Raw genomic sequence first — 144,179 nt, 5'->3', positions numbered from 1 at the left:
AGTATTATTGCTGTGGAGCTCATAGCAATACTCAGACACACAATCAATATGGGTCTCCTAAACAGGGACTGTCCGTACTAAATAGGGACTGTCCATCCTATTGGGAAGTCTAATGCGCGTGGGATGGAGGAGGGGGCGGAGCTCGTCATGGGACAGAGGAGGGGAGGGGGCGCGAGGAAGGGGGGAGCCAGAGGAATCGGTAGTGCTAGGAATACACCTCTGTTTTGCTGGCACTACAGTATCCCTTTAATATATGAATTCCTTACTTGTGTGTCCCTACAGAACACTACAATTCCTTTGTCTGGCCTCTTTTTTGGCACGGTCTGAGTGCCGGCGTGGTGATAAATAGCCCCAGTCGCTTTATGGCGATATCCACCGAGGTACGGTTTACGGTAGTTCAGTCTTTCAATTTCAACCACCAGATCATGGTACGTTTCTGCACCTATAAAAAAAATTATGACACATTTATGAAACAGAACATTTCGGATACCTAAAGAAAAATGTAAGAATCACATTTCACACTTGAGCGACTTGTTCACTAATCACCAGTTTGCAGTACACTGCTGCACTAAACACAGTATTGTAAAATCTAATCTAAAACAGTCAACCTGTGACTATTGCTTAGATATAGCGCTTTGTAAAACTGGCATTTATTCCCGACATTAACTTAGTACCAACTCAATGGAACTAATTTCATTGAGTTTGGAAGGAACCTGTAGCTCTTAGATAATCCAGCTTGAGCTCTATCAACAACACACACACATAATAACTCAGTTTGTCCATACCTGTTGGCACCCTGACGGTTATAACATCGGGCATGCTGTATTCTTGTTGTAGTTTCATTGCTTTCAATGGATGGTTCTCTGGATCCAGGGACATGATCTCCAGTTGAATGGTTCCATGAGGAATGACTCCCAAACCCATTAACGTCTCCTCATCTTCTACGACACGTCCTAAATATCGAGAACATGTGTTATCCGAAAAACTATTTGCAGGATGAGATGTATTTTCAGTTATAGTCTGGATACAGTCATTCACTTATAACTAGCATTCCGGTGGGGGAAAAAATATAATGGACAACTGCAATAACAACAATATCGGAATGTTAAAAATGCATACTAAAATGAAAATGAGTCAGAATGAAGATGGTGGAAAATATTAGAGAAAAAGAAAAAGAAAAAAAGAAAGATGGTGGAAAATATTTCTCTGATATTTTCCACCATGTTCATTCTTACTCATTTTCATTTTGGTATGCATTCTTAACATTCTGAGATTGTTTTTATTGCAGTTGTCCATCATAGTTTCCCTACCTGAGTGCTAGCTCCTGAGGCTGTTACTAGTTTATCTGGTTGACTGAGGTTCTCTCAAGGAATAAAGTTAGACTATTGCTGTTACTCAGAAAAAAACAAAACACAAAATGGTAGATAGTACAATCAAATATGGGTTATTGCATGAACAAAAAAAATAAAATAAAGAACTGAAAAGTATGTAGATCATGTGAAACAAATATAGGAGCCTGAACATTTATTTGTTGATGCACGCAACAGACGTGCACTAAATGTATGTAAACTTCTAGAATATTTACATGAAGAGAATATATATTTTTTTGTTTTGAATCCTGTTTTTATATATATACCTTAAAGGAACCCTTTGGGATAATTAGCATGTTCCCGCAGGCAGAGCAGTGTAAATGCTGCCTTTTCAGAGAAAAGGTAATGTTTAGGTGGCTGCCTAACACCACCTATACTAGCTGTCACTAGCCACTAGGGTAGGGCTGTTAAACATACGGCACGCTCCAGACCGGGCCCCTGTCACAGCGTTAGTCCTCTCCCCCCCTGCAGCATGCTGGGAGGAAGTGAGTTCAGGTCACTTCCTCCCAGCTTATGAGAGCCGTGCAGGGAGGCAGTAGCAGTCACACACACAGGAGGGGGGAGCTAAAATGTTAGCTAAAATATGTTAGTTCTTAGTTATACGTGTGTATCTGCTTTTAAGGTGTATGTAAGTGGTGGAACAACAGCCTACATGCTTTGGGGGACTATCGGGTAGGCCTATAGCTTTAGGACCACCTGATGTGTATTATTGCTGAACAGGGGCCAGGTTAGTTGTCGTGGTCCTTTAAGAGAATTAATCGGGCCCATGTGATTCGGCTGCCTGGGAGAAAGTGACAGTCTACCACTTCCTCCCAGCTTCGTAAGAAAGCGCCGCGCGGGAGGAAGGAGGAGGAGGCACCAGCAACAGCATGGAGAAGAGAGGCAGGAGTAAACTGCTGCTGACCCCAGCACTCACTTCCATCAATCTCAGATAGCAGCAGTACACCAGGAAAGCCACCCTCCTGGACACAAAAGGTATGCTAACAGGAGGGCGGCTGCAAACATAAAAATTATTAAATTTATGTGTGTATCTGTCAAGGTGTTTGTATGTATCAGTGTGTGTGTGTGTGTCTCAGTATGTGTGCATCTGTGTGTCAAGGTGTGTATATGTCAGTGTGTATATCTGAGTGTCAGGGTGTGTGAATGTGCCAGTTTGTATGTCTTCCTGTGGCTGCATATAACTGTGTGGATATCTATGTCTGTGTGTGTATCTCTGTGTGTGGAAATGCATACATCCCAACACTGCACACAAACACATCTCTATATTGGAACACTAATACTGCACATAAATACACATTTTTTATTGTTGTAACAATGTCATGAATTATATTTTTGACATTATGTGAAGTTGTTCTTTGTGTCTGCTCTTATTCTTGTTTGCGCGTGTGTGTGCATATAGATTTTATGCATTTGGTCCTCCATACCTATCTCAGTGGACAGCTGGCCCTCTAGAACAAATGAGTTTAACAACCCTGCACTAGATGGACTTTCTGAACGAGGTCCTGCAATTGTTTAGCATTTGCCACTCTCTGAGAGTACATTGAATGCACCCCAAAGAGATGCATTAATTCAATGCAGCTCTATGAGGAGATGCTGTTTGGCACAGCATGGTGTTGCTGCACATGCCCACTAACACTCACAATTCTTCCCTATGGAAGGGTGGCTGCTCTCTGGGGGGAAATAAGGTAAGTAAAACTCCTTTTACATTATCTAACTAGATAGAACAACACTCTAACTTTAGAAATAAAGTTTGTTTTCATTAAATGTTCCTTTAACAGAAAGTACTTTCAAGAGTTTGACATGTTAGAGTGCAACATTATCCTTGAAAACTGGAAATTCAAACGCAAAACAGGACTCAACAATCAAAGTGCTTTTATTATCACAATATGCCAAAATTGCATGGCATACCTTCAAACGTTATCCGAATGACGGTTTCAGGTATTTTCATCTCAGCAGCAAAGTAGTTTTTAAGGTTTTGTACAGAATATCCAATAGAAAATGCCATGGTAACCACTTGACCATCAGGAACCAGCATAACCTTAACTGAAAAATAGATTAAAACCAATTATAGCATGCATCGCTCAACACAAGAGTGCCTTTTATCAAAGAGTACAGATTGGCCAAGTATTGTGGGAGTTACCACCCAGAGCAGCTTTAAAGCAGTTACCCCCAAAGTCCCCTTTAACATTAAACCCCTCTACTGCAGGCATCATTAACATACGGGTGATATTTTAGAAGATTAAAGAATTTATTTTAACTACACATTCACAGCTGGGTTGATCTAGACCCTGATATCACTTCAGATAAATTCAAGAAGGAACATTTTCAGACAAGAGGCTCAAGTTGTGGGCAGGGTGGGGCTTTTAGGCACCTTCATGGCCTAGTGATAACTATTTATGTAACTGAAATTTAGAAAATGGAATCTAGCTATCTTATTTACGCAGACTGATTTCTAAACACATTTATTGTAGTTTGAAGACACATTACTGGGAGTATTATTACTGTGTAGCTCTGTTATACACTCAGACACATTACTGGGAGTATTATTACTGTGGAGCTCTGTTATACACTCAGATACATTACTGGGAGTATTATTGCTGTGGAGCTCTGTTATACACTCAGATACATTACTGGGAGTATTATTGCTGCGGAGCTCTGTTATACACTCAGACACATTACTGGGAGTATTATTGCTGTGGAGCTCTGTTATACACTCAGGCACATTACTGGGAGTATTATTACTGTGGAGCTCTGTTATACACTCAGATACAATACTGGGAGTATTATTGCTGTGCAGCTCTCTTATACACTCAGATACATTACTGGGTGTATTATTGCTGTGGAGCTCTGATATACACTCAGATACATTACTGGGAGTATTATTACTGTGGAGCTCTGTTATACACTCAGACACATTACTGGGAGTATTAATGCCGTGCAGCTCTCTTATACACTCAGACACATTACTGGGAGTATTATTGCTAGGGAGCTCTGTTATACAGTCAGACACATTACTGGGAGTATTATTGCCGTGCAGCTCTCTTATACACTCAGATACATTACTGGGAGTATTATTGCTGTGGAGCTCTGTTATACACTCAGACACATTACCGGGAGTATTATTGCTGTGGAGCTCTGTTATACACTCAGACACATTACTGGGAGTATTATTGCTGTGGAGCTATGTTATACACTCAGACACATTACTGGGAGTATTATTGCTGTGGAGCTCTGTTATACACTCAGGCACATTACTGGGAGTATTATTGCTGTGGAGCTTTGTTATACACTCAGACACATTACTGGGAGTATTATTGATGTGCAGCTCTCTTATACACTCAGATACATTACTGGGAGTATTATTGCTGTGGAGCTCTGTTATACACTCAGATACATTACTGGGAGTATTATTACTGTGGAGCTGTGTTATACACTCAGACACATTACTGGGAGTATTATTGCTGTGCAGCTCTCTTATACACTCAGATACATTACTGGGAGTATTATTGCTGTGGAGCTCTGTTATACACTCAGATACATTACTAGGAGTATTATTACTGTGGAGCTCTGTTAAAACAGTCAGACACATTACTGGGAGTATTATTGCTGTGCAGCTCTCTTATACACTCAGATACATTACTGGGAGTATTATTGCTGTGGAGCTCTGTTATACACTCAGATACATTACTGGGAGTATTATTGCTGTGGAGCTCTGTTATACACTCAGACACATTACCAGGAGTATTATTTCTGTGGAGCTCTGTTATACACCCAGATACATTACTGTGAGTATTATTGCTGTGGAGCTCTGTTATACACTCAGACACATTACTGGGAGTATTATTACTGTGGAGCTCTGTTATACAGTCAGACACATTACTGGGAGTATTATTGCTGTGGAGCTCTGTTATACACTCAGGCACATTACTGGGAGTATTATTACTGTGGAGCTCTGTTATACACTCAGACACATTACTGGGAGTATTATTGCCTTGCAGCTCTCTTATACACTCAGATACATTACTGGGAGTATTATTGCTGTGGAGCTCTGTTATACACTCAGATACATTACTGGGAGTATTATTACTGTGGAGCTCTGTTATACAGTCAGACACATTACTGGGAGTATTATTGCTGTGCAGCTCTCTTATACACTCAGATACATTACTGGGAGTATTATTGCTGTGGAGCTCTGTTATACACTCAGATACATTACTAGGAGTATTATTACTGTGGAGCTCTGTTAAAACAGTCAGACACATTACTGGGAGTATTATTGCTGTGCAGCTCTCTTATACACTCAGATACATTACTAGGAGTATTATTGCTGTGGAGCTCTGTTATACACTCAGATACATTACTGGGAGTATTATTGCTGTGGAGCTCTGTTATACACTAAGACACATTACCGGGAGTATTATTTCTGTGGAGCTCTGTTATACACTCAGACACATTACTTGGAGTATTATTACTGTGGAGCTCTGTTATACACTCAGACACATTACTGGGAGCATTATTGCTGTGCAGCTCTCTTATACACTCAGATACATTACTGGGAGTATTATTGCTGTGGAGCTCTGTTATACACTCAGATACATTACTGGGAGTATTATTGCTGTGGAGCTCTGTTATACACTCAGACACATTACCGGGAGTATTATTTCTGTGGAGCTCTGTTATACACTCAGACACATTACTGGGAGTATTATTGCTGTGCAGCTCTCTTATACACTCAGATACATTACTGGGAGTATTATTGCTGTGGAGCTCTGTTATACACTCAGATACATTACTGGGAGTATTATTACTGTGGAGCTCTGTTATACAGTCAGACACATTACTGGGAGTATTATTGCTGTGCAGCTCTCTTATACACTCAGACACATTACTGGGAGTATTATTGCTGTGGAGCTCTGTTATACAGTCAGACACATTACTGGGAGTATTATTGCTAGGGAGCTCTGTTATACAGTCAGACACATTACTGGGAGTATTATTGCTGTGGAGCTCTGTTATACACTCACACACATTACCGGGAGTATTATTGCTGTGGAGCTCTGTTATACACTCAGGCATATTACCGGGAGTATTATTGCTGTGGAGCTCTGTTATACACTTAGATACATTACTGGGAGTATTATTGCTGTGGAGCTTTGTTATACACTTAGACACATTACTGGGAGTATTATTGCTGTGGAGCTCTGTTATACACTCAGACACATTACAAGGAGTATTATTGCTGTGGAGTTCTGTTATACACTCATGCGCATTACTGGGAGTATTATTTCTGTGGGGCTCTGTTATACACTCAGGCACATTACTGGGCGTATTATTGCTGTGGAGCTCTGTTATACACTCAGACGCATTACTGGGAGTATTATTACTGTGGGGCTCTGTTATACACTCAGACACATTACTGGGAGTATTATTACTGTGGAGCTCTGTTATACACTCAGACACATTACTGGGAGTATTATTGCTGTGGAGCTCTGTTATGCACTCAGACACATTACTGGGAGTATTATTGCTGTGGAGCTCTGTTATACACACAGACACATTACTGGGAGAATTATTGCTGTGGAGCTCTGTTATACACTCACACACATTACACGGAGTATTATTGCTGTGGAGCTCTGTTATACACACGGACGCATTACTGGGAGTATTATTGCTGTGGAGCTCTGTTATACACTCAGCCACATTACAGGGAGTATTATTGCTGTGGAGCTCTGTTATACACTCAGACACATTACTGGGAGTATTATTACTGTGGAGCTCTGTTATACACTCAGACACATTACTGGGAGTATTACTACTGTGGAGCTCTGTTATACGCTCAGACACATTACTGGGAGTATTATTGCCGTGGAGCTCTGTTATACACTCAGACACATTACTGGGAGTATTATTGCTGTGGAGTTCTGTTATACACTCATGCGCATTACTGGGAGTATTATTTCTGTTTGGCTCTGTTATACACTCAGGCACATTACTGGGCGTATTATTGCTGTGGAGCTCTGTTATACACTCAGACGCATTACTGGGAGTATTATTACTGTGGGGCTCTGTTATACACTCAGACACATTACTGGGAGTATTATTACTGTGGAGCTCTGTTATACACTCAGACAAATTACTGGGAGTATTATTGCTGTGGAGCTCTGTTATACACTCAGGCATATTACCGGGAGTATTATTGCTGTGGAGCTCTGTTATGCAGTCAGACACATTACTGGGAGTATTATTGCTGTGGAGCTCTGTTATGCAGTCAGACACATTACTGGGTGTATTATTGCTGTGGAGCTCTGTTATACACTCAGACACATTACTGGGAGAATTATTGCTGTGGAGCTCTGTTATACACTCAGACACATTACTGGGAGTATTATTGCTGTGGAGCTCTGTTATACACTCAGACACATTACTGGGAGTATTATTGCTGTGGAGCTCTGTTATGCACTCAGACACATTACTGGGAGTATTATTGCTGTGGAGCTCTGTTATACACACAGACACATTACTGGGAGAATTATTGCTGTGGAGCTCTGTTATACCCTCAGACACATTACAGGGAGTATTATTGCTGTGGAGCTCTGTTATACACTCAGACACATTACTGGGAGTATTATTACTGTGGAGCTCTGTTATACACTCAGACACATTACTGGGAGTATTACTACTGTGGAGCTCTGTTATACGCTCAGACGCATTACTGGGAGTATTATTGCCGTGGAGCTCTGTTATACACTCAGACACATTACTGGGAGTATTATTGCTGTGGAGCGATGTTATACACACAGACACATTACTGGGAGAATTATTACTGTGGAGCTCTGTTATACACTCAGATACATTACTGGGAGTATTATTGCTGCGGAGCTCTGTTATACACTCAGACACATTACTGGGAGTATTATTGCTGTGGAGCTCTGTTATACACTCAGGCACATTACTGGGTGTATTATTACTGTGGAGCTCTGTTATACACTCAGATACAATACTGGGAGTATTATTGCTGTGCAGCTCTCTTATACACTCAGATACATTACTGGGTGTATTATTGCTGTGGAGCTCTGATATACACTCAGATACATTACTGGGAGTATTATTACTGTGGAGCTCTGTTATACACTCAGACACATTACTGGGAGTATTAATGCCGTGCAGCTCTCTTATACACTCAGACACATTACTGGGAGTATTATTGCTAGGGAGCTCTGTTATACAGTCAGACACATTACTGGGAGTATTATTGCCGTGCAGCTCTCTTATACACTCAGATACATTACTGGGAGTATTATTGCTGTGGAGCTCTGTTATACACTCAGACACATTACTGGGAGTATTATTGCTGTGGAGCTATGTTATACACTCAGACACATTACTGGGAGTATTATTGCTGTGGAGCTCTGTTATACACTCAGGCACATTACTGGGAGTATTATTGCTGTGGAGCTCTGTTATACACTCAGACACATTAATGGGAGTATTATTGCTGTGCAGCTCTCTTATACACTCAGATACATTACTGGGAGTATTATTGCTGTGGAGCTCTGTTATACACTCAGATACATTACTGGGAGTATTATTACTGTGGAGCTGTGTTATACACTCAGACACATTACTGGGAGTATTATTGCTGTGCAGCTCTCTTATACACTCAGATACATTACTGGGAGTATTATTGCTGTGGAGCTCTGTTATACACTCAGATACATTACTAGGAGTATTATTACTGTGGAGCTCTGTTAAAACAGTCAGACACATTACTGGGAGTATTATTGCTGTGCAGCTCTCTTATACACTCAGATACATTACTGGGAGTATTATTGCTGTGGAGCTCTGTTATACACTCAGATACATTACTGGGAGTATTATTGCTGTGGAGCTCTGTTATACACTCAGACACATTACCAGGAGTATTATTTCTGTGGAGCTCTGTTATACACCCAGATACATTACTGTGAGTATTATTGCTGTGGAGCTCTGTTATACACTCAGACACATTACTGGGAGTATTATTACTGTGGAGCTCTGTTATACAGTCAGACACATTACTGGGAGTATTATTGCTGTGGAGCTCTGTTATACACTCAGGCACATTACTGGGAGTATTATTACTGTGGAGCTCTGTTATACACTCAGACACATTACTGGGAGTATTATTGCCTTGCAGCTCTCTTATACACTCAGATACATTACTGGGAGTATTATTGCTGTGGAGCTCTGTTATACACTCAGATACATTACTGGGAGTATTATTACTGTGGAGCTCTGTTATACAGTCAGACACATTACTGGGAGTATTATTGCTGTGCAGCTCTCTTATACACTCAGATACATTACTGGGAGTATTATTGCTGTGGAGCTCTGTTATACACTCAGATACATTACTAGGAGTATTATTACTGTGGAGCTCTGTTAAAACAGTCAGACACATTACTGGGAGTATTATTGCTGTGCAGCTCTCTTATACACTCAGATACATTACTAGGAGTATTATTGCTGTGGAGCTCTGTTATACACTCAGATACATTACTGGGAGTATTATTGCTGTGGAGCTCTGTTATACACTCAGACACATTACCGGGAGTATTATTTCTGTGGAGCTCTGTTATACACTCAGACACATTACTTGGAGTATTATTACTGTGGAGCTCTGTTATACACTCAGACACATTACTGGGAGCATTATTGCTGTGCAGCTCTCTTATACACTCAGATACATTACTGGGAGTATTATTGCTGTGGAGCTCTGTTATAAACTCAGATACATTACTGGGAGTATTATTGCTGTGGAGCTCTGTTATACACTCAGACACATTACCGGGAGTATTATTTCTGTGGAGCTCTGTTATACACTCAGACACATTACTGGGAGTATTATTGCTGTGCAGCTCTCTTATACACTCAGATACATTACTGGGAGTATTATTGCTGTGGAGCTCTGTTATACACTCAGATACATTACTGGGAGTATTATTACTGTGGAGCTCTGTTATACAGTCAGACACATTACTGGGAGTATTATTGCTGTGCAGCTCTCTTATACACTCAGACACATTACTGGGAGTATTATTGCTGTGGAGCTCTGTTATACAGTCAGACACATTACTGGGAGTATTATTGCTAGGGAGCTCTGTTATACAGTCAGACACATTACTGGGAGTATTATTGCTGTGGAGCTCTGTTATACACTCACACACATTACCGGGAGTATTATTGCTGTGGAGCTCTGTTATACACTCAGGCATATTACCGGGAGTATTATTGCTGTGGAGCTCTGTTATACACTTAGATACATTACTGGGAGTATTATTGCTGTGGAGCTTTGTTATACACTTAGACACATTACTGGGAGTATTATTGCTGTGGAGCTCTGTTATACACTCAGACACATTACTGGGAGTATTATTGCTGTGGAGTTCTGTTATACACTCATGCGCATTACTGGGAGTATTATTTCTGTGGGCCTCTGTTATACACTCAGGCACATTACTGGGCGTATTATTGCTGTGGAGCTCTGTTATACACTCAGACACATTACTGGGAGTATTATTACTGTGGGGCTCTGTTATACACTCAGACACATTACTGGGAGTATTATTACTGTGGAGCTCTGTTATACACTAAGACACATTACCGGGAGTATTATTTCTGTGGAGCTCTGTTATACACTCAGACACATTACTTGGAGTATTATTACTGTGGAGCTCTGTTATACACTCAGACACATTACTGGGAGCATTATTGCTGTGCAGCTCTCTTATACACTCAGATACATTACTGGGAGTATTATTGCTGTGGAGCTCTGTTATACACTCAGATACATTACTGGGAGTATTATTGCTGTGGAGCTCTGTTATACACTCAGACACATTACTGGGAGTATTATTGCTGTGGAGTTCTGTTATACACTCATGCGCATTACTGGGAGTATTATTTCTGTGGGCCTCTGTTATACACTCAGGCACATTACTGGGCGTATTATTGCTGTGGAGCTCTGTTATACACTCAGACACATTACTGGGAGTATTATTACTGTGGGGCTCTGTTATACACTCAGATACATTACTGGGAGTATTATTGCTGTGGAGCTCTGTTATACACTAAGACACATTACCGGGAGTATTATTTCTGTGGAGCTCTGTTATACACTCAGACACATTACTTGGAGTATTATTACTGTGGAGCTCTGTTATACACTCAGACACATTACTGGGAGCATTATTGCTGTGCAGCTCTCTTATACACTCAGATACATTACTGGGAGTATTATTGCTGTGGAGCTCTGTTATACACTCAGATACATTACTGGGAGTATTATTGCTGTGGAGCTCTGTTATACACTCAGACACATTACCGGGAGTATTATTTCTGTGGAGCTCTGTTATACACTCAGACACATTACTGGGAGTATTATTGCTGTGCAGCTCTCTTATACACTCAGATACATTACTGGGAGTATTATTGCTGTGGAGCTCTGTTATACACTCATACATTACTGGGAGTATTATTACTGTGGAGCTCTGTTATACAGTCAGACACATTACTGGGAGTATTATTGCTGTGCAGCTCTCTTATACACTCAGACACATTACTGGGAGTATTATTGCTGTGGAGCTCTGTTATACAGTCAGACACATTACTGGGAGTATTATTGCTAGGGAGCTCTGTTATACAGTCAGACACATTACTGGGAGTATTATTGCTGTGGAGCTCTGTTATACACTCACACACATTACCGGGAGTATTATTGCTGTGGAGCTCTGTTATACACTCAGGCATATTACCGGGAGTATTATTGCTGTGGAGCTCTGTTATACACTTAGATACATTACTGGGAGTATTATTGCTGTGGAGCTTTGTTATACACTTAGACACATTACTGGGAGTATTATTGCTGTGGAGCTCTGTTATACACTCAGACACATTACAAGGAGTATTATTGCTGTGGAGTTCTGTTATACACTCATGCGCATTACTGGGAGTATTATTTCTGTGGGGCTCTGTTATACACTCAGGCACATTACTGGGCGTATTATTGCTGTGGAGCTCTGTTATACACTCAGACGCATTACTGGGAGTATTATTACTGTGGGGCTCTGTTATACACTCAGACACATTACTGGGAGTATTATTACTGTGGAGCTCTGTTATACACTCAGACACATTACTGGGAGTATTATTGCTGTGGAGCTCTGTTATGCACTCAGACACATTACTGGGAGTATTATTGCTGTGGAGCTCTGTTATACACACAGACACATTACTGGGAGAATTATTGCTGTGGAGCTCTGTTATACACTCACACACATTACACGGAGTATTATTGCTGTGGAGCTCTGTTATACACACGGACGCATTACTGGGAGTATTATTGCTGTGGAGCTCTGTTATACACTCAGCCACATTACAGGGAGTATTATTGCTGTGGAGCTCTGTTATACACTCAGACACATTACTGGGAGTATTATTACTGTGGAGCTCTGTTATACACTCAGACACATTACTGGGAGTATTACTACTGTGGAGCTCTGTTATACGCTCAGACACATTACTGGGAGTATTATTGCCGTGGAGCTCTGTTATACACTCAGACACATTACTGGGAGTATTATTGCTGTGGAGTTCTGTTATACACTCATGCGCATTACTGGGAGTATTATTTCTGTTTGGCTCTGTTATACACTCAGGCACATTACTGGGCGTATTATTGCTGTGGAGCTCTGTTATACACTCAGACGCATTACTGGGAGTATTATTACTGTGGGGCTCTGTTATACACTCAGACACATTACTGGGAGTATTATTACTGTGGAGCTCTGTTATACACTCAGACAAATTACTGGGAGTATTATTGCTGTGGAGCTCTGTTATACACTCAGGCATATTACCGGGAGTATTATTGCTGTGGAGCTCTGTTATGCAGTCAGACACATTACTGGGAGTATTATTGCTGTGGAGCTCTGTTATGCAGTCAGACACATTACTGGGTGTATTATTGCTGTGGAGCTCTGTTATACACTCAGACGCATTACTGGGAGTATTATTACTGTGGGGCTCTGTTATACACTCAGACACATTACTGGGAGTATTATTACTGTGGAGCTCTGTTATACACTCAGACACATTACTGGGAGTATTATTGCTGTGGAGCTCTGTTATACACTCAGACACATTACTGGGAGTATTATTGCTGTGGAGCTCTGTTATGCACTCAGACACATTACTGGGAGTATTATTGCTGTGGAGCTCTGTTATACACACAGACACATTACTGGGAGAATTATTGCTGTGGAGCTCTGTTATACCCTCAGACACATTACAGGGAGTATTATTGCTGTGGAGCTCTGTTATACACTCAGACACATTACTGGGAGTATTATTACTGTGGAGCTCTGTTATACACTCAGACACATTACTGGGAGTATTACTACTGTGGAGCTCTGTTATACGCTCAGACGCATTACTGGGAGTATTATTGCCGTGGAGCTCTGTTATACACTCAGACACATTACTGGGAGTATTATTGCTGTGGAGCGATGTTATACACACAGACACATTACTGGGAGAATTATTACTGTGGAGCTCTGTTATACACTCAGATACATTACTGGGAGTATTATTGCTGCGGAGCTCTGTTATACACTCAGACACATTACTGGGAGTATTATTGCTGTGGAGCTCTGTTATACACTCAGGCACATTACTGGGAGTATTATTACTGTGGAGCTCTGTTATACACTCAGATACAATACTGGGAGTATTATTGCTGTGCAGCTCTCTTATACACTCAGATACATTACTGGGTGTATTATTGCTGTGGAGCTCTGATATACACTCAGATACATTACTGGGAGTATTATTACTGTGGAGCTCTGTTATACACTCAGACACATTACTGGGAGTATTAATGCCGTGCAGCTCTCTTATAAACTCAGACACATTACTGGGAGTATTATTGCTAGGGAGCTGTGTTATACAGTCAGACACATTACTGGGAGTATTATTGCCGTGCAGCTCTCTTATACACTCAGATACATTACTGGGAGTATTATTGCTGTGGAGCTCTGTTATACACTCAGACACATTACTGGGAGTATTATTGCTGTGGAGCTATGTTATACACTCAGACACATTACTGGGAGTATTATTGCTGTGGAGCTCTGTTATACACTCAGGCACATTACTGGGAGTATTATTGCTGTGGAGCTCTGTTATACACTCAGACACATTAATGGGAGTATTATTGCTGTGCAGCTCTCTTATACACTCAGATACATTACTGGGAGTATTATTGCTGTGGAGCTCTGTTATACACTCAGATACATTACTGGGAGTATTATTACTGTGGAGCTGTGTTATACACTCAGACACATTACTGGGAGTATTATTGCTGTGCAGCTCTCTTATACACTCAGATACATTACTGGGAGTATTATTGCTGTGGAGCTCTGTTATACACTCAGATACATTACTAGGAGTATTATTACTGTGGAGCTCTGTTAAAACAGTCAGACACATTACTGGGAGTATTATTGCTGTGCAGCTCTCTTATACACTCAGATACATTACTGGGAGTATTATTGCTGTGGAGCTCTGTTATACACTCAGATACATTACTGGGAGTATTATTGCTGTGGAGCTCTGTTATACACTCAGACACATTACCAGGAGTATTATTTCTGTGGAGCTCTGTTATACACCCAGATACATTACTGTGAGTATTATTGCTGTGGAGCTCTGTTATACACTCAGACACATTACTGGGAGTATTATTACTGTGGAGCTCTGTTATACAGTCAGACACATTACTGGGAGTATTATTGCTGTGGAGCTCTGTTATACACTCAGGCACATTACTGGGAGTATTATTACTGTGGAGCTCTGTTATACACTCAGACACATTACTGGGAGTATTATTGCCTTGCAGCTCTCTTATACACTCAGATACATTACTGGGAGTATTATTGCTGTGGAGCTCTGTTATACACTCAGATACATTACTGGGAGTATTATTACTGTGGAGCTCTGTTATACAGTCAGACACATTACTGGGAGTATTATTGCTGTGCAGCTCTCTTATACACTCAGATACATTACTGGGAGTATTATTGCTGTGGAGCTCTGTTATACACTCAGATACATTACTAGGAGTATTATTACTGTGGAGCTCTGTTATACACTCAGACACATTACTGGGAGTATTACTACTGTGGAGCTCTGTTATACGCTCAGACACATTACTGGGAGTATTATTGCCGTGGAGCTCTGTTATACACTCAGACACATTACTGGGAGTATTATTGCTGTGGAGTTCTGTTATACACTCATGCGCATTACTGGGAGTATTATTTCTGTTTGGCTCTGTTATACACTCAGACACATTACTGGGAGTATTATTACTGTGGGGCTCTGTTATACACTCAGACACATTACTGGGAGTATTATTACTGTGGAGCTCTGTTATACACTCAGACACATTACTGGGAGTATTATTACTGTGGAGCTCTGTTATACACTCAGGCATATTACCGGGAGTATTATTGCTGTGGAGCTCTGTTATGCAGTCAGACACATTACTGGGAGTATTATTGCTGTGGAGCTCTGTTATGCAGTCAGACACATTACTGGGTGTATTATTGCTGTGGAGCTCTGTTATACACACAGACACATTACTGGGAGAATTATTGCTGTGGAGCTCTGTTATACACACAGACACATTACTGGGAGAATTATTGCTGTGGAGCTCTGTTATACCCTCAGACACATTACTGGGAGTATTATTGCTGTGGAGCGTTGTTATACACTCAGACACATTACTGGGAGTATTATTACTGTGGAGCTCTGTTATACACTCAGACACATTACTGGGAGTATTATTGCTGTGGAGCTCTGTTATGCACTCAGACACATTACTGGGAGTATTATTGCTGTGCAGCTCTGTTATGCACTCAGACACATTACTTGGAGTATTATTACTGTGGAGCTCTGTTATACACTCAGACACATTACTGGGAGCATTATTGCTGTGCAGCTCTCTTATACACTCAGATACATTACTGGGAGTATTATTGCTGTGGAGCTCTGTTATACACTCAGATACATTACTGGGAGTATTATTGCTGTGGAGCTCTGTTATACACTCAGACACATTACCGGGAGTATTATTTCTGTGGAGCTCTGTTATACACTCAGACACATTACTGGGAGTATTATTGCTGTGCAGCTCTCTTATACACTCAGATACATTACTGGGAGTATTATTGCTGTGGAGCTCTGTTATACACTCAGATACATTACTGGGAGTATTATTACTGTGGAGCTCTGTTATACAGTCAGACACATTACTGGGAGTATTATTGCTGTGCAGCTCTCTTATACACTCAGACACATTACTGGGAGTATTATTGCTGTGGAGCTCTGTTATACAGTCAGACACATTACTGGGAGTATTATTGCTAGGGAGCTCTGTTATACAGTCAGACACATTACTGGGAGTATTATTGCTGTGGAGCTCTGTTATACACTCACACACATTACCGGGAGTATTATTGCTGTGGAGCTCTGTTATACACTCAGGCATATTACCGGGAGTATTATTGCTGTGGAGCTCTGTTATACACTTAGATACATTACTGGGAGTATTATTTCTGTTTGGCTCTGTTATACACTCAGACACATTACTGGGAGTATTATTACTGTGGGGCTCTGTTATACACTCAGACACATTACTGGGAGTATTATTACTGTGGAGCTCTGTTATACACTCAGACACATTACTGGGAGTATTATTACTGTGGAGCTCTGTTATACACTCAGGCATATTACCGGGAGTATTATTGCTGTGGAGCTCTGTTATGCAGTCAGACACATTACTGGGAGTATTATTGCTGTGGAGCTCTGTTATGCAGTCAGACACATTACTGGGTGTATTATTGCTGTGGAGCTCTGTTATACACTCAGACGCATTACTGGGAGTATTATTGCTGTGGAGCTCTGTTATACACACAGACACATTACTGGGAGAATTATTGCTGTGGAGCTCTGTTATACACACAGACACATTACTGGGAGAATTATTGCTGTGGAGCTCTGTTATACCCTCAGACACATTACTGGGAGTATTATTGCTGTGGAGCGTTGTTATACACTCAGACACATTACTGGGAGTATTATTACTGTGGAGCTCTGTTATACACTCAGACACATTACTGGGAGTATTATTGCTGTGGAGCTCTGTTATGCACTCAGACACATTACTGGGAGTATTATTGCTGTGCAGCTCTGTTATGCACTCAGACACATTACTTGGAGTATTATTACTGTGGAGCTCTGTTATACACTCAGACACATTACTGGGAGCATTATTGCTGTGCAGCTCTCTTATACACTCAGATACATTACTGGGAGTATTATTGCTGTGGAGCTCTGTTATACACTCAGATACATTACTGGGAGTATTATTGCTGTGGAGCTCTGTTATACACTCAGACACATTACCGGGAGTATTATTTCTGTGGAGCTCTGTTATACACTCAGACACATTACTGGGAGTATTATTGCTGTGCAGCTCTCTTATACACTCAGATACATTACTGGGAGTATTATTGCTGTGGAGCTCTGTTATACACTCAGATACATTACTGGGAGTATTATTACTGTGGAGCTCTGTTATACAGTCAGACACATTACTGGGAGTATTATTGCTGTGCAGCTCTCTTATACACTCAGACACATTACTGGGAGTATTATTGCTGTGGAGCTCTGTTATACAGTCAGACACATTACTGGGAGTATTATTGCTAGGGAGCTCTGTTATACAGTCAGACACATTACTGGGAGTATTATTGCTGTGGAGCTCTGTTATACACTCACACACATTACCGGGAGTATTATTGCTGTGGAGCTCTGTTGTACACTCAGGCATATTACCGGGAGTATTATTGCTGTGGAGCTCTGTTATACACTTAGATACATTACTGGGAGTATTATTGCTGTGGAGCTTTGTTATACACTTAGACACATTACTGGGAGTATTATTGCTGTGGAGCTCTGTTATACACTCAGACACATTACTAGGAGTATTATTGCTGTGGAGTTCTGTTATACACTCATGCGCATTACTGGGAGTATTATTTCTGTGGGGCTCTGTTATACACTCAGGCACATTACTGGGCGTATTATTGCTGTGGAGCTCTGTTATACACTCAGACGCATTACTGGGAGTATTATTACTGTGGGGCTCTGTTATACACTCAGACACATTACTGGGAGTATTATTACTGTGGAGCTCTGTTATACACTCAGACACATTACTGGGAGTATTATTGCTGTGGAGCTCTGTTATGCACTCAGACACATTACTGGGAGTATTATTGCTGTGGAGCTCTGTTATACACACAGACACATTACTGGGAGAATTATTGCTGTGGAGCTCTGTTATACACTCACACACATTACACGGAGTATTATTGCTGTGGAGCTCTGTTATACACACGGACGCATTACTGGGAGTATTATTGCTGTGGAGCTCTGTTATACACTCAGACACATTACTGAGAGTATTATTACTGTGGAGCTCTGTTATACACTCAGACACATTACTGGGAGTATTACTACTGTGGAGCTCTGTTATACGCTCAGACACATTACTGGGAGTATTATTGCCGTGGAGCTCTGTTATACACTCAGACACATTACTGGGAGTATTATTGCTGTGGAGTTCTGTTATACACTCATGCGCATTACTGGGAGTATTATTTCTGTTTGGCTCTGTTATACACTCAGGCACATTACTGGGCGTATTATTGCTGTGGAGCTCTGTTATACACTCAGACGCATTACTGGGAGTATTATTACTGTGGGGCTCTGTTATACACTCAGACACATTACTGGGAGTATTATTACTGTGGAGCTCTGTTATACACTCAGACAAATTACTGGGAGTATTATTGCTGTGGAGCTCTGTTATACACTCAGGCATATTACCGGGAGTATTATTGCTGTGGAGCTCTGTTATGCAGTCAGACACATTACTGGGAGTATTATTGCTGTGGAGCTCTGTTATGCAGTCAGACACATTACTGGGTGTATTATTGCTGTGGAGCTCTGTTATACACTCAGACGCATTACTGGGAGTATTATTACTGTGGGGCTCTGTTATACACTCAGACACATTACTGGGAGTATTATTACTGTGGAGCTCTGTTATACACTCAGACACATTACTGGGAGTATTATTGCTGTGGAGCTCTGTTATACACTCAGACACATTACTGGGAGTATTATTACTGTGGAGCTCTGTTATACACTCAGACACATTACTGGGAGTATTATTGCTGTGGAGCGTTGTTATACGCTCAGACGCATTACTGGGAGTATTATTGCTGTGGAGCTCTGTTATGCACTCAGACACATTACTGGGAGTATTATTACTGTGGAGCTCTGTTATACACACAGACACATTACTGGGAGAATTATTGCTGTGGAGCTCTGTTATACCCTCAGACACATTACTGGGAGTATTATTGCTGTGGAGCGTTGTTATACACTCAGACACATTACTGGGAGTATTATTACTGTGGAGCTCTGTTATACACTCAGACACATTACTGGGAGTATTATTGCTGTGGAGCTCTGTTATGCACTCAGACACATTACTGGGAGTATTATTGCTGTGGAGCTCTGTTTAAAACACAGACACATTACTGGGAGAATTATTGCTGTGGAGCTCTGTTATACCCTCAGACACATTACAGGGAGTATTATTGCTGTGGAGCTCTGTTATACACTCAGACACATTACTGGGAGTATTATTACTGTGGAGCTCTGTTATACACTCAGACACATTACTGGGAGTATTACTACTGTGGAGCTCTGTTATACGCTCAGACGCATTACTGGGAGTATTATTGCCGTGGAGCTCTGTTATACACTCAGACACATTACTGGGAGTATTATTGCTGTGGAGCGATGTTATACACACAGACACATTACTGGGAGAATTATTGCTGTGGAGCTCTGTTATACACTCAGATACATTACTGGGAGTATTATTGCTGCGGAGCTCTGTTATACACTCAGACACATTACTGGGAGTATTATTGCTGTGGAGCTCTGTTATACACTCAGGCACATTACTGGGAGTATTATTACTGTGGAGCTCTGTTATACACTCAGATACAATACTGGGAGTATTATTGCTGTGCAGCTCTCTTATACACTCAGATACATTACTGGGTGTATTATTGCTGTGGAGCTCTGATATACACTCAGATACATTACTGGGAGTATTATTACTGTGGAGCTCTGTTATACACTCAGACACATTACTGGGAGTATTAATGCCGTGCAGCTCTCTTATACACTCAGACACATTACTGGGAGTATTATTGCTAGGGAGCTCTGTTATACAGTCAGACACATTACTGGGAGTATTATTGCCGTGCAGCTCTCTTATACACTCAGATACATTACTGGGAGTATTATTGCTGTGGAGCTCTGTTATACACTCAGACACATTACCGGGAGTATTATTGCTGTGGAGCTCTGTTATACACTCAGACACATTACTGGGAGTATTATTGCTGTGGAGCTATGTTATACCCTCAGACACATTACTGGGAGTATTATTGCTGTGGAGCGTTGTTATACACTCAGACACATTACTGGGAGTATTATTACTGTGGAGCTCTGTTATACACTCAGACACATTACTGGGAGTATTATTGCTGTGGAGCTCTGTTATGCACTCAGACACATTACTGGGAGTATTATTGCTGTGGAGCTCTGTTATACACACAGACACATTACTGGGAGAATTATTGCTGTGGAGCTCTGTTATACCCTCAGACACATTACAGGGAGTATTATTGCTGTGGAGCTCTGTTATACGCTCAGACACATTACTGGGAGTATTACTACTGTGGAGCTCTGTTATACGCTCAGACGCATTACTGGGAGTATTATTGCCGTGGAGCTCTGTTATACACTCAGACACATTACTGGGAGTATTATTGCTGTGGAGCGATGTTATACACACAGACACATTACTGGGAGAATTATTGCTGTGGAGCTCTGTTATACACTCAGATACATTACTGGGAGTATTATTGCTGCGGAGCTCTGTTATACACTCAGACACATTACTGGGAGTATTATTGCTGTGGAGCTCTGTTATACACTCAGGCACATTACTGGGAGTATTATTACTGTGGAGCTCTGTTATACACTCAGATACAATACTGGGAGTATTATTGCTGTGCAGCTCTCTTATACACTCAGATACATTACTGGGTGTATTATTGCTGTGGAGCTCTGATATACACTCAGATACATTACTGGGAGTATTATTACTGTGGAGCTCTGTTATACACTCAGACACATTACTGGGAGTATTAATGCCGTGCAGCTCTCTTATACACTCAGACACATTACTGGGAGTATTATTGCTAGGGAGCTCTGTTATACAGTCAGACACATTACTGGGAGTATTATTGCCGTGCAGCTCTCTTATACACTCAGACACATTACTGGGAGTATTATTGCTGTGGAGCTCTGTTATACACTCAGGCACATTACTGGGAGTATTATTGCTGTGGAGCTCTGTTATACACTCAGACACATTAATGGGAGTATTATTGCTGTGCAGCTCTCTTATACACTCAGATACATTACTGGGAGTATTATTGCTGTGCAGCTCTCTTATACACTCAGATACATTACTGGGAGTATTATTGCTGTGGAGCTCTGTTATACACTCAGATACATTACTAGGAGTATTATTACTGTGGAGCTCTGTTAAAACAGTCAGACACATTACTGGGAGTATTATTGCTGTGCAGCTCTCTTATACACTCAGATACATTACTGGGAGTATTATTGCTGTGGAGCTCTGTTATACACTCAGATACATTACTGGGAGTATTATTGCTGTGGAGCTCTGTTATACACTCAGACACATTACCAGGAGTATTATTTCTGTGGAGCTCTGTTATACACCCAGATACATTACTGTGAGTATTATTGCTGTGGAGCTCTGTTATACACTCAGACACATTACTGGGAGTATTATTACTGTGGAGCTCTGTTATACAGTCAGACACATTACTGGGAGTATTATTGCTGTGGAGCTCTGTTATACACTCAGGCACATTACTGGGAGTATTATTACTGTGGAGCTCTGTTATACACTCAGACACATTACTGGGAGTATTATTGCCTTGCAGCTCTCTTATACACTCAGATACATTACTGGGAGTATTATTGCTGTGGAGCTCTGTTATACACTCAGATACATTACTGGGAGTATTATTACTGTGGAGCTCTGTTATACAGTCAGACACATTACTGGGAGTATTATTGCTGTGCAGCTCTCTTATACACTCAGATACATTACTGGGAGTATTATTGCTGTGGAGCTCTGTTATACACTCAGATACATTACTAGGAGTATTATTACTGTGGAGCTCTGTTATACACTCAGATACATTACTGGGAGTATTATTGCTGTGGAGCTCTGTTATACACTCAGACACATTACTTGGAGTATTATTACTGTGGAGCTCTGTTATACACTCAGACACATTACTGGGAGCATTATTGCTGTGCAGCTCTCTTATACACTCAGATACATTACTGGGAGTATTATTGCTGTGGAGCTCTGTTATACACTCAGATACATTACTGGGAGTATTATTGCTGTGGAGCTCTGTTATACACTCAGACACATTACCGGGAGTATTATTTCTGTGGAGCTCTGTTATACACTCAGACACATTACTGGGAGTATTATTGCTGTGCAGCTCTCTTATACACTCAGATACATTACTGGGAGTATTATTGCTGTGGAGCTCTGTTATACACTCAGATACATTACTGGGAGTATTATTACTGTGGAGCTCTGTTATACAGTCAGACACATTACTGGGAGTATTATTGCTGTGCAGCTCTCTTATACACTCAGACACATTACTGGGAGTATTATTGCTGTGGAGCTCTGTTATACAGTCAGACACATTACTGGGAGTATTATTGCTAGGGAGCTCTGTTATACAGTCAGACACATTACTGGGAGTATTATTGCTGTGGAGCTCTGTTATACACTCACACACATTACCGGGAGTATTATTGCTGTGGAGCTCTGTTATACACTCAGGCATATTACCGGGAGTATTATTGCTGTGGAGCTCTGTTATACACTTAGATACATTACTGGGAGTATTATTGCTGTGGAGCTTTGTTATACACTTAGACACATTACTGGGAGTATTATTGCTGTGGAGCTCTGTTATACACTCAGACACATTACTGGGAGTATTATTGCTGTGGAGTTCTGTTATACACTCATGCGCATTACTGGGAGTATTATTTCTGTGGGCCTCTGTTATACACTCAGGCACATTACTGGGCGTATTATTGCTGTGGAGCTCTGTTATACACTCAGACACATTACTGGGAGTATTATTACTGTGGGGCTCTGTTATACACTCAGACACATTACTGGGAGTATTATTACTGTGGAGCTCTGTTATACACTCAGACACATTACTGGGAGTATTATTGCTGTGGAGCTCTGTTATACACTCAGACACATTACTGGGAGTATTATTACTGTGGAGCTCTGTTATACACTCAGACACATTACTGGGAGTATTATTGCTGTGGGGCTCTGTTATGCACTCAGACACATTACTGGGAGTATTATTGCTGTGGAGCTCTGTTATACACACACACATTACTGGGAGAATTATTGCTGTGGAGCTCTGTTATACACTCACACACATTACACGGAGTATTATTGCTGTGGAGCTCTGTTATACACACGGACGCATTACTGGGAGTATTATTGCTGTGGAGCTCTGTTATACACTCAGCCACATTACAGGGAGTATTATTGCTGTGGAGCTCTGTTATACACTCAGACACATTACTGGGAGTATTATTGCTGTGGAGCTCTGTTATACACTCAGACACATTACTGGGAGTATTATTACTGTGGAGCTCTGTTATACACTCAGACACATTACTGGGAGTATTACTACTGTGGAGCTCTGTTATACGCTCAGACACATTACTGGGAGTATTATTGCCGTGGAGCTCTGTTATACACTCAGACACATTACTGGGAGTATTATTGCTGTGGAGTTCTGTTATACACTCATGCGCATTACTGGGAGTATTATTTCTGTTTGGCTCTGTTATACACTCAGACACATTACTGGGAGTATTATTACTGTGGAGCTCTGTTATACACTCAGGCATATTACCGGGAGTATTATTGCTGTGGAGCTCTGTTATGCAGTCAGACACATTACTGGGAGTATTATTGCTGTGGAGCTCTGTTATGCAGTCAGACACATTACTGGGTGTATTATTGCTGTGGAGCTCTGTTATACACTCAGACGCATTACTGGGAGTATTATTGCTGTGGAGCTCTGTTATACACACAGACACATTACTGGGAGAATTATTGCTGTGGAGCTCTGTTATACCCTCAGACACATTACTGGGAGTATTATTGCTGTGGAGCGTTGTTATACACTCAGACACATTACTGGGAGTATTATTACTGTGGAGCTCTGTTATACACTCAGACACATTACTGGGAGTATTATTGCTGTGGAGCTCTGTTATGCACTCAGACACATTACTGGGAGTATTATTACTGTGGAGCTCTGTTATACACTCAGACACATTACTGGGAGCATTATTGCTGTGCAGCTCTGTTATGCACTCAGACACATTACTTGGAGTATTATTACTGTGGAGCTCTGTTATACACTCAGACACATTACTGGGAGCATTATTGCTGTGCAGCTCTCTTATACACTCAGATACATTACTGGGAGTATTATTGCTGTGGAGCTCTGTTATACACTCAGATACATTACTGGGAGTATTATTGCTGTGGAGCTCTGTTATACACTCAGACACATTACCGGGAGTATTATTTCTGTGGAGCTCTGTTATACACTCAGACACATTACTGGGAGTATTATTGCTGTGCAGCTCTCTTATACACTCAGATACATTACTGGGAGTATTATTGCTGTGGAGCTCTGTTATACACTCAGATACATTACTGGGAGTATTATTACTGTGGAGCTCTGTTATACAGTCAGACACATTACTGGGAGTATTATTGCTGTGCAGCTCTCTTATACACTCAGACACATTACTGGGAGTATTATTGCTGTGGAGCTCTGTTATACAGTCAGACACATTACTGGGAGTATTATTGCTAGGGAGCTCTGTTATACAGTCAGACACATTACTGGGAGTATTATTGCTGTGGAGCTCTGTTATACACTCACACACATTACCGGGAGTATTATTGCTGTGGAGCTCTGTTATACACTCAGGCATATTACCGGGAGTATTATTGCTGTGGAGCTCTGTTATACACTTAGATACATTACTGGGAGTATTATTGCTGTGGAGCTTTGTTATACACTTAGACACATTACTGGGAGTATTATTGCTGTGGAGCTCTGTTATACACTCAGACACATTACTAGGAGTATTATTGCTGTGGAGTTCTGTTATACACTCATGCGCATTACTGGGAGTATTATTTCTGTGGGGCTCTGTTATACACTCAGGCACATTACTGGGCGTATTATTGCTGTGGAGCTCTGTTATACACTCAGACGCATTACTGGGAGTATTATTACTGTGGGGCTCTGTTATACACTCAGACACATTACTGGGAGTATTATTACTGTGGAGCTCTGTTATACACTCAGACACATTACTGGGAGTATTATTGCTGTGGAGCTCTGTTATGCACTCAGACACATTACTGGGAGTATTATTGCTGTGGAGCTCTGTTATACACACAGACACATTACTGGGAGAATTATTGCTGTGGAGCTCTGTTATACACTCACACACATTACACGGAGTATTATTGCTGTGGAGCTCTGTTATACACACGGACGCATTACTGGGAGTATTATTGCTGTGGAGCTCTGTTATACACTCAGCCACATTACAGGGAGTATTATTGCTGTGGAGCTCTGTTATACACTCAGACACATTACTGAGAGTATTATTACTGTGGAGCTCTGTTATACACTCAGACACATTACTGGGAGTATTACTACTGTGGAGCTCTGTTATACGCTCAGACACATTACTGGGAGTATTATTGCCGTGGAGCTCTGTTATACACTCAGACACATTACTGGGAGTATTATTGCTGTGGAGTTCTGTTATACACTCATGCGCATTACTGGGAGTATTATTTCTGTTTGGCTCTGTTATACACTCAGGCACATTACTGGGCGTATTATTGCTGTGGAGCTCTGTTATACACTCAGACGCATTACTGGGAGTATTATTACTGTGGGGCTCTGTTATACACTCAGACACATTACTGGGAGTATTATTACTGTGGAGCTCTGTTATACACTCAGACAAATTACTGGGAGTATTATTGCTGTGGAGCTCTGTTATACACTCAGGCATATTACCGGGAGTATTATTGCTGTGGAGCTCTGTTATGCAGTCAGACACATTACTGGGAGTATTATTGCTGTGGAGCTCTGTTATGCAGTCAGACACATTACTGGGTGTATTATTGCTGTGGAGCTCTGTTATACACTCAGACGCATTACTGGGAGTATTATTACTGTGGGGCTCTGTTATACACTCAGACACATTACTGGGAGTATTATTACTGTGGAGCTCTGTTATACACTCAGACACATTACTGGGAGTATTATTGCTGTGGAGCTCTGTTATACACTCAGACACATTACTGGGAGTATTATTACTGTGGAGCTCTGTTATACACTCAGACACATTACTGGGAGTATTATTGCTGTGGAGCGTTGTTATACGCTCAGACGCATTACTGGGAGTATTATTGCTGTGGAGCTCTGTTATGCACTCAGACACATTACTGGGAGTATTATTACTGTGGAGCTCTGTTATACACACAGACACATTACTGGGAGAATTATTGCTGTGGAGCTCTGTTATACCCTCAGACACATTACTGGGAGTATTATTGCTGTGGAGCGTTGTTATACACTCAGACACATTACTGGGAGTATTATTACTGTGGAGCTCTGTTATACACTCAGACACATTACTGGGAGTATTATTGCTGTGGAGCTCTGTTATGCACTCAGACACATTACTGGGAGTATTATTGCTGTGGAGCTCTGTTATACACTCAGACACATTACTGGGAGAATTATTGCTGTGGAGCTCTGTTATACCCTCAGACACATTACAGGGAGTATTATTGCTGTGGAGCTCTGTTATACACTCAGATACAATACTGGGAGTATTATTGCTGTGCAGCTCTCTTATACACTCAGATACATTACTGGGTGTATTATTGCTGTGGAGCTCTGATATACACTCAGATACATTACTGGGAGTATTATTACTGTGGAGCTCTGTTATACACTCAGACACATTACTGGGAGTATTAATGCCGTGCAGCTCTCTTATACACTCAGACACATTACTGGGAGTATTATTGCTAGGGAGCTATGTTATACCCTCAGACACATTACTGGGAGTATTATTGCCGTGCAGCTCTCTTATACACTCAGACACATTACTGGGAGTATTATTGCTAGGGAGCTCTGTTATACAGTCAGACACATTACTGGGAGTATTATTGCCGTGCAGCTCTCTTATACACTCAGACACATTACTGGGAGTATTATTGCTGTGGAGCTCTGTTATACACTCAGGCACATTACTGGGAGTATTATTGCTGTGGAGCTCTGTTATACACTCAGACACATTAATGGGAGTATTATTGCTGTGCAGCTCTCTTATACACTCAGATACATTACTGGGAGTATTATTGCTGTGGAGCTCTGTTATACACTCAGATACATTACTGGGAGTATTATTACTGTGGAGCTGTGTTATACACTCAGACACATTACTGGGAGTATTATTGCTGTGCAGCTCTCTTATACACTCAGATACATTACTGGGAGTATTATTGCTGTGCAGCTCTCTTATACACTCAGACACATTACTGGGAGTATTATTGCTGTGGAGCTCTGTTATACAGTCAGACACATTACTGGGAGTATTATTGCTAGGGAGCTCTGTTATACAGTCAGACACATTACTGGGAGTATTATTGCTGTGGAGCTCTGTTATACACTCACACACATTACCGGGAGTATTATTGCTGTGGAGCTCTGTTATACACTCAGGCATATTACCGGGAGTATTATTGCTGTGGAGCTCTGTTATACACTTAGATACATTACTGGGAGTATTATTGCTGTGGAGCTTTGTTATACACTTAGACACATTACTGGGAGTATTATTGCTGTGGAGCTCTGTTATACACTCAGACACATTACTAGGAGTATTATTGCTGTGGAGTTCTGTTATACACTCATGCGCATTACTGGGAGTATTATTTCTGTGGGGCTCTGTTATACACTCAGGCACATTACTGGGCGTATTATTGCTGTGGAGCTCTGTTATACACTCAGACGCATTACTGGGAGTATTATTACTGTGGGGCTCTGTTATACACTCAGACACATTACTGGGAGTATTATTACTGTGGAGCTCTGTTATACACTCAGACACATTACTGGGAGTATTATTGCTGTGGAGCTCTGTTATGCACTCAGACACATTACTGGGAGTATTATTGCTGTGGAGCTCTGTTATACACACAGACACATTACTGGGAGAATTATTGCTGTGGAGCTCTGTTATACACTCACACACATTACACGGAGTATTATTGCTGTGGAGCTCTGTTATACACACGGACGCATTACTGGGAGTATTATTGCTGTGGAGCTCTGTTATACACTCAGCCACATTACAGGGAGTATTATTGCTGTGGAGCTCTGTTATACACTCAGACACATTACTGAGAGTATTATTACTGTGGAGCTCTGTTATACACTCAGACACATTACTGGGAGTATTACTACTGTGGAGCTCTGTTATACGCTCAGACACATTACTGGGAGTATTATTGCCGTGGAGCTCTGTTATACACTCAGACACATTACTGGGAGTATTATTGCTGTGGAGTTCTGTTATACACTCATGCGCATTACTGGGAGTATTATTTCTGTTTGGCTCTGTTATACACTCAGGCACATTACTGGGCGTATTATTGCTGTGGAGCTCTGTTATACACTCAGACGCATTACTGGGAGTATTATTACTGTGGGGCTCTGTTATACACTCAGACACATTACTGGGAGTATTATTACTGTGGAGCTCTGTTATACACTCAGACAAATTACTGGGAGTATTATTGCTGTGGAGCTCTGTTATACACTCAGGCATATTACCGGGAGTATTATTGCTGTGGAGCTCTGTTATGCAGTCAGACACATTACTGGGAGTATTATTGCTGTGGAGCTCTGTTATGCAGTCAGACACATTACTGGGTGTATTATTGCTGTGGAGCTCTGTTATACACTCAGACGCATTACTGGGAGTATTATTACTGTGGGGCTCTGTTATACACTCAGACACATTACTGGGAGTATTATTACTGTGGAGCTCTGTTATACACTCAGACACATTACTGGGAGTATTATTGCTGTGGAGCTCTGTTATACACTCAGACACATTACTGGGAGTATTATTACTGTGGAGCTCTGTTATACACTCAGACACATTACTGGGAGTATTATTGCTGTGGAGCGTTGTTATACGCTCAGACGCATTACTGGGAGTATTATTGCTGTGGAGCTCTGTTATGCACTCAGACACATTACTGGGAGTATTATTACTGTGGAGCTCTGTTATACACACAGACACATTACTGGGAGAATTATTGCTGTGGAGCTCTGTTATACCCTCAGACACATTACTGGGAGTATTATTGCTGTGGAGCGTTGTTATACACTCAGACACATTACTGGGAGTATTATTACTGTGGAGCTCTGTTATACACTCAGACACATTACTGGGAGTATTATTGCTGTGGAGCTCTGTTATGCACTCAGACACATTACTGGGAGTATTATTGCTGTGGAGCTCTGTTATACACTCAGACACATTACTGGGAGAATTATTGCTGTGGAGCTCTGTTATACCCTCAGACACATTACAGGGAGTATTATTGCTGTGGAGCTCTGTTATACACTCAGATACAATACTGGGAGTATTATTGCTGTGCAGCTCTCTTATACACTCAGATACATTACTGGGTGTATTATTGCTGTGGAGCTCTGATATACACTCAGATACATTACTGGGAGTATTATTACTGTGGAGCTCTGTTATACACTCAGACACATTACTGGGAGTATTAATGCCGTGCAGCTCTCTTATACACTCAGACACATTACTGGGAGTATTATTGCTAGGGAGCTATGTTATACCCTCAGACACATTACTGGGAGTATTATTGCCGTGCAGCTCTCTTATACACTCAGACACATTACTGGGAGTATTATTGCTAGGGAGCTCTGTTATACAGTCAGACACATTACTGGGAGTATTATTGCCGTGCAGCTCTCTTATACACTCAGACACATTACTGGGAGTATTATTGCTGTGGAGCTCTGTTATACACTCAGGCACATTACTGGGAGTATTATTGCTGTGGAGCTCTGTTATACACTCAGACACATTAATGGGAGTATTATTGCTGTGCAGCTCTCTTATACACTCAGATACATTACTGGGAGTATTATTGCTGTGGAGCTCTGTTATACACTCAGATACATTACTGGGAGTATTATTACTGTGGAGCTGTGTTATACACTCAGACACATTACTGGGAGTATTATTGCTGTGCAGCTCTCTTATACACTCAGATACATTACTGGGAGTATTATTGCTGTGCAGCTCTCTTATACACTCAGATACATTACTGGGAGTATTATTGCTGTGGAGCTCTGTTATACACTCAGATACATTACTGGGAGTATTATTGCTGTGGAGCTCTGTTATACACTCAGACACATTACCAGGAGTATTATTTCTGTGGAGCTCTGTTATACACTCAGGCACATTACTGGGAGTATTATTACTGTGGAGCTCTGTTATACACTCAGATACAATACTGGGAGTATTATTGCTGTGCAGCTCTCTTATACACTCAGATACATTACTGGGTGTATTATTGCTGTGGAGCTCTGATATACACTCAGATACATTACTGGGAGTATTATTGCCGTGGAGCTCTGTTATACACTCAGACACATTACTGGGAGTATTATTGCTGTGGAGCGATGTTATACACACAGACACATTACTGGGAGAATTATTGCTGTGGAGCTCTGTTATACACTCAGATACATTACTGGGAGTATTATTGCTGCGGAGCTCTGTTATACACTCAGACACATTACTGGGAGTATTATTGCTGTGGAGCTCTGTTATACACTCAGGCACATTACTGGGAGTATTATTACTGTGGAGCTCTGTTATACACTCAGATACAATACTGGGAGTATTATTGCTGTGCAGCTCTCTTATACACTCAGATACATTACTGGGTGTATTATTGCTGTGGAGCTCTGATATACACTCAGATACATTACTGGGAGTATTATTACTGTGGAGCTCTGTTATACACTCAGACACATTACTGGGAGTATTAATGCCGTGCAGCTCTCTTATACACTCAGACACATTACTGGGAGTATTATTGCTAGGGAGCTCTGTTATACAGTCAGACACATTACTGGGAGTATTATTGCCGTGCAGCTCTCTTATACACTCAGATACATTACTGGGAGTATTATTGCTGTGGAGCTCTGTTATACACTCAGACACATTACCGGGAGTATTATTGCTGTGGAGCTCTGTTATACACTCAGACACATTACTGGGAGTATTATTGCTGTGGAGCTATGTTATACCCTCAGACACATTACTGGGAGTATTATTGCTGTGGAGCGTTGTTATACACTCAGACACATTACTGGGAGTATTATTACTGTGGAGCTCTGTTATACACTCAGACACATTACTGGGAGTATTATTGCTGTGGAGCTCTGTTATGCACTCAGACACATTACTGGGAGTATTATTGCTGTGGAGCTCTGTTATACACACAGACACATTACTGGGAGAATTATTGCTGTGGAGCTCTGTTATACCCTCAGACACATTACAGGGAGTATTATTGCTGTGGAGCTCTGTTATACACTCAGACACATTACTGGGAGTATTATTACTGTGGAGCTCTGTTATACACTCAGACACATTACTGGGAGTATTACTACTGTGGAGCTCTGTTATACGCTCAGACGCATTACTGGGAGTATTATTGCCGTGGAGCTCTGTTATACACTCAGACACATTACTGGGAGTATTATTGCTGTGGAGCGATGTTATACACACAGACACATTACTGGGAGAATTATTGCTGTGGAGCTCTGTTATACACTCAGATACATTACTGGGAGTATTATTGCTGCGGAGCTCTGTTATACACTCAGACACATTACTGGGAGTATTATTGCTGTGGAGCTCTGTTATACACTCAGGCACATTACTGGGAGTATTATTACTGTGGAGCTCTGTTATACACTCAGATACAATACTGGGAGTATTATTGCTGTGCAGCTCTCTTATACACTCAGATACATTACTGGGTGTATTATTGCTGTGGAGCTCTGATATACACTCAGATACATTACTGGGAGTATTATTACTGTGGAGCTCTGTTATACACTCAGACACATTACTGGGAGTATTAATGCCGTGCAGCTCTCTTATACACTCAGACACATTACTGGGAGTATTATTGCTAGGGAGCTCTGTTATACAGTCAGACACATTACTGGGAGTATTATTGCCGTGCAGCTCTCTTATACACTCAGACACATTACTGGGAGTATTATTGCTGTGGAGCTCTGTTATACACTCAGGCACATTACTGGGAGTATTATTGCTGTGGAGCTCTGTTATACACTCAGACACATTAATGGGAGTATTATTGCTGTGCAGCTCTCTTATACACTCAGATACATTACTGGGAGTATTATTGCTGTGGAGCTCTGTTATACACTCAGATACATTACTGGGAGTATTATTACTGTGGAGCTGTGTTATACACTCAGACACATTACTGGGAGTATTATTGCTGTGCAGCTCTCTTATACACTCAGATACATTACTGGGAGTATTATTGCTGTGCAGCTCTCTTATACACTCAGATACATTACTGGGAGTATTATTGCTGTGGAGCTCTGTTATACACTCAGATACATTACTGGGAGTATTATTGCTGTGGAGCTCTGTTATACACTCAGACACATTACCAGGAGTATTATTTCTGTGGAGCTCTGTTATACACCCAGATACATTACTGTGAGTATTATTGCTGTGGAGCTCTGTTATACACTCAGACACATTACTGGGAGTATTATTACTGTGGAGCTCTGTTATACAGTCAGACACATTACTGGGAGTATTATTGCTGTGGAGCTCTGTTATACACTCAGGCACATTACTGGGAGTATTATTACTGTGGAGCTCTGTTATACACTCAGACACATTACTGGGAGTATTATTGCCTTGCAGCTCTCTTATACACTCAGATACATTACTGGGAGTATTATTGCTGTGGAGCTCTGTTATACACTCAGATACATTACTGGGAGTATTATTACTGTGGAGCTCTGTTATACAGTCAGACACATTACTGGGAGTATTATTGCTGTGCAGCTCTCTTATACACTCAGATACATTACTGGGAGTATTATTGCTGTGGAGCTCTGTTATACACTCAGATACATTACTAGGAGTATTATTACTGTGGAGCTCTGTTATACACTCAGATACATTACTGGGAGTATTATTGCTGTGGAGCTCTGTTATACACTCAGACACATTACTTGGAGTATTATTACTGTGGAGCTCTGTTATACACTCAGACACATTACTGGGAGCATTATTGCTGTGCAGCTCTCTTATACACTCAGATACATTACTGGGAGTATTATTGCTGTGGAGCTCTGTTATACACTCAGATACATTACTGGGAGTATTATTGCTGTGGAGCTCTGTTATACACTCAGACACATTACCGGGAGTATTATTTCTGTGGAGCTCTGTTATACACTCAGACACATTACTGGGAGTATTATTGCTGTGCAGCTCTCTTATACACTCAGATACATTACTGGGAGTATTATTGCTGTGGAGCTCTGTTATACACTCAGATACATTACTGGGAGTATTATTACTGTGGAGCTCTGTTATACAGTCAGACACATTACTGGGAGTATTATTGCTGTGCAGCTCTCTTATACACTCAGACACATTACTGGGAGTATTATTGCTGTGGAGCTCTGTTATACAGTCAGACACATTACTGGGAGTATTATTGCTAGGGAGCTCTGTTATACAGTCAGACACATTACTGGGAGTATTATTGCTGTGGAGCTCTGTTATACACTCACACACATTACCGGGAGTATTATTGCTGTGGAGCTCTGTTATACACTCAGGCATATTACCGGGAGTATTATTGCTGTGGAGCTCTGTTATACACTTAGATACATTACTGGGAGTATTATTGCTGTGGAGCTTTGTTATACACTTAGACACATTACTGGGAGTATTATTGCTGTGGAGCTCTGTTATACACTCAGACACATTACTGGGAGAATTATTGCTGTGGAGTTCTGTTATACACTCATGCGCATTACTGGGAGTATTATTTCTGTGGGCCTCTGTTATACACTCAGGCACATTACTGGGCGTATTATTGCTGTGGAGCTCTGTTATACACTCAGACACATTACTGGGAGTATTATTACTGTGGGGCTCTGTTATACACTCAGACACATTACTGGGAGTATTATTACTGTGGAGCTCTGTTATACACTCAGACACATTACTGGGAGTATTATTGCTGTGGAGCTCTGTTATACACTCAGACACATTACTGGGAGTATTATTACTGTGGAGCTCTGTTATACACTCAGACACATTACTGGGAGTATTATTGCTGTGGGGCTCTGTTATGCACTCAGACACATTACTGGGAGTATTATTGCTGTGGAGCTCTGTTATACACACAGACACATTACTGGGAGAATTATTGCTGTGGAGCTCTGTTATACACTCACACACATTACACGGAGTATTATTGCTGTGGAGCTCTGTTATACACACGGACGCATTACTGGGAGTATTATTGCTGTGGAGCTCTGTTATACACTCAGCCACATTACAGGGAGTATTATTGCTGTGGAGCTCTGTTATACACTCAGACACATTACTGGGAGTATTATTGCTGTGGAGCTCTGTTATACACTCAGACACATTACTGGGCGTATTATTACTGTGGAGCTCTGTTATACACTCAGACACATTACTGGGAGTATTACTACTGTGGAGCTCTGTTATACGCTCAGACACATTACTGGGAGTATTATTGCCGTGGAGCTCTGTTATACACTCAGACACATTACTGGGAGTATTATTGCTGTGGAGTTCTGTTATACACTCATGCGCATTACTGGGAGTATTATTTCTGTTTGGCTCTGTTATACACTCAGACACATTACTGGGAGTATTATTACTGTGGGGCTCTGTTATACACTCAGACACATTACTGGGAGTATTATTACTGTGGAGCTCTGTTATACACTCAGACACATTACTGGGAGTATTATTACTGTGGAGCTCTGTTATACACTCAGGCATATTACCGGGAGTATTATTGCTGTGGAGCTCTGTTATGCAGTCAGACACATTACTGGGAGTATTATTGCTGTGGAGCTCTGTTATGCAGTCAGACACATTACTGGGTGTATTATTGCTGTGGAGCTCTGTTATACACTCAGACGCATTACTGGGAGTATTATTGCTGTGGAGCTCTGTTATACACACAGACACATTACTGGGAGAATTATTGCTGTGGAGCTCTGTTATACCCTCAGACACATTACTGGGAGTATTATTGCTGTGGAGCATTGTTATACACTCAGACACATTACTGGGAGTATTATTACTGTGGAGCTCTGTTATACACTCAGACACATTACTGGGAGTATTATTGCTGTGGAGCTCTGTTATGCACTCAGACACATTACTGGGAGTATTATTGCTGTGGAGCTCTGTTATACACACAGACACATTACTGGGAGAATTATTGCTGTGGAGCTCTGTTATACACTCAGACACATTACTGGGAGTATTATTGCTGTGGAGCGTTGTTATACACTCAGACACATTACTGGGAGTATTATTGCTGTGGAGCTCTGTTATACACTCAGACACATTACTGGGAGTATTATTGCTGTGGAGCTCTGTTATACACACAGACACATTACTGGGAGAATTATTGCTGTGGAGCTCTGTTATACCCTCAGACACATTACTGGGAGTATTATTGCTGTGGAGCGTTGTTATACACTCAGACACATTACTGGGAGTATTATTACTGTGGAGCTCTGTTATACACTCAGACACATTACTGGGAGTATTATTGCTGTGGAGCTCTGTTATGCACTCAGACACATTACTGGGAGTATTATTGCTGTGGAGCTCTGTTATACACACAGACACATTACTGGGAGAATTATTGCTGTGGAGCTCTGTTATACCCTCAGACACATTACAGGGAGTATTATTGCTGTGGAGCTCTGTTATACACTCAGACACATTACTGGGAGTATTATTACTGTGGAGCTCTGTTATACACTCAGACACATTACTGGGAGTATTACTACTGTGGAGCTCTGTTATACGCTCAGACGCATTACTGGGAGTATTATTGCCGTGGAGCTCTGTTATACACTCAGACACATTACTGGGAGTATTATTGCTGTGGAGCGATGTTATACACACAGACACATTACTGGGAGAATTATTGCTGTGGAGCTCTGTTATACACTCAGACACATTACTGGGAGTATTATTGCTAGGGAGCTCTGTTATGCACTCAGACACATTACTGGGAGTATTATTGCTGTGGAGCTCTGTTATACACACAGACACATTACTGGGAGAATTATTGCTGTGGAGCTCTGTTATACACTCAGACACATTACTGGGAGTATTATTGCTGTGGAGCTCTGTTATACACACAGACACATTACTGGGAGAATTATTGCTGTGGAGCTCTGTTATACACTCAGACACATTACTGGGAGTATTATTACTGTGGAGCTCTGTTATACACTCAGACACATTACTGGGAGTATTATTGCTAGGGAGCTCTGTTATGCACTCAGACACATTACTGGGAGTATTATTGCCGTGGAGCTCTGTTATACACTCAGAAACATTACAGGGATTATTATTGTTGTGGAGCTCTGTTATACACTCAGACACACCAAAAATATTGAGCTCCTAGAAAATAGGGACATTAAGTTAAAAAGGTGGAACAGTGTCTAAAATAGAGATCACATCTCCTAATAACGTGAACCTGGTAAGTAAATTCTCAGAAAAACATAGATATTTGACATGTTGCAAACAGCAATTAATTTATGAACAAATCGATTCGTTTGCCATCTCTTTCTTTCATAGACGGAAAAAATGAGTTTGAAAAAAATTGATGCATTTCTATTGCGAATGAGTCAATTTGTTCATAAACGAATTGCCGTTTGCATGTCTAATATTTCTGTATATCTGCAGTCTCTACAGATCTCTATGTTTTGCATACTTTATGCTCGATATTTAACAGCTAACGCTTTTGGCGAGGAATAACATTGGCACCTCAGATGTTTCCGAACTTCATGTCCCATGATGCTTTGCAAGTTTTAAGGCTGGTTGAATATCGTGGTAAATGTGCTACAGAAATATCAAGCATAACAATATCAATCATGGGATGTGTCACTGGTTAATATAACTTTTTTTTGACATGGCACTATTTACTGACTAACTTGCGATGTGACATACGGATTTTATTACATTTATTCATCCAGATTTAAAGGGACACTTTAGTCACCAGAACAACTACAGCTTATTGCATTTGTTCTGGTGAGTATCATCATTCCCTTCAGGCTTTTTGCAGTAAACATTGTCTTTTCATAGAAAATGCAGTGTTTACATTACAGCTTAGGGATACCTCCACTGGTCGCGTCTGAGATTGCTGCTAGATGTGCTTCCTGGGGAGGTGCTGCATAATGTGACTGACATTCAGTGTCTCCACCCTCTGCATGCAGACACTGAACTTTCCTTATAGAGATGCATTTATTCAATGCACCTCTACGAGGAGATGCTGATTGGCCAGGGCTGTGTTTGGCTTGTGCTGGCTCTGCCCCCAGGGGCGTATTAGCCGCGAGGCAAACAAGGCATTTGCCTTGGGCGGCATTTTCCAGGGGGCGGCAAAAAAAGCCGCTCCCAAATGCCCAGGGCAAATGTCTTGTTAGCCTTGCGGCAAACCGACATGCCTGGCGGGCGGGCGGGCGGGCGGCCGGCCGGCCGGCGAGGGAGCACTTCCCCTGAGCTCTCTGCTCAGCTCCCTCGCCAGCCGCAGAGTGAGGCTGGGAGGCGGAGCCGGAATATGACGTCATATTCCGGCTCCCAGCCTCACTGTGCGGCTGGCGAGGGAGCTGAGCAGAGAGCTCAGGGGAAGTGCTCCCTCGCCGGCTGGCCGGCCGCCCGCCAGGCAGTGCCGCCCGATCGCCCATCAGCCACTGGACCACCAGGGAGGAAAAGACACCCCCCCCCCCAGCATTCCCAAAGGTAAGGAGGCTGGGGGGGGGTGTTAAATTTAAAAAAAGTGTTAAAAATAAATAAAAACAAAATGTGTTAAAAATAAATAAAAACAAAATGTGTTAAAAATAAATAAAAAAAAATGTGTTAAAAATAAATTTTTAAAAAACGTGTTAATGTGGGTGGGTGAGTGTGTGTGTGTGTCTGTGTCTGTTAGTGTGTGTGTGTCTGTTAGTGTGTGTGTCTGTGTCTGTTAGTGTGTGTGTGTGTCTGTTAGTGTTTGTGTCTGTTAGTGTGTGTGTCTGTTAGTGTGTGTGTCTGTTTGTGTGTCTGTTAGTGTCTCTGTCTGTTAGTGTTTCTGTCTGTGTCTGTTAGTGTGTGTGTGTCTGTTAGTGTGTGTGTGTCTGTTAGTGTGTGTGTGTATGTTAGTGTGTGTATCTGTTAGTGTGTGTGTCTGTTAGTGTGTGTGTCTGTTAGTGTGTGTCTGTTAGTGAGTGTGTTTGTCTGTTACTGAGTGTGAGTGTGTCTGTTAGTGTGTGTGTGTTTCTGTTAGCAAGTGTGTGTTTCTGTTAGCTAGTGTATGCGTATCTGTCAGTGAATGTGTGTGTGTGTAATTAGAATGCGGGGCGGGGGGAAAGGTTGGGTGGGGGTGGCACGGGGGGAGGGGGGGCGCCTGAGTTTTGTCCTGCCTAGGGCAGCACAAAACCAGGATACACCACTGTCTGCCCCTGATCTGCCTCCTTGAGAGCCAGACGCAGCAAACTGGAATAAAGGAAAGATTTTGCTATATTTAGGGGGGGGGGGGGGGGCAAGATGGTGTTTTTAACACTATAGGGTCAGGAATACATTTTTGTGCTCCTGACCATATAGTGTTCCTTTAATGATGAATTGGTTTGAGATTGCCCTTTGTAAAGTAACTACCCGAGAATGGCTATAAGAGTGACATACCTGTAGCTGTAGAATTAGATAATTCTGAAGATCCATTATTTTCAAGTTCACGTTTTGCACATGCATTGTCTTTCTCCGGTATGTCCTCAGACTGTTCTAAATTGGCTTCTGGACCGAGTGGGACCACCTGCTCAGTTTGTGGAAGTTCTGTACTTGAGTCTTGATCTGTTTGGTCTCCTGTTTGCTCAGATACTGTGTCTGATGCCAGGTTCTGCTCTAATGGAGTTACTTCCGGCTCTAATATTACTCCGGGATGTTCCTGATCAGAACTATAAGTCTGCTGTCCCATGAACAATTCTTTCTCTGTTTCAGTTGGCTCTTCCTGTCCTGCCCCTGTTACCTCATCAATAACAGGTTGTTCTTCTGACACATGCAATTGCTCCTCAGTTTCAAACTGTGACGGTTGGATGAAGCTTCCATGTTCCTCTTCCTGAGGGTTTTGCTGCTGTTCTGGGTCCAATAGACTTTCTCCTCCAGTAGAATCCTGTATAATTTTATCTGTACCTGGCTCCTCGATAGCATCTGTTTGCTGTGCTACATCTGCACTCTGAGAAGTCGAATCATGCTCCATCTTTGTTTAGAAATTCTTCTAACACTCGACTTGTCCAGATAATGGTTTTAACTTTAACAAAGAATGGAAATGAAATTTTGTTATTTACTTTTCTAGTAAAAATTTAAGAATGTTGAACATTAAAGAGGGTGCTGTAGAATAAAACAAAGTAATTATTTATAATACAACGCAGAAAGAGTGAGCGGAATAAAAAGGCATTCATAAAGAGTATCAGCAAGATTGGTTACTTTAGTTAAGACAGATAATTTGGTTTTCTTATTTTATTTCCTAAAAGGAAATAGAACATATGATTATTAGTATTTTATTATTGATATAGCGCCAGCATGGGAGTAGCAACACTTAAGGGAGGGAAGACCAGAAGTTCTGTTTTGGACAGGTTGAGCTTAAGAAAGTGAGCAGCTATCCAGTTGGAAATCGAGGAGAGGCAGCCAGAGACACGAGTCAAGATGGGCGGAGAGAGATCAGGAGAGGACAGGTAGATTTGTGAGTCATCTGCATATAAATGATAATGGAAGTCAAAGGAAATGAGTTTACCAAGGGAGGCAGTATAGATCAAGAACAGTAGGGGACCAAGGACTGAACCTTGGGGGACGCCGACAGAGAGTGGTTGGGGGGGAGAGACAGAGCCAGAGCCAGAGAAAGAAACACTGAAAGAGCACTGGGAGAGGTAGGTGGAGCACCAGGAGAGAGCAGGATCCCATATACCGAGATACAGAGAATGAGAAGAAGCTGTTGATAATCAACAGTGTCAAAGGCAGCAGAAAGATCAAGGAGAATTCTAATATAGTTATACATGTTCTAGATTGTAAGCTTTTTCAACCAAGGTTCTCATCAACCTAATGTTCTTCTAATATTTCGTAATTGTCTCATTTATTGTTACATTCCCCCCTATAATATTGTACAGTGCTGCAGAATGCGTTGGTGCTATATAAACCAAGACTAATAATAAATATATAACTTGTTCACTGATCTCAGGTGTAACCTCACGTTCCCATTGGGTAGTCAGGGACCCCAAAGCCCCTGGCCACTACCTCATAATACTTAACCAGTTCCCACTCTCAAAAAAACTATTGCCACATCCAGCCCATTCACTCTAATAAATCCTACGGTTGCCTTCGATATTCTGAAAAAATAATAAAAACAGTAAGTACAATGATTTGCTAGATTATCCAGAGATTTGAACCGATGCTGTGGTGCTCTCAGCTTTTCTGATTGGGAGTTAAGGGATAGGTTATGGTATTTAGGGGTAGGTAGTCCTAGAACCAGCCAGGGGGTTTACACTTGGGATCAGGCAAGGAGTATCCTTTGGAGCTTAGAACTGTAGGTGGGGAATCCTTTGGCCCCAGGGGTATTTCAATCAGGGGTCTAAGCATTTCCTGGTTCTCTCATCGGTGCTAATAAATTAGGCAGGGGGAGCGATAGTGCCAGGAAAACAGCTTTGTATCTGTGATACAAGCGCACAAACTGTGATGTTAGTAACAAAAATATACAGATTAATTTAAAGACAATAATTCATTCAGATAAACATTTTGTTTCAGTAATAATTCCAGTTTTAATTCTCTCTCACATACAATGGATGTATCTGGCATATCAAAGTGTACTGTCCATCTGTCATCCAGGTCCCTACCTGCACTTTTGTGTCAGTTTGGGTAAGAAACGTACTAAATTAATATTAATTAATGTAAAAGTTTGGCACTTTGTGCCTTATTCTGAAACGTGTAAATTATATGTAAGTAGGACATTTTAAAAGTTCAATTAAATTAAAATTTGTATGATTGAAAAAAATCACACTTTATGGGGGAATAAATAAATTAGAATTTAATTAGATTTATAATAAAATATTTAAAAAAAATAATAATATTCTTGTTTATAATTAAATCTATTATAATTAATGTCAGGGTCATTTCTGGGGCTTTCCTAATAGTGTTAGTACTTAAATGCCACTTTTTGCATTTGCTGGGGCTGGTAACCAACCTCTCTCTGACTCTGGGGTGTCCCTGGCCCCCCTCTTTCTTGCTGGCTCAGTTTGAGGTCCCCTGATCGCAGGGCTGGTCACACACAGTGGGATCTGGAGTCTCCTGGGTCCTGCATGCTATGTTGTCCCCATTTATCTCCAAAGCAACCGTGCTCGCGGGAGCGCGCTTTCCCTAAGGGGCGCGCGTGCATGTGTTTGCAGGGCAACGGAATAGGCGGAAGCGAACCGTCGTCAAGACATTGAGCTGCAGGGAGAGAGAGAGAGAGACTGTGCTGGCAACTGCGCGGGCAGTGCATGGGGGAGATCCTGGTGGGAATCACGAGGGATACAAAGTATCTCCCGGTAGAGCAGTAACTGATATAATATCGATACAATGTAACACGTGCTATATGGCCACATTCTAGACTGGGATTTAATCAGCATTAAATAGATTACTTATAATGTGTTCAAATATAAATATGCATTACATATATTGACATAAGGTTAGGTATAATATATATATAGAGAGAGATAGATATAAAATTACATTATGAAACACTTTTTGTAAATAGAGTGGTTATGGTAGGTGCATACTGTCAGTTTACCATTCTGTGGATTGGCTAAGAGTGATGGGATTTACACAGGGCCGGCCTTAGGTGTTCAGGCGCCCTGTGCGAAACAATCTTGTGGCGCCCCCCACCCTCACCTGTCTCTGTTTGGACTCCTTCAATCTATTTTAGGAGCATTCACAATCTGTCGCCTCCACCCCCTTCTACAAAACCCCTGCACCTCTTAACCAAAACCCCTGGCCAGATCTTCACCAAGCCCCTGGCCACCACTTCATCAAACTCCTGGCCACCCCTTCTCCTTCATCAATGCCCTGGCCATCCCTTCATCAAACTCCTAGCCACCCCTTCCCCTTCATCAAATCCCTCCCACCCCTTTATCAATTCCTGCCACCCCTTCATCAGTCCCCTGCCCCTCTCTTCAATTCCCTCCCACCCTTTTCTCAGCCCTCTGCCCCTATTCATCAGCCCCCTGACCCCCTCATCAATCCCCTCCCACCCCTTTAACAGCCCTCTGCCCCATTCATCAGTCCCCTGACCCCCTCACCAATCCCCTCCCCCCTTTTATCAGCCCTCTGCCCCATTCATCAGCCCCCTGACCCCCCATCAGTCCCCTCCCACCCCTTTATCAGCCATCTGCCCCCATTCAACAGCCCCCTGACCCCCTCATCAGTCCCCTCCCACCCATTTACCACCCACCTGCCCCCCTTTAATCAGTCCCATGCCCCCTTTTCAATCCCCTGCACCCCTTCATCAGCCCCCTTAATACATCCCCTGCCAATTAATCCAACCCCTGGCCACCCCTTCATCAGTCTCCTGCCCCCTTATCAATTCCATCCCACCCATTTACCAGCCATCTGCCCCCATTTCATCAGCCCCCTGATCTCCTCATCAATCCCCTCCCACCCCTTTAACAACCCTCTGCCCCATTCATCAGTCCCCTGACCCCCTCACCAATCCCCTCCCCTCCTTTTATCAGCCCTCTGCCCCATTCATCAGCTCCCTGACCCCCTCATCAGTCCCCTCCCACCCCTTTATCAGCCCTCTGCCCCATTCATCAGCCCCCTGACCCCCTCATCAGTCCCCTCCAACCATTTTTCACCCACATGCCCCCCTTTAATCAGTCCCATGCCCCCCTTTTCAATCTCCTGCTCCCCTTCATCAGCCCCCTTAATACATCCCCTGCCAATTAATCCAACCCCTGGCCACCCCTTCATAAGTCCTCTGCCCCCTCATCAATTCCCACCCACCCATTTATCAGCCATCTGCCCCCATTTCATCAGCCCCCTGATCTCCTCATCAATCCCCTCCCTCTCCTTTATCAACCACCTGCCCCCTTTAATCAGCCCCATGCCCCCCTTTATCAGCCCCCTTAATAAATCCCCTGCCAATAATTGCAATCCATGCCACTCCTTCATCAATCCCCTGTCCCCCTTAAGTAAATTCCTGCACCCCTTCAACAAAATCTATTTAATAAAATAAAAAAAAAAAAGGTCACTCACAGTAAAGGCTGCTGCTCCCTGGACTGAGCTGTCTCCGCCGATTGACGAGCACCGGGCGCCGCCTTCATTCATTGAATTGGATCCTTCCGCGGCTCCCTCTGATGACAGAGCACGTCGACGTTACGCAAGTACGCGGCGTAACGCCCCCACGCTCCTCCTCCACACTCCATACAGAAGTGGATTCCCGGGGGCGGCTCTCTGCTCATAATTTGCAAGTCAAGTGCAAAGCAGCATTATGCACTTGACTTGCTCTGCACTTTAAATACAGAACTCGGCCGGCCTGCGAGCTGTGTTGGCCTCCCGGCGCCCCTGTTGCCATGGCGCCCTGTGCGGCCGCACAGCTCGCACACCCCTAAGGTCGGCCCTGGATTTACAGTACTAGAGATTATGGTGCAGTAACACACACCCCCCATAGAAATTGATTTAGAGGATATTATAATGCTGACCGTTAGCATGGCATGAATGAGTGGCTTTTTAAAAGAGAAGTAAGAACAAAAATTAATTAACAGAGTTATTCACTATAGCAGGGGTTCCCAAGCCAGTCCTAAAGTACCCCCTACCAGTCCAGGATTTAGGGATTACCCTGTGTCTAAAGGGTTTCTTTTTCTTTCTAAAACCAACTGGGTAATCCCCAAATCCTGGACTGTTAGGGGGTACTTGAGGACTGGGTTGGAATCCCCTGCAATAATAATTTGGTCAGCTATGATTTAATTTCAGCTAATCCGCTGTTGCATATGAAATTCACTTTGAATTCTCACTTTATTAAAAATCCGTATAAACATTAGATGTCTGACAGTCAGACAGTTTTCCACAAAGCTTTCAGGAAGCAAACTCCCACTACTCACACACAAGCAGAGAAAGAAGGGGTCAGGTGAGGCAGGTGTAGTGTGACTTCCAATGCCATACACAAACTCTGCGAGAGTTTAGCCCAGAAATGTAAGTCCAGGGTAAAACCTGCAGGTCTGCGACAGGAGGATAAAGTATCGATGTTGGGGCTTATTCACTAAACTGAGAACTCCTAAATGGAGAACTGTCATCTCAATTCTATAATTTTGCATAATGACCCTTTCATTTTGAAAGTAAATGGGTTCTTTGTTAAATAAAAATAAATGTAAAAACCCCGTACCTTCAGTATATAATAGGATCCTTCAGCCGTATACATGCACTCGGGGTCAGACGCTGTTTGACAGTTAGTTGGTCAGATGATGTCACTGCTCTGTGCAGGGAGTGAAGCCGGAGAGACCATAGAGACTAACTCGTTTTTCACACTGTCCTATGCTAAATATAGGGATACGTTTTTTCTCATTATGAACATATAACACAGAATCTATTGCCCTTCAAAATTTTATTAACGGTTCATTATATTAAAAAATAGTGTTGAGGTGACAGTTGTCCTTTAACATACCGCCCATCTGTCAGGACCACTCCCAAATCAAGATGCTATTGCACTTTCCTGGGAGATCAGGCCATTGTCAGAGTGCTTTAAAAGCTATTGTGGCCTTAGAGAGTTACTCCAACCCGCACTAAAACTTAATTTTATCTTATTCAGTACTTGTCACTTACGCCACTTCCATTTTTTTTTTTTTTTTTAAATCCAGCGCCGGACCAGGTTATCTGAGAAGCTTTCTAAACCTTCTTCAACATCAAGCCGATTCCCTGTCCAAGGTCCAATCATATGTTTCTCATAGAGAAGCATTGTTAAACCTTGGGTGCCTCGAGTACCATGACCTTCTTTGGATAGAGAAGCATTCAAGCCAATGCTTCATTCTTAAAGGCAGCAAACACTACATCGCACATGCGCAACACTACATCGCACATTTCTAAAAGTGTATGTGGTCATTGTGGTAATAGAAATTTCACAAGTTGTATTGCCATTCACTGTAATTTAATGTTTAAAGGACCACTATAGTGCCAGGAAAACATACTCGTTTTCCTGGCACTATAGTGCCCTGAGGGTGCCCCCACCCTCAGGGACCCCCTCCCGCCAGGCTCTGGGGAGAGTAAAGGGTTAAAACTTACCTTTATTCCAGCGCCGTGCAGGGAGCTCTCCTCCTCCTCTCCGCCTCCGATCCTCCCTTTCAGCTGAATGCGCGTGCGCAGCAAAAACTGCGCGCGCATTCAGCCGGTCTCATAGGAAAGCATTTACAATGCTTTCCTATGGGCGCTTGCGTGCTCTCACTGATTTTCACAGTGAGAATCACGCAAGCGCCTCTAGCGGCTGTCAGTGAGACAGCCACTAGAGGATTTGGAGGCTGGATTAACCCTATTATAAACATAGCAGTTTCTCTGAAACTGCTATGTTTATAAAAAAAAAAAAAAAAAAAGTTAATCCTAGAGGGACCAGGCACCCAGAACACTTCATTAAGTTGAAGTGGTCTGGGTGCCTAGAGTGGTCCTTTAATTTAGAGCGGAACGTCTAAATTAAACATTTAATTACAGTGAATGGAAAAACTGAATGGCAATTTTTCAATGTTGTGATTATACACTGCCACCTAGTGGGATTATGTTAAACTGTATTTAAAATTACATTTCTAAGCACCATAACTAATTTAGCTCTTTGTAAAATATATATGCAACAGATCTTTGGGTGTCAGCCATTTTGTTAGTTTTTCATATCATGTCTCGGGTCTCTCACAGCATCTAAAGCATGGTCCCTCACATGCCAGTTAGACAATACACAAACCAGCCTGAAGTATTTGGAGAATCTGAATGTTTGTAAAGTCATTTGAAAATGGTTTGATGAAAAACAAGAGGAAAGTACCTAATGATTGTTTGCAACACAACCATTACAGTGAGAAATAGTATTTATGGTGCTTAAAATGACCTGTTAAAGGGGCACTCTAATCTACATTAACCTGCATACCTTGGTGCTGCCCACCGGTTTAATATAAATCTAGGGTCTTCCTGTGCAGCGGGACTGCCATCTCACTATTACCCCTGCACTCTCAGCCAGTGTCTTTCAAGCAGTACACGACAGATGGTGATAATGTAGAAATATTAATTCTTCATTACAAAAGCAGCCAAGATGGGGTTGGTCACTCAGACCCTCTGTCTATTTCAAACTATGTTAGGCATTTTGCTATTAAATTGACGGACAGCACAACCAAACTGTAATGATTAGGTCACTTTGAGTGCTCCTTTAAGCACAAGATCCATCGAACTATGTACTGTTTGCTTATATGATTATTCTATCACAAGTCACAGTTTTTGGAAAATATAGGGACATAGGAATCCAAATTCCCGCAGCTTTACATTTGCCTCATCGTGTGACATTTTGTTGAATTTCAATATAATTTAGGGCACCATAGCTGCCAGATCATTTCACCACACGAACAAGAGAAAGTAAATGCACACAAATAAAAGAAATCCATGAGAGAATCCTGAGTTGTAGAAATAAATAACTCTCCAACATCTGATTTTATATTGACTTCTCACATATAATGTACGCATGTTCAGGTGAGTGCAGCCCTCTTGGTTTCATTTATACATTTGGGAAGCAAATTACACACCATAACATTTTCGATTTTCTTTATTGTTTTTAAACATGAAAACATCCTATCCAATGTTTCCTTATGACTTTGTACACTTATTTACACAGATTTGAAGTACTAAATTGGCCACTTCCACTGATTAGCAGGAGGTTCTTCAATTAAAGGTTCCCAGGGTTTCCATTCTGTCATTTTTCTTGCCAGGGACAGTTCATTCTCTGCCTGAAAACATAATTCACAGAAACAAATGAGCAACACCAAGATGGAACTTTGCAATATAGTCAAAATATACAAAAATCTAATTTTCGCATTTGTAATTATTAAATATTAAAAGCGATAGACAAGATAACATCAAGAGAACTAAATAAAAAATAAATAAAAAAACACTATTGTGCCAGAAGAAATATGGAACATAGCCAATATAGCCCAGACTAGTCTTAAAGCTGCCAGCAGTCTATAAGTGTCGGGCCCGTGATCCCAGCACTCCGACCCAATTAATGCCATCCAGGTTGGAGGTCACTGATATGCATTATATCTACTTTCAACTCGGGGAGGGGGGTGGGGTCAGCGGCAGGTGCCTGAACTCAAATGTATTTGCTATGTTGTTTAAATGGCACCTATAATAAAAAGTTAATTGTAAAACACATGCTGCAAAGAAGTGGCTGAATGGCATAAAAAATAATGTTAGAGAGGTCTACCTGCACGAGAACTTCTTCTATTTGCCCACAGTTGATTTTAGCCTCCAGTTTCTGAACATCCTTTTCCTAAAAAATAGTTACATTGTTATTTACATATACATATTAAAAAAAAAGCAAACAAACAAAACAAAAAAAAACACACACACCAAACAAAAACAAAAAAACATATGCTCACTACATACATAGATTTGTGTGTACTATGAGGTAGCTGGTGTTGAGTCAGCTCAAGTGTAAGTGGGAAGTTATCTCCAATACAAGATAATTCTCTGAAGTGTAGCGCAACAGGGTTCCCATAAGTAAAAAAAAAAAGTGTACCAAATGTGTTTGCGTCTTGTGTGCATCTCCAAAAATAGCAAAACTACTCTATCGAAATACAGGTCAACTGTAAGCATTACAAATTGTTTTAAGCTGTGTGACCGTGGCCTAAATTACAACCAGATTAAATCTTCTTGAGGGTGCAATAAAAAACAGCAAATAGCTAAAGGAGCTCTGCAAAGAGACTAGGTTATTATACCATAATAATAATCTGAAATAGATGGTAATTTCTACCACTACTGAAATCAGTTGAGCTCTTAAAAAATAAAAAAAAACACCCTTAATGAAAAAAGGGACATAGAATACAAGCGTAAAGTGGGTAAATATCACACACTCGCATGGGTTAGAGCCAGGTAGGGACAGGCTCAAATAACACAGGAAGATGCTTCTTAGCTGGCACAATCAATCTTTTTTCCACCCCTCGTTCATAGTTAAGGACTTTGTTGTTTTTATAATTTATTTAATGGTTTTAATTATTTTAATAAATGTATGCCAAATGTAAACATTTCATGGTGGACTTCCAACTTCATTTCTGCTTTCTTGTACAAGAAGGGTATTGTCCCCCTATAAGAGAAACACAAGCTGATATACCTAGAGCAAGGCATATTGGGCTCTAGATAAGGTGAACATTATTCACATATATTTAAAGGGACACTATAGTCACCAGAACAACTACAGCTTATTGTATTTGTTCTGGTTAGTAGAATCATTATTTTCAAGCTTTTTGCAGTAAACACTGTCTTTTCATAGAAAATGCAGTGTTTACATTAAAGCCTAGGGATACCTCCACTGACCACTCCTCAGATGGCTACTAGAGGAGCTTCCTGGGGTAGTGCTTCAAAGTGTGACTGAAATTTAGGGTTTCCACCCTCTGCATGGAGACACTGAAATGTACTCAGAGATGCATTGACTTAATGCATCTCTATGAGGAGATGCTGATTCGACAGGGCTGTGTTTGGCTTGTGCTGGCTCTGTCCCTGATCTGCCTTCTTAACAATCTGAGCAAATCCAATACTTTTCTATGAGAAAGCATTGGGATTGGCTCAGATCACCACTTCTGATGTCAGCCGAGCAGGCAGATCAGGGGTAGAGCCAGCAGCAGCAGACTGGAATAAAGGCAAGATTTTACTATATTTAGCAGGGGACTAGATAGTAATTTTAACACTATAGGGTCAGGTATACAGCTTTGTGTTCCTGACCCTATAGTGTTCACTGTATTACACTAGAAGCTTTTTGTTTTCTATATTTCTTTGAATGATAATAGAAGGAAACAGAAAAAGAATAGCATTTGTGCCAGCTAAGGAGCAGATCTGTTAGTGTAATTTGAGCCTGTCCCTACCTGGCTCTAACCCATGTGAGTGTGTAACATTTCTCATTACTCTCCCAAATTAGAACGTTACGCTTGTATTCTATGTCCCCTATTTGAATAAGGGTAAGTGTTTTTTTGGGGGGCTCCACTGTTTTACTGGTGGTGGAAACTACCCTGTAGTCAACCTATATTGCATGGTTTTATTTTAAGTCAGGGAGAGACTCACATCAGTTTGGCAGCAGTGGTGTTCAATACAGTTGTGACAAACTGCCATTTGCCACTGGGCATTGGAGAGGACTTATTGCTAGCCTCCTGCCCTGCGACTATGGCCCTGGAAGGTATTGCCCTTTGAGACTTGTATTTGGGCCCAATGGATGTTTGTATTCTGTTCCTGGCCCTTTAAATACTTGGGAGCAGTGTTCCAACTTTTGAACTGGCACTTCGAATGCAGTCGAAGTGCCGAAGCCGTCGAAGTGCCGAAGCGGCCGCCATTACAGTCGAACGGTACCGTGGCGGCACCCATTTTAATCCAGTCGAACGCGGTGAGCTGTACCTTCCCCTACTCTTCGACACTTCGACAAAAGTCGAAGTGAGTTCGACGATTCGAACGGCGCCTTCGGATGGGACTTTGTAACTTTTCAGGGCAGAAATAGACCGACCGCACAGCCTGAATCTGTGGAACTGTTTTGGGCAGGGAAATTTGCTTGCGGTGGGTCATAAAGGACTTCCAGCTAACTCTTTAACCCCTGGATGGAATTAGCTGAATTTTGGATATGTTTGTAAGTAAAGTATGCTGATGTATAGTTTTAATTGGATGTATAGTTTTAAAGTTACAAAAATGTATGTTTAAACTGTATGTTATAATTGGGTTACCTCTCAGGCTAAGGGGAGGGAATCTGTGGGAGGTAACCATCGTGTGATTGGGTAATGGTTAATTGGATGTGGGCGTCTCCCTTGCAGGGGAGAACTGCATAAAAGCAGAGTGAGTGTAATTAAACTAGAGAGTTCTTCTTGACCCTCAATACATAGCCTGGTCTTGTTATTGGAGGGAACTGCTATATCACACTGGGGATTGCTATGCGCTGCATACTTCCTTGAGCTTTAATCACTTGTTCTTGTTCCTGTTACGCTCTCCTTGGAGGAGAGGTCTTTCCCACACGGTCCTGAATGCTGGAGGTTCATTCAGGGTGGAAAGAAGACGGCGCGGCTCCAGTTAAGCTACGGCGGTTGTGGAGTCGTCTGCAGTCCTCAGGAAGCGCTAGGAGCATCAGTCAAAGGAAGGCATCTGTTACAACAGTTTATTCACTTCTTTGCACAGATCACTTTGGTTTTTGGATTCTTATACCATACTATCTCTGAATAAACCTGGAAACAAACATAACTTACTGTCTGTATGGCATTCACTCTGTCATTGACAATTTGCTCAGTGTATTTCCTGTACGCAGCATCTTGAGGGATGGTCTGCAGTACGGTCAGAATCTTGGAATACAATATTCTTAGACGCTGGGGAATAAAAAAAAATATATATAAAAAAAAAAAAAGGAATAAAAAAGGAAAATCCATATTTATTAAATTACAAATTAAAACTTCTTACAACAGTGCGGAATGTGGCGGATTCATTTTACCACAACTCTATTGTAAAGCAGTTTTATTTTGCATTTCATGTTTTATGTATCATCTACCTCCTCGCAGGTGCCCAGGAGACCCAGGTATGTGTCAAACAATGCAAAAAGGGTTTGATACTTATGCAGGGAACATTGCCAGTAGCCTCTTGGTACCATAACCACACAGCACACTGTAGTTAAATAATGGTGCTAATGGTTTCTTGCAGTTTCTGAGTTTTTTTGCATGACAGTACAGATACATTATTACACTTTCAGTACTGCAGTGTTCAATAACAACCATAGGGCCTGCTCCATCATCATCATCATCATTTCAAATAATACAGTGAAATAGGCAAATATGTAAATGTAGTTTGAAATTAGACTGGGTTGTATAGTAAGCATTCAAGAAGATAACATAACTTTTATAAGTTGCTCCCTGTGAATCACCATCATTACTTAATGGCAGCACCTCTATTTTTTATGCATTAAATAAAAAAAAAAAAAGTATTTTAAAAGCAAAAAAGTAAAGAAACAAAACTAATTTTTATAATTCCTAGACCTGTAGCACTAAATATTGCAGCTGACAGAACTAACTCTGACCCGTAAAGGGCTCCATCAGCCATGATCCTCTCAATCTAGTGTATAGGTTTTTTCTTCTTCTTGCTCAATAAACTGTCAAGCAGAAGTTTATGGGAATGCACTTAGTAACAAACTGCAACTCCACTCATACAGAATGAACAGAACTGCTGAATGAGCTGGTAGCAGCTAGAAGTGGATGCTATCAGTTTATCTACAACAAGCAGTGACCACGCAGTGACCACACAGTGACCACACAGTGACCACACATGTGCACTGCTTCAGCTCAGGCTCTTGCTGGTAGAGGAAAGAATGTCCATCCTAGCTGTGTGTGTGTAGTAAGCAAACAGCATTCGTACAATGAGCAAAACATGGTCATCAAAAATAGCACAGATTTCACCTTTGGCAGCAGAGCCAGGGTGCAGGCTGATATTTGCAGCATATTTTGCAAATTGCTGCAGTTTATAAACCAATCTGGACAGGGGGAGGGTTATTATGCGTACCATAACTTTATAATCATTGCAAAGTTGTTAAGGTGGCAAGAGTTACACTTTCCTTAGAAAGCATTTAAAAGTAAGTGTCTGGGAATTCCTGTTAGGATGACAATGCAACATCTTCTGAAAATGAAAATTGATCAGTCCGCATACCTCATGTGGATTCTGGGATACAGCTAATCCAACCAAGCCAGTGGTCTGTGGGAGAAGAGAAAAAAAAAAAGATAACAATGAGTTACTATAAGAAAACATGGTTTCAGCTTTCAATTAATTTGTTTTGCTAAAAATGCATTATAGTTATGCAATGAAAAATTATATTATTTACATATACAAATATGTTGTTGCATTTATTGACATAAAAAGTACTGCAAAGGATGGGTAATAAAGCTTGCAAATGCATTAACATATTTGCAGCAAATTAACAGATTGTGATCGCTGATAAATGGCTTAACAGTTCAATTCAGTCGGAATCTGTACTGTTCTACAAAGAAACCTTTAGACAAGATTCAACATATCTATTTTGTCATTCTCCGTCTCCTGAAAGAGGGGACAAAATGTGGAGATCAGGTCAAGTGTTGTATTTATTTATATATCCTAAAAACAGTCACTAATGGTGCAGGGCTTCACTGTTGGAGCAAACAATTGAGACCCCAGTCATGAATCCAAGACACTCTGCTATATAGGCATATCTTAACAGTGGAGTAGGACTCAGTCTCATGAATCTCAAACAGTACCGGGCTATACAGGGCATGGAAAGGCACTCCAGCTATAAAGTACTATCAATCCCATCAATATCAGCCACTCAGAGCAATACAGTATTGACATTCCAGCTTTGAAGGACTATCAATCCCATGGATCTCAGCCACTCAGAGCTATACAGTGAAGGACTATGACTCTCATTGCTCGCAGGCAGGGCTATACAGTGACACTCCAGCTGTGAGGGACTATGACTCTCATTGCTCTCAGGCAGGCAGGGCTATACAGTGACACTCCAGCTGTGAGGGACTATGCCTCTCATTGCTCTCAGGCAGGCAGGGCTATACAGTGACACTCCAGCTGTGAGGGGCTATGACTCTCATTGCTCTCAGGCAGGCAGGCAGCGCTATACAGTGACAATCCAGCTGTGAGGGACTATGCCTCTCATTGCTCTCAGGCAGGCATGGCTATACAGTGACACTCCAGCTGTGAGGGACTATGACTCTCATTGCTCTCAGGCAGGCAGGGCTATACAGTGACACTCCAGCTGTGAGGGACTATGCCTCTCATTGCTCTCAGGCAGGCAGGGCTATACAGTGACACTCCAGCTGTGAGGGATTATGCCTCTCATTGCTCTCAGGCAGGCAGGGCTATACAGTGACACTCCAGCTGTGAGGGACTATGCCTCTCATTGCTCTCAGGCAGGGCTATACAGTGACACTCCAGCTGTGAGGGACTATGACTCTCATTGCTCTCAGGTAGGCAGGGCTATACCGTGACACTCCAGCTGTGAGGGACTATGCCTCTCATTGCTCTAAGGCAGGCAGGGCTATACAGTGACACTCCAGCTGTGAGGGACTATGACTCTCATTGCTCTCAGGCAGGCAGGCAGGGCTATACAGTGACACTCCAGCTGTGAGGGACTATGCCTCTCATTGCTCTCAGGCAGGCAGGGCTATACAGTGACACTCCAGCTGTGAGGGACTATGACTCTCGTTGCTCTCAGGCAGGCAGGGCTATACAGTGACACTCCAGCTGTGAGGGGCTATGACTCTCATTGCTCTCAGGCAGGCAGGCAGGGCTATACAGTGACACTCCAGCTGTGAGGGACTATGCCTCTCATTGCTCTCAGGCAGGCATGGCTAAACAGTGACACTCCAGCTGTGAGGGACTATGCCTCACATTGCTCTCAGGCAGGCAGGGCTATACAGTGACACTCCAGCTGTGAGGGACTATGACTCTCATTGCTCTCAGGCAGGCAGGGCTATACAGTGACACTCCAGCTGTGAGGGACTATGCCTCTCATTGCTCTCAGGCAGGCAGGGCTATACAGTGACACTCCAGCTGTGAGGGACTATGCCTCTCATTGCTCTCAGGCAGGCAGGGCTATACAGTGACACTCCAGCTGTGAGGGACTATGCCTCTCATTGCTCTCAGGCAGGCAGGGCTATACAGTGACACTCCAGCTGTGAGGGACTATGCCTCTCATTGCTCTCAGGCAGGCAGGGCTATACAGTGACACTCCAGCTGTGAGGGACTATGACTCTCATTGCTCTCAGGCAGGCAGGGCTATACCGTGCACTCCAGCTGTGAGGGACTATGCCTCTCATTGCTCTCAGGCAGGCAGGGCTATACAGTGACACTCCAGCTGTGAGGGACTATGACTCTCATTGCTCTCAGGCAGGCAGGGCTATACAGTGACAGTCCAGCTGTGAGGGACTATTGCTCTCAGGCAGGCAGGGCTATACAGTGACACTCAAGCTGTGAGGGACTATGCCTCTCATTGCTCTCAGGCAGGCAGGGCTATACAGTGACACTCCAGCTGTGAGGGACTATGACTCTCATTGCTCTCAGGCAGGCAGGGCTATACAGTGACAGTCCAGCTGTGAGGGACTATTGCTCTCAGGCAGGCAGGGCTATACAGTGACAGTCCAGCTGTGAGGGACTATGACTCTCATTGCTCTCAGGCAGTAATTCCTGCTCACACACAGCACAGGAGGCCGGCTGTCTCCCTCCCACCCCCATTCCTGGCTATTAGAGCAATGTGTGGATAATAACCCCGCAGGCCGCCAATAATCAGACTGTCCCCCGGTAACTCCCCGCACAGAGCGCACAGCCGGGGTACAGCCGGGTTACGGTGACCTCCGCAGGCTCACCTTCTTCAGCACACCGGCCATCTTTATCCCGCGGTGCACGATGGGTACAGAGCCAGCCGCAGGCAGTGCTAGTAAATAGCGGAGAGACCGAGCGACGGGAAACGACGTGACGTAGGCAGGAGCAATCTATCGCCGAGCAGCGAGATACATGGAAACAGCTGGGAACTCAGTGCTACTAGGCATGCTGGGTAATGGAGGGAGCTGGCTGGCTACACAAGGGTTACCATGGGAACAGCCACAGCCTGGCAGTAATCACATGGGCGCAGCCTGGCAATAATGCCATGGGCAGCCTGGCAATAATACCATGGGCACAGCCTGGCAATAATACCATGGGCAGCCTGGCAATAATACCATGGGCACAGCCTGGCAATAATACCATGGGCAGCCTGGCAATAATACCATGGGCACAGCCTGGCAGTAAAACCATGGGCACAGCCTGGCAGTAATACCATGGGCACAGCCTGGCAGTAATACCATGGGCACAGCCTGGCAATAATACCATGGGCAGCCTGGCAATAATACCATGGGCACAGCCTGGCAGTAAAACCATGGGCACAGCCTGGCAATAATACCATGGGCACAGCCTGGCAGTAATACCATGAGCACAGCCTGGCAATAATACCATGGGCACAGCCTGGCAGTAATACTATGGGCACAGCCTGGCAGTAAGACCATGGGCACAGCCACAGCCTGGCAGTAATACCATGGGCACAGTCTGGCAGTAATAACATGGGCACAGCCTGACAATAATAACATGGGCAGTCTGGCAGTAATTCCATTGGCACAGCCACAGCCTGACAGTAATACTATGGGCACAGCCAGGCAGTAATACCATGGGCACAGCCTGGCAGTAATACTATGGGCACAGCCTGGCAGTAGTACCATGGGCACAGCCTGGCAGTAATAACATGGGCACAGCCTGACAATAATAACATGGGCACAGCCTGGTAGTAATACCATGGGCACAGCCTGGTAGTAATGATGTGGGATTATTAAAAATCTTTATTGTACTTGCATTGAATTATTGCACTAACTCCATTTTAACTTCATACTGTGACAATCCTCCATCTTGTCCTCCTAACCTGACTTCTTCAATCCTCCATTTTGTCCTCATAACCTAACTTGTTCATTTTAAAACCACCTTACATGACAGAATTTCCCAGCACATCTAATACAATAGACAAAGACTGTATTTTCTATAAAGACATGATTAACACAGGAATTGCTGACTTTTCCTTAACTTGCAACATAGTATAATTTGAAGGCCATGAGAACACAGTAGTAATGAAATGTTCTATTCATAAGAGACCTTGCACCTGGCCACGAGGCCTGAGATCACTGACCGTGTAAAATGACGCTCAAGACCCCCTTGTCCCCACCCGTGTCCAGAACAATCCCACCTCTTGGTGGGTGGGCACGGGACTAACCACTTAATTTTTGAGCCAATTAGTAATATTGATAGGAGGACACTAATCCCGACACTTAACAATTAATCCAATTAATGATGTTTATTTGCTGATATTCTAATAATCAATGATGACGCAAAATGCCTCTTAAAAGGGCCTGCGCGCCCGCTTTTTAATCACTTGCCAATAAATTTTCTCGAAGTTATTTTAACCTGAACTCCGTGTGTCAGACTTAATTACTTCAGCGTATATACGCAATTCAATTTTACTAATTTGGACAGGAACAGATAGACATTTAAACATTTTGGTTTACTGCTAAAAAGTACCATAACAACTTGGCACCCAACGTGGGGCATCGGGCTATGTCCGGCCGGTGAGCCGTCCTAAGGAAGACAAGGGTGGACGGAGGAATCCAGGGGGAAGGAAAGGAGATTGATCACCTCCAGGTACACGGTAGAGACTTCTGCAGAGCCACCGGTATGTTCCGGCCCCTTTGATTGACCCGTCCACGTGTCTGTGACTGCTTCCCGGGAGGACATCAAAGACAGGTAATATCTTGCCCGGTGCCTCGTTACTCACTTGTTTACCTGCATTTTAGTCTATCTGTTGCCTGGGTGTGTTTGAATTGTTTGCCTGTTTCCCCATTTTGAGATAAAGGGGGGTGGACCTGCGGGGGATTTGCCTGGGGTTCTCTGTCTTGCTTGTTTTCCCCTTTTTGGGATAAAGGGGGGTGGACCTGAGGGGATTTGCCTGGGTCTTCAGTTTGTTAGTCTATCTGTTTGTATTTTACCCCTTTTGGGATAAAGGGGGGTGGACCTGAGGGGATTTGCCAGGGTCTTCTGTTGCCTGTTTTACAGCCTAGCTAGCTTTTTGGTAACCCACAGCTTCGGCTGGGGGGAGTCCGGTTTTGGTAACCCACAGCTTCGGCTGGGGGGAGTCCGGTTTTGGTAACCCACAGCTTCGGCTGAGGGGAGTCCGGTTTTGGTAACCCACAGCTTCGGCTGAGGGGAGTCCTTTTGGTAACCCACAGCTTCGGCTGGGGGGAGTCCGGTTTTGGTAACCCACAGCTTCGGCTGGGGGGAGTCCGGTTTTGGTAACCCACAGCTTCGGCTGGGGGGAGTCCGGTTTTCTTTGGTAACCACAACCCTGAGCGCTGGGGCTGGTGGGATTCCAGTTTTCTGTTTATTTGTGAGGGGGGCTTAGTCTTGTGGCAGGGGACTCTGTTTCCTGGGGGAATTCAAGTGGGCATTGCTTGTTTTCCGCATCACGTGGTAGTGAGACTTATAAGTGGGTTTTATAGGGGCACTACGGGAGTGAGGATAGAGGTGGCCACATTCTTGTGGGCTACTGTGCAGAGGGAGGCTGACGGAACTCGGACCGGTGTCAGTTGTTTTCCGTGGCCGCTGGTAGTGAGACTTACGAAAGTTGTTCTCCGAGCGGAGACACTACGGGGTTGAGGGAGGTGACTTTGGAGTAAGCACACGAGTAAAGGAAAGGAATTACTGTTGATTTCATTTGAACTGTGATGCATGCACTGTATTTCAACTGTATTGTTGTCTTGTTTGTTTAATGAGGAGTCTCATGAACTCCTGTGTCTGTCTCTAAGGATTTTCCTTGCCTTTCATCTTTTCTACACTTCCTATATTGTTATACTATCCACTCCCATTTCTCTTAAAAGAGAAGTGATTGGTCACACACTTCTCACCTCGCTCCAATCCGTGTCTACCACCCCGGGTAGGCGGATTCAGTGACTGGTCTACGTTTTGGGAAGACGCACCTGAGAAAGTCCCACGGTCCTCGGGTGGCAGTCGAGCATTGTAGACGTTCCTGTTCAATTTTCCTTCTCTCTCTCTATATCTAGGACGCTGGTATAGGGGTAAAGAGACTATGGGACAGGATTTAGATAAGCCCAGTAAGGGCTGGTTAGCATGTGATTTAGTAGAGAACAGAGAGGGTGAGGAGATGGTTAAAGGTGTTGAAAGGATTGCAAAAGTATGTAAAATTGCTGTACCGACATGTGGAAGATTACAACCAGAAAGTTGGCGCAAGTTACTGACAGAAATGAAAGGCAAGCTAACAGATAATGATTTATTAAAGACTGCTGAAGCATGGTACAGAGTAGCGAAGGCTATTCAGTTAGAAGGTTGGGTTGAGGAAGAGATAAATCACAAAGGTGTGAAATTGTTTGTGTATCATAAGAATTGTGTTGCTGGGGTTTACCCTCAGCCAGCGCCCCAAAATGGCGCCCAGGGGATGTCTATCCCCAAGGTTCAGTCAGCAGTAGGTGATAGCCAGCTGACTATGTTCCCCACTCCCAATCCTCCCGAATCCCATCCCATCACCTCCCCTGTCTGCCCGGTCCTGAATTCTGATGGATCTTTCTTTACCCCTTCCCCGTCTCTAACAGTCCCATCATCCTCATCCATCCCCACGCTACCTTCCATGCCTAATCCTAACATTTCATCTGCCATTTCCTCCCTGCAATCCCTCTCCGTAGCTAATCCCCTCCCATCAGCATCCGCCCAACTAACTACCCCTCCCTCCCTTGCTCCGACTCCTCCTTCTGCACCCATCCCTACCAATCCCGTCCTGTCTCCTCCCATAACCGGCTCCACCCCAGTCCAATACCCTACCTCTTTAAATGTAACTACCCACCCTACTCTTCTGCCCTCCCCTGCCTGGCCCTACCCCTTCCCATATCCCATGGCCCTGCCCTACCCCGGTTACCCTCCCTTTCCCCAAGCCACTCCCCAGGTTCCGGTCATGCCCAGTCCGGCTCAGTCTGCCCCGGATGTACCCATATCAAACATGGCCGCCACTTCCTCCCTTAATCCTAATGCAACTCCTTTTCCCGCCTCCAATATGGCGGCCCCCAGTTCAGCCCTGATGCCGGTAATCCCCGGTGACTACCTGTCCCCAGGTTATGACTCGCTAGCCACCCCTGCATCTGGGGCTCCTTCCCATCCTCCGATCCTTTCACCTCACGCGGGCCCTGCACCACGTAAGAGAGCCAACATCATAGAATTCGATGACGAAGAGGAGGACAGGGTATCCCATGTCTCATCGGAGGTCGCTGCGGGAGCCCCAACTCATCGTTCTATCGATGATCCCTTCGGCCACAAGGGTCGGGGAGAACGGGCCCCTCCTAAGTATGTTGCTTTTAACCCCACTCAGGCTAGTGCTTTAATGAAATCACTCCCTGACCCAGAAAAGCAACCTATGCCCTTTTACCGAGGGGTAGTTCAAATTCAAAAGACTTATTCCGCCGCATGGCGTGATTTACTGAGTATTTGTGCCATTAAAGCAGGGGATGCATACTGGCCAAGCATGGCCCGACACCTCAGTACAGATCTACTCAGCAGTGACGTTGATTACCCCTCCGGAGTAACTTTTTGCAACCAATTAAGAGAATGGGCTAAGGATAAACTTGCAGATCAGGCTGCTGGCCTTACTGATGTTATACAAGATAAAGGAGAATCAGTGGAAAGGTTTCACGCAAGACTGTACCAAATGTTCACAGATTTGGGGTTTGATCTTACTGACAAGATTCATTCACAAATGCTGTCCGGTGCTTTTGTCCAAGGTGTTAAAGACTCAATACGCAAGGGAATTATTGCTGCCCGCCCTGAATATAAGGTTGTTCCCCTGGATACTTTACTCCTAGTTGCTAGGGGCCTAGAGTCTGCCCAGACCCCCAGAAGGCCAAGCTCTGCTCCTCTTATGGTGGCACGCACTACCCCTATTCCCAAGGGTACCAGACCAGAGGATGGTGTTTGTTTTAATTGCAAGGCCAAAGGGCATTTTAAAAGTGATTGCCCGGAACCCAGGAGAGAGCCAAGAAAGCCATCCAGGCCTGCCCCGGCCCCCAAGGCCGAGAAGGAGGTTCCGATAATTGAGGAACCAGATGATTAGGAAATTGGCAAGCCTGTGTCATTAACCCCTGTTATGGCAGTGTCTACAGGGGATAAGGGGGGGGCACTTGCTACAGTGACTTTACCCATTGAGGGCCAACCAACCACATTTCTTGTTGACACAGGTGCAGCCCGTAGTGTTCTAAGAGAACAAGACCTGCCAGACCCATCTTTCCTGTCCAATATTGATGTCTCTTGTGTTGGAGTGGATGGCCAGCCAAGACACAGCCCTTTAACAACTCCACTACGAGTTGGCTCTAGCCTGCTTGCTCGTTTTGTGGTATCCTCCACTTGCCCAATTAACCTGTTAGGTGCTGATGTTCTCTCACGCCTGCAAGCATCCATCACCTTCACCCCAGATGGGCAGATAGAAATGTCTACACCTCTATCTGAATCAGACACCTCAGCCTTGTGCTCCTTGCCTCTGATGCTGCATTTGGAAAAGCCCCGTGAGGAAGCAGCAGAATTAAGGTCCAATTTCCCAGAGGTATTAAAAACACAGGTGCCCGCCAAGTTATGGTCCTCAGGCCCAGAGGACATAGGTCACCTAAATGTTCCCCCTGTGGTTGTAAAGCTTATTCCAGGAGCTTAGTTACCAAGAAAGCCACAATATCCATTAAAACCAGCACAGGCTGCTGCCATTTCTATCCACATCAAGGCACTCCTGGAGAAGGGTGCCCTGGTAAAATGTAAATCTGAATGCAACACTCCATTATTTCCTGTGAAAAAGAAAACTCCAAAAGGTGAGCCTGAAAAGTACAGGATGGTTCAGGATCTCCGTGCTGTCAATGAAGCTACCGTCCTGGACACCCCTCTTGTACCAAATCCCCATACTCTGCTCTCTGGAGTCCCACCATCTGCAAAATTTTTCACAGTCATTGACCTGGCCAATGCCTTTTTCAGTGTCCCACTGGACCCTTCCTGTCAATACCTGTTTGCTTTCACTCATGAGATGCAACGATTTGCAAAGGCCATGGGTACCATCCTTGACCCATGGCAAGTTGAGCACCCAGAAGTTGTTTTGCTCCAGTATGTGGATGATTTACTGCTCTGTGGAGATGATATACCCACTACTGAAAAGTGTTCAATTAGCCTTCTTTCCTATTTGGCAGAACAAGGATGCAAAGCTTCACTCATCAAGCTGCAATTCTGCCAACCTTCAGTGATTTTCCTTGGACATTGTCTATCTCAAGGCACCAGACATCTTACTCGGGACCGGGTAAGAGCCGTACTGGACATTCCACCTCCAAGGACTTTGAAGTCTCTTCATGCCTTCCTAGGCCTCATTTCCTACTGCGGAGCATGGATCCCAGAAGCCTCTCTGCTTATGCAACCTCTCTATGATGCTCTTAAGTCTGACCCATTCTGTTTGACCAATGAAGCTCTGGACAATTTCAATGCTCTCAAACGTGCCATTGCTTCTGCTCCTGCCCTGGGCCTACCTGATTACACCAAACCTTTCAAATTATTTGTCTCCGAAAGACAAGGCCATGCAACAGGAGTTCTCACCCAAACTAATGACTTAAGAGGCCGCCAGAGGCCTATTGGATATTTCTCATGTCAACTGGACATTGTGGCCAGAGGGACCCCTTCCTGTCTCAGGGCTGTTTTTGCTGCAAGAGAGCTCATAGAAAGAACCTCAGACCTGGTCCTTGGCCACCCTCTGGTTGTTTTGGCCCCTCATGACATTTCTGCCATCATCAACCAAGTCCAGCTCAAGCACGTGTCTCCAGCCAGACACCTACGCCTACAGTGCCATCTTCTTCTGCCTGACAACATTTCCATCCAAAGATGTCAAGTTCTTAACCCGTCCACTCTTCTTCCACTCCCTGAGGGGGGTATCTATTATGGATTTATCACGGATGAAACCTACATTTACCTGCTCTGTGGATGTATCAAGAAAGTCATGCATCCACATTTGACATTTTATGAAGATGAGACACCTCTTTGTGAAGGCCCGGATTACGCCTTCTGTACCATGTGGTACAAGCCGAACATTACTCCTGAACCTTGCTATGAAGATGAGCTTTACCACTGGACTGATGTAAAGCTCACTGCTCAAGATTTCTATTGTGACTCTGAAGGCAATAGCATGGTCTTGGTCCAACTACCTCAACAACTCAACTACCTCTACCGCCATTGGGATACTGCTATCCCACATATTCCTGTTACCAAATTGAAGACAAGGTCATGGAATGATCTTGGGCCCATGGCGAAGCTATGGGCCACCATGGATGAAGAACAGCTACAGGAAAATGGTATTGTCAAATACCCAACAACTGACCTTCTGGAAGCATGGCCACGCCACTTCCTAGAAAAAGAATTTCAAGATCTGGTCATAGTGAATGATTATGACCCTGAAACACCTCATGACTGTTTTGAACAGATGAAAATGGAGACAGTGCACCTACCAACTGTGCATGAGAATCCATTACCAGATCCAGATTTCACCCTGTTTGTGGATGGTTCAAGATATGCTGATGAAGAAGGAAGATATCATACAGGATATGCCGTAACCACAACAGATGAAGTTATCAAATCATCATCCTTACCGCCAGCAATGTCTGCGCAAGAAGCTGAATTACAGGCTCTGACTTCAGCATGCAAAATTTCCGAAGGAAAACGTGCCAACATCTATACAGATTCAAGATATGCTCTGGGCGTGGCACATGACTTCGGCCTAATTTGGAAGACAAGAGGATTTCTTACCACCGCCGGTACACCAGTCAAACATAGTACTGCAATCAAGGAGCTAATGGATGCCCTCCTACTCCCTAAAGAAGTGGCCGTTTTGAAGGTAAAGGCCCATGGGAAATTGGATACAGATGAAGCAAAGGGCAACCATTTGGCTGATCAGGCTGCTAAGCTAGCAGCCAGGGATCTGCAGGAAGTGGATGAAGAAGTGTCCGGACAAGAAGAAGAAGAAGTCCCTATTTTTGCTCTGCAAACTCTTCCTACTGATTTGCGAATTTTGCGAGAACAGCAAGCTGCAGTCACTCCTGAAGAAATCCAGAAATGGAAAAAGAAAGGAGTTGTCCAAAAGGACGGAATATATTACAACAACTTCAAATTTTGTCTTCCCAGAAATTTATATCCCAGTTGTCCAATGGGCACATGGGCCTGCACACCTGTCAAAAGAATTGATGGCCGCCCTCATACAGAAGTATTATGAAGCACCTGGAATTACAACATTGATCAATAGCTTCTGCAAGGCCTGTGTCATTTGTGCAAAATGCAATCCAGGAAAACCAATCAAGGTGCCTGCAAAACACCTGGCAAAGCCCATGTACCCCTTCCAGCGAATTCAAATTGACCACATCCAAATGCCCAAGAGTGGGCCCCATGAATATGCACTAGTCATAGTGGACATGTTCTCAGGATGGCCAGAGGCCTACCCAGTGGCCAATATCACTGCAAAAACAACCGCAAGACGCCTACTTACAGAGATAGTATGTAGGTTCGGACTCCCAGAAGTCATTGAAAGTGATCAAGGCCCAGCTTTCACAGCAACAGTGACTAAAGAAATTTGGACTGCTCTAGGGGTGACTCTAGCCTTCCACACCCCTTACCACCCACAAAGTAGTGGTAAAGTAGAGCGCATGAATGGCACTCTAAAAGCCAGAATGTTAAAAATGTCACAAGAAACAAAAATGCCCTGGCCAGAAAGCCTGTCAATAGCTTTATTTAGTGTTAGGCACACACCTAGAGGGAAGCATTCACTGTCCCCATATGAGATTCTATTTGGGACAGCACCCAGACTAGGTTGTTATTATCCGCAGCAGTTACAGCTCCAATCAGATGTTTTAGTAGACTATGTAACTGAACTTGCAAGTGCCTTAAACAAAATACATGCCCAAGTTTTCTCTTCAATTCCAGATCCCGATTTGGATACAGGTACCCATAACCTGCTTCCCGGAGATTGGGTTCTGGTCAAGAAGTTTGTGCGGAAAAATACCCTGGAACCAAGATTTGACGGTCCATTCCAAGTTCTCCTGATTACCGCAACCTCCGTCAAACTGGCCGGTAGGCCAAATTGGATCCACGCTTCCCACTGCAAGAAATCTCCTGCCCCAGAGGAAGCGGATACCGCACAAGCATGTACCTCTGGTACACCTTCTCCTTAATTAGCCTCATAAAGGCCCAGCAAGTAGCCATTACCAAAGATGTTAGTGGGTACACCTTCTGGTATAATTCATCGTGCACCCATGTGGCTACTTATACCTTTGATTACTGTGATATTGTAGAATGCCCATTTCCCACGTCACAAATCCAGAGTATCTATAGAGATATCCCTCATTCAAAAGACCCATATGTTTGTGTAGTTGACAAGCAATGGGGGCACAATTGTAACCATTGGGGGGCGGCGGGATGGAATGCCGGGCCTGCCTGGGGTTACAAACCAAAAAGTGCCTTATCTAAAGTAGATAATCATGGTAGATCCCTTCTCCAGAGAAGGACTTTGAGAAAGCCTGGGGGGGGTACACCAATGAAATTAATCCTTAACATTGAGCATCCAAGCCCAACAGATGCAGACCAGTATGTGATGGGAATGTATTGGAAAAAGGGTTCCTACCGTAAATTAGGGCATTTCTACCTCAAAGATATGTGTAACTCCTCTGAGTGGCAAGGGGCCACCCATATGGTCCCTAACCCATTAAAACCTCATATCCAGACCTTTCAAGACATGATGGCCATTGCTAACCCCACCTTTGAAGATACCATGGCCGCTGAAACAGGTTTTAATGATGTAAATTTATGGTTAGAATGGATGAAATATAATGCTAATAAGCATAACAAGACCGCATGCTATGTATGTGGCGGTGCCCGGCCTCATCTGGGTACTGTGCCTTTAATCCTGCCAGTAGATATAGAAGAATGTGTTTTAAGCCTTTTTGCCTATCACTATAATTTTAACAGGTCCATATGTATTGCATGGACAAAGGAGTATCCTCTCCTAACCAAGGATGTCAAACCCCCAGATGGTATTACCGTGTATAAAGGTAATTACACTTGTTATGCTAATTATGATGGAATTGGTAAATTCTTGGGTAACTTCTCTAAAGGGTATTGTGCTACCTACAGAAATGTCTCTATGAACTTGTTGCAGTTTCACACCAGGTCATTAGGGGATATTTACTGGTTGTGTGGGGATTTACAGCTAAGATCCAGAATGGACAAAGAGTGGTGGGGGGAGTGTACTTTGGCTAAAGCCATCATGCCTATACACATCATTTCTGACACACACCTCGTCACCCATGAGTCCAGACACACTAAGGTTAAGCGTGACGCCCCAGTGAAAGGAAGTTTTGATCCTCATGTGTATATTGATGCCATTGGAGTGCCTAGGGGGGTGCCCAATGAGTTTAAAGCAAGAGATGAAGTTGCTGCAGGATTTGAATCACTTTTTGCCATAGTTACCACAAACAAGAATTTAAATTGGATAAATTACATTTATTATAATCAACAGCGTTTTGTTAATTATACCAGAGACGCCCTCCAGGGGTTGGCCGAACAGTTGCAGGCCACATCCCAAATGGCTTTCCAGAATAGAATGGCCCTAGATATGATCTTAGCCGAAAAAGGAGGGGTTTGTAAAATTTTGCCCGACACCATGACATGTTGTACCTATATCCCAGAAAACACAGGCCCTAATGGTAAAGTTACATTAGCCATAGAGAAATTAAATGACCTGTCTGAAGAGTTAAAAAGGAATTCTGGGATAAAAGATCCCTGGGAAAGATGGTTTGGTTGGATGACAGGATGGCAAAAGGCTTTAATGCATATTGGTATGGCTATACTAATTTTTCTTTTTATCTTTGCTCTTCTCTTTTGTTGTATCCTCCCATGTCTGAGAAAATCCCTCATGAAGACTGTTGACCAAGCGGCCTGGCAGTAATACCAAGCGGCACCCACTTTCACCCATCTCGAAGTTGATGACCAAGATTTCCAAGACATCAACTCACCCTGTCTGCCGCTGCAAACAATCCCTTTTGTTGATAAAGTGCAGGAATTCTAGGAAGGGACTAGCTTAGGGACAGCATCTGTCAGTGAATGGTAAAGGCCCCGTGTGGAGAAGTGGTGGGTTAGCTGCCATGGGACACCCATGGGTGTGAAGTGTTCGAGAGCCATACTGATGGATGAGTTAGCCTATCAGGGTCAGATCTAGGGACAGTCTTGCACTTTGCATTAACACCTAGCTAGCGGCCACGGGGTTTCTGTGCCTTTGGGTTAACACGTCTTCCTGGTACTAACTTAATAAAGTTTTTATCTCTTAGAATCTAACATTTCATAGGGGGGACTGATGTGGGATTATTAAAAATCTTTATTGTACTTGCATTGAATTATTGCACTAACTCCATTTTAACTTCATACTGTGACAATCCTCCATCTTGTCCTCCTAACCTGACTTCTTCAATCCTCCATTTTGTCCTCATAACCTAACTTGTTCATTTTAAAACCACCTTACATGACAGAATTTCCCAGCACATCTAATACAATAGACAAAGACTGTATTTTCTATAAAGACATGATTAACACAGGAATTGCTGACTTTTCCTTAACTTGCAACATAGTATAATTTGAAGGCCATGAGAACACAGTAGTAATGAAATGTTCTATTCATAAGAGACCTTGCACCTGGCCACGAGGCCTGAGATCACTGACCGTGTAAAATGACGCTCAAGACCCCCTTGTCCCCACCCGTGTCCAGAACAATCCCACCTCTTGGTGGGTGGGCACGGGACTAACCACTTAATTTTTGAGCCAATTAGTAATATTGATAGGAGGACACTAATCCCGACACTTAACAATTAATCCAATTAATGATGTTTATTTGCTGATATTCTAATAATCAATGATGACGCAAAATGCCTCTTAAAAGGGCCTGCGCGCCCGCTTTTTAATCACTTGCCAATAAATTTTCTCGAAGTTATTTTAACCTGAACTCCGTGTGTCAGACTTAATTACTTCAGCGTATATACGCAATTCAATTTTACTAATTTGGACAGGAACAGATAGACATTTAAACATTTTGGTTTACTGCTAAAAAGTACCATAACAGTAATACCATGGGCACAGCCTGGTAGTAATACCATGGGCACAGCCACAGCCTGGCAGTAATACCATGGGCACAGCCTGGAAGTAATAACATGGACACAGCCTGGCAGTAATACCATGGGCACAGCCACAGCCTGACAGTAATACTATGGGCACAGCCTGGCAGTAATATCATGGGCACAGCCACAGCCTGGCAGTAATACTATGGGCACAGCCTGGCAGTAATACCATGGGCACAGCCTGACAGTAATACTTTGGGCACAGCCTGGCAGTAATAACATGGGCAGCCTGGCAGTAATACCATGGACACAGCCTGGCAGTAATAACATGGGCAGTCTGGCAGTAATACCATGGGCACAGCCTGGCAGTAATATCATGGGCACAGCCACGGCCTGGCAGTAATACCATGGGCACAGCCTGGAAGTAATAACATGGACACAGCCTGGCAGTAATAACATGGGCACAGCCTGGCAGTAATAACATGGGCAATCTGGCAGTAATACCATGGGCACAGCCTGGCAGTAATACCATGGGCACAGCTACAGCCTGGCAGTAATACCATGGGAACAGCCTGGAAGTAATAACATGGACACAGCCTGACATTAATACTATGGGCACAGCCTGGCAGTAAGACCATGGGCACAGCCACAGCCTGGCAGTAATACCATGGGCACAGTCTGGCAGTAATAACATGGGCACAGCCTGACAATAATAACATGGGCAGTCTGGCAGTAATTCCATTGGCACAGCCACAGCCTGACAGTAATACTATGGGCACAGCCAGGCAGTAATACCATGGGCACAGCCTGGCAGTAATACTATGGGCACAGCCTGGCAGTAGTACCATGGGCACAGCCTGGCAGTAATAACATGGGCACAGCCTGACAATAATAACATGGGCACAGCCTGGTAGTAATACCATGGGCACAGCCTGGTAGTAATACCATGGGCACAGCCACAGCCTGGCAGTAATACCATGGGCACAGCCTGGAAGTAATAACATGGACACAGCCTGGCAGTAATACCATGGGCACAGCCACAGCCTGACAGTAATACTATGGGCACAGCCTGGCAGTAATATCATGGGCACAGCCACAGCCTGGCAGTAATACTATGGGCACAGCCTGGCAGTAATACCATGGGCACAGCCTGACAGTAATACTTTGGGCACAGCCTGGCAGTAATAACATGGGCAGCCTGGCAGTAATACCATGGACACAGCCTGGCAGTAATAACATGGGCAGTCTGGCAGTAATACCATGGGCACAGCCTGGCAGTAATACCATGGGCACAGCCACGGCCTGGCAGTAATACCATGGGCACAGCCTGGAAGTAATAACATGGACACAGCCTGACAGTAATAATATGGGCACAGCCTGGCAGTAATAACATGGGCAATCTGGCAGTAATACCATGGGCACCGCCTGGCAGTAATACCATGGGCACAGCCACAGCCTGGCAGTAATACCATGGGCACAGTCTGGCAGTAATAACATGGTCACAGCCTGACAATAATAACATGGGCAGCCTGGCAGTAATACCATGGGCACAGCCTGACAGTAATACTATGGGCACAGCCTGGCAGTAATACCATGGGCACAGCCACAGCCTGGCAGTAATACTATGGGCACAGCCTGGCAGTAGTACCATGGTCACAGCCTGACAGTAATACTATGGGCACAGCCTGGCAGTAATACCATGGGCACAGCCTGACAGTAATACCATGGGCACAGCCTGACAGTAATAACATGGACACTGCCTGGCAGTAATAACATGGGCACAGCTTGGCAGTAATACTATGGGCAGAGCCTGGCAGTGATACCATGGGCACAGCCTGGCAGTAATACCATGGGCACAGCCTGATAGTAAGAACATGGGCACAGCCTGGCAGTACGAACATGGGCACAGCCTGACAATAATACCATTAGCCAACAACAAAAAATAAAACGGAAAAAAGGAATATCTATATATCAGGAGTCTCTTTTTCCTGTCTCTTTATTCTCTCCTTCTCCGTTACTTTTTTTTCTTTTCCAGTTACGTCACTGGAGCTTTCCAGTGCTGGTATAAAAAGAGCCGGAGTCCTGAGACGTAGCAATCCAGAAACAGGAGAGAAACCATAATCCCTGCCTACACCTTGAGCACCTCCAACACCCATACCTGTACCCACCTGGCCAGTCATTATATGCCACCACCCACCATGAAAGCTTGAATCACCCACTTGTGGGTGGTAAGGACCAGGTTGACTACCACTGGTGTACATCAAAGATTGGCAGGTATAAATTATTATAAACTGATCATTTCAAGCTGAATTGTACTTATTATATAAAACTACAAAATGTCAATCAAAACTGAGCATTTCCTCTGTAGCAGAGCTCTCTGTACCCCATCTGGGTACCTCCGCCAAGGACCGCTTTCTAGCTGGAACCAGGAACAACCTTCTGCCCCAGTCGCCGTGGCTTGACTGGGGTCCTCCTGGAGCCTCTCCGTCCTGGAACAGAATAGGGGACTAGCTCTATTCCCTCCCAGGGACTGGACGACACACAGTCCTAGGAGCTGTAGTCTTTACAAGGACTTTCCCTGCTGAATCCTCCATGAGCTGGAATAAGATGCTGAGCAGTGATTAGCCCTTTCCTCTCCATGTAACTAGACAACACATAGTTCTGGGAGTACAGCTGATTTTATTGAGCCAAACTCTGCCTTTTATGCACAGACCCCAGCATGGGGTCTTCATTGTATTCAACACAAGCCTCTCCCGGAAATCTCTGGGTCTGGGATATAATTGAGTGAAAGACCGTTAAGCTAATTATCTCGCAGGAACAGAGAGCCAAACACAAAAATATAAAAACATAAAAGTATCCCAAAACACAATAAAAACATACAATAACCCCACATATTATACATCCCCATTAGCCCTGATCTGAGCGCCCAAGTTGTCCAAATAGCGCTCAGATCAATGCAGTGTAGGAAAAACTCCACCGTGTCAAAGTTCTGACTGACAGCCCTATGGTCCTATGCCCAAATTAGTTCCAGGGCGTTTGGTGCTTTTGCCGGCCAACTTACGGGAGCTCATGTGTCCAAAATACGGGGCTCTCAGGTAGCATTTGTTCCCTTTAGTCTCAGACACCTTCCCTCCAAAAATGACTCTCCTGGCGGCTTGAAAAATGGTTCAAAACCCCGGACCAAGTCCGGGAACCGCACGGTCACCTCATGCCGAAAACAGTTCCATAACATTTGCGGCTAAGTACCGCTGAGGTGAACGGGAATCCACGAAGTCCTCATGCCGAAATTAGTTCCATAGTGGTCGTGGCTAAGTACCGCTGAGGACAATACATGGATTTTGTTCATGCGAACGGCCTCCAAGGAGCTAGCGTTCAGTTACATTCTAATTAAGGGAAAGTGCCGAACCAGGGAAAGCTGCTAATGGCGGCTGGGCAGGGTAACTCCCGAACGGTGTCTCAGACCTGGACCATAGTTGGTGGGCAGGAGACAAGCTTCCACACTCCTCCAGGAGTTCGTGGCAAGCGTACATGGGAAGGAGTGTTTGTCACATCCTCTTTGCCAATTATCTACATCTTCCTCCAGTTCTATTTAGTATTCACTGGTATGTAAACACTGTTTGGTTGCTGTCCTCGTAGAATGAAAACTGGAGTAAACTGCACAAATAACAAATGTTTTATGAATAAAAACTGAATGTATATTGGCGTTATGTGGCATGTCAGTGTTCACCTACAATTTAAATTAGTGTAATTTTTACTGAAAATTCACAGATAAAACTTAGTGAAAACAAACTGCTTCCTGTTAATTACAAAGTATAGATATTATGCTTTATGCAAACTAAACTTTTAAGATGTACCATTACTGTCTTTTCAGTGTCATCAAGACAAGACAGGGGAACCATTTGAGATTTCACTTTATTTAGTAAGACTAGGAATTCAAATGCTTAAGTTATTTGTTCCCAATCAGTTCCCTTGACAGTGCATGTGGTTTCTCCTATGTGTGTGCCTGACTTACTCCTCCACAAGGTCACGTCTAAATTTAAGCAATCACTTCATGTTTAATTTTAGAAAATGAGTGTTACCCTTGTTGTGCAAGTGACGGTTCCTGTGTAAAGGCTTCAAGTACCAATGTTCAGATGGCCCCTGGAAAAGGTGAGAGATTGCTGTATTTGTAGATTAACACAATGCAATTATTCCTCAAACAAGGGATTAATGTGAACTTTTTCATTTGTTATTTCCCTTATTGTAGAAATATATTTATAGCTAGTGAGCATGGGTGCTCCCCCACACCCTCTCCAATTCACTGCCATGGTTGGACGCCCACAGAATGTTTTCCAAGAGGGGCGAGCCAAACTTGTGACATATCTCTCCGTGATGACATATTTTAACGGTGTTGAATCATGGATGTACTTTTCATTGGTGGTCAGTTAAGGGAACAGAGGCAGATCTGGGCCCAATACGTATTGGTTTACCTTCACATGATTTGCATTATTTAGTGTAGGCACGTAGAATGGGTATATACCTGGGGACAACTATGTGAAAAATAAAGTAGAGATGTGGATATTGAAAGTAGTTTTACAAAGGACACTTATCTTTTAGGAATGGCAAAGAAAGACGATTAACATTCTATGAAAAGTCTTTTTGAGAACTGAGCATTTTATCAGCATGCTTAATGTGCTTAATGTTATCATTTTCAAAAAAGTATTATGTCTATTATTTCCTAAACTGGTTATTGAAAATTGAAATTTTCATTATTTTTTTTATCAAGGTTATTGCAGTTGCTTATCATTTGACGATCAGACAGTTTTTAATTGGGAAATCTGGCATTTTAAAATTGCAGTGTAATTTGCAAACGCTTAGCCGCAGATACTGATAAAAATGCATACTGAGTGGAAACCTATTTTTTCACTGGTGATTTTTGTTGTCCGAAAGAAGGAAAATTAGTTTGAATTTTTTTATCCATGTTTTTATTAGTAAATTCTGCATGAAAGATTGGAAAATGGTGTAAACACGGCTTATATGTCATTTTTTTAAATTGCTTAATGTATACCTCCCAAAGTTGGGAAGTAGGAATATGGGACAGGGAAAGCCTAATGGGGTTGACGTGTTGTCATCAGATCACCATGATAAAGATGTGGGTCTGTCCAAAAAAGGTCCAGTGTCAGTCACTGGCCAGACCTTTTCAAGGCTGCTAATGTGCACAGTGCTGTTGCAAGTTTACCATGCAAGACCATGGCACCAGTATATCCAAAGGAATCATACCACTCAGGCACATTCATTTTGAGCTAATTACCAGCTCCATATAATGTAAGTGCAATTCCTTTGATTTTATCCTATTATATCACCGACTTACTACACTATATTCCGCACTTTTGTCATTTTTGTTTGTTTCATATTGGTCCATACTTATTTGGATTTGAGGACACTTTTTAGGCGCTGCTCCCCTCTTCCTATACAATAACTAATAACAACCAGAATAAAAGAGACTCTGATTCAGATTGTTAAAGCTGCCAATCAGCACTAGAAACTTTGCACCTTGTGCTACTTCTTATATAAAAGAAAGATAAATTAGGCATGATGCGGATATTTAAACCATCGTATACAATATATCACATAATTGCATCTGCAACTCATTTTATCTGAACATTTATATGTGAACATACTACATGTAAGAGAGAAAGTGATTCATACTTTTATAGAGCAAGATTTCCATGTCATTATTTGAATCTCACAAATATATGAACATGTCATATATATAGTATTGGCATACAATACAACCCAGCATCAGCGACTGATCAACAACAGTTTCAAAGAGATCACAATTTCAAATTTCACAAAACAGTAACCCTGCTAAACCAGGAATTCATTGTTAACCTTGCAGTGTTGAGCTCGATGGACTGAAATCACAATGAAAAACAAAGAAAAAACAAAATAGCGCATCAAGTGATTTGCATTACGATCACAAAGTGAAGCTTATGGACAGCCAAGTGTGTTAATGATGTTATCTCTTGTTCTAGATATCTTGTGAGATTATGTAGCGATTGCAGCACAAATTGTCATCCGTATGAACGTCTACCAAAGATAAGAAATGGATGAAATGGAGGAGGAGCAGCTCAATAACTGTGAAATTCAGTTTGGTGTTCAGGCATCGCTGGAAGACATTGGACACTCGTGTAACAGGTTAGCAAATGCTCTTCTGTTTGCAGATAATATATATCCATTCCTGTGATGATGACGTGCTACAAGGGAACTAGAGATAACATTGCTACAGATTCCAAGCCCTAGTGACATGTTTGAAATGTTGTGTTTGTTTAGCCACACCAGTGAAAAAGGATCATCACTCATATCGGGTAGAGCTCCAGGTACATTTTCTAGAGTGGTGTCCATAAAGTCATCTTGGGTTTACTCAATAAATGAACTTCACTGAATTGGAAAGCATGTTGGATAAATTGGAAAAGTTCTTTAACACAGATTTAGTTACAGCTTGGCTAATCTACCCTGAATTTTGCAATTTGTTTTTCAATCCACTGTCTATCCCTTAGAATGTAAACTGTGTTGAGTCACCAACTTCTGTTCCTGCACCTCCAACTTGTCTTATTACAACGACTTGTTTATTTCACCGATTGTACAGTGCATAGGAGTATGATGGTGCTTTATGAATAATTATAATAAACTCTACAACCATCATTTTCTCAGTAAATGCAAAAGTAATACATTTAAATACAAAAAGGTGTTGGAAAATTAATTGAGCAAATAAACAATGACAACAACGAAAATGTAAAAGTAATACAACAATAAATCCATCTGTTTTTAAATGTGTATGTCACCTTTTTTTCTTTTCCTGATGATCATGTGTAAAAACAAATATGTGAAGATCTGCAAATTCTGTCTTTTTTCCATGGTAACACAATAGTGAATTAACTCTAGCTTTAATCTTAGTCACTCCCTGTGTAATACAAGTGTAGAAGGAGGTAGTAAGAGTTGTACTGTCGCAGTTCATAATTTCTCTCCTTCATTGTAGAAACACTATCAGTTATTCACAAAACCATGAATTGGCCAAAAAATGGAGAGCTTGCATAGCAACAATGTAACCAACCAAACCAGGTTTAGTGGTGAGAGAGTGGGAATCTGTGATGTAGGAAATAAAGTACTGAATTACTTTATTTGAAATTTATCCAGGGGGCATACACATCATCATATTGATTATGTCAGTACTACACAGGAAGGAGGAGGTGTTAAGGTGATTGATGAGACAATTGAGCCTAAAAGAGACTCTCCTTCAACAGCTGAGGTCAGTGCATGAGTAGGTTTTATCTCATTTTTCCAGATGCCAAATAACAATCAGATAGGATTTTTATATATGTCTCAATATAAGTGATACAAAAATAGGGACATCTAGCACTCAAACAAAAAAAAAAATAGAACAAGTTCTACAATATATATGTCTTGGGAGATCCTTAATTTTGATGCCCATCCAGGAGAGTTTGTATTTTGGCCAAGGAAAGAAGTCTGGCTTGAATGTATTCCAGGTTATGTTTATTAGTTATTTAAATATTATCAGAATCCAGACCCAAAGTATGGCAAAAATAGTTCCTCCAATTGAATAAGTATACAGTACAGATGTTACGTGTGTGATAATGTTGTTGGGATGAAACCCAAGTTCAGATGTGGAAACCTTTTGTACAAGGACCTTGGGTTTTATCTAAGCTCTCCTGGTCCAAAGGGAGAGTTGTCGGTGAGTCTGTAATGGACACTATAATATTATCAGTAAACAAGTTGAGTTTTACCCCCCTCCCATTCTAGGATGACACCTCCAATCAAGAGCATCTCATTCTGGTCTGATCTTAGCCTAAAAATTCCTCTCCAGCAGTGATTTTTGGGATAAATAATTTATTCCCAAAGAGCTGGTTCACACATCTATAGTTAATGTTTGTTTCTCAGTGACTCAATGACTAGAATAGTGTCTCCGGACCCCTAAAGCACGTTCGCTTACTGAAACGCTTTATGTGTGAAGAGTCAGTCTACTGAAAACATTCTATCTCTAACTGAGCTATGCCTTCAGTTACTTTGGCCGCAATAATTCACTTAAAATTCACCTTCAATTCTCAATTTAGTGAATAGCCCTTTGAGTGCTTTGTGACTCAGTATAATTTTATTGTACTTATTGGCTGTATAATTGGTCCTTGTATGTTTACTGCTTTTCTTGGCATATTTCAGTTCTATTTCTAGTCTGTTTTTAGCTATTTTCCTCTATCTGAAGATTATTTAAACATCCTTTATAAGTCTAGTCATACCATTCATCAGGTATAGTCAAGCCCTTAATCTATTAAGATCTAGCTAAAAACAATGCCCTGGTCAGAATTTAATGTCATGGACCAATAAAGCAAGATGACTAAGCGTGTAGAGGACTCTAGACAGTGGTTTGTAAATAATAGTTTCATGTTTAAGCATGCTCAGTTGCCAAATGCTTGAAATTGTTCTGGAGATTAAACAAAGAACAAGAACATCCAGGATCCAACATAATGCTGCTACACATTATCTACCAGTCAGGTAGTCAGTCAGTTGTTTGGTGACCCAAACTTTGGACCTGATCAAAGTTCAGATGCAAGTTGGATCCCTGCGTTTTAGGACTTCATCTTTCTGGGATCAGTTAAATGAGCACTTTGGGATATTAGTAAATACCAGGGCATACATAAAAATCTGCCTATATCCATCATGTTGTTTTGATATTTATTTTTTTGTGTGGCAAATTCACTGTTCCGTTTTCATGACTCTATAAAATAAATGTTTATGTCCATCTGATTTGTTGTGATATGTCTATATGGAATTGACAACTCTTCAGTTTATTTTAAAATCATTTTTTGTCTATTGTTAGAGAAACTGATAATTAATTTTCAATTGTCCATTATTGTAATGTTTTGTTCAGGTTTGTGCCTCCCAGTGAAACAAATTGGAAAATTGTCTCTGCTATAAAACAAGGTAATCTGTGTAATTTGTACTAACCAACCCAAAGTATTAAGTGTTGAAATTCTAAATAACTAAGTCTTTTGCATTTAGGAGAAATCACTGAGTTACAGAAGCATGTGACACATAAATATGCCCTTGACGAGGCTGACGAGAACGGCTGGTTTCCCCTACATAACGCAGTCGTTCAACCGGTGCAGCAAATCACTGAAATAATTCTCGATGGTAAGGTCTCATGGTGAATGCAAACTATTACTGTGCAACTTGCAAACAGTATACCTTAATGGGTTATTCCAAGCATCATGGCCACTTCAGTGACTTAATGTGGTCATGGTGCCTGGAGTCTGTATGTACCGTGTTTCAGTTTGAAAGTCTACACACAAAGCGTTTTCACCTCTGCTGCCAGAGGTGTAACATCCCTTTCAGCAGCGCCTTATGATTGTCATTATTTAGCCATACAGAATTGCATTCTTTAACTGAGAGCAGTCAGCTGACTTCTGGATCCAGTAGTCATCATTGGCCACAAGAGGATGCTCAGCACCCAGCAAGGACCCAGGTAATAGGGCAAACCATTCAATAGCCAGGGGTAGAGTGGGCTGTAGTTATAATGATGCGTGGCATAACCCTTTTAAAGACATACATTTTGGTAAATATATTCTAAGGAATCTAGAACTACATATATGACTCTGGAACTATCGACAGTTCAACGGCACCAAAACTGACAGGGTTAGATGGACCATCACTCAGTGCTGCCATCAGGGCATTATAGCCCATTCATGAACACAGACAGCAAATACACACACTCTATAATGAAAAACCCTTCTCCCAGTACTGCAAAATCAGGGGTGACAAAGCTCCCCACTAGTAGCTCCCCACTAGTAGCATCCAGAAATACCTTGGCTCATTGAGAGTCAAACTCTCCAAAGGTAAAGCTTCCCCTAGTTCTCTCAACCCAATGGCGTCATCAAAGGTTGGATGGATGTGTATAGATAAGGCAGAAATGTAACTTCCATGTTATGGTGAGGCTGCAGTGGAGCTGGGCTATGGGTGCTGAGGACAGCCATATTATGTATACACTGCCTGCAAAATATATCTCTGATTTGAAAATGTTAGTCTTCATGCAAGATGGGAGTTTTCATTTTTTTTAACACCTCATTAATATACCGCAATTTACTGTATTTTTCCCATCCACTTCATCTATATATCCTTTACTATAATTCTTGTGTTGGCTCGGCTATCTCCCTTCCTTCTAACCCTATATGGTATCTAGGTCCACCATCTTGTGAATGTCTCCTTTCTTGTCCTACTCTTCTCTGTCAATTTCTCTTTGATAGCAGCTCCTTTTTATTTGTGGTGTTAATTTTACGTATGGTTTCATGAATTGGTTAGTAAAGAGATTATTACATGAGTGCTACAAGTTTATATGAATGATTGCAAATAAATTCATCCAGATATTTTCCTTTTTTGACTGAGACTATATGGCTAAATGTGTCAGTGAGCACTGGGCCTGTTTTAGAATGTTGACAATACATGTAAAATATAAGTGAACAAACTCACCAGGAACATATTAAATACACGCATTTTTAGTGGAACATCAACATTTTACTTTTCATTCACCATTGTTCTCCTTGAGGATTCCACAAGTTTCAAAGGTGACTTAATCAATTGGAACATTCACTAACCTAAGATGATTGGGTAATACCAAGCGCTAAAGGTAACAAAAATACCGTAAACATTTGTCTGAATTCTCCCTTTGATAAGTTCAATCTAGATGAGGAGAGTGCCATTCCACCAAAAAGGAATCAATCAATGTAGCACAGTAATCAATCAAGACATACATCACTGTCTCATAGCAACAAGTAATTATTATTAGTGCAAGGTATACAGCTACAACGTATTCTGCAGTACTTTGTAACGTGGAGATACGATAACATAAGAAAAAATGTTATGCATGTAAACAAGAGATGACTGTGAACCCTAGTCAAATAAGATTATAAACCAACAGGAGGAGTAATGCAGGGGATACGTGTTTCATTGTTAGGGTGTTAACAAGTTATTTTCCAAAAAACTTCTTCTTTAAAAGAATATTTCCTTTGATTTTCTCTAAAAAAAAACAAACAAAAAAAAAACTCATTAACGATAGGGTCATAACTTTGGGGGAAAATCAAAGCAATGTAAAAATTATAGATGTGATCAAATGTGTAAACTATTACAATAAAAAGCATGCTAAACGCATGAATCACATAATGCATGGGAGCAACGAACTGTCTGTCCTAAAATAAATTAGAAATATCCTCAGATTTCGTTTTCTGTTGATTTTGCACTTTTTGGACTGTTCAGTAATAACAAAGACTGTTGGACTGTTGGATGTTTGATCATCATGGACATGATTTGTTTTATCAACCTAATTTTAATAATATGATTTGGTAAGAGTCAAACAGTGGGAGTACTGCATACACCAAATTTCGGTTTCCTGGATAGGCCCTTATTTATTCCACATGTTCCTACCCTTTCATATTATGGTATGCTATCAGATGGCAATCATGGATTAAAAAGGCTTTTGTATTTTTGTACAAAATACAGCAGGCTGCAAATCTTTATGGGAACAGAAGACCAATGATGGTGAAACACCACTTACTCTTGCTGCTAAAGCGGGATTGGTTCAAAATGTGCGTGCACTACTTGAGAAGGGCATTTGGCCAAATACCAAGAATAGAAAGGGGGAATCCCCTCTTCTTATTGGTAAGTGACTTTGGCACTGTGAGTAACATGTAGCACTGTAGTGGTGGTCCATTTAGATGACAATCCTGGTTGGTGAACAATTTGTAGAATAATTTAATTTTGATGGAATGATCAATAACCCCTTCATATACATGGTTATTATACAGTTTGGGAGAGTATTGATTAAATGATGTATTTAATTTTCATCCACTACAGTTAAATTGGGAAAATAGCTCACTTCTTGTTTGACTATCAATATTCCTGTAATTTTTCAGAAATTCCCCAGTTAAACCTAATCGGTTCCAAACAGTTCACAACTGATTGTGATTGTATCATTCTGAAAATAAGATATGAAGGCAATAAAGCTAACTTAGGTGGCTGCTGTGTGTGTTGTTTAACTGGCATGAATGTGTCTACTTAGTGTGTATACTTGTGTTTGTGTATATATAAATATCTATATATAACATTGTTCTTTCACGATGGCTGCAGATAAGTGTCTTTTCCTTTTTTTAAGCAATTCAGATTGGAAGTTCTGACATGGCAGAAATTCTCATTAGTTATAATTGCACCATTAACCAACCATGTGTTAAGCGATGGTCAGCCATTCACGAAGCAGCTAAACAGGGACGCTGTGATCTTGTCTCTTTACTTCTGAAAAACGGAGCAAATCTTGGCGTTAGGGATGGGTTTGGCGTAACACCATTGGGAGTTGCAGCTGAGTTTGGACATTGTGATGTGCTTGAACAACTAATCCACAAAGGTATGTGAAACGTAATGAACGTGATTTCTTTGTATAAGAAAGTTCAAAACTAGTAGCGAACATGTACATTTTTATAATGTCATTACAACATTGACACTGAACATCTCAAAGTTAAGGGTCAACAATGTAAAATTAGAAGCAGTGGAGTGACAATCTAGTAGAAATGCAAAATGTAAATTTAAACCAAATTCTAAATCCAAAGTTAATCTTAACACCTTAACCATAAGCCTAGCCATTACACCCTAAACTTAACCCTAACTTACCTAAACCACTGGGAAGCTCTAGGTCATGAGATGAGTCAGTTAGATCATTTTTGAACAATTGCATATTATTTCAAATGGAACTATTATAAAAAGTTTACATAGAACATTAATGTTATAAATGAAATTAAAGTTGTTTCTGTAAAACAGTAGACAGAACCAATAAATATCAGCATCACTAAAATAAGTTTTGAAATATTGAAAAGTGCATTTTGAGTATAATTTCTATATTTTTGTAATTCTTATTGCAATTATTGCAATTCTACCATTTACTGTCTTTTGGGGGGGGGGGGGGGTTGTTTTAGACACAATGTTGCTAAGGCCAGTATGATATTGTCATGTATAAAAAGGGGAATTAATTCTCAGAATGAGAATACAATTTTGCCTCTTTATAATTCAATGGTAAGACAGCACCTTGAATATGCTGTGTAGTTTGGGGCACCTGTTCAAAAGAAGGATATCATGGTACTAGAAAAAGTGCAGTGGCGGGCTACAAAATTAATAAAAGGAATGGAGCATTTCAGTTATAAAGAAAGGTTAACAAATTTAAATCTTTTTAGTTTAGAAAAATGGCGCCTCAAAGGGAATATGATAGCATTATACAAATATATTCCGGGCTAATACAAACCGTTGTCTTGAAATATTCATAAACAGTACTATACATAGGACTCAAGGTCATGCATTTAGACTGGAAGAACAGAGATTTAGTCTAAGGCAAAGGGAAGGCTTATACAGTAAGAACACTAAGGATGTGGAATTATCTGCCTGAAGAGGTGGTGTTTTTAGAGTCTGTGCAGATGTTTCAACAGTAACTGGATAAATATTGCAAAAACATAATATTCAGGGATATAATTTTTAATATGTCGGGTAATAGCTTCTTGATCCAAGAAGAGATCTGACTGCTGTTCTGGTGTCAAGAAGGAATGTTTTCCCTAATTTGTTGCAAAATAGGAAAACACTTTAAACAGTTTTTTTTTTTTTTGCCTTCTTTTGGATCAACCTGGAAAACAGATGTGCGAAAGACTGAACTTGATGGACTCATGTCTCGCTTCAGCCCATGGGCGTCCGCAGGGAGGGCAAGGGGGTGCAGATTTTTCTTTTCAGATTTAGAATACACTGCAATACACGGCGCTATGTGTGGAGAGAGGCAGGGATAGGAAGCTACATCTTATCCCTGCTTCTATCTCCTGACTGAATCCGCGGGGGAGCAGCACAGAGTGCAGCCAGCAACTCCCAGACTGCAGTGACAGCCTACAGATCAAGTAAGTGAGGGATGTGGGGGCAGCCTACAGGAAGGGGCAGCAAGGAGTAGGAAAGTAAAGTAGGATAAGGAGCAGAAATGAGCAGGAAGGGTCTGCAAGGAGCAGGAAGGGACAGAAGAAGCACAAAAGTAAAGTAGGAGAAGGAGCTGGAAAGGGGCAGAAGGAGCACAAAGGTAAAGGAGCAGAAAGAATCAGAAGGAGCAGAAAGGTAAGGAACAGCAAGGAGCAGAAAGGGCATCAAGGAGCATAAAGAGTCAGCAAGGAGCTGGGAAGGGCAGCAAGGAACACAAAGGTAAAGGAGCAGAAAGAATCAGGAGCACAAAGGTAAAGTAGGAGAAGGAACAGAAAGGGTCTACATGGAGCAGCAAGGAGCAGAAAGCGTCAGCAAGGAGCTGGAAAGGGCAGCAAGGAGCAGTAAGGGACAGAAGGAGCACAACGGTAAAGAAGCACAAAGAATCTGGAGCACAAAGGTAAAGTAGTAGAAGGAGCAGAAAGGGTCTGCAAGGAGCAGAAAGGGATCAGAAAGAGAAAGGAACAGAAGGGCGCAAAAGAAGCAGAAAGGTAAAGGAGCAGAAGGAACCAAGGAGAAGAGAAGAGTGTCAGAAGAAAAAGAAGACTGTGTGAAGGAGAAGAAAAGGAGATTGGAGCAGGAAGGTCAAGTGAAGTGATCCCTCCACTTCATTCTGGACACCACATCATAAGGCTTTGGTACCTGGGCCTGGCAGGGAAACTTTGGAGTTTCTCACCTCCACAGGTAAAAAAAATTGTGTTAATGTGTTCACTTTTATTTATTGAGTGTCACGAAACATATCGTGCCACTGGGTAGGGGTGTCGCTGATTGGCTAGAGTGGTCAGCTGGCACTCTAAGCCACTCAGTAGCTCCCCATTCATAAAAAAGTAAAAACATTTTATAAACCGGGTACTAGCGATTGGCTTAGAACATCAGCTGACCACTCTAGCCAATCAGCGGCACCCATGCCTGACGTCAGTCTGCACTTCCTGACACTCGGTTTCAGAAGCCGAATACCACTGAGTGACCTGGAGCTGGAGGAAGTCTTTGGTAAAACCATTTGAGAGTGGTTTAACCCCTCAAAAGGAAAGAGCACCCAGGGGCTTCCTGGCATCATAGAATTTTCATTTAGATGAAGTTGTTATGGTGACCAGAATGTTCCTTTAATTTGCTTAAGTGTCAGGAATACAAACACCATAGTTGTGAAAACGCTATTCACCCTGGCTTTATGTGATAATGATTATGCCCCTCCGCTTCATGAAACTGTCAAAAAGGGGCCAAGCATGAATGTCAATACAATTTTGCCCCCACCCCCTGGAAAAATTCCTGCGGACACCCATGCTTCAGCCTATGTAACTATGTATGCTACTAAGTATTAGTCATATGAACATGAAATGCTCATCTGTTCTGAGTGAGAGATGGCCCAAGTATTGCTGGTACCATATAAATGACCCCACGTGGACTCTAGACTGTATACTCTGAGCATGGTCCTCATCTACCAATTGTTCCTGTATAATTTTGTAATTGTGCCTTTTATTGTTAGATTTCCCTTCCATAATATTGTAAAGCTCTGCAGGAATAAATTAGCACTATATAAATACCAATAATAGCAATAATAACAGGCCTGTTTCACGGATAACTGTCTCTAAGCCCATCTATTTAGTATAGCTAAACCACAAACCAATTACAAAAGAAAACGTGTAACACATAGGCGTGCGCACGGGGTGTGCCGGGTGTGCCTGGGCACACCCTAATCCCTGTGGCACGCCTATGGATTGAGTCCTGCAGGAACGGAGTTCCTGCACTTTTTTTGAGCAGGAACGCCGTTCCTGAGGGCACTCAGCGCCCCAAATTCCCCCCTTCCTTCCCCTGTCATGGAGGGGAGGGGGGGCAAGAGGTGATGGACCCGAACACCCCCCCGGTCGGGCGGCTCTCTCCATATCAGCCGCAGCGAGGGAGCTGTGTGCTCTCTGCTTCCTCTCGCCGCTCGCTGATGCCGGAGCCAGAATATGACGTCATATTCCGGCTCCCAGCTACAGCAGACAGCCCGCGCGGCGAGAGGAAGCAGAGAGCACACAGCTCCCTCGCCGCGGCTGATATGGAGAGAGCCGCCCGACCCACTGGACCCCAGGGACAAGTCCACGCCAGCACTCCAGGTAGGGAGGCTGGGTGGACATTTTTTTTATAAAAAAAAATAATAATTTGTGTGTGTGTGTGAATGTGTATGTGTGTGTGTCTGTGACTGTGTTTGTGAATGTGTGTCTGTGTGTGTGTGTGTGTCTGTACACGTGTGTGTGTGTTTGTCTGTGACTGTGTTTGTGTATGTGAATGTGTGTCTGTGAATGTGTCTGTGACTGTGTCTGTGTGAGTGTATCTGTGTATGTGTGTCTGTGAATGTGTATGTGTGTCAGTGTATGTGAATATGTGTGTCTGTGAATGTGTGTGTGTCTATGAATGTATGAGTGTGCGTGTGTCTGTGAGTGTATGTGTGTGTGTTTGAGTATGCGTGTCAGTGTGTGTGTGTGTGTGTGTGTGTGTATATAATATATATACATATATATATATATATACACACACACACATATACATACACACACTGGAGTATATATTATTATTTTTCGGGGGTGGGAATCTTGGTTCCCACACTTTATTCCCCAGGACTTTATTCTCCCCTGTCGGCTCACGCAGAACCGGCGCTGAGTGTCGGCTCTGCTCTAAGCCTCCATGGGCCGGCGGGGAGATCAAAGATCTACCTCACCGGCCCACAGCAGCATGAAGGGAGGCAGGAGAGGACCCGGGGAGCTCTAGACAGCAGCTCCGCCAGGTTCCTCTCGCGAGATCTGAGCATTGCCGCGGCAACGCTCAGATCTCACGAGAGTTAAGTCTAGCCCTGCAGGGGTGGCACATGGCAGCAAGGATCCCCCCAGGGATGGCACATGGCAGCAAGGATCCCCCCTCCCTACATAAGGTAAGAAGGGAGGGGGGGTATTTACTACTCTGCCCCCACCTCCACAATCTGTCCAAACATACAGCACACACACACACATACAGCACCCACACACAAAAAGCACCTACAGACATACAGCACTCTCACACAAAAAGCACAAACACAGCACCCTCACACACACAGCACCAAAACAGCACCCACACACATACAGTACACATACAGCACCTTCACACACACAGTACACTAACCGCACCCTCACAAACACACACAGCACCTTTACAAACACACAACATCCTCACACACAGCACACTAACAACACCCTCAGAAATACACGACACCCACACACATCACACAAACAGCACCCTCACACACACAGCACCATCACACACACATCACACAAACAGCACCCTCACACACACAGCACACTAACAGGACCCTAACAAACACACACACAAACAGCACCCTCACAAACACCCTCACCCACATAGCACACTACCAGCACCCTCACACATACACACACACAGCAGCACCCTTACACACACCACCCTCACACAGCACACTAACAGCACACACACACACACACACACACACAGCAGTGTATGTATGTGTGTGTGTTTGTGCTTTAGGGTGCACACCCTAATGCAATAGGCTGCGCACGCCTATGGTGTAACATAACATATATTTATCTCTGCGGATTAGTGGAAAGTCATTGGGTTTTGTTTATAGGTGTAAGGTTTACTTGAAATTAAATTAAATTATTTATAGAATGCCACATTAAATAGTGATATGTGTAATGTATAAATAATCACCACAGGCCCACAAATGTTGATCTAATAATAATATTGAAAATCATTTATTCTTCACTATACTTCCTAACTGTGCCAACTTCCATAGACTGATATTCAATATTACACACACACCTTGATCCTTGTATTCTTCCTATATGAGAACGTTTTGCCGTAGGTGGGGATATCAGTGTCCAGGCACATGATGGGTCCACAGTGCTATGTGATGCAGCCACTGGTGGAAATCCAGACTGTGTGGCTCTCCTTTTGGAATATGGTGCAAGTGGAAATATACCCGACAAAGAGGGATATCTACCCATACACAAGGCAGCATATGGAGGCTATTATTTGTAAGTAATGTTACTATCTCAATTAAAGACAATTATAGCAACTGGATGAGGAGCCGGGATTTCAGCCCAACCCATGGTTGTAGTAAGAGTGCTCCTATAACTTGAAGTTGTATCTTTTGGTCTGCAAACACAGCCTCCAAGTCTGGGGATCCTCTCCTACTCTCCTCTGCAGGAGGCATTCTCCAAATTGGGCTATTCGACACGCTTCACACGTGACAGAGGCTGCAGGGGGTTGCCAGGTAACCATGGCAACCATGTGGGTTGTGCTGGTGTCCTTAAAGAACACTGCAAAACACTACACTCTTTTAATAAAACATAAGTAGGTCATAATTAAGGGACACATTTCCTGCTGTCCCTTCTCAGTGATGCCCGGTGACAATTCTATCCTATACTGTTTTAGTTCACCCTATATATATATTTCCCTCCTCTGAGTAGTAAGTGCCTTGTCGTGATTTTTGTTACCCACAAGTGCATTCTATATAGATTTTATTTTCCTGTTCTGACCCGGCTTTGTCTGACAATTCTGTTTATCTGGTGTCCCTGGCCTTGGCTTGTTTTATTGTTTTGTGCACATCTGGAATCCTTGACCTTGGCTTGTTTTCTTCACTTCACTGCTATTTTCGCCGATCGTGGGCATCACATTAAGTTTGGCCACTCTATGGTCTCGTAATACATATTCTCTGCTTCCTGATTACCTCCTGTTCACTCACTGTTTACCTTTTCTCTGCGTGTTAGGTTCACCTGACCTGACACACCGTGAAAAATTGGATATTTTCTGCATAATTATCTTTAGAATTGAAGATTGCATTTAGAAGGCCAAATGAGACTAAATAACTTAACCCCTTAAGGACCAAACTTCTGGAACAAAAGGGAATCATGACATGTCACACATGTCATGTGTCCTTAAGGGGTTAAAGGACACTCAAAGCACCAAAACAACTTTTGCTTAATAAATTAGTTTTGGTGTATAGCTCATGCCCCGGAAGTCTCACTGCTTAATTCTTTGACATTTAAGAGTTAAATAATTCTGTTTATTATACAGCCCTAGCCATACCTGCTTTGGCTGTGACTTACATAGTCTCCCTATAGACTCCTTACTGCACAGTGTGTTTAATTTAGAATTGCTTATCACCTGCTTAATTGCCTGGTAGCTTTTGCAACAGGCTACAGTTCATGATTAAAGCTCAATTAACAGGAGATAAATAAATACACTGTACTGTAAAAATTAAACCTTTTTTTCCCAATGGGGAGTGAGTGAGTCACTGCTGTGGGAGGAGTGGCTAGGGCTGCATTAATAGAAACAAAAGTGATTTAACTCCTAAATGGCAGAGAATTGAGCAGTGAGACTATAGGAGCATGATCTATACATGGAAATTACTCTATCAAGCTAAAGTTGTTTTCATGCTTTGAAAATTGTCAGGGTTGAATTTGCTTCTATGAGCTCAGAATTAGCAATTCTTACAACTTTCTTGGAGTGTGTTAAAATTATTTTTAGGGGCGTCTTGCCGTGACTCAGAAGTTTCTAACAATCCCAGCCAATAGAGTGTTTTTCTTAAATTATGGATTGAAAATGCTCTCCATGTTGAACAATTCTAGGAAAGTCTCCGGGAACTGGGTCTGCCAAGTTTATTTCCATTGAGATTCAGACCTTAATCTCCACTGAAGTTAACTAAGACTTTGCTAGTTGAGCTCCAGGGGATGGTAAATTTGTAAAGAGTTCCTGGTATAGAATTACCCCAGGATCTACTGAGTTAAATCTTGGAAGTTCATGAATTCTCAGGTCTCATAGAGGAAGCACTGTTCATTTTGTCTTTCTCACTTAGATACTTATTATGTATTTAATATGGTAACAAATGCAAGTGTTTAAGTTTAACATGATTAGTTAATTGTTTTTGATACTTTCCATTAGAGCGATGAAGTTCCTCATACCTGTAACTTCAAGACATGCGATTAAAATAAGTGGATTAAGTCCCATCCACTCAGCGACAGATGGACAAAGCTTGCAGTGCCTCCAGCTACTGATTGAAAATGACTTTGATGTCAATGAATTGTTGGCCGAGCATATATCTGAAAATTACGATGATAATAGAAAATCTGCATTGTTCTTTGCAGTGTCCAATCAAGATGTGTTGTGTACAGAGATGCTCTTAAAATCCGGTGCTGATCCAAATCAGGACCCTCTCAACTGTCTCTTGGTGGCTGTACGATCTCAAAATCATGAAATCGTGAGATTGCTTTTAGCTCATAATGCAGATGTAAACTGCTACTTCATGTTGGTGAACAATACTCATTTTCCCAGTGCAATACAATATGCACTGAACGACGAAATGATGCTGCGGATGTTGTTAAATAATGGATACCATGTACAGATGTGTTTTGATTGCATGCATGGAGACGTTTATGGAGACGCATTCACGTGGCCATCTTCAGAGGTGCTCCCAGGTTGGACATCATGTGTCGTAAGAGACAGTCCTGTAAGTATTCCTATAAAGCATATGCTTTGACTCCAACTTACTCCTTGCTATATATTAAGGGCTTCAGATGAGAACCCGCTAAACTTGAGAATCCTCCAAGCTTGATAGCCCTACACTTATATTTGGTCTAGGAGCAATTACTGTTGTATGAGTTATTGCTTTTAGACCAATTAGTTATGAACTGTCATAACAATTGAGCAACTGCGCCCTAGTAAATGTTCTTGTACTTGGATAATTGTTGCTATTGACTTGTTCATATTGCTTTCTCTATTCTCTATGCAGCGTTCTCGGCTGTCTTTTGCTTTCCTGCTTCATTCAACTGCTTTCAATGTTTGCACCAAAAGTCATGCTGATGAGTTTATTTTCCTTTCAGAGCCTCATGAAAGTTCCCGACAGTTAAAAGAATTCCCTGCTTGTTGTTATGTACTCTGTCATAATCAGTTGTGGATTTTGTGTCAGTTATATAAACCAGCTGATAACTTAATCTCACCTCGTGGGATGTGGTCAGTGTGCAAAGCTCGGTTGCCTCACCTTTTTCCTCCCCAGATACTTAGTCCAAATGCTAACTGCTTAAAGTTTTTAGAGATACCCAGTTTATTTGATCTAATATTGTTTCCCTCTAACACACAGACGTATTTGTCTCATTGAAGTGCACTGGGTGCAGTGTTCCCTTTACCTTAAAGAAGGACTGTGTCACGTTCACAGTAAATGATGTGGAACACAACTGCAGATTTGTTAGGACTTTGCTCTTTTATTAAGACACTTAGATGGAACTGAGACTTCAGTTCCAGAATTACAGTTACTGTTTCTTTAAATAATAAACGGTTTGTTTCATTTAGCATTGACAAGGTTCAGGATTCATTAGCATCCGTTATTCTTGTTAACAGTTCAAATTATAAGAGATCATATACATTGGAATTATCAACAGCAAAACTGGTGCAGTATAACTTAAATAATACTTGTTTTGAGGGATGCTGTAGCAGGCTTGCTGAACAACTTGATAGAAGACTTTAGTATGAAGAAATAAGATTATCTGTAGCAAGACAGGTACAGCTGAACTTGAATAATACTTGATTTGAGGAAAGCTGTAGCAGGATTGCTGAACAACTTGATAGCAGACTTTAGTATGAAGAAATAAGATTATCTGTAGCAAGACAGGTACAGCTGAACTTGAATAATACTTGATTTGAGGAAAGCTGTAGCAGGATTGCTGAACAACTTGATAGCAGACTTTAGTAAGTTGAAATAAAGCTTTAACATTGTTAGCTCTTAACTCAGAGACTGTAATTTACTTAACTTCTGGAAGTAGAGGGATTGTGTCCCCAGCTCTCCTCAGAGGCGGTTGCTTCAGTGAATGGTTGCCGAGAGTGCTGGTAGTTGTCTGTGATGAAGAGAGATGTTGGGGACTTGAATATTCCTCCAGTCCGGTCTAGTAGCGAGTGGTCGTCTCACCGAGGTATGTGAGCCGGTGAGTTTGGCGCGGTACGCGTTTCAATAATCCAGCGTCTATCAGCTGGTGCGGTCGCATTAAATAGCAGACCGCGGCGATGGGGGTGTGGCTAAGCTCCGTCAAACCCGGAAGCATGAGGAGACATCGGGAGGCTTAAGGCCTGACAGTACCCCCACCTTAATGAGCAACCTCAGGGTGCTATCTCAACAAGGTTTAGAAGGGTAGCGTCTATGAAAAGCAGAAATCAATTTATCAGCATGGATTCCAGAGGAGTTTTCCCAAGTATCTTCATCAATTCCATATCCCTTCCATCTAATGAGGTATTGTAATGAGCCACGATGAATCCTTGAATCAAGAATTTTCTGAATCTCGTATTCTTCTTCACCCTGGACTAAAACAGGATCAGGAGGAGTAGTTACATCTCTACGAAAGGGGTCAGGATGATGAGGTTTAAGCAAAGATACATGAAAAACAGGATGAAGTTTCAAAGTAGGTGGAAGTTTCAATCTAACAACATTACGATTGATAACTGATAATATTGGAAAAGGACCAAGAAAAAGGGAACTTAACTTTTTTGATGGTCGGTTCGTAGAAATGTTTTTCGAGGAAAGCCAGACAAGATCACCAATCTTATAGGTGGGAGGAGGTTGTCTTTTAGCATCAAAAAACTTCTTTTGATTGGATGAGGCCAATTCTAGATTTTCATGTAATTTTTTAAATAGAGAGGACATGTGAGAGATTTGATTCGAAACGGAGGGGTTAGACGTAGGAATCGTCTGAGCAGGAAACGAGGAGGGATGAAATCCATAGTTAGAGAAAAATTGAGTCATTTTGCTACTAGTATGATAGGAGTTGTTATATGCGAATTCTGCCATGGGTAACCATGTTATCCAATCATCTTGTAAATGGTAACAATAACATCGTAAATATTGCTCTAAGCATTGATTGACTCTTTCAGTTTGCCCATCAGTTTGGGGATGATATGCAGATGACAGTTTACGTTGGATATGAAGAGAAGCGCATAATGCGTTCCAGAATTTGGAGGTAAACTGAGTTCCTCGGTCCGAAATGATCTCATCAGGCAGTCCATGAAGTTTTACAATATTGTTAAGAAATAATTTTGAAAGTTCAGAGGATGAAGGTAATTTCTTTAAAGGGATATAATGGGACATTTTCGTGAAACGGTCAACTACCACCAAGATGGTGGTATGATGTTGAGAAGGGGGAAGTTCCACCAAGAAATCCATAGAAATGGATTGCCAAGGCCTTTCAGGAATCGGTAGGTTCTATAACTGACCAAATGGTTGATGATGTTCATATTTGGATCTTTGGCAAGTTGAACAAGTTTTAACATATGATTCTATGGTTTTGTCTTGGCGAGGCCACCAATAATACCTTTTGGACAATTCAAGGGTCTTTTTTATACCTGGATGACCTGCCAGAGGGGAATCATGAATAAATTTGAGTATTTTATTTCTGAAAGCGGGAGGTACGTAAATTCGGTCCTTGAAATAGTAGAGACCGTCTTTCTTCGATAGTTTAACTGATGTAGGAAGTTCAAGGGCATCTTCACTGAGGTTTTTTATGTCGTCTAGAAGGGAAGATAGGATTCCAACGACTGTAAGAGGAGGAGGTTCCAATTCAGTGTCTGAATGGATTCTGGAAAGGGCATCTGCCTTTTTATTCCTAGAACCAGGTCTGAAAACAATTTGATAATTAAAATGGGAAAAAAAAAGATTCCATCGTACTTGTCGGGAAGAGAGAGTCTTGTTAGAGTGAAGATATTCAAGATTTTTATGGTCAGTGTAAACAATTAGAGGTTTTTTTTGCACCTTCAAGAAGGTGTCTTCAAGTTTCTAAGGCTGCTTTGATACTTAATAATTCTTTTTCTCCTATAGGATAATTTTTTTCGGCAGGAGACAATGAACGTGAGAAGAAAGCGACTGGATGAAGGGGTTCTTGAGGAGTTTTATGTTGAGAGAGGACAGCTCCAATTGCAGTTTCCGAAGCATCCGTTTCAAGGACATACAGATATGTGGAGTTTGGAAGTTGAAGAACAGGAGCTGTTGTAAACCTTCTTTTTAATTCTTCGAAGGCATCTTGAGCTTTCTTGTTCCAATTAAAAGGATGTTTTTTTCTGTTAAGTTGATTGAGTGGATGAGCTACCTCTGAGTAGTTTTTAATAAATTTTCTGTAGAAGTTGGCGAATCCCAGAAACCGTTGTAGTTCTTTTACTGTAGAGGGAATGGGCCAATTGAGGATACAATCGATTTTTGAATTATCCATGCTTATTGAATGAGGGGAAATAACATAACCTAGAAAGGTTATTTCAGTGACGTTAAAGAGGCATTTTTCTAGTTTAGCGAATAATTTGTGAGTTCTGAGTCTGGATAATACCCATCTTACATGTTTTCTGTGTTCCTCGTGAGTGTTGGAGTATATGAGAATGTCATCTAAATAAATGATAACACAAATGTCCAAAAGATCTCTAAAGATGTCATTTATAAAATGTTGAAAGGTTGCAGGGGCATTGCAGAGGCCAAAAGGCATCACTAGATACTCGTAGAGGCCGTATCTTGTTCGAAAAGCAGTTTTCCATTCATCGTTAGCTTTTATTCTGATGAGGTTATATGCCCCTCGAAGGTCAAGCTTAGTGTAGATGGTAGCAGTTTTTAATTGTTCAATCAGTTCATTGATCAGGGGAAGAGGGTAACGATTTTTAACTGTAATTTTGTTTAAAGCTCTGTAATCTATGATGGGACGTATAGTACGGTCCTTATTTCTCACAAAAAATATACTTGAGGCAGCAGGTGAGCTGGAGGGTCTAATGAATCCCTTCCGGAGGTTTTCATTCAGGTATTCTTTGAGAATTTGTAATTCAGAATCAGAGAGAGGGTAGATGTGTCCAAACGGTAAGGGCGCACCAGGTATGAGGTCTATAGGACAGTCATAGGAACGATGAGGGGGGAGCGTTTCAGCTTCCTTTTTACTGAAGACATCCGAGAAGTCCGAATAACAAGAGGGTATAGCTGGTTCTTTAGTGGTCTGAAGGATTGGAATATGTTGTAAGCATGTTTCATTGCAATAATCGGAGTTAAAAGTAAGAGAAAAGGGGGACCAAGAGATTTGAGGGTTGTGGTTCCTTAACCAGTTGATCCCTAGTATAATAGGAAAAAAAGGTGATGGGATAATATCAAATATAAGATTTTCAGTATGAATATGATTGATGGTTACTTTAAGAGGGATGGTTTCATGAAGTATCGGCCCCGAGGAGATGAGGGAGCCGTCGATCACTCTAACAGGAACAGAAGTGCTTTTACGAGCACATGGAATTTTATTATTTTTGACAAAGGTTGAATCGATGAACACCCCATTAGCTCCAGAATCAATGATGGCCTCGGTCACAATTCTTTCTTTGTCCCACTGTAGTATGAGAGTTATAGGGGAGAACTGAGTAGTTGTTATAGAGGAGAGTGCATTTAGGATGGATGAGGCATGAGTATGCCTATTGCCCTTTATCCATTTCAACAAGGGGCAATCAGAGACAAAATGAACTCGAGAGGCACAATAAATACAAAGGTTTAATATAAGTCGTCGATTTTTTTCTTCAGGAGTGAGGGGACTTCTTATTACCCCTATTCTCATAGGTTCGGTTGTCAGAAGGCTTTGGAGGATGAAATGATTTTTTCCCAGTTGAAGTTGAGAGAGCCTTTTCGGCCTTTCTTTCTCTAAGCCTTCTGTCAATGCTGATCGATAGATGAATCAGAGCATTCAAAGTAGTAGGGAGTTCTATTCTAGATAGTTCATCTTTTACAGCTTCAGATAAACCGATTCGAAATTGGTTGCGCAATGCGCTGTCATTCCATTGCGTTTCTACTGCCCATCTTTTAAATTCAGCGATATAATCTTCAACGGGTCTATTTTTTTGCAGCAAGGTTCTAATTGTTACTTCAGCAGTATTTTGTTTGTATGGATCTTCATAGAGAAGAGACATGGCTTTAAAGAATTCCTCCAGTGAATCTAAGATGGGGTCATCATTGTCCAAAAAGGAATGGGCCCAGGACATAGGTTCACCTCTCAGAAATGAGATAACTGAAAAAACCTTAGATCTTTCTGTGGGATAAGATCTAGGTTTTAAAGCAATCAATAATTTGCAGGAATTAAAAAACTCCCTATACTTGGAACGATCACCATAACATTTTTCAGGGTTACATACAGCAGGATCGCTAGTTGAGTGCAGAACAGTATGAGGAGAATGCGTTTGTAAGTCTCTGACATAAGTGAGAATTCTTTCATTTGTAACTTGCAGGTCTTGCACACCTTGGTTAAGTGTATCGACTCGTTGATTCAGCAAAAATACTTTAGAATCGAAATCTGCTGGTTCCATTACAAAGGCTGGATTATTCTGTCACGTTCACAGTAAATGATGTGGAACACAACTGCAGATTTGTTAGGACTTTGATCTTTTATTAAGACACTTAGATGGAACTGAGACTTCAGTTCCAGAATTACAGTTACTGTTTCTTTAAATAATAAACGGTTTGTTTCATTTAGCATTGACAAGGTTCAGGATTCATTAGCATCCGTTATTCTTGTTAACAGTTCAAATTATAAGAGATCATATACATTGGAATTATCAACAGCAAAACTGGTGCAGTATAACTTAAATAATACTTGTTTTGAGGGATGCTGTAGCAGGCTTGCTGAACAACTTGATAGAAGACTTTAGTATGAAGAAATAAGATTATCTGTAGCAAGACAGGTACAGCTGAACTTGAATAATACTTGATTTGAGGAAAGCTGTAGCAGGATTGCTGAACAACTTGATAGCAGACTTTAGTAAGTTGAAATAAAGCTTTAACATTGTTAGCTCTTAACTCAGAGACTGTAATTTACTTAACTTCTGGAAGTAGAGGGATTGTGTCCCCAGCTCTCCTCAGAGGCGGTTGCTTCAGTGAATGGTTGCCGAGAGTGCTGGTAGTTGTCTGTGATGAAGAGAGATGTTGGGGACTTGAATATTCCTCCAGTCCGGTCTAGTAGCGAGTGGTCGTCTCACCGAGGTATGTGAGCCGGTGAGTTTGGCGCGGTACGCGTTTCAATAATCCAGCGTCTATCAGCTGGTGCGGTCGCATTAAATAGCAGACCGCGGCAATGGGGGTGTGGCTAAGCTCCGTCAAACCCGGAAGCATGAGGAGACATCGGGAGGCTTAAGGCCTGACACACTGTCACTGTCTGGGGACTTTGCACTGTCAGTGACATTGCCACTGGTGGTCCAGTGGATGGTGGGAGGGGGGCAGAGAAAGGCAAGATTTACTTACCTGAACTTGTCCCTCGCAAATTATGCCATCTTCTTTCGGCCAGTCTTGCATATGCGAAAGTACAACACTGATGTCTATGAAAGATCCTGTGAGACCATGGGATCCTCCATATATACTGCTAATATCTATGCAGTGCAGTCATCACTGGCAGGGGCGGTGCAAGGATTTTTGGCTACACAGGCAAAGATGCATTTTGTCCCCCACCCCTTCCCCATTCTCCCCAAAAAGTGCACCTTCACCTGTGTGACTCTTAATTCCCCTCTTGAATATCTTACCGCCTTTAGAATATCTTATCTTTCATATTTTACCTTTGTGCATCTCTTACACCCCCCTTTGTGTGTCTAACTCCTATGAGCCCCTTTGTGTGTCTCTTTGTACCCCAGCTCCTTTGTGTGTCTCTTACTTCACTCAGCCCCTTTGTGTGTATCTTTCTCCCCAGCTAGTTTGTGTGTATCTTTCTCCCCTTCTCCAGCCTCTCGATCTGTCTTTTCCCCCTGCCTTTGCATGAAGATGTCCAGCGTGCTGATAGACCCCATAGTAATGAATAATGAGTCAATGCTTTTCTATGGAGAAGGCCTAATGCATACACAGCGCTCGCCGCACATGCGTATTACTTTCCCCAATCAGCTGATGTCAGAGGAAAAGGAGGAGCCTGGCCCAGCAATGAGGGACATCGGTGCTGGAATCAGGTAAGTAATTAAAGGCATTTTAAACCTTTCACATGGCCAGAGGGGAACTTCAGGGTCAGAGGGACACTATACTGTTGGGAATGTTTGTAGTCCTAACACTATAGTGTTCCTGTAATAATAATGAAATGTGAAATATAACAGTTGTATCAGGCAGATCCCAGGGTAGTCTAAAAGTAGGCAGTGATACCTTTTCATGGACCTGGTTGACATTTTGCATATCTAACTGTACTAATCACTTGTTTTTATCATGAAGTAAATATTATGGTAAGCTTTGATAGTTTTGTATCTCTTTCAGTTTTGTGACTTTATCAATGTGTCATGGATGAAGCATTTGGTGGGAAAGGTTATTCGAATATTTGTGGATTATATGGATTATGTCCCTCTGTGCTCCAAATTCAAATCTGCACTAGAAGTCCAGAAAGAGTGGCCTGTAATTCAAGAGATTATAGGTAATTAATACTGAGAGAGTGTGAAAATTTGACTTGTTATTTTGATGATCGTTTTTATTTTTTGTTCTAGCCTAGAACTTGATTTTAACATTCATCTAGTGCCTTAATATAATTAGTTAAATCCGAATTGCCCTAGACAGCATTTTTAACTTCCACTCATCAATGTATAAAAAATACAGAAGAACACAAAGGGATGCATACTAAATAAATACACTCTCCCAAATATTTAATCATTAGAAGCTACATCATCCAATTAAATAATGCAGGGAAATATCATGAAAAGGGTTTGTTTAATAAGCTCTTCCTTGATTTCAATATTTTAGGAAATCCACGTCAACTAAAACATTTGTGCCGTCTTAAAATTCGAACGCTTGTTGGACTGGAGAAACTACGAAGAAAGTCATCAATGAGCAAATTGCCTCTACCCCCTATTCTTAAATCATATTTAATGTATAAGGAATATGATTTATATGGCGTAGGTATGCATTTTGATCCAGATTAGGTCATGCCATAAACAATCTGATTTGCTATACGATATTATCAGATCTGGAGATCGCCTCTATAAGTTTCCTTTTTTTTTTTTTTTAACATTTTTACATGAAATTTCAAAATTCTAATTTCTTGGCAGGTGAGATAGCTTGCTTTATAGAGATCTGGCTGAAGAATCATAATTTTGATTCCCAGCAAGTAGCCTTTTGTCCTTTCAAAGTCAATAAAAAAAAAGAAGTTGGGTGACCGTTAGATTCCAATATGTTCTTGGAAACTAGTGAAAAGTTAAATACTTTGATATTGTTGTTATAGTTATTAATAATAATGTTGTTAATTTGTTGATATTGTTCCATATTGTTTTGCATGTTAATCGTATTGTTTTTAAATAAATGTACAGTTGTATATGAATACAAATGTCTTTTGCAATCAATTATATTCATTTTGCATATAGGAATCATCACACAGTAAATTGAGTTGCAATTAATGTAAATACAACTTTTTAAAAGTTACTATTTTCATGAAACATTTTACATTTTCTGTTATTATGATGCAGCAGATTTGTCGTTAAATTCTGTATGTGTATCTAAAATGCACAAATCAATGAAAACCTATCTATCAAATTCAATGCAAAATATAAAAATCTGGACATTTATTAAACTGTGTATACATGTATACAAGAAACATTGAAAAAACAAATACAAAAACACAATCAGAGTTTTATTAAAGGTTTCCAGTCCTCTTAGCCTCCTTATTGCAGTCACCCTGGCCATCATGGACTTTGTCCCAGCTCAGTGCTTAGTAATAAGCATCAAGTTTCTGGTGGTATAATTGTTCAGTAAGTGGTCTTCCACCTTTGTTCTCCTTATTGTATTTTCATGCCCTCAAGACCACTACATATAAACAAAACATAATGCTGTGGTACCAGTTAAAGGAGAATCTGAGGTCTGTGAGATCTCCGAAGCTCTGTATTATATTGACAAATTATCTATTTTATGTGTAGTCAAGTTTCATCAACAGTAGTCATGGTAACAAAAATGCCCTGTCATTTAGATAGATTAACTGAGTCCCCGTGTTACTGATAGCGTGGACACAATAAATATTTAAGTTGGTTTCTAGAAACTGGACCCTTTACAAGATCATTCTCTTGCGGTAATACATTATTAAACTACTGTAAGCCCTTTGTAAGCACTGTGTGCTTTCCTACTAGGGAACATAGGAAACAAAGCAGGCTGTTCCCATTGAGGGTAACAGTAACAATCCATGTTTTAGTGTTGAATGTCCTGTCTTTCATCAGTCCTTATTTTGGCAGTTTATTCTCTCTTGATGTTTTAGTCTTGATAAAAAGAAATGTGTTTATAGTGCCATGTTTCAGAAGTATGCAGAAACCTCATTCACTATTTGTTCTATTGCTGTTAAATATCAGTTAATGCAGAAATATAGCAATAATAATTGTACATTTTAAGTTCTGTATGTCTCTCGCTCTCTCTCTATCTATCTATCGGCCACCCTCACGGTCTGCGAGTGCCCTGGGTAAGAGTTTGTGGGGCCTCCCTCGTCATGAGCTCTGATGTCTGGTAATGTGAACAGCCAAAATCCTACAAGGTTTGGTGCGTAGCTAGACTGGATTTTAAGAGCAGGCATGCAAATAGCCAAGCACTGTCAGAAATTGGTGCCCAAGGAAACTTGATTGCAAGAGCAGGCAAACTAATATTTAATCAGGATTTGGTACACAGACAACATTCATAACAAGAAACACACAAAACAAAAGTGGTTCAGGGCACAGAGTCTCGGGAATTAGGAGCTCTATACAGAGTGACCCATATACAGGACCCCTAGAGCTTGGCGTGATAGGGGCTAGAATAACTGGACCAAAGGAAACCATTAAACATAGGAACTAGTAAGTGAACCTAAGAAATTGGTGCTAAGGGACTGGGCTGGATAATAGCAGGTGGGGAAGGTAACAGAAACCATCAGAATGGCAGGTAACCTGATTACCTTAACGTAGTTTGCATAGAGAGAAGGATGCAAAGCAGAGGATAGTGTATCAGCAGGGCACATGGGTCGGGAAACCAATACATAGATCTGGAAAACAAAACAAAACACCTTCAGCGTCATCCAGGATTGACAAAAACATGATTCACGATCATTTCCTTGTTGGACGTTCTCTGATTGGCAGCCATGGTGGAACAATCAATTCTCTGGAAACTACATCATTGAATACAAGATTGAAAATCACCTATAATTTGTTTTAAAGGATTTATGCAACCATTTTCTCAACAATGTTTTCTTCTTTATAATTCCCTATTAGGCATTATTGTTCTCATCCACCCTCCTTAATTAATTAAAAAAATATATATTAAACTGATTATGATTTATATTTAATCCAGCATCCAATAAGGTTACTCTATTACCTGTTACATTAGTACTAAATGTTTAGCAATTGTCATCACAATCCAGTTCAGTCCACGTACCGCCAGGGCTCCCACAATGCATTGCAGGAGGAGAAAAAGAACCATTGAGTGAGATTTATCAAAGTGTAGCAGGCCATTTTGCACCTTTTTTGTCATTTTTTCCACACAGCATATTAAACCTGTTAAATCTAAACACTGATTCAATTGAATTGTATTTTAGGTATCCCTGAACAGCAGTTTATACTTGAAATCGAAATGTGACATGGGTTTATATGGTAGGCTGTGTTTTAAATAAATGGTTTAATTTTTAAAACAAACACACTAATGGCAAATTTGGGGTTAATAAATAAGTATCTATTTCACCTATTGTTTGGACAGTGCAAATAACACAAGGTAGAAGGACTAAGATCCAAATTGAAAATGGAAGAATGAAAACTACTTAAACCTTAAAGGACCACTATAGTGCCAGGAAAACAAACTTGTTTTCCTGGCACCGTTGGGTCTTTAGGTCCCCCCACCCTCAGGGTCCCACTCTCGCCGGGCTGAAGGGGTTAAACTCTTACCTTTCTCCAGCGCCGGGCTCCCTCGGCACTGGGGAACTCTCCTCCCTCTTCCGATGTCAGCTGCCGAATGCGCATGCACAGCAAGAGCTGCGCACGCATTCAATCAGTCCATAGAAAAGCATTACACAATGCTTTCCTATGGACATCAGCGTCTTCTCACTGTGATTTTCACAATGAGAAGTGCGGAAGCGCCTCTAGCGGCTGTCAGTGAGACAGCCACTAGAGGCTGGATTAACCCTCAGTGAAACATAGCAGTTTCTTTGAAACTGCTATGTTTACAGCGGCAGGGCTAACACTAGATGGACCTGGCACCCAGACCACTTAACAGAGCTGAAGTGGTCTGGGTTTCTATAGTGGTCCTTTAACTTAGCTACGGAGATTTAAATTTACTATAATAGAGAGTTTACTGAATAAACCGCAGAGTGTTGTATCAGGACCAGAAACCTTCTACCGTGATTCAGCGACCTATGATTTGTGAGCGTTACTGGATGCATGTTGGTAACTGAAAATTTCTAACAATAGCTTTAATGATAAGAACAGCCTGTGAGCACTGGGAGCATTTACGAGCCTAAAATAAACTGTGTGTGGTAGCAGTTTAACAAGTAACCTGATAAGGCTGTCATTATTGTCCCTCACAGCTACAGGCATTCCAGTGGGTCCCTAAACACTCAATCAAGTCTAAGAGGAATGAATGTTATGTGTTTATGGAACCTGGATAGATGACTGATATAAACAAACTGACTCAGGACCGTTTCTGATCAAAACACTGAGGATATATATTCACCCCTTACAGAAAGTTTATTAATATTATATGTAATACTATGCCTATTTTAAAATGCCTACAATGGAATCAAAATATTCATAAAATACATAAAATACAGAGTTTGAGCTCATATTTAAGGCTACATAATTTTATTTTTAAATGTAGGGATTTGATCACACAGAACAGTCACGGCGTGCTAAGCCCTATACTACTTCGACGTATACCAACAGCAATGGGTCCTAACTTGGCTCAGTTTAGCTGTCAGACAAACTGAGAAAATATCCATTGGAATAATATATCGCTGCTTCATGGCTATGGCCCCACTTCCTCCATGACTAAGTGAATTTACTTTATTTTGAGCCAAGAGGAGTGTAAACATACCCAGCCTTCTAGAATGTTCCATTAACCCCTTAAGGACAGACGACGGATATATTCCGTCATGATTCCCTTTTATTCCAGAAGTTGTGTCATTAAGGGGTTAAACAATATTCTAACATGTAACTCTCCAGTTGCAGAGCAATCTTTATCTTAGTACAGCAAAAGAAACATGCTCTTAAAGGGACAGTTTAAGTACCATAACAACTTCTGCTAAATTAAGTTGTTATGGTGGCAGGAGTCCCCCAGGCACACTCTTACCTTCAGTTGTTAAATCTTTCTTTAACGGATTAACCCCAATGTAATTCCCAGCGCTTATCCTAAGGTCACCCCAGGCGGCACCAGCTCCTGGATCTCAGTTTCAGAAAGCACGGAGTGCCACCGGGCAGGGGAGCCACTGATTGGATGAGAACGGTCAGCTGATGCTCTCAGCCAATCAGTGACTCCCCATTCAAAAAATGGCTTGAAAAAGGTACGTTTCTTTAACAGCTGGTCGAGTTTATTCACTAACCATTCAGAGTTATTAACTTAACCATGAATTGATCATCAACTATGTTTCCACCTCAGATATTTTGGTTTTAACTTTGTTAAAGTTAATTTAGCTTCCCATATGGTTTTTTGAACAATATTTATTTATTTAGATAAATACACACAAAGTGGCAATGTTTCCACCAAGGGATAGTCAATGTCATCCAATACCAGAGATATTGGGAGAGTAATCTGTATGGAAGCATGGTACTTGAAAGTACAATGATGGATCAGATCTACTATAATATGCAATGTTGGACAAGGTCCAGTACAGTCCTATGTACATTTTGAGGGTCAGATTATTGTGTCTACATTGATTTTCAATCAAACTGAAACTGGACATTTAAAAAAGAATATCATTTGCTTCAAGTGTTTAACCATCTCTGTCACTCCTGACCACATATTTAAATAGAAAATTGTTCCTGCAGCTGTTGTTCAGGCTATAATTCCTATGATTCTTGCATAGCAACTGTCTGCGGTGAAAATAATAGAAATGGTTTTTAGGATTCCTGGTCCTGGTTGGCTAATTCTCGATAGCAGACTTTTTCAAGAAGGCTGTCAAGGAACATTACTTAAAGGACCACTATAGTGCCAGGAAAACATAGTCGTTTTCCTGGCACTATAGGGTCTCTAGGCACCCTCCCCCCCTCAGCGCGGGGAACTCTCCTCCTCCTTTTTGCCGTCATCGGCTGAATGCGCATGCGCGGCAAGAGCCACGCGCGCATTCAGCCAGTCCATAGGAAAGCATTCTCAATGCTTTCCTATGGACGCTGGCGTCTTCTCACTGTGAAAATCACAGTAAGAAGCGCGGAAGCGCCTCTAGCGGCTGTCAATGAGACAGCCACTAGAGGCTGGATTAACCCATAGGTAAACATAGAAGCTTCTCTGAAACTGCTATGTTTACAGCAGAAATGGTTAATCCTAGATGGACCTTGCACCCAGACCTCTTCATTAAAGTGTTATACATCAACATTTCCTTATCAAGGCACCTTTTTTTCATATTTATATAAAAAAAAAAAAAAAAAAGAAATCTGGCAACGTGATAAAGGCAATGTGATAAGGGCTCAATTAGGAGGTGTGAAACTTTCAGGTGTCCCCATTAGATTGCTACTAAATATGCTTGTGGAGCTAATTCTAGAGGGTAACGGAAGCTCAGCATTTCTATGATTATGGTTATATGCAAGAATATTCCAGGTGTTCAGGATGTAGATTGCCGAGAGGCATAGATAGCAGATTTGTCATGGTAAGAATCTGAGGGGTGTATAAAGCGATCAAACGAGTGGAGAATCAAGCCTCAGTAATAATTGCCCCTAGATAATACATATGTACAGGTTGCGCAAATAAAAAGTCCAATATAATATCAAATGCTTGGAGTATTCTTTACTTGTAAATAGTGCAGGCTTTTGATGGTGGCAGGTATATGTATTAAAGCAGAAAGATAACCGGCAATGGTGCAGAGTATCTAATACCAAGTGAAGAACAAACAACCAAGAGGTCTATTATGTAGCACTCACATTTAGTAGAGCTATAAAACCAGCTCTGAGTATAACCGTGTGCAGCGGTACAATACCCACTCACAGATACGTTGTTCTAGGAGTCAGTGAGTGGATATATACAAAGATACAATAGACAAAAAGAGTGCTCTCTGTAAAGCTGTAGACTAATAATTATTAAGGTAAAAGTAATCTACTCACATTTGATGGAGCAATATACACTTTCTCAGGTATTGACGCTTGGGTGCTACTATCCCTAACAGGAATATAATGTAGAGTAGCTCTTCCAAAGGGTAGTTCTTCCTAGGATACAGGTAGCAGGTAGATATAATGGTGGTATAAATTACCTGGAACAGTAGAAGATATAAATAGTAGACATGTGCAATTCGGTTCGGTCCTAATGTAAATTCGGACAAATCTTGGACATTCTGATGCTTTTGAATGTCCGAATTGCCGAATTTCGAAGTGCTGAATTTCGGAAGTGCCGAAACCGAATTGCCGAAGTGTTTACTCCTACTCCTAACCCAACTCTAACCCTACTCCTAACCCTACTCCTATCCCTACTCCTAACACAGCCCTACCCCCTAACCCTACCCCTAACCCAACACTTACCCTAAGTTCCATAGTGCTGAAGTCCCGAATTTTGGAAGTGCTGAACCAAAGTGCCAAATTGACGAAGTCCCGAATTTTGGAAGTGCCGAAGTCCCGAATGGCGGAATGCCGAACCGAACCAAATTTTTTGCCCATGCACATCCCTAATAAAAAGAACTAAAACAAACTAAGAAAACATAAAGGCATAAAAAATTCAATGAATGGTCAGACACATAAAATAGAAAATAAGGAAAAGAATAGACACCAAACATCATTCAAATGTAGCAATAGTCAGCTACCATATGGAGTAAAATAATCAACAAACATTTGCTTAAAAGAAAAGGAAAAGAGAGCAACATGTTTGCAGGTCATTATTGTCAATATTCATCCATTCTAAGTACATGGTGGGTTAGCATAGTCCCCCAGAATATTCAGGTCTTGAAAGCCTTTGGTCCTTTGGCCCCTTGGGATAAAGAGGGTGACGCGGGCATGGTCCCAGGTGTCTACGAGGGTGCCTGAGGTTGGGCCATTGTTACGATCTGCCAGTTCCAGTGCCTTCAGGAAGGCCCATGTATGGGTGGTTCTGTTATGGGTCACCGCTAGGGTTTAAGGAGCTCCTGGATAACGTCCCTAGTCACACTAGGTGATAATTTGACAGCGCCATTTATGCAGTATACTCAGTCAGTGACCACCTTTTTGGCAGCTGTGTGGAGCAAGATGGATGCCAGCAGCCTCCGGATGTAATGCGGGAGATCTTTGGCCGATATATCAAAAGAAATGCCTCAGATTTTAATATGGTTTCGATGTTATCTGTCTTCCAAGGCTATTAGGTGTAGGGACAAGGTTTACTGGTTAGCTTGAAGTTGTTGCACTGTCTCTTTATTGGCAGGGATGTTGGTCCTGACATCGAGAATGTCCTCTTCAGAGGCTTGCACACGATCAGTAATGGCCTGAATGTCAGTCCTTAGGAGTGTTAGGTCAGCCGCCCATAACTTGTGATTGTCAGCCAGCATGATCTTCAAGTCATATTTAGTAGTGGGAGCTGTCCTGTCAGAAGTCTCAAGAGACTGAAGCAGACCTGCCTGGGAATTTAGCCTCTAGCACCTCTTGCGTCTGGGTGTCGGCATGGACTGAGCAGGCTTCCGGAGCATAGATCCTATATCCCTTCTGTCAGCAGTGGTATTTGGCTTCTGGGAGTGGCATCCCATAGCAGGCATATAGACTGGCGGGGTTCGTGATATTTAAGGAAATGTTCTCGGCAGACCCCTGTGGGAGAACCGCTGAGGAGATCCTCTAGACCCGGGATGATCGACGTGAGGTAGGCCAGAGACTTGCGCTGTAGCTTAGACTATTTCAGCGGATGAAAGAAAGGCATCTATACATGCGGTCCAGCTCCGGGAGACCGGCTGGAAGGCTTTCAGGGTCTTGGAAATCAAGATATTTGTCAAAATTAATTTGATTTTGGAGGCGCTGTCAGACATGGCTAGCAAGCACTGCCCCTCCAGAACATTTTTTTTTTTTTTTTTTAAATAATCAACCCAAAAATCCTAATCAGTCCAATTATCAGAATGTTAATTTTTTAAATTGTAATTTTATATAGCAGCACGAATAAAGCACTCCTAGGAACTACTTGAGGAAGAACAACAAAAGTATCCCAACAATCAAAATGGGTGCTGTTGGGAACGCCAATGTAAAATGATTACCAAACTACTTTGCAAATGTGCACAGACATTAAATAGCTGCTGTGGAACTTCAGCTCCCATCATGCCTTGGGAGCTGTAGTACAAAAGTACTTGTTGATCTTCCTTTTAGCTATCCCCTAATCTATACTGACGTAGTATACATAGCTCACTGTAATGTGACCATGTGACGGTAATATGAACGATAACACTGTAAAGATGTAAAAAGAAATGTAATATATGGTATTGAATAAAAACATGTCCTTTATTGTGAAGTGTTTCTGCTAGACAGTTTGCCATATGTACATATTATTTCTTAATCAGGCTCAGCTTTATATGGTAACGTCTAGTATGTCACTAATCCCACAGTCTGAGAGCCTTGCATTCACCTGTGATGTCACATTGTGTCTGTGTCTCTTTGCAGCTGACGTTTCAGGCTGAAATAGAGCATGCCTTCATCCCACTGTGTGCTGGAGGAACACCCATTTAGCCTTTCTTAAAAGGCTGCCTCTTCTCTTCTAGAAAGCCATTTGCTACTGCTCAAACTAGAACTAAGAAAGTAGCTTGTTTTCTGTCTCTCTATTTTATTTAATTTTTTTACTTTTTATCATTTCTACTGACACAGTTTGGTTTTCCAAGGCATTATAACTATTTAACGGGACCATGTCTACCTTTGGATATAGGAGAGAGATTAGCAAATATGAAGATATTGATGAAGATGAGTTACTGGCATCGCTATCTCCAGAAGAGCTTCAAGAGCTGGAGAGAGAACTGGAGGATATTGAACCAGATCGTAATCTCCCAGTTGGAATGAGACAAAAAAGTCTAACAGAGAAATCTCCAACAGTAAACTTCAGCAGGGAAGCTCTAATGGCCTATTGGGAAAAAGAAACAAAAAAATTACTGGAGACGGAACAGCAAGGAGCCTGCGATAAGGTAAAAATTTGTTTTAAAAATTATTATTATTTTGAGTTGACATGATGCCATTCCTACCCCCTTTCCATTCTCAAACACTGCTCCCATTATTTATCTATATTTTTTTAACATGCTGGTTAATTTTGCTTTGTTTCTTTCGCTTTTTCTGTTAACAGCTGGTGAATTTAAATATTGAAATCTACATTTTTCAGCGGACTCCAAAATGCCCCGATACCGGTTACCAAATATGGTTTAATTACTTACGTTACCTCTAAACAGTGTTTGTTGAATAATCAAGCTGTAATTTCAGGTCAAATCTAGGAGATTATACTCGTCATTAGTTTCATTTATCCATAACTGCTAATGTCAACTGAAATATACAAAAGCTATCTATTTTATGTCTTTTTTTTATGGCAATTCAGTATAAATGAATAATTAAGAAGCTTATATTTTAGTTCAAATGAGCATTTTGATATGAAACAAGAATTGTTTAAAATAAATAAATTAGTTAAGAAGTGGTGATGCAATGTGCTACATTGTGTTATGTTAATATTCCAAAAACGATGAAATTAATATAAGATTATTATGTTTTTGAGATAAAACAAATACATATTGCCCTTTTAATAATCCCACTAATCTATCTTTAATGAGCAGACCAGAGACTTACAAGATTGTAAAATAATACTAGCTGTTACATTATTGATACCACTCCATAAACCCTCTGTCTACATGCAACTGGTGTGTCAAATTCTGCTGAATTCCTGGCTCAGTTTGAACTGCGATTGTGTTTGGTATTTGATTGTTCCCAAAGATGGAAGTTATCAGCTAGGATTATATTGCTGCTATTTTTAACCATTATAGAATCACACTGTCTCGAAGAATCAGGAGAATAGCAATGTGTCCAAAGATTGATGGCTATATTATTTAAAACACCTTGGATGCCCTTGGGAAAACCCTGTGATGCTTTAAAAAATATAAGCATGCCTTTTTTGATGCACAATAAGTTATAGCAGGTGGTGTCTACAGGTTCTAAATACACACACACTAAATATTTTAAAATGTGTATAAATTGTAAAAAGAAAAACATGAATACGGTACTGTGAACAAAAAAATTACTGCTGATTTGAGCACTTAGGTTAAACTGTCCTTTACTGTTTAGAATCCTAAAGAAGAAGAAGAGTCAAGCGAGGAAGAGGATTTTATAGGAAGCAACAGTGAAGTTTCTGAAGTCTACACTGAAGAAGAAGAGGAAGAAGAAGAGGAAGAACAAGAAGCAGAAGAAGCAGAAGAACAGAATGACCAAGAAGAAGAAAAAGAAGATGAACGGGAGGTAGTTAGTGAATCAGAAGAAAGTGAAAAAGATGAACTTAAAGAATATGATAAATTGGAATCTGGGAGTTCTAACTGTAGTCCTACTCCAAAATGCAATGGATTAGCTAACAATAGCAGTACATGCAATGGCTATAGTGGAAATAGCGTAAAATTCAGTAGACAAACAGATGGGTCTGGTCCCCATAGGACGGCAACTGGCCTTGCCCTCTCCAACCCTACTGTCATTGACGATGCTCTTGAAAACATCAAAACTAATGACCCAGAGACTTTTGAAGTGAATCTAAACAACATAGAAAATATTACACCGGAAACACTAGTATCTTTTGCACAAGCTTTAAAAGATAATACAGTCGTAAAAATATTTAGTGTAGCAAACACTCATGCTGATGACAATGTTGCTATAGCTATTGCTACCATGCTAAGAGTTAATAAAAGTATTACAAGCTTAAACATAGAATCAAACTTTATCACAGGAAAGGGTATACTGGCTATAATGCGAGCTTTACAGTATCACAATAATGTATTGACAGAATTAAGGTTCCACAATCAGAGACATATCATGGGTAGTCAGGTGGAAATGGAGATAGCAAAACTCCTGAGAGACAATACAAGTGTGGTCAAACTAGGATATCACTTCGAACTTCCAGGACCGCGAATGTCTATGACGAGTATCCTTACCAGAAATATGGACAAGCAAAGACAAAAAAGAATGCAGGAACAAAAAGAGTTGGGTTATGATCCCACATCAAATCTGAGGACCAAGACCTTGCAAAAAGGAACTCCAGGAGTATCACCGTATTCTTCCCCTAGAGCATCGCCATGGTCATCTCCAAAGCCAACTAGGAAATTTCAAACTGATAATACAATGCTTCCTTCTCCTCCACCACCTCCCCCACCTCCTCCACCAGTACCTCCTCCTCCTCCTCCAATACTTCCGCTAATTCAAGAGAAAAAGGTTCCCTCCAGAAATATAGCGGAAGTTATCAAGCAACATGAGAGATCAGCCAACAAGCTTCAAAATGGACACAAGGGAAAAGGGAAAAAAAGTAGAAAAGAACAAAACAACATATTCAAAGATATAAAAAACTCATTAAGATCAATATCAGAGAAAAAGACAGAAGATATATCCAGACCATCCACCCCCCAACGATCGGTGCGCGATGACCTCATGCAAGCCATAAGGGGAAGCAGTGTGAGGCAACTCAAAAAGGTACGTTTCGAGTTTAAATATATAGCCTCATAACATTATAATTTAGTCCTATTTCCGAGGTTTTGTTAGTGTGTATTATAAATTCTGTCAGTCGCTTTCACTGATTATTTTTTTTGACACTTTTTCATTTTTCTTTAGGATTCCTAGGACTCCATTTATTATTACAGTATTTGCACTTTCTCTATTAAAACATTGTGCTTTCTGGTGGCACTTTTTTTTTTTAAATTCTTTATTTTTGTAGTGCTTTGCAGGATATACACATTAACAGAGACATTGCGCTGGGCATCACAAATGATTATCTAATAGCGTACATAATATGTCGGCTTCACAGCACTTTTTTTCTTTTTTTTTTTTTTAAACATTTGCATTTAACATTAGAGTATTCATGGGATTGTACTGCACATTTTTTGTAAGTAAACAGGATGATGCCTGAGGATGCTTAAATGGGATTAGTAGTTTAAAGTCATGCAAGTTATCAGGCACAATAGGTATAACGTAGATAACATGTAAGGAACATTAACTTTGCTTGGAGGCCATGGATTTTACTCACATGGATGCTAAATAAAGTAAAACATAACAAATGAATGCCCATGTCGGGAGATCGGCCGCCTCCCCCAGGTGTCAGGTCACCACACATGCTAGGCCTCACAGCCATATGCCTCGGTTTCTTTGCTGTCGGCACAGATTTCCCAGTGTCGTTTTATTCCCACTCTTTCCCGGTCAGTCCTCCGGGGTTGGTTTGCTGTAACCAGTGTGTAGTTTTGTAGTTTTAGGGTTCTTTGTGCTGGATCGTGCTGGAGCTAAAGGACAGCACGTCTGTCCATCTTGGCTGCCAGGCTCCGCCCCCCTCTGGTGGCATTTTTTATGTAGAATGTTAGTCAGAATATTGTTACAGTACACTTAGCTCCTAGTACGTAACTTTGAAGGTGCAAAAACTGTCCAAATGTCTGAAGAACAAACAAAGAGTTTTCGGACTACTTTTAAAATACATTAATAAACCGAAACATATTTAGAGCATTTTTAGAACACTTCGATTTATCTGTTATATAAAAATGGAAAAATTGGAATTGTAAAATTCAGGCTAAAATAGTTCATTTAAATTTTTTTTCCATCTCTGACATCATAGTTTGTCTGTTTTAGTATGAATTTTAATTCACTATAATTCCTATCGTAGTGAATAAACCTAAAGCTATCTATCAATATCTGCTGACTTACAAAGAGAGAATGTATGGGGTGAGACAGGGAGTCAGATGGGAGTCAGATGGACATTTCTATAAAGTCGAAAAGAAGGTTTTCCAAGTAGTAACAGAAAATGGTAACATTACTGCTTACATATCTTATCCCTAAAAAACATGCATAGGCCGGTCTAGCTGACCCAATAATACATGGAATGATCTGTGGGACCTAGCTTTAGTTATTATATCTTACCCCAGGCAGGTTAACCAAGACCCATGCTTCAATATTAAGGAAAAGGTTGCAGGATATCCAAGACGTTTTTTTTCCCTCACATGCGTTAATAAAGTTTTGATATATATTAAATAATTTATATTAAATATAAAAATGTATTATGGAGCTGAAAACGATATCATCTAATTATTTGAATAATAATTTCAGGTTGCTACTTGTAATGTGTAGCCGCCATTAGTGGCATCTCAGAAGGAAGAATACCTATTATAGCAATGTGGCTAAAATTAGACTCAGATATTTTTTTTTGTTCCAAACTGCAATTCATCAGAATTTGGGGAGATAGTGTGATCGTCTGAATTCCAGAACTCTGAGCTGAAATGTAGCTAAAGCATGAAGCAAACAAAACACTCTATGGACGAGCAGATTTGTGAATTGGAGTTTTTTGCCCTTAGAGACAAAAAAGAGATGATGGAAAAAAAGACAATTGAAGGCTAGGAAACAGTCATTAAATGATGATTTTATTCATAGATCAAGGGAGAAGTGAATAATACGGTAGAGGAAAAAAGTATGAGCAGTAAAATAAAAAGTAATATATAAAGATAGAATTCTTTACTCTTTTTCTCTATATTACTTTTTCTATCTTCATCTTTGTACCAAATGGTGGGGAAATGCACCTATCAGTGTATTGTAAAAATATACACATAATACGAATATTATGTTTATATTCTGCAGTAAGATAATTGGTCCATATTAGGGCCCTTTTGGCTCCTCTCATATGTTTTCCAAATGTTAATTGACGAGCCCAACTGCTATATGGCCAAAATGTGGCCATACTGAAACAGTTTTTTTTTTTTCGTGGGCAGTGGTTTGGCCAAAATAAAAACATTTCCCGTGCACAAGTCTAGCAACAATTACTTAAAGCGGCACTATAGGTGTAAAAACAACTTTAGCTTAATGAAGTCGTTTTGCTGTATAGATCATGGCCCTGCCGTCTCACTGCTTAAGTTAAATCACTCTGTTTATACAGTCCTAGTCACACCTCCCTGCATGTGACTTGCACAGCCTTCCTAATACTTCCTGTAAAGAGAGATCTAATGTTTAATCTTCCTTTATTGCTTACTCAGTTTAATTTAGAATTTTGTTTATCTCCTGCTCTGTTAATAGCTTGCTTGAGCCTGTAGGAGCCCCCTACCAGTAATTTGGGCAGTCCTACCCCATTTTGGCAAAGCCAGTACTGCGTTTGCATCCCCGAAACGCCCCATTTACTCCCCTCCCATTGGCATCCCAATTCTCTAGGTGCTGGAGTTGGGAGGTATGCAACACTGAGACCATAAACTATAAACATGACAACATTTTATTAGCAATAAGCGTTGTATTCCTGGCACTATAGTATCCCTCTAAATGCAGTCTTAGAAACAGTTATTCTTTTTATCATTTTCAGGATTCATCGCCGGTTGTGCTGTACATTGAAACAGATGTATTTTCTCAAAGTGACGCAGGTCATAGACAGGTTCAAAATCTCAGCTGAACTAGAAATGGTTTCCAACTTTGTATGTTCATTCACCACAACTGGCTGTTATCACGTCACCACAAATCCCCTTTGTTAATTTAGCATGGATTAGTAATGAATCTGAAGTTGGAGAGGTTTCTCACAGTGGAATAGATATTCTTCATGCTTATCATGGCATCCTTACGTCAATTTAGCATTCAGCTGTTAGTGTGAAATTGTCTGCTCTGACTGCCATTTAACTCGTCTTGTGTCAAAGATGACTTTCTCGATAGTTTGCTATGCTATTCTGACATGAATATCATCTATTAATCACCTGTCTGTCTATCTGTCCATCCATCCATTTTATGGTTATTATTTTTTATGTTGTTAAAGAGAAACTTGGTTTAATAAGTAAAGGACTGATTTCTTGTACTTTTTTTATTATACAGGTGGACGTACCACAAGCACTCAGATAATCTCAGGTCGGACATATAAAATCATCCGTACAAAGATCAACAAGGAAACGTTGCTGAATTATTTGCAGTTGAATATAAAGAGGTTACCAAAGTTCTTTTAAGTTTGATATATTTATATGTTGTCTTGATTCACCTAAAGCTTGTTAAAAGATTTTTAAAAATGTGTAAATATTGAGGAAATGACTTTTTTTTTTGTAATATTACATTCTTCGTTTATTAAAAAAAATCATACGTGAACCTATAACAGATCATTATCACAAGCCTTGCTATTTTTGCACTAAAACATGTGTTCTCATGGCTTGTTTTGTTTTTATTTTTTGTAATTTACATGCAATAAATAAGGTTTTATCATTTGGTGTGAATGTTGTTTTCACGTAAAACACAATGATACACTGTTAAAACTGTGACCCAGAGTAAATAAATAAAACATGAATTAATAAAGCCTTATTTTAAGGATTACTGTATTTTAAAAGTTATACTATTATTTATTTTGTGTATGTGACAATAAAGTACTTTTGATTATATCCTGGATCTTCACTGTCCTGCTGCACCTGAACCATCATATCCTTTGTGGGGATACAAGCCACCTATGCCCTGTGAATTGAGCATTTCCATATTGCTCTACAGTTTGTAAGTAGGTTTTATCCTTGATCTTTTATTCGCTTATTGCAACAGTGAGCTTTATATCCTTTTTGTGTTTTGCATATATATGCTATTGGGATTTGTCTGCACAACATCCTACAGTGAGGGTCATACCACTCCCCACAACTACAGTGGATACATATTGGGCTCAATAACATGTGAGTGCATACATTTTACTTTATTACTATAACCCACCAATACATACATTACATTATAGAGTATTCTTACCCTATATCATACTGAGGAACTAAATTAGAAGAAGAGAAGCCTCATCAAAGCAGTAAGCATGGTTTATAGCACTCAGGCGCATATATCAGAGCTGATTTATGCCTCTAAAAAGTATAAGTGCTAATTTTTCTCTCTCATGAATAATTCACCAAATCAAAACATACTCTTTTTTTCTCATCCTTTCTAAAACCCAGAGGTGCTACCTTCATTTTCCTTGCAAGTCATTTCTAACTGGCAAGGAAGAGAGACTCTTGGTTTGGCTGTGTTGTTGCCTAGCTTAATCCAACACACTAAACAAGCGCTTACCTGTTTTTTAGACACGTGCAATTTGTTTCGGTCCTGATTTAAATTCGTCTGAATTTCGGCAATTCGGACATATGGATGCTTCCGAAGTGCCGAAGTGCCGAATTTAAGAAGTGCCAAACTGAATTTCCGAATTGCTTCAGATTTCTGAAAAGTGGCAAAACAAGAGAGGGAGGAGAAATTAAGGGAATTATGACTGGAATCTTACCCTAACTCTACCTATAAGCCTACTCCTAACCCTTGTAGGGGTAGGGTTAGGTTTAGGGGTAGGGTTTGGGTTAGGGGCAGGGCTGGGTTAGGGTGACGGAGTTAGGGTTATGGGGTAAGGGTTAGAGGTAGGGTTAAGGTTAGGGGTAGGGTTAGGAGTTAGGGTTAGGAGTAGGATTGGGGTAGGGCTAGGGTTAGGATTAGGGGTGGGGTTAGGGTTGGGTTAGGGTGAGGGTAGGGTTAGCGGTAGGCTTGGGATAGAGTTGGGGTAGGGTTAGGGGTTAGGGTTGGGTTAGGGGTAGGACTAGGGTTAGGGAACTGCCAAAGTCCTGAATTCTCGAATTGCCAAAGTCCCGAATTGCCAAGTCCCAAATTGCCGAAGTTCCGAATTTTGGAGGTGCCGAACCGAACCGAAGAGCCAAAGTCCCGAACCAAATTTTTTGCCCATGCACATCCCTACTGTCTTTAAGTACAAATAACAGAAAACTGTGTGTGTGTGGGTGGGGGGGGGGGGGGGGGGGCAGTAAATAAATGTAATTAATTAATTAATTAAAAAACATGACTATGGCACTTGTATAAACATTCCTGAATTGGGGAAAATTTACTTTTTTAACATTGTTTTAAGTAGGCAGAAATGTACTGCTTAAACTCTTTACGATGAGTCATATAGTATAAGAATTCTGGACACACATTTAATTGTCCTCAACACATTAAGGAACATTATAGTGTTGGGAATACAAACATTCCTAACACCATAGAGTTGGACTAGCTATTTGGGTCCCCAGCCCCCTCAAAATGGAATAAAAAGGTTTTGAACCTTACCTGTTCTCTATCGCCACTGCTCCATCGCTGAGATCAACAATCTTAATGATCTCAGACAATCCAATGCTTTAACATAGGAAAACATTGGGAGGCTATTGCGCCTGCTCAGCAAAACACCACACTGCACCAATCAACATAGACATAAATTGAACCCATAAATCCATATATCAGCAGTATACAAAGTATGAAGGTCTGTTTCATGTGTGGGTGTAGGAAAACTTTCAATCACCTGGGACCACATTTTTACATTTTGATCAGTTGCAGCATTACTGTTTATTGGTTCCACTGAGTCAGGGGTAAAGGCCTGCCACCAATGCTTTCATTTTGGGTAAAGAATCTGTTCGTGTCAAAGCAAAGGGGACCCGCCTAGACATTATTAGCTTTAGCTATGTGCAGAGTGTTTGGATGGGATTATTTATTAATGTAATGTGCTACAGTAAATGAGATTTGGTGACAAAGAGACCTGCAAGAAGCTGATATGTTTCTGACGTAAACTTACACCCACATGCATTTGCCCACTGTAAGTACATGTGTAATATGTGAATAGTGGGTCTTTGATGTTGGTCATTCTTAGTGTCCCCCTACTTTTATCTGTGGAGCCCTGTGTGTTCATCCTGATAATTGGTGGTTTAGTGACTGACCGCACTAGTGTTGGTGGTCTTGGCAATCAATAAAAAAGAGGTCTAATAAGCAGACTTATCGACGCTCTGAAAACTTGTCAGAGAAAAGGCGCTACTTAAAGCAAGAATGTGATTAGACGTGACAAGAATAAATGGCATTAATTTTCTGCTGGATATGAGCCCAGAGCTATGAGCAGTAACGGCGTTCCCAACATCCTTCTGTATAAAATTACTGATATGATCTAGTAACCATAACCCAGCTGTAATGAAACAAAACCATCATGGTAGCTTAGATTTGACCTTTTGGCTTCCTAAATTTACACGTAAGTCTTGAAAATGTGTGGGCGTAAAGCAGTAATGTCACTTGCAGGTTGTGTTTTTTAATTAAAGGAACACTTGGGGTCAGGAATAAAACCGTGTATTCTTGACCCTATAGTGTTAAAAACACTATTTAGACCCCTTGATCCCCTCTTGCCTCCCTTAAATATAGTGTAAACTCACCTTTTTCCAGCTCCTCCCCTGATCCACCTCCTTAGTTGACATCATCAGAATTGATGATCTCTGCCAATCACAATGCTCTCCCTTAGGCTGAGATTGTCAATTCAGTTTATCTCAGCCAAGGAGGCGGATTGGGGTTGCGGAGCCAAAGGAAGCCATGGCCAATCAGCATCTCCTCATAGAGATGCATTGAATCTATGCATCTTTATGGGAAAAGTTCAGACTGTCCATGCAGAGTGTGGAGATGCTGAACGTCAGTGCTGCCCCCAGGTAGCACCTCTAGTGATCATCTCAGGAGTGGCCACTAGAGGTGTTCCTAGGCTTTAATGTAAACACTGCTTTGTTGGCAATGTTTACAGCAAAAACCTTGCAGTGACTGACTATGCTCACCAGAATAATACATTAAACTTGTTCTGGTGACTATAGTACCCCGACACATGACATATGTGACATGTCATGATTCTCTTTTATTCCAGAAGTTTGGTCCCTTAAGGGGTTAAGAACTTTTTTTTTTTTAAATATATATATCTAAAACATGTTTTATTCTTCTACTTGCCCTATTCTTTCTTTCTTTCTCCTTAGTTTTACTTTTATTGTTTCTGTTTTTTTTTTAACTTTTTAGAGAAGGCACTACTTATTCTTTGCGGAAAAATGGCAATGGGCGGAGCATAATCAACGTTCCATTTCAGCTGCTAATCTAATTTACCCAAATTCAGTTCAAAAGTTCAGACAGAGGAGAACAAATTGGTGGTGTCTGGATTTGTTGGAAATGACCTCACTGATACATTGTGTACGTTTAGCTGTGTACCTGAATCACAAACCAACTGAGACATCCAATGGCCATGCATGTTCTTTTTGGTTTGTGATTTTGAATTCCAACCCTGGCGCCAATAAAAAAATCTGATTGATTGAAAAAAAAAAAATCTGATTGATGGCTAGGGGACAGTCACTACATGTGGATTTTATTGACAAGTGAGAAGTGAAGTGTGAGCTCCTGTGACCCTGGAGCACTTCAGACCCAGTCGCCAAAGCCCGACTGGGGTCTATCAAGGTCCTCTTCATCGGATAAGGCTGCTGCTCTCTTCTTCCAGGCATGTATCGTCCCCTCTGCCTTTTCTGTTCCTCTCCCACGCAGGTATTGATACCTCGGCTCACCCTGTCTCCAGCTACTGCCTTTACAAAGGCGCCTGTGGCTCTCAGATATAGCTGTATCGTAACTTGTTCCAGGAATCAGTGACCATTGCAGCCAGCCAAAGGTCAGAAAACTCTGTTACTGGCATCCATGAACAAACCACACAGGACACACAGTTCCCAAGGGAACCAATACACAATACTTTATTTTCACTCAGCGCTAGCCCCTATCTGCATTATATTTAACTTATGGCGTCACACTCAATCCAATACCTATAAGTAAATTACATGGGGAAACATACAGGAACTCAAACTAACACAATACTATATTTATAAAGGGAAGACAATAACAAACAAGAAATATGCTGCTTGCCTGCTGAAACCATAATATGTAAATCTAACTGATTATGAAAATTACCAAGTCTTACTATTCATGTAGTGCTTCAACCTATTGTTTCTGTAAGTTTTCTTGTATTTGTCCTATTTATAGTTAAATCCCACCTTTCATAATATTGTAAAGCACTATGGAATCTGTTTGCGCTTTATAGATGGCAATAATATTATTATTAATAATAATAATAACAGTTGCAACCAGCAGGTGGTGCTGCACATAACTGCTGCAAGGTATTCACAACCAACAGATGGAGCTGTACAGGTTCCACAGCCAAATCCACTTAGTTAATAGAGAGCATCAGCAGGACAGCAGAGCCCACAAAAGATTTAACAAATAACAATAATACACACCCTGCACCTATAATGGGGTCATTCGGGCACCTATATGAAGTCATTCGAGTCATTCAGGGAGTGTGCGTCATATGCTCCCAGTAAAAGTGACTACCGTAATAAAGGGGAAAAAGCCATAGCAGTATAAAACAATAAGTCTATGTTGATATATTATATTTTCGAATGAATATGCCATATATAAATATCGATATTTTACTGTTTGATCTGGGAACCAAATAGTGCAAAAAATCTTCTATCTGTGTACTGCAAAATACATACATAATATCATACTAAGTATATATTTTGCAGAAGACCTATTATCCCATTTTGATTTGTCTAATTCGGTTACCAAAGCAGTTTTTCAGAACCAACATTTAGCCAAAGTTCACATGTCCCGTAATCTAGCTCTCCCCTCCTCTGGGCTCCATTGTCTGACCTATTTTTGAAAGTCTAATAATCTTTTTTGAGAAGATAACAAATTAGACGCCTGCAAAACACATTTGGTACCAGCTGACTCCTTCTTGAGTGAGAGAGAACAAAATTGGACTATGGAATGCATAGCAGTAGTATAGATTTTCCTGAATTCTTAGCTATGAAAGGAAAGGTCTAATCTGTTTGCAATGCCACCATGGATACACATGGAATTTGCAAGATATACTTAATTTTATACTTATACTTAATGTACAAAAAAAGTATTTCTGTTTGTAGCAATTTCAAACCCAAATTTCACATTTATTTATTTATTATTTTGCAGTGCATTAGATTTGTACAAACAGGCCTGAGGTACCCCAACGGCAATCCTCAGGCGCATCGTCACGTGTTACAATGGGGGTAATAGAAGAGTCATGCACAATTTTATAATGTAATCAGGAGGTATATATGTCAGAATGTTAACATCAATAAGCATGAATATAAGCAAACTATGCAAACTGACTGCGGGTGCACAACCGTTGGTGGGCAGCTTAAGTGGAGATATGAAACTAGCGTGACTCGGTTGCGTGTGGTGTTCGGCACTTGCTTATTGAATTGTAGCTTTAACGCTTTAACGCTTGTTAGTGCCAAGGCTAAATTCAATAAACTGCAAATTATACACGAATATGACACAAACTGGGGATAGCAAGTGAAGTAAGGCTTAGTCTAATAAAGCAGTATTCAGTAGTTTTTGTATACAGTTATGTCAATGTAGACTAGATAAAAGCTATAGTTAGGCCGGCAAGTCAGTCCACTCAGGTCCAGCCGATGCCCAGTCTAGAGGATGTGGTTACCAGCCTGGAATAGGCGTCAATGAGCCTCCACTGCTGCACCTCGGCACCCTGTGCTTCTGTCAGGGTACCTGAAGTCTCTACCTCCGAGAGAGGTAGAGACTTAGACGTTCATCCGTCCGGACGCCATGTTTCCTCTGTTCCTCGCGGTCGACCCGGTCACACAAACGCCGGCCGCGAGGGAGTCTCTTCCTTTTGTAGCATGGTGCCCGGAGGCCGACGTCATCACGCCAATCCGGAACGACCTGTCACTCAGTCCAAGACAGACTAATCAGGTTTCGTCGGAGGCGTGTCTATCCTCTCTAGCCAGGGTATTTAAACATACTTCGCCCTGTTGCTCATTGCCCTGTCGTGGTTCTAGCCTGTCTAGTCACACAGTGCTCTGGTGTTTCTCAGTTATCCTTTTGGTTTCGACCCGGCTTGTTTCCTTACTCTGTGTACCTCCGTTATCCTTGACCCGGCTTGTTCCTCGCTTACCTGTCTTCTCGTTCCCTCGACCTCGGCTTGTCTCTGACCATTCTCTACACTCTCTGTACGTTAGCCCGGCCATTCTAAGGACCGGTATACGTACCCTGTACCTGTTTGTACTTTGCGTGTTGGATCCCTGTCCCGATCCTGACATTACGACAGGGCCAATGGATCCTGCAGGTACAAACAGTCAGGTTGGTTCCTCTGATTCCAGGTTTGACGCCATGGAACACAGAATGGACCAAATGGCCTTAGCACTACAGGCATTGTTGTCTCGTGCTAATAATCCTCCAGAGGAGACGCGTCCTGCTCCTATTTCCTCTGTAGGTTCAGGCCTAGAGGTAGCTACTGTAGGTGCCTCTTCCCGTGTTACTCCACCTGTACGTTATGGTGGGTCACCTGAGAAGTGTCGTGGTTTTTTAAACCAGATCAGCATTCACTTTGAATTGCAACCTCGCTCCTATCCTACCGATAGGGCAAAGGTTGGGTTTATTATCACCTTACTCATTGAGAAAGCTCTGAGATGGGCTAACCCATTATGGGAGAACGATAACCCGTTGGTATACAATTATACTGCCTTTGTAGCTGCTTTTAGAAGAACTTTTGACCCCCCTGGTAGAAAGGTCAATGCAGCCAGATTACTGTTGCGCCTGAGACAGGAGAACCGAACATTAGTGGATTATGCACTAGAGTTCAGGTCTCTGGCGTCAGAAGTTAAGTGGAATGAACAGGCTTATATGGATGTATTCTTGAACGGGTTATCAGATGTTATCCTTGACGAAATTGCTACTAGGGAGCTACCAGAGAATTTAGAGGACTTAATTTCGTTCATTTCTCGTATTGATGAACGTATAAGAGAAAGACAGAACACTCGAGAGAGGAACCTAAGACCTGCCTTTAAATTAGCACCTGCATTTCTAAGTCCTGAGTCCAATACCTCACTAATTCCTGAACCTATGCAGATAGGCAATACTCATCTCTCAGAAGAGGAGAGACTGTACAGGAGAAGGGAGGGATTGTGTATGTATTGTGGAGTCAGAGGTCATTTACGCCTGAATTGTCCTGTTCGCTCGGGAAACGCCCGCACCTAAGTTTCTCTAGAGGACAGGCCTTGGGTGTTTCTATTTTGTCCTCTACGCATAATTACAAAAATCACAGGCTTTTACTACCAGTTTCTTTAACATGGAGGAAGGAAGTACTTAAGACCGTGGCATTGATAGATTCCGGCGCTGCTGAGAATTTTATCGATCAAGCCTTTGCCACTAAGCACACTATTCCTTCCCAGTTAAGAGAGATCCCCTTGGCCGTTGAGGCCATTGATGGTAGACCACTACTCGAGCCTGTTATTACTCGTGAGACTATATCCATGAGCCTGTCTGTTGGTATCTTACACGAGGAGAGTATATCTCTTATGCTTATTTCGTCCCCTTCCGTTCCCATAGTCCTGGGGTATCCATGGTTAAAGAGACATAACCCTACTATCGATTGGGAGTTAGGGGAGATACTCTCGTGGGGTCAGGGTTGTCAGGAGAGGTGTTTACAGAAGGTATCCCCTTTGGCTGTAATTTACACACCTGACACTACTACCCAGCCTAAAGAGAGACAGATACCTCCTTTGTACATGGACTTAAAGGCAGTATTCGATAAAAAGAACGCTGATACTCTACCTCCACACAGGTCCTTTGATTGTAAAATTAACCTATTACCTGGTACCATGCCTCCTAGGGGCAATGTATACCCTCTATCCACTAAAGAGAATGCTGTTTTAGAGGAGTATATTCAGGAGAATTTAGACAAGGGATTTATCAGGAGATCCTCATCTCCTGCCGGGGCTGGGTTCTTTTTTGTTAAGAAGAAGGATGGGTCACTCAGACCTTGTATCGATTATCGAGGGTTGAATAAAATAACCATCAGGAATGCCTATCCTATCCCCTTGATTACAGAACTCTTTGATCGGTTAAAGGGCTCTAAGATTTTCACCAAGTTGGACCTCAGAGGGGCGTACAACTTGGTGAGAATTCAGCAAGGCCATGAGTGGAAGACAGCGTTTAATACCCGCTATGGTCATTATGAGTATACGGTCATGCCTTTTGGTCTCTGTAACGCACCTGCAGTTTTCCAAGATTTGATTAACGAAGTTCTTAGGGAATTTCAACATGATTGTGTTATTGTCTACCTGGATGACATACTCATACACTCTAAAGAGATTGAGACCCACCATCGACAAGTCAGACAGGTATTACACAAACTTTTACAACATGGTTTGTACTGTAAACTTGAGAAATGCAGTTTTGACCAGACCCAGATAGACTTTCTTGGATACGTGATTTCTGGGGAGGGCTTTAAGATGGATCCTGACAAACTCCAGTCTATTTTAGATTGGCCATTGCCTCAGGGACTCAAAGCTATTCAGAGATTTATTGGCTTCTCTAATTATTATAGACGCTTCATTAAGGGCTACTCGTCTATTATTGCGCCCATCACCAATATGACCAAACAAGGGGCGGATACTAAGACATGGTCTACTGATGCTCTAGCTGCTTTCAAGAGTCTCAAAGAACTTTTTGCTTCTGCTCCAATACTAGTCCATCCGGATACGACCTTACCGTTCCTGCTCGAGGTCGATGCCTCTGAGACAGGAGTAGGGGCGGTTCTGTCACAAAGATTGGGGGTAGATAAACCATTGCACCCATGTGGTTTTTTTTCTAAGAAACTTTCGGGTCCTGAGAGCAGATATGACATCGGCGACAGAGAACTCTTAGCAGTCATTAAAGCCTTAAAGGAATGGAGACATTTATTAGAGGGAACCTTACACCCTATTACTATCCTGACGGACCACAAGAACTTGTCCTACATTGGGGAGGCTAAGCGCCTGTCCTCTAGGCAGGCTCGTTGGTCCTTATTCCTGACTCACTTCAACTATGTGCTGACTTATAGACCTGGTTCAAAAAATTCTAAAGCCGATGCCTTATCTCGCCAGTATGAACCTTCTACTGTACCTGAGCCGGTCCTTTCCTCTATAGTTCCGAAATGCAATATTGTTGCTAATACGAATCTCAGGATTCATTCTCCGTTACTGGCCGAGATTGTTAAGCTACAACATTTAGCACCTAGACAGACTCCTGTGGGTCGACATTTCGTTCCTCCTGCTCTTCAACTGGAACTGTTGCAGTGTTTCCATAACAGCAAGATGGCGGGACATCCTGGTATTCGCAAGACTTTTGCGTTGATCTCTAAGGATTTCTGGTGGCCTGCTTTACGTAGGGATACTAAAGATTTCATCGCTGCATGTGAGGTTTGTACTAAGACCAAACAACCTCATACGCTTCCTTGTGGATTCCTGCACCCCTTAGAAGTTCCAGAGAAGCCGTGGTCCTGCTTGGCCATGGACTTTATTGTCGATCTACCTATCTCTAAAAAACAGACTGTTATCCTCACCGTGGTTGACAGATTCACTAAGATGGCACACTTCATTCCTCTGCCTAAACTTCCATCTTCTCCCGAATTGGCCGAGATATTCGCTAGGGAGATTTTTCGCCTACATGGGATACCCTCTCAAATTGTGTCTGACAGAGGTTCCCAATTTATTTCCCGTTTTTGGAGGTCCTTCTGTTCGCAACTTGGTATCAAATTGAACTTTTCTTCTGCCTATCACCCTCAGTCTAATGGAGCTGCTGAACGTACCAACCAGAAAATTGAACAATATTTGCGATGTTTTGTTTCCGAACACCAGGATGATTGGGTCGGTTTGATTCCTTGGGCAGAGTTTGCACACAACAATCTCGTTTGCGATTCTACTCATTCAAGCCCCTTCTTCATGAATTATGGCTTTCACCCGTCTATTCTTCCTTCGGCTTCTCCTTCCCAGGGGGTGCCGTCGGTTGATGTTCATGTTGCTAATTTGAGGAAGTTGTGGGATCAAACTCGGCAAATCCTTACGCACAATTCTATGCTGGTTAAGAAACATGCTGATAAACGTAGAAGGGCGGCTCCGCTCTTTGTTCCGGGTGATAGGGTATGGTTGAGCACGAGGAACATCCGTTTAAAGGTGCCCTCCATGAAGTTCGCTCCCCGTTATATTGGACCTTACAGGGTGTTGTCTCGTATCAATCCAGTTGCGTATCGTCTGGCTCTTCCTGATACCTTACGCATCCCTAACTCGTTTCATGTGTCGTTGCTGAAACCTCTTATTTGTAACAGGTTCTCCTCCACAACAGCCCCTCCTTGTCCTGTTCAGGTGGAGGGTCAGGAGGAGTATGAGGTTAACTCTATTATTGATTCTCGTATCTCCCGGGGGAAAGTACAATATCTGGTCGATTGGAAGGGATACGGTCCTGAGGAGAGGAGTTGGGTACCTCAGGAGGATGTTCATGCTCCTCGTCTCCGCAGGGCGTATCACTCTCGCTTTCCATCTCGTCCCGGTTCTTTCCGCCCGGTGGGCGTATCTGAGGGGGGGGGTACTGTCAGGGTACCTGAAGTCTCTACCTCCGAGAGAGGTAGAGACTTAGACGTTCATCCGTCCGGACGCCATGTTTCCTCTGTTCCTCGCGGTCGACCCGGTCACACAAACGCCGGCCGCGAGGGAGTCTCTTCCTTTTGTAGCATGGTGCCCGGAGGCCGACGTCATCACGCCAATCCGGAACGACCTGTCACTCAGTCCAAGACAGACTAATCAGGTTTCGTCGGAGGCGTGTCTATCCTCTCTAGCCAGGGTATTTAAACATACTTCGCCCTGTTGCTCATTGCCCTGTCGTGGTTCTAGCCTGTCTAGTCACACAGTGCTCTGGTGTTTCTCAGTTATCCTTTTGGTTTCGACCCGGCTTGTTTCCTTACTCTGTGTACCTCCGTTATCCTTGACCCGGCTTGTTCCTCGCTTACCTGTCTTCTCGTTCCCTCGACCTCGGCTTGTCTCTGACCATTCTCTACACTCTCTGTACGTTAGCCCGGCCATTCTAAGGACCGGTATACGTACCCTGTACCTGTTTGTACTTTGCGTGTTGGATCCCTGTCCCGATCCTGACAGCTTCCACGTGGGCTACGCAGCGCAGTCCAGATGAGGCGCCCCTCCTGCCCTGGGACCTGCTAGGATCCAGTACCACTATCTCACTGACTCAGTGCCTTCTCAGGGCCAAGTCCTTCCCCGGTGGGGGGCTGCGCAGGACTACTCTCCACTGTGTACACAGATGTCTTGCTTTCCTCCGCAGGCATAGGTGGTAAGTTGGGATCAGACCCCGTGTGGCTCTTTTCCCAGGCAGGCCAACAATAGTGCAGGATTCGATTTTGGTCATTGCTTTGCCCGGTTGGGGCTTCTCCGGCCGCACCTTGCAAAGACTTCTCATTGAGCTACATTGAAAGGTCTGTGATTGTACAGCCACAGAAAGTATGGATGGGGTTAGAAGGGGAGGGCTTGCAAGGGCTGCATACAATAAATCTGCAGCTTTTACAAGCATAATTTGAAACTAAACAGTGATTTCTTTTTGTATTTGGGCAGTAGAGTGTCAAGCCAAGATGTCTATAGTTGAGTTGGAGATTATTATATTACAGATGAGATAATTAGTTAATGCCAGAAGTGACATTAACAGGTGAGAATTTCATGGGAATTCAAAGTGAGTTTAAAATTTAAAGGAAAACTGTATGCCCTCTCGCACCCTCCCTTTTATAAAATCTTTTTATACTTACCTGATTCCAGCGCTGATATTTCTTGAAGCTTTTTCAGGCTCCTCTGCCGTCGTCAACCAAAGGGGGGACCTAAAGCACATGTGCGGCGAGCAATCTACGCACATTAGGCCTTCAATACTTTCCTATGGGGATTTTCTAGACGCTGCATGTTCTCATGCAATATATATGGAATTATAATTAGTGCTATTTTTATGTCCTGATACCTCCAGGTCACAGTGTTATCACTGGAACCCAGTATGCTTTCAGCACCTGATTACTGGATCACTAAAATACTCTCATTCTTTTTGTTCCATCTTGAACGAATGCGTAGTACATTACTGTGTGTTTCCTTTAGATAACCAGTTGAGACACTTATATCATGATGCACATTTGTTTTATGGTTTAGATGGCACTGCACAGTTACTACAGTATTTCGTACTGTCCTACAAAAGCAGTTCCATTTGATTTATTTTATTTTTTATTTTTCTCACACTTACAGTAAAAGGTTTCATCAAGCCAGGTAGAATGTGTGTGCAAGTACCTTACTATACCGCTGTGTTTTATGGCCTGTACCTCTTGCTGGAAAATGTGTCATCAGTTCTGTAGCTCTGGGTGTCCAGGCCTCCCCTCCCCTCCTTTCCCCACACACATACAGAATACACTTTTTTTTTTTTTTTTTTTTTTTTTTTTTATTTAAACTTCTTTGTTTTTATTAACCAAGCTACAACCTTATATTTTTTCATAAATTGCATAAACAGGGACAAAGCCCTAAACAAAGTGAAAATAAACGCTTAGCAACATAAATGTTCCCCTGAGATTTTTCCCCCCCATTTTTTTTGTTTTTATTTTTCATGTTTTTTACTTTTTGGCTCACAAACAAGTAGTCTTGGCACAGTCAAAGACCACAGCAAATCCTGTTTTGTGCTACCATTTGAAAGTGAACTAAGAGGCTAAGGAATAGCAAGAGATGCATTGCAACTTCAAAATTAAATCTACACCCCCAACCACACATTTTAATAAAAAACAGCCTTTCTTATACGAATCTGGCTACCAGTAATAATATACCAAATAATTTAAATGTAGGTCTAGCAAAGTAATTGCCAATTCTGAGGCTAAGAGAATGAATGTTCAACGTAAGCATCAACACAATTTATTATCCCCCCCCCTTTAAACTTGCAAATGACAATCCAAATGTTTAAAATCCAAGTATTTAAATGTACATGCACGTGTAAGTATTGTATAGATACCGATCCCTTTAATGTGCCATTTTACAAAATACAATGACACACATATGCAGTTAGTGATCTATTTACATTCATCGATGTGATTGGCGCCTACTGGAGTCTGAACAGAGGAACCCAACTGGTCTTAAAGAAAGAAATATGTTGCAGAATTAAATGTATGAGCACTGAAGAATAATTGGTTATCTCCAACCAGCTGGTCATATCATCTACACATGCAGTCCACTTCACGAGCTGAGAAAATCCTCTTTTCGGTATCCTTTTGCCTTGAAGTCGCGGTGCAGTTTACTATATTGCCACATGTTGGTGAGGAGGCTGGAGGCCGCACGAGAGGCCTTCTCATTTTCTGGGCTGTCTCGCCTTTTCTTGATGTACATTAGTTTGTTCAGCCCATTGAAGTACACGATATCTCTTGCTGCTAGCGGCCCAGCTACGGTTAGGTTGTTCAGAACAGCAATTATATTAATTATAACTTCTGGAGGAGGGCTCTTATCACCACCCTCACCTGGGAGCTTCTCCAAGAGGTGGCTCACTAGCTTGGTTGACATCTCGTCCTTATTTTTGGCGTGTCTTGAAAGGTTGCGTATGAGTCCAGTGAGAGAACGTAGCTCAGTGTTATCTGCAGTCCGTAAGCGATCCAGGACAGGGTTTAAAATACGTTCCTGTTCAAGTGCCACTTGACTCAAAACCGCTGCCCATTCAGTTCTGAAACACCAGGTATTCTAACTCTGCGTCAGCCACCGATCTTACTGCAATCCCAATAATCCAAGTAACCAGGGCTCGAGTCCTGCAGGAACGCGTGGGAACGTGCACTTTTCCCACAGCAGGAACGCCGTTCCCATTACTAGTCCTGCAGGACCCAGGGCTGGCACAAGCGGCTGCCAGAGCAGGGGGAGCACAAATCCGAATCCCCTGCCTCTGACTGGGGACTCGGATTTCTAAACTCACCTCTCCCCCTGCCACAGAATACACTTTTACTTTGAATAAATTGTGCCTCGAGGGGACAGTGCAATATAATATATTTTTCCTGAATGTCTCCCGTACCTAATTATTTATTAAACCCCTACATATTTATTAATCCTTAAAAGAGAACACATGGAGTGTGCGGCAGAACTGCAACATGGCTGTGTGATATAAAAGCAAATACAAATATACAAAGTCCTGCTCTCCAACTCCCACTGCTCCCACTACTCCTGGGCGGCAGCAATGACCATAGTATAGATCAGCCCCAATACATACAATAGAAACCAAAGAAAATAGTTATTTTAATAGTGCACAAGTAACGCTTGCCTTGTCTCTGAAAACAAAAACACTTTTGAGAAAGCCTGATTGTTGATGAAACGTGTTAAGTGTATCTTATACTATTTTATATCAGTTTATTTTACTATTTTATTGTTATATTCTTTTGTTTTTATAAATAAAAAGTACTTTTTTTTATTTAAACCCTACTGATTGCTGCTGGATTCATGAACACCAAGATCCCGGGTGGGGACACTAAACCACCTAAGCCTTTTGGATTGAGCAAACCTTACAGTGCTCCAATACATGTGAGTAAGTTTTTTTCATCTATTTTATATTTTCTCTCCAATCTTACAGTTACACACTATTGTGATTTTCTTCCTTTTTATATCCACATACTGAGAAACACAACCATCTTTTATATCTAAGAGTGGGGATTATACCACTCCACGCTTAAATTGAGGAGCCGACGGTCTGGCTCCATAATATGTGAGTGCACATTTTTCACCCTGTTTTTTCGTCATACTTTGGTCTGACATACTACACTATATGTTCTCCAATGCTTTCCCCTTACATGCTGATGAGAAAACCAACTAAAAGAAGAAATACCCCCAGACCTGTGACCACATTATATCCCTAGGCGGTTATCATTCCGACCAAGCGCAAAAGTTGGAGCAGCATCTAAGCTCCCAAAAAGTGTGAGTGAATTATTTTTATCATCTTTTTCCAATTGTATTTTACATACTACACAATTAATTCTCTTCCTCTATTATCCCATATATTTTTAAGGACATATTTTGTGCTCCACCACTCATCTGTTTCTTTAGGTTATATAAACCAGAACCACTACATTAAACTATAGTTGTTCTGGTGAGTATAGTGTCTCTTAAAGAAAAAAATGGTGAATTTTACTCGTTGTCAGATTGTTACTGTCAGATTCTTTTTTTAATTAGTAATAAAGTTTTACTTTATTGGGCGACTTAGCAGTTTTCTGTGTTATGTTTGTCTGTATAAATATTGACAATAGCCTGTGCTCTCTTACTATATCTGCTTCAAAGTGCAAGCAAACTGTAATGTTATTCGCTGCCATGTTTAACACGACAGATGACAAAATGCCGCGAGCAGCTGCAAGTTCCAATCGTCTGATAATAACAGCTGCAACCTTATACTGAGCCGGGCTTAAAGGGGAAATTGGCTGGAGTGGTGCTGGGCAGATAATCCATGGATTATATATCTCTGTATAAAACCAGCAGTGAATACTAAAAAGGGGGGGGTGGGGTCACACATTTATTTACATGTGATGCTCCAGGCTCGTTTGGTCCTTTTATTCGCATTACAAAAATTAAATTCCTAGTTTGCTGCAAATCTACACCTTCAAAAAATAGCAGTCTTTCCATTGTATGGAACACAGAGTATATCTCGTAATCATCTGCTTTGCATGAGATCTTTTAAGAGCACAAACTATAGCTATGCGCAGCATTACGCAATGAGAGAGGGATGTTGGGGCTTGCACCATGTAAGTATAGGCAGGTAAAATACTCCGAGTGCTGTTATGAATATAATATGCTTTCTTTCAAATAGTATTAATAAACCTTTTATTTCAATTTTCCTCTCGTTCTTTACTGTTGTTTCCAGAAACTTGCTCTAGAACCAGTTTTGATTTTTTTCTTGTCCTTGCTGATTGTTTATTGCCGTTGCAAAGCTCAGATCTCAGGCTGTGTACCTCTGTCTGAAGTCCCTACTAGCTGGAGAAAATTGCGCTTCAGTGATTATAGCCCATCCCCAGACACTAGACAACACAGTGTAGGGTACAACAACAACAATGTATTGTAACCAAACAGCCCTATTTATAGGGACGATAACAACAGGGGGGTCATCAACTTGGACAATAGGTTAGAGCCCCAATTAAATACTGCTGACTTTATTAAATCCCCAGACATCAGGGCAGAGTAAAAACAAAGAATATGAGAACTCTGAGAACGGACAAATGCTTAGAGAAACTCAATAGCTTGTTTAATAAAACATAAAAAATCATTTTTTACATAACTTATACACACAAATTATACATCCCTGGACTGGTCTTGTTCCCCCAAGCAATGTTTATAAAAAAAAATGCCCAGATTAGATGTACCCAGCAAGAGAAATTATTGAGTGAAGTTTGACTGAGCTGAAGCTACCCGATCTGGCGCACAGTTTCAGGCTGCCAGGGTTAAAGGGAAACTCCAGTGCCAGAAAAACGATCCGTTTTTCTGGCACTGGAGGGTCCCTCTCCCTCCCACCCCCCAATCCCCGGTTACTGAAGGGGTGAAAACCCCTTCAGTCACTTACCTGGGACAGCGGCGATGTCCCTCGCCGCTGTCTCCGCCTCCGCGACGCTCCTCCTAATGATTACGTCGGCCGGTGGGATTACGTCGGTCCGAGGAGACCTAATGTGCATGCGCAGAAATGCCGCGCATGCGCATTACGTCTCCCCATAGGAAAGCATTGAAAAATCATTTCAATGCTTTCCTATGGGGTTTTGAGCGACGCTGGAGGTCCTCACACAGCGTGAGGACGTCCAGCGACGCTCTAGCACAGGAAACCTGTGCTAGAACCCAGGAAGTGACCTCTAGTGGCTGTCTAATAGACAGCCACTAGAGGTGGAGTTAACCCTGCAATGTAAATATTGCAGTTTATGAAAAACTGCAATAATTACACTTGCAGGGTTAAGGGTAGTGGCAATGGGCAGAAGTGGTCTGGGTGCCTGGAGTGTCCCTTTAAGTGCCGGTCATTAGGGCTTCCACTGGCTCTCAGGGAGCATTGTGGGTTGGCCTACTCCCTACCTCCCCTCCAAAATTGGGACATCGCTTAGTGCCAGATCCCCAGCTGTCCCAGTGTAATGAAAATATACCCCAACTCGCAGGATTCAACTCGACAAAAGACAACACAGAGGAGAGATACGTCTACCGGACCTTAGAATGGCTGGACTCGACGTATATGAGAGGAGACAGAGTCAGGAACGATCCGAGGTCAAGGGCACAGAGAGATAGCGTAAACTAGGACTAGCCGGGCTCTGGTACAGAGTAAACAGCAAGCCGGCAAACAGAACAGATAAGGATAAAGAGATAACGTAGTCAGAAACAAAGCCAAGGTCAATACGAAGGAACACAACTGAACACCACAAGCGCTAAAGGGAACTGAAACAGAAACCACGATAGGGCAGGGAGTAAAGGGAGAGGTAAGTTTAAATACCTTCAACTTATTCTTGATTGGCCCCTGTCATATCCACGCCCCCAAAATGTGAGAGTATTGGGAGTGTGGGGTGACAGGGGCCAATGGGAGACCGTTTTGATTTTCGGCTCCCACTTCCCCTTTAAGAGCTTGCTCGTGACGCGCGGCGCAATCTCAGAGCTAGGCGGGACACGTGACCGCATTCCGCAGTCAGCGCCCGCCGTCATCGGCGCTCTGAGAGCGCCGAGAACAGAGGACCTCGGCCGGCCCCCAGACAAGGTAAGTAACGCTACAGTACCCCCCCCCCCACCCCCGACGGGTAGGGCCAGGTCTGGCAGGAAAACGAGAATGGAAAGAACGCACAAGGCAGGGAGCATGAACAGCATCAGCTGAAATCCAACTGTGGTCCTCAGACCCATAACCCTTCCAATGTACCAAGTACTGAAGTCGACCCCTAAGGAAACGAGAGTCAAGAACAGCAGAAACTTTGAATTCCTCATGACCCTCCACAGAGACAGGAGGGGGAGGAGGAGCATGCCGGGTATAGCGGTTGCGTACGTAAGGCTTCAACAATGAGGTGTGAAAGACATTAGGAATAAGCAGATTCTTAGGCAGACCCAAGGCATACAAAACAGGATTAACCTTATGTAGAATACGATAAGGACCAATGAAGCGGGGAGCCAATTTTCACTTCTGGCGAGCAGCGGAATCCACCAAAGAACGCTGCTCCCAAGTATTACGCAAACCAGCCAAATGCTCATCCAGAACTGGCATGCCCTGTGAGGAGAATGCAGCCGGAAGAAAAACGGGATGCTGGCCATAGACAACGTAAAAAGGGCTTTTGCCGGAAGAATCATGAGTGGCGTTATTCCGAGCAAACTCAGCCCAAGGAAGAAGGTCAGACCAATTGTTCTGATGGTGGGACACAAAACAACGAAGGTACTGCTCCAGAGACTGGTTGGCACGTTCTGCAGCTCCATTAGACTGGGGATGGTAAGCGGAAGAAAATGAGAGAGAAATACCCATTTCCGAACAAAAGGCTTTCCAGAACCTGGAAATAAATTGGCTACCCTATTGGACACAATAGATACGGGAATACCATGCAACCGGAATACCTCTCTAGCGAAGATACTAGCTAGTTCCCTGGATGTAGGCAACTTGTGAAGAGGCACAAAGTGAGGCATTTTGGAAAACCGATCTACTATCATCAGGATAACTGTGTAACCATTCGAAGGGGGTAATTCAACAATAAAATCCATGGATAGGTTAGACCAAGGTCTCTCGGGAATGGGTAACGGATGCAAAAGCCCACAAGGAACTCTACGAGAAGATTTCATACAGGCACAAGTAGTACAAGCACCTATATAGTCAGTGACATCCTTGCGTAAGGAATCCCACCGAAAATACTGAGAAACAGCTGACACTGTTTTGGAAATACCAGGATGTCCAGCAGTCTTAGTATCATGATATAACGATAGAATATCCCATCTCTCGGGAACATCAACAAACAATTTATCAATAGGCCTCTCGCTAGGTGCCATGCTTTGTTTCGCCTGTATGGCCTGCAAGAGGGATGAAGAAATAGACAAAATAGTAGTAGCTATTATTCTGTCTGGGGGAATGACAGGAGTAACATCAATCTCCTGTTTGTCAGCAGTTTCGAACTGTCTGGACAGAGCGTCTGCTTTAATGTTATGATCACCTGGTCTATAGGTGATGATATAATTGAAACGGGACAAAAACAATGACCACCTAGCCTGCCTAGAAGATAATCTTTTAGCTTCACCAAGGTAGGATAGGTTCTTGTGATCCGTAAAAATGAGGATAGGATCCTTAGTTCCTTCTAACAAGTGTCTCCATTCTTTAAGAGCTAAGATAATAGCAAGGAGTTCACAATTACCCACATCATAATTCTTTTCAGCTTTGGACATTTGTCTAGAATAGAAGCCACAAGGATGCAATGGCTTTTCAGGCGATTCTCTTTGGGACAAAACAGCACCTACCCCAATAACAGAAGCATCTACTTCAAAAATATAAGGCAGTGAGGGGATAGGATGCTGTAAAATAGGTGCAGAGGCGAATGTAGTTTTAAGAAAGTCGAAAGCCTGAAGTGCCTCGCTAGACCTGACACGAGTATTACCACCCTTTTTTGTCATACGGGTGATAGGCGCTACAATAGAAGAAAAACCCTTAATAAAGCGTCTATAATAGTTAGAGAAACCAAGAAAACGCTGAATGGCTTTCAACCCTTGTGGTAGAGGCCACTCTATGACAGCAGAAAGCTTCTGGGGGTCCATACGAAAACCTTTGGCGGAAATCAAATACCCCAAAAACTGGACTTCGGATTGGTCAAATAAACATTTTTCTAGTTTACAATAAAGACCATTAGCAAGAAGGGTCTTCAGGACCGTTGTAACATGTCTGTGATGAGTGTGTAAATCTGTAGAATATATTAGTATGTCGTCCAAGTATACAATTACAAATGTGTGAATTAAGTCTCTTAAGACGTCATTAATGAATTCTTGAAATATTGCTGGGGCATTGCAAAGACCAAATGGCATAACAGTATACTCGTAATGACCGGATCTAGTGTTGAATGCAGTCTTCCATTCGTGGCCTTTCTTAATACGTATTAAATTGTATGCACCTCTAAGGTCCAGTTTAGTGAATACAGTAGCATGTTTCAGCCTGTCAAACAATTCTGTGATTAAAGGTATAGGGTATGCATTTTTGATAGTGATTTTGTTTAGACCTCTATAATCGATACACGGTCTTAAATCACCTTCTTTCTTAGATACGAAGAAGAACCCCGCTCCAGCTGGAGAAGAGGATCTCCTAATGAACCCCTTTTCTAGTGATTCCTTAACATATTCCTCCATGATACGGTTTTCTTGAATAGATAAAGGGTACACCCTGCCCTTTGGAGGTATAGTGCCAGGCAATATATCGATAGCACAATCATGGGGTCTGTGTGGCGGCAATTTATCAGCCTCCCTTTTATCGAATACAGTCTTGAGAAACAAGTACTGAGGAGGTATAACAGTAGACAAAGGAGGAGTTGTAGGAACATTAATAGAAAGTAGAGGGGTGACTTTAATCATACAAGATTCGTGGCAGGCTTTGCTCCATGATTTTATTTGCCCTGACCCCCAGTCGAAAATGGGATTATGAGAACGTAGCCATGGGTACCCTAACACGATATGAAAAGAGGGAGAGGTGATAACCTGGAACTGAACAGTTTCAAAGTGTAAAACCCCTGTGTACATGAATAATGGTACAGTTTCATGGGTAACAACTGGAGTACTTAAAGGTCTACCATCTATGGCCTCAATGGCCAAGGGTATCTCTCTCTCTCTGATGGGAAGGTTGTTTTTCATAACAAAACCAGAGTCTATGAAGTTCTAAGCAGCACTGGAATCAACCAAGGCTAGTATGCTTTCCGCTATACAACTCTCTCCCATATGAAGAGAAACAGGGAGAAGCAAACGGTTAGGAGGCAATGTAGGAGATTTAGATATCACACCCAAGGCCAGTCCCCTATAAGGTCTTAGGTGCAAGAGTTTTCCAGAAGCAAAGGACATTCCTTTACCATATGGTCTCTCCTACCACAGTATAGGCAGAGTCCGTCCCATCTCCTAAGTAATTTTTCAGTATCAGAGAGTTTGGCAACCCCTTATTGCATGGGTTCCTCCTCAGATACTTTAACACTCTCAGGTTTAGCAATTCTGGGGTTAATAGGTGTAACAAAACGTCTATTCCTGTTCTTAGTATAGAGCCTGTCACGAATCCTATTATCTATATCAATGAGTAATCAATAAGGTCCTCTAATGCAATAGGAAGCTCCCTTGCTTCTACCTCATCCAATATAGTGTCAGATAAACCTTCCATGAACGCAGTAGTTAACCCATTATTGGTCCAATCTACCTGTGAAGCAAGGGTACGAAACTGAATAGCATAGTCAGCCACAGACCTAAAACCCTATTTAATTCTCATTAATGCTCTTGCGGCATTCTTTGACCTTTTCGTTGTGTCAAAAGTTCTATGAAAAGCCGTAAGAAAACTATTGAAATTATGCACCATAGGTCCATTGGCCTACCAAATAGGATTTGCCCACTCAAGTGCTTTGTCAGTAAGTTGATGCATCAAAAACCCCACTTTAGACCTATCAGTGGGAAAAGAACGTGGATACATCTCAAAGTGGAATTCTATTTGATTAATGAAACCTCTGCATGTCTTAGCTTCCCCTCCATACCTGGGAGGGGGTGTTAAATGGGGCAAAGTATTAGGCAAAGTGGATACTTCGGGAAGAAGAGGTGTGGGAGGGTTAGGTGCGGTTTCAGGAATAGTTCTAGACAAGAGCGTCTAGAGAGCCTGAGCTATCTGATCCATACGGTGATCCTGCTCTACAAACCTCGCCTCATGAGAAGCCATTTGCTGAGCCAAATCTGCGGGGTCCATGGCCCTATCGTAATGTAACGGAAATATACCCCAACTCGCAGGATTCAACTCGACAAAAGACAACACAGAGGAGAGATACGTCTACCGGACCTTAGAATGGCTGGACTCGACGTATATGAGAGGAGACAGAGTCAGGAACGATCCGAGGTCAAGGGCACAGAGAGATAGCGTAAACTAGGACTAGCCGGGGTCTGGTACACAGTAAACAGCAAGCCGGCAAACAGAACAGATAAGGATAAAGAGATAACGTAGTCAGAAACAAAGCCAAGGTCAATACGAAGGAACACAACTGAACACCACAAGCGCTAAAGGGAACTGAAACAGAAACCACGATAGGGCAGGGAGTAAAGGGAGAGGTAAGTTTAAATACCTTCAACTTATTCTTGATTGGCCCCTGTCATATCCACGCCCCCAAAATGTGAGAGTATTGGGAGTGTGGGGTGACAGGGGCCAATGGGAGACCGTTTTGATTTTCGGCTCCCACTTCCCCTTTAAGAGCTTGCTCGTGACGCGCGGCGCGCTCTCAGAGCTAGGCGGGATACGTGACCGCATTCCGCGGTCAGCGCCCGCCGTCATCGGCGCTCTGAGAGCGCCGAGAACAGAGGACCTTGGCCGGCCCCTGGACAAGGTAAGTAATGCTACACCCAGTCTCCCAGAGTGGTTTCAGGAGTTGCAGAAGGAGCGCTCAGCACTTTAAGGATATGGGGAGGACAGGGAGAAGCCAGCAGGGTGATTAACTCTTTTGGAGATTGTATAATTTCGATTCCTGAACCAATAGATCCACTGGTCTGGCACAGGCTATGCCACAATTGCTTTTCCTTGTAAACATTAAAGGGCTACAGTTATACACCTCATTAAGAACTTTTAATGGGCAGGTTATGAGCGATTTCTCCACAAGCGTTCTCAGTTACAAATAGGGGAGGATTTACGGAAGCTACAAAAACTAGTTTTACAGCTAATGTAACAAAGCTTTTTCATTCCTCCCCCCAAAAATATGCAAAAAATATCATGACACTTAAATTACAAAAAAATTTATTTCCACGCTATGAAAACCACACAAGCCTAATTCATGCAGCTCTTGTGATTACTTGTCAATGCAGAGCAAGCATTAAAGGTTATTGTTCAGTATCTGTTTGCTTGTAGACCTTAATATCCCTTAAAACAGAAAACAACTGACATGCAAAAGCATTACCCTATGATACTACTCCCTATTCAATAGGGAGTAGTATCATAGGGTAATGCTTTTGCATGTCTGCCTATTCTCAGTAGTATAGGCCATAATTAATCCATTAACTGGATTGTTCAAAGTGAATTTTACATTTTTGTCCAAATGATGTTTTTTGTGCTTTTTCAGAATGCAAAAAGATTTTTGGAGTACTCAGTTCGATTTGACTTTGGCTATATAGATATATTATACATATTTCCATTTAAAATATGAATGAAGTTTGATTTTGCAATCGCCTTCTTGCATAAGCAATCATTATTATAATAACATTTTTTATTTTGACTCTAACAACTAGTGACCACAGCTTCATACAGAGGACTTCCCATTATTTGTTTTGTCTTAAAGGGGAACTCTAACCTGATGTGCTGGGCAAATGCATATTGTTATTACCAAAGCAGATGTGTAATTTTCACAATAGCAATATGCCAAGAGAAGGGCAGGGCCAGGGGCACTCAGGGTACCCTCAGTTTGGTTTAAACTACTCAAAGTGATTTGAGACAGAGCCACGGACTTTGCCAACCCTCAATAAAATAAGGTTATAGTCCTTAGAGTCTCCTCTTCCACTGAATGGATACGTTTATCTACAATAGAAATTTAACACAAAGAACAATAGGATAGTGTGTGTGTGTGTGTGTTATTTTAGTGTATATGTGTCATATTGCACTTACAGTGGAAAAACAAGAACAGTAACCATTGTAGGAGGATTTAGAAGTAGTTTGAACTAAGCCTCTTGTACTCTGGAAGCCATCCAAAGTAATAGCATATCGTGTATTTTTGGGATGTGTATCTACTATCCTCTAATCGTCAACAGTTTTAATAGCTCTAAAGTTAGACAGTGTTGAAATGGGTTCTGAAATAATGCTGTTACATAATGGACACTTCATTACTGGAAACAAAGTGTAATCATTAGTAAGAGTGTATATTGCTATGACCACGATGTGGAAGAAAAGTTACCAAAATGTTGATAATTTTTTCAGGTGTTTAGAAAACAAGAGAAAGCTACAGAATGGTGTAATACTGTCACTCGGGATATTAGTGTGGTCAAAATATTGATGGTAATTGTCTCAGTGCAAAGGAAGATATTCTGACACTCACAGTGTTCAAACAGCAACAGTTTTATTAGATCAAAAATAGTGACAAGGGCTTTGTTATCTGGAATAGAGTTTAGTCCCCTTAGTCGTTTTAGGTAATATTTGATGGTAACTGTCTGCCACTGATATCGCTAGTGGGCATTATACTACAAAAACATATAACTGGAGCATTTGTTTTCTCTCAGAAATGTGAGTGCGAATGATATACTTCTTTATAATTGTATTTAATATCGCTGACAATATCACACCATAAAGCATTTTTTCCCCAATCGATCTATTTATAAAAGAGTTTTGGGAAGAGAAATCAAACAATGTGCAGTGAGTAATTCACTTTTACATTTTTATTTCTTTTGTTTTTACTGTGTACAAAGGGGCTTATGCATTTGTAAGTTGCCTCTTAAAGTTATCTATCCAAAATAGTATGTATTCATTTGACTTCATGTGAGGTTATTGTTTTTTTTTTTATTGTTATTTTTATTATCAATATTCTACCATGTGCAAACCATTAATGAATGGATATTTGTACCAGTCCTTAAGAGCTAATAAAAGGCAATGGAAGAATATGGATGGCCCTATATAGCATCCCCTTATCTGGTCCTGGAGCTCAGTCTCCGACAGGGAGAATGTTGTGGTCTGCAGCAATATTGGGGCAGATCACTTTATGAGCTCCCTCGCAGTACGGCAGCAATTTGTATTGACTGAGCATGCTGCAGCCAGTCACTGCTTGAGTACTGGAATTGCAAGGGAGCTCTTAAAAGGATCCTATAGTGCCAGGAAAACAAAGCCGGTTTTCTGGCACTATAGGTTTCTAAGGTGCCCCCCTCCCTCGTGCACCCCTCCCACGGAACTGAAAGGGGATAAAACCTCTTCTGTCACTTGAATCCAGTGTCGATGTCCCTCGGTGTCGATGTCCCTCGGTGCTGGGTCAAGCTCCATCCATCCAGGAGACCTAATGGGCATGCACTGCAATGGCCACGCTCATATTAGCATTTCCCTATAGTAAAGCATTATTCAATGCTTTCCTATGGGGAAAATCTGACGCTGGAGGTCCTCATGCAGAGCGTGAGGACGTCCAGTGTCAGATAACCGACCAAAGGTCCGTTTTGATTCTGGAAGGGCCCCCAGTGGCTGTCTGGTAGATAGTCACTGAGGGCAAACAGAGCTGCAATGATTTAAATTGCAGCACTAAGTGGAATAGGGACACAGCAAGCACCCAGACCACTTCAATGAGCTGAAGTGGTCTGGGTGTCTACAGTGCCCATTTAAAGTGAAAAAAGAATTGTGGCAACACATGGAACATGCATTTCTCAGTAGTTGTGCTGCCATAAAGACAAAATATATACAAAATACTGATTAAAGAACAGCGCACACAAAAATTACAGTTTAAATTTTACAAGGCTACTTAAAATCACCTGTCTTATCAAAGAAATATGGAGATTCACTTGCACCATATAGACATTTTGCTTTTAAGGAAACCACTGTTTTACGGTACTCCAATATCGATGGATCCTACACAAATCTTAACATGGGGTATTAACATGCTAACTGTAATACTGACTGCTTAAACTGCTTCCAGAGACTCTCCTCAAATTATGCTTTCCCATGGTCACCTCCAAAGGGGCACCCATAGAGGATGTATGAGGTCTAGGTCTAGGTCTAGGTCTAGTCTGAATTTCAAATAAACATAGAATAAAGGGGAATTGGGGGCACACCTGGAACATGCATTTCTCAGTAGTAGTGCTTCCATAAAGACCAAAATATATACAAAATACAGATTAAGAAACAATGCACACACAAAAAATTTACAATTTTACATTTTACAAGGCTGCTAAAAACCTTATCAAACAAATCTTATCAAACAATCTTATCAAACAAATATGGGGATTTAGTTGCACCATATGGCCATATTGTGTTACGCCCAGCACTAGATCACAACACTCCAATATCAAAATAATATGACATAATAAGACATAGCCCCCTCAAGGCATAATGTGAGCAAGGGAGGGGACATCTTCTCCACACACACAAACTCCTTCACTACATACATACAGCACTGAGCCACATTCAGACACACCCACACACAAAAACACACTCTTCCACACCAACACACACACAACATTCAATCAGCACACAATCTCAGCCTCCCAACCACGTACAGCTCTTGGCCTTCTCCACACACACAGCTACTACACACTCTCATACACAACACTCTCACACACACATAAACACTCAGCCACCACACACCCAACACACATAGAACAGAGTCCGGGGCTCTATCAGGGGGCCTTAATCTGGCGTACTGTCTAAACCCCTGGGCAACTTTAATTGGGCTCTGTTTACGATGTTCCAATTTATGAAGTGCTAATGAAATGTGAGATGTTCTTTTTAGATGGTGTAGCTATAATCCTGCTGAGTTAATTTAATAACAACTAATCAACCCATTAGGGTATATATAGCAAGATAATATCCAACAGATATACCATCAATCTCAGCTGTTGCCAATGCAAACACTATCATTATCTTTCCTTTATGTGGGTACAAAAATATTAGAGTAGATTTTAGAAGTAGATGACAGTTGTTTATGTGGAGCCAAGAAGACAAAATAATAGCAAGGACCATTTAAAGGAACCTTCCAGGCAGAAGTCGACACCTATTTCTATACAGCATGCTGTACATACAGATAAATATGCACTTTAGTATCAGGGGGTAGTCACACATGACTCTGTTAAGGACTGCCTAATGTTAATTCCGTGCAAATATTACGTTATCAATGCGCAATAAGCTTCGTCAGGGAGCGCCCCTCTAAGGGAAAGCTTGTAAGTACCCTCCTGCCTGCATTGACAGTCATTGATTCATTTATGACTCATTCCTTTCCCTCCCTGGCTCTGAGCATGGCCCCTCTTTGAGAAGCATTTGATTGGACATGGAGAGGAAAGAAGCCATGCAGGGTCACGTTGGACATGGCTAGTGCTGGATTAAGTGTAAATGTATTCTTTATTTCTTTTTTTTTTATTAAAGGGGCAAGCATTATAGGGCTTAATAACTAAAAAAACGTTTATTATAAAAAGGGTGGGAGTAATGCTTTAATGATTATTTTCCCAGACTTGCCACTTGACTTTATTTATATAGTTATTGTCTTTTCAACAAAATAAAAAACAAGGGGAAATAGACAGACAAAATAGGATTAACTGAAAAAGCAAAACGTGCATTGTGACTGTACTGCCCGTCAGGATAGACCAGTAAAGGTTCATAAAGGGTCAACATGGCCTAATGGGACTTGGAGAGGATGGCCTAATAGGACTTGGAGAGGATGGCTTTTATGTATGTTTTGTTTTTTAAGGCTGGGAGTTTCAAATTCTGCATTGGAAACATCCACTGCACCACTCCATAATGTGCACTGTATCTGTATGGTGCACTGGCTGTGGGTGACCAGCAGGAGGAGACTGCACTTGACAGAGCCCCACCTCCTGCCAGTCACTTTTTGTAGCGTAGACACATGAACCATGGGTAGAGGATCTTCTGTATTCTCTTGCTGGTCTGACAGGAAGTGCATGCTAGGAGCAACAAACAGCATCTTTTCAGACCAGGTATGGAATACAGAAGATCCTCTACCCGTGGTCGGAAAACACTACACAGGGAAAGTGAGCAGTAAGGGGGAAGAGAGAAAGACACACAAAAATTCTGGAGCAGGGAAAGGTGACACACACAGAGGGGCTGGGGAAGGTGACAATGACACACAGAGGGGCTTGGCAAGGAAAAAAAGACATATGCAAAGGGTCTGCAGGGAAAAGACACACAAAGGGGCTAATGTGGAAGACATACACAAAGGGGCTAATGGGGAAGAGACACACAAAAGGGCTGTGGGAAAAAGACACACAAAGGGGATGAGGGGGAGAAATAGACACACATAAGGGGGGGTGGAAGAGACGCATAGGGGATGGGGAGGGAGAAAGAGACCCACAAAGGTGCTGGGGGGAGACACACAGAGGGTCTGGAGCAGGGGAAAAGGAAACAACTAAAGTCTTGGTGAAATAACATTGCTTTGAAAGCCTGATAGAAAACACAACCAATCAATGTAACCCCTTAACTACTGAACACATGTATACGTTTTACTTTCATTTTACAACCAGTACAAATGCAAAGTAAAACACAGTCCATACATTCCAACTCATTTTCTTTTATAATCCAGGAAAGATTTTCATCCTAGAGAAGAACAAATGCTTTCCCTGGACTCCTACTGTCCCTCTAAGTCTCTCTGCATATGGGTTGCCAGTGGACGCTCTCCTCCTCCCACAGATTAAATAAAGTTATAGCTCAAGGTGCAAGTCATACCTCCTAACAGTGCGACAGATTACCCTGGGACACTTGCAAGCTTTGGCCCTTCTTTGGTGAGAATTGAGTAAGATGGATCCAAAAAGTACACATCTAGATTCGCAAGTAAGGCATTTATTTCAAAATAAATAACTTGAGATCTTAGACTGTCACATTTGTTTTTTACTTCATATACAAATTTCTAAGATTACAGCACCACCTTGAGGACAACACTAAACATATCAGCCAGTGTTCCCAAGAAATAACATGGAAAATTGCAATAAACGTATTTTCATTTTGGAGATAAATAATTTATAAATAATATTTTTTTTCTGGGTAGATGGTTGCCTCAATGAGCTGTCAGTCAGCTAGCTGGCGTACTTTCTTTCTGACTAGCAATATCACTTTTGTACTTTTTTTGTATTGTAGGGTCAGCACGCACTGCATGCTAGCCCCAGATATGTTGTACAGGCTCCATGTAAGCTGGGTGAGTTACAAACTCAGTAGTAAAGTTGGCTGGCTCTCAGCCACTATAACTCTCTAAATCCTTGGCACAGAAAAAAAAATAAACACATTTTGTCTCTGGGGTTTGTTTGTTTTTACTTTTGCCTTTTCTGTGTACAGAGGGCAGAAGGGGAAAAAAACACAACCACAACCATCAAATTAAGTGTAAGATGTTGCTTCTGGCTGAGGCTGGTGGGAGTTAATATTTAGATGTGATGTAATGGCACAGTCCAGTAGTTGGTTGCACCTTATTAGAATTATAGTCTACAATAGCTTTATATAGCAAGTCATCATTTTAATGGACATGTGTGATATTTTTATACAAGTCCCAGCAATGAAACCACCCATCTAGATGGGAATCTAAACACATGTATCTGCTATACATCAGACGTAAAGAGGAAAAGGTGGTAGCAACAAATATATGTAAAACATCCAGGACAAAAAAACGGGGATAACCCTATTAGTAAATGTAGAAGAAAGAGAATGTTTTCTGTCCACAAGCAAATGTAAAAGGTGTCAGTAAAACATAACTTTTATTATTTATTTACTTCGTTTTGTTACCCCTTCTTAACATGTATCTAATAAAAGTTATGTTTTATTGACATTCTTACATTTGCTTGTGGACAGAAAACGTTCTCTTTCTTCTTCATACATCAGATGTATATAGATTGCAAAGACACCTTTTATCTTTTTTTGCAGTCCCTTTTTTATATGTAATGATAAACTCTTATCCTCCTCCTCAGGTATAGTGATCCTTAGCAGTAAAATCATAATAGATGATGTCATACTGTGATGTCATAGATGCTAATGCTGCTATAACTGCTTAAACATTTCAATTCCTATCAGTTATATCTGAGGATCTGACAGAGCTTCACCCTGTATCGATGGCTGCCTTACCATTTCCAAGGCATAGAGATCTATGCCTAAACTGGATGTGCCTCAAGACTTGGAGCGTGACTACCCTCAATTTAATCTGGAGCACTGGAGATTCTAGCATGGGAGCATCATCTTTTGCGTATCTACTCGTTTATCCGCTAACCAATATTAGAGTTTCTTTAAAGAGGAGTACCGACATTTTAAGATTTGTGTACAATGCTTTAGGAAGACTGAAATATAGGAAAAAGGTAAGCGTGCATAGGGTTTAACATGCAAAGGGTTTGTATATATGTTTGTCTGTCTGTTTCCCTCTCTTTCCATTTGTCTCCTGCCTCTCTGTCTATCTGTTTTCTTCCCTCCCTGTTTGTCTACCCGTCTGTCTGTCTTCCTTTCTACCAGCCTCACTGTCATCTGGCTGTCTCTTTGTTTATCAATTGAAATAGCTTGTAAAAAGAGCAAGCCCTATATCTAATACATTCTCTATATTTACCTCTTAATGCCCAGAGGGAAGGGCAGTCCTTCAAGCCATGGGTCCCCGGAGGTTTCCTCCATAGGAGGTTTTTCCTCTCCTGAGTGCTGAAGGATGACTCTTCGTGAGTCCAGAGGAACCCACATCTTGGCTTTTTCTGACCAAATTTGTAATAACATCCCAGATAAATCTGGGCCCATAAATACCCCGTCTCCCTGTTAATGACTTTAAAATAATATTGATTCTGTAAAACATATTTAATAAATGTAAAGATAACTTAAATTTATGTCTCGTGTTTATTTTGAAAACGTTGGGAAATAAGTTGGTTTATTTTGGAGAGAGTGGGGTTGAAACGGTCATAAAAATGTAGTTATGGGTATATCTTTTTTTTTAAACACACAAACTAATGGAAATCCAACTCCAACAGGACTTAGATATCCAAAGATTACCACTAGAGTTAGACATTTATTTGAGATTCCAATAGTGATACCATTAAAATGAATGTTAAGTCTTTATTAATTGAAAAATGAGAGGCTCCCGTGACTAGAAAATGCAGCATATTCCAAACCCCTTTAACCAGGCTAGCGGTATTCCCGAGCGTGACTCGGGGTTAAT

General features: G+C 41.8%; 4 protein-coding genes across 5 annotated transcripts in view; 2 read left to right on the top strand and 2 right to left on the bottom strand.

Moving 5' to 3' along the window:
• IQUB (IQ motif and ubiquitin domain containing) overlaps window positions 1–40,515 on the bottom strand; it is a 63,061-nt gene extending 22,546 nt beyond the window's left edge. The window contains exons 1-4 of the mRNA XM_063445086.1: window positions 39,921–40,515; window positions 3,279–3,413; window positions 786–953; window positions 267–442 (exon numbers count right to left, since the gene is read on the bottom strand). Coding sequence (XP_063301156.1) covers window positions 267–442; window positions 786–953; window positions 3,279–3,413; window positions 39,921–40,491 — 1,050 coding nt within the window. The 5' untranslated portion in view covers window positions 40,492–40,515. The remainder of the gene's footprint in view (window positions 1–266; window positions 443–785; window positions 954–3,278; window positions 3,414–39,920) is intronic.
• A 7,499-nt stretch (window positions 40,516–48,014) lies between these two features.
• NDUFA5 (NADH:ubiquinone oxidoreductase subunit A5) lies at window positions 48,015–55,946 on the bottom strand. The gene is made up of 5 exons (XM_063446816.1): window positions 55,850–55,946; window positions 53,151–53,195; window positions 51,710–51,826; window positions 48,700–48,765; window positions 48,015–48,223 (listed from the first exon to the last, which is right to left on the bottom strand). The coding sequence occupies exons 1-5, from the start codon at window positions 55,868–55,870 to the stop codon at window positions 48,122–48,124; spliced, it is 351 nt and encodes a 116-aa protein (XP_063302886.1). The 5' UTR covers window positions 55,871–55,946; the 3' UTR covers window positions 48,015–48,121.
• Window positions 55,947–55,968: 22 nt separating this feature from the next.
• On the top strand, window positions 55,969–97,215 carry ASB15 (ankyrin repeat and SOCS box containing 15). 2 transcript variants are annotated; one of them, XM_063446810.1, is made up of 12 exons: window positions 55,969–56,037; window positions 70,257–70,495; window positions 72,287–72,370; window positions 74,236–74,398; window positions 77,145–77,197; window positions 77,276–77,407; window positions 79,766–79,924; window positions 80,418–80,663; window positions 86,106–86,277; window positions 88,187–88,751; window positions 96,504–96,657; window positions 96,981–97,215. In XM_063446810.1, exons 4-12 carry the CDS (start codon window positions 74,307–74,309, stop codon window positions 97,157–97,159), a joined length of 1,752 nt encoding a protein of 583 aa, XP_063302880.1. In that variant the 5' UTR covers window positions 55,969–56,037; window positions 70,257–70,495; window positions 72,287–72,370; window positions 74,236–74,306; the 3' UTR covers window positions 97,160–97,215. The 2 variants fall into 2 exon arrangements, with proteins under 2 accessions (XP_063302880.1, XP_063302881.1); XM_063446811.1 differs by lacking the exon at window positions 77,145–77,197.
• An 8,850-nt stretch (window positions 97,216–106,065) lies between these two features.
• LMOD2 (leiomodin 2) lies at window positions 106,066–112,729 on the top strand. The gene is made up of 3 exons (XM_063445085.1): window positions 106,066–106,485; window positions 107,624–109,006; window positions 112,352–112,729. The coding sequence occupies exons 1-3, from the start codon at window positions 106,213–106,215 to the stop codon at window positions 112,376–112,378; spliced, it is 1,683 nt and encodes a 560-aa protein (XP_063301155.1). The 5' UTR covers window positions 106,066–106,212; the 3' UTR covers window positions 112,379–112,729.
• The last annotated feature ends 31,450 nt before the right edge of the window (window positions 112,730–144,179 follow it).

The sequence above is a fragment of the Pelobates fuscus genome, chromosome 3 (assembly GCF_036172605.1).
Source record: "Pelobates fuscus isolate aPelFus1 chromosome 3, aPelFus1.pri, whole genome shotgun sequence".
Classification (NCBI taxonomy): Eukaryota; Metazoa; Chordata; class Amphibia; order Anura; family Pelobatidae; genus Pelobates; species Pelobates fuscus.
This window is presented reverse-complemented; position numbering and strand designations above follow the sequence as displayed.

What these genes read in the sequence shown, in the direction of transcription:
- ASB15 (XM_063446810.1), top strand. Translation starts at nt 74,307, where the DNA reads ATGGATGAAATGGAGGAGGAGCAGCTCAATAACTGTGAAATTCAGTTT. An exon ending in ATTGGACACTCGTGTAACAG is followed by an intron (nt 74,399 to 77,144) that starts GTTAGCAAATGC and finishes TGTTTTGTTCAG; the next exon opens with GTTTGTGCCTCCCAGTGAAA. An exon ending in TGAACAACTAATCCACAAAG is followed by an intron (nt 80,664 to 86,105) that starts GTATGTGAAACG and finishes GTTTTGCCGTAG; the next exon opens with GTGGGGATATCAGTGTCCAG.
- LMOD2 (XM_063445085.1), top strand. Translation starts at nt 106,213, where the DNA reads ATGTCTACCTTTGGATATAGGAGAGAGATTAGCAAATATGAAGATATT. An exon ending in AGCAAGGAGCCTGCGATAAG is followed by an intron (nt 106,486 to 107,623) that starts GTAAAAATTTGT and finishes TTTACTGTTTAG; the next exon opens with AATCCTAAAGAAGAAGAAGA. An exon ending in GTGTGAGGCAACTCAAAAAG is followed by an intron (nt 109,007 to 112,351) that starts GTACGTTTCGAG and finishes TTTATTATACAG; the next exon opens with GTGGACGTACCACAAGCACT.
- NDUFA5 (XM_063446816.1), bottom strand. Translation starts at nt 55,870, where the DNA reads ATGGCCGGTGTGCTGAAGAAG. An exon ending in TGGCCGGTGTGCTGAAGAAG is followed by an intron (nt 53,196 to 55,849) that starts GTGAGCCTGCGG and finishes CTTCTCCCACAG; the next exon opens with ACCACTGGCTTGGTTGGATT. An exon ending in GAGTGAATGCCATACAGACA is followed by an intron (nt 48,766 to 51,709) that starts GTAAGTTATGTT and finishes ACTATTTTTTAG; the next exon opens with GAAAAGGATGTTCAGAAACT.